Source organism: Ursus arctos, unplaced genomic scaffold (genome assembly GCF_023065955.2).
Source record: "Ursus arctos isolate Adak ecotype North America unplaced genomic scaffold, UrsArc2.0 scaffold_48, whole genome shotgun sequence".
Lineage (NCBI taxonomy): Eukaryota > Metazoa > Chordata > Mammalia > Carnivora > Ursidae > Ursus > Ursus arctos.
This window is the reverse complement of record NW_026623065.1, coordinates 522,643-664,453: the sequence shown is the minus strand read 5'-3', so window position 1 is coordinate 664,453 and position 141,811 is coordinate 522,643. Positions and strand designations below refer to the sequence as shown.

Below are 141,811 nucleotides of genomic sequence, written 5' to 3'. Positions count from 1 at the left end.
TACATCGGGCTTGCTCAGCAGGGAGTCTGCTTCTCCCTCTGACCCTGCCCCCGTTCATGCTCTCTCTCTCTCATTCTCTCTCTCAAATAATAAAATCTTTAAAAAAAATGAAAGAAAGAAAGAAGAAAGAAAGAAAGAAAGAAAGAAAGAAAGAAAGAAAGAAAGCCCCTGCACACACTGGACCCTGAGCCAAAGCGAACATGGAGGAGGCCAGAAGGCAGTGCAGAGGGGACATGGGGAAGAGGAGGGGCTGCATGTCACCACCTTCGGCAGCCCAGATGCCCTGAGAGGGAGCCCCCAGGAGCAGCGAGCTAGAGCCCTACTCCCAGGCCACGGAGTGGGCCATGAAGAGAGAAGAGTACCCCATGTCCTTTCTGGGTGCTCGGGCTGGGAAGGCGCTCCGTGGCATCGTGTGGCCAAGGCCAGCTCCCTGTGGTCAGCTGGCTCCAGCCTGTGACGCTTTGGAGGTTCTGAGCCCAGAACGGCTCTCATCCCATGTCCTCCGTGACCTCTGCCCTGGCTGCTCGCCCCTGGCTGCTCGCCCCTCGCTCCCCTGCATCAGCCACCCTGGCTTTGCCACAATTTATCCCAGGCCACCCGCCGCACTTCCGGTAGGGCCTTTCTTCTTCATGGTGAAAAATAGATACGTGTAGAATTAACCAGCTGGATGCGGTTTCGATGACACCAATGTTGGGAACACTGGGAGTTCTGGGCCAGAGCGCTGCCTTAGGCTTCCCAGAGCAGCTCTGGCTGCTGTCCCGAGAGGGGAGGCAGGGCAAGGACAGGGTCCGATTAAGGGCTGCTTCTGTCAGGGGAGGGGCGGGGGCGAGGCAGGAGTGACCTGGGCTCAGTCCTTGATTTGCAAAGCAGCTTTAAAGAGAAGGGGAGGCCCCATACTCACTCGTTCATGTAAGACCACCACCCAGGCCCAAACCTGCTGTCTCACGTGACTCACACCGAAGCCCACCCAGTGGGGCTCTCACTGTCCGATGGGGCCCACGTGTACAGGGTCTGGGAGGGTGTGTAGAATTGGGTGGGGAGCACCCAGCTCTGAGCTCACTGGGAGTTTTCAGTGACCTGGTCAATAACAAGGGCCCATGGCAAGGTCCCCAGCCTGTTCGCCTGATGGTCCTGTCTCTGAGCCACGAAGGGGCCTCCACGAGGACCTTTTAGATGGAGGGGATCCTGGGGAGTGGGGCTGTCAGTGCAGGAACAGTCCTGGGTAAGCCAGGCGGCAGGCAGCCCAGCTTCTGCTCACATGCCCCCCCCACCCCGCCCACTCCAGGGGGCCCCTCCCTGCCTGGCAACACGCTGGCGACCTCACTTAGCATCTTGTTTTGGGTGAACTGCTTCTGCGTCCGTTTGCTGGGCCAGCAGTTAAGCTGTCTCCCCTTGGTGCCTCCGTGATCTGGCTCCGTCCGTGTCTGAGTGCCTGCCATCCCTAGACCCCGACTTAGCACCCTGTTCTCAGAGTCACTCCTTCTAATTACAAAGTGGGATAGGACATGGGCCGGGGTGCACCTGCTGGGTAAGCCAGGGCACTTCCAAGGAGGAGGCTTGCTGCCTGGGGACGTGGGGAAGGCAAAATGGCATGGACGGGTCTGGAAGGGCCTGGAGAATTAGACGCTGCCGAGCCTCTTCTAGTTGGGAGGCAGTTGGGTGTGTGGGGAGCAGGAGTTGAGACCGCACAGGCCAGCCTTGCATGGGCCACGCCGAGGGCTGCAGGTCATCTTGACGGCACCAGGGAGCCATGGAGCACCCTAGGCGGGGAGGTATAGGACAATCCGATCGTGGGCAGAGCAGCTGGACAGCCTTGCCAGACTCTGGGTGCCACCCCCCAGCCTTCTGCTCAGCTCGGCCTGCACCAAGGGCCACGTCCCATGGCAGGCAGCAGTGAGGACTGGACCCCTCTGCCAGCAAGCAGCTGTCCAGCAGGGCAACTGCTATTAGGGGGCCTGGCAGGCTCCCTATGGCCATAGCGTCCGCTGAGGAGGGCAGTCAAGGTCAAGCCAAGGCCCCAGCTGGGAGCAAAGGGGGCTCCACCAGGCCAGGCTGGGGACCTGAGTGCCAGGCTGGACAAGGAGGGCAGCCCTGTGGCCACCAGTAGCCCTGGCTAGGACGCAGGTGGGGGACGTGCCGGAAGTCCAGGATAACAAAGATGCCCTGAGTTAAGGTGCTGGTGCGTGATGGGGATCAGATTTGGTGGCAAAGGATCGATGCTCCACTCCGCTGTGCCCCGAGGGCTCACCGGGCCTCTGGGGATGGACAGACACGTGGGCCTGGCTCCCATCTCCAGAGCTGCCTCGGGACGCCTCCACGCCTGACTTTTCTGAAGTAGGTCTAACGGGAGTCCTGGCCCAGAGTGTGCTGTGGGGTGGGGGTCAGTGGGAGAGGCTTGACCAGAGACCCTCGAAGAGAGCAGGCATCCAGGAACCCTCGGCTCCAATAATCACCAGCTGTAAGACGCTGGGCAGCTCTAGCCCCCAACGTTCTGTGGTGTGAAATGGGATACTCATTCTTATCTCAAGAAATGTGGTGAAGATCCGATAATAAAGTCCGTAGATAACGCTACGATTTGACAGATGGCACTATCGTCACCCTGCGGGTCTCTCTGCAAATGCGGAGATTTTAGGAAGAGCTCTGCTAAGGTTTGCAAGCGTAAAGGATCTGAGAGCGTCGCGGCACGTGTCTTTCATGTGTTTCTCTGGGTGGATTTTTTCCCACAGAATCATCAGCTGAGCATTCGTCCAACACGTCAAACACAGATAAACCAGGAAGTTAAGCCAGGGCGCCGATGCGGTGAGGGCAGGTGCTTAGCCTTCGTGCTACGCTGGCAAAACTCAGGGTGAGAACAAACTGCTTTCGGGAAGACTGGACCCCGGAGCCGGCTGCCGCCAGCACGGGGAAGTGGTGAGGCGGCCTCCTGACCCGTCTGGGGGTTGGGAAGACGGATGCAGAGATCAGGGCAGCACTTGGTCTGTTGGAGGAGAGGTTATTTTACATTGATGCACTTTTGACTAAAGAAAGGTTTCACAGTAAGGGAAAGAGCAGAATTACGGGTCGACTCGGCACTTCCATTTATGATTCTTTAAAAAGCATTTCATTAGAACCAGTTCCAAATGGCTGTAGGAAAACCCCCACAGTACCCACGAATCCAGAGTCCTCTTTCTGTTTGGGGCAGGGTGCCATGGCGTTGGGGAGGGTCGCCCCTTTGACTTAGATCCCTGCAGTGGCACGAGACGGTCACTCGGTCACTCAGCTGGGGAGCAGTGCAGGGGGGGCCACGCCCTGCTGCTTCCAAGCTCTGTGCTTCTCTGTGCCTGGCACGGGCTGAATGGCTGTCTCTGAGAAGGAAGGACTGACACCAGGCTTAGCAAGCCTCCTAGCACCCCTGGGGGCAAGCATGCAGAGCAGGGGCCCTAGACCCGGGCCTGAGGCCTGCCTCCCCACCGCCTTGGAGCGTGGCCTGGAGCAGGGCCCTGGCACTGTGGGGAGGTCTGGGGGTGCGGGCACCTGCTGACTTGTCTCTGCATCCCTGACACACACAGTGGACGCTCAGTGAACACCATTGTAGGTGCATTGGGGAATCTGTCTCTAGATCCCCTTTCAGAGACTCATTAAATACGGGCCAACACTGTGCACGAAAAACAGAAGGGCAGCTGTCCTCAGGTCAGGTTTAGGGCCTGCCCTAATCCAGGATGACCTCGTCCGAACGTGCTTCACATCTGCAAAGATGCTATTTCCGAGTAAGGTCACGTTCCAAGACTCAGGGGATGTGGATTCCGAGGGACCCTTTTCCCTCCGGCCGAGGGTCTGATGGGCGCCCCTGCTTCTTCCCTGTATTATCGCACAGTTGTCCCCTGATACAGTCCCATGTGAGGTCTGCTTCTCAGGGGCACAGGGCTGGCGCACAGAGCTGTGGGGCGAGAGGCTGGGGCTTGTCCCGGGGTGGGGCGGGTGAGTGGCATCCAGAGTGGCTCCCACAGGCCCAAGACTGGCTGCCAGCTGGACAGGCGTCGGGGGGGGGGCTCTGTGGGGGCAGGTTTGGAGGAAGGAGAGACACCGGGTGGTACTGAGAATGCTCAAGGACAAGTCCTGGGGCCCAGAGGTCATTGCAGGAGGCTGGCCTGGCCCCTGACCTCCTCAGTCCCCAATCTGGTTGCTAGGGTGAGGGACACAGAGGGGCCCTGAGGGTGTGCCACGCCCCCACATGCAGGGGCTGCCTGGGAGGGCAGACCTGGTTCCGTTGTCCAGGGAACCCAGGTCATGGTGCTGACCTGAGGCTGGGCATTGAGGCCCAGGTCAGAACCAAGAATGGTCAGTCCAGGAGGGGATGCGGCTAGAGAGGAGCAGAGGAGGGGTGGGGGTCAGTGTGGGATGCTGCAGGTGAAGGCTGCGGGCAAGTTCTGGGTGGGGGGACGAGGTGCAAGATGCCCCTAGGTTCCTGTGCCCCCTCTCCTGGGTTTCCAGTCCCTGATTGAAAGGGGAGCAGGTGGACACCATCCTGCCTGCAGCCCCCTGTCCGGCGGGGGAGGAGCTGTCTCCTTCTCCAGGGTCTGATCCCCAGTAGGAGCGGGAACGAGCTCTTAAACCCACTCGCAGGTCAAGGGCTGTGTTTCAGGTAATGAAAATGCCTGGGACCCAAAGCCTGTGTTGCTTTTAACAAAATGCACCTTGGCTGACTCTCCCGGCCAGGCCCTTCCAGACCATTTGATGTCAGCGTCCCCAGTCCTCCCATGCAGGGTGGGGTGTCTCTCCCATGGAGCCCCTGTTCAGTGCCTGCGGCCTCCACCCTCTTAGCAGGAATGTTCCTAGATGCGTGGGGGGAAGTGGAAGGGGCACCTTCCTTCCGTAAAGCCCCGAGCTGAGCTGAGCGTAGGCCTTGGAAGGGCTCCAGTGCTTGATAAGGACTAAGGACGTCTCTGGGTCGGGGTGAACGGAGGAGGGGGTGACCCGGGTCCCAGGGATAGCTGTCCACCAGCTAGCTCTCGGTCTCCCTCCTCCCAGGTGTGCACGTGCAGAGGCAAACACACAGGTGTAAGTACACACCTGGAAAGGAGGGTTGGGGCTAGGCAGCAGGGGGGCCTCCAGGCCTCTGCCCCTCCCTGACCCTGGGGTCAGCCTGGCTTTGGCTTTGGAGGTGAAGAGGGACAGAGATGGGACAAGAGAGCCCCACTGCCACTCTGACCTGAGCTGGCCCAAGGGACCCAGCTCCTGGCCGGGGCCCAGGCAAGCCCAGCACTTCCGAGCCTTCTCTGTGGGTGGGAGCAGGACCACCCTCCTGGGCTGGTGAGAGAGAGTGTGACCTGCATGGATTGGCCTCCACAGGCTCCCTCAAGAGCCCTGAGAGAATGAATCCCCTCTCTTTTGGGAAGGTGGTATTTCCAGTCTGGCCTTGGAGGCCCTGCTCTGGGTTCCTGAGGCCCTGTTCTGTCCTCTCTGAGCTTCGTTCAGGACCCAGCTGAAAACACTGCCCTGGGTCGTGGGGAGACAGGGAAGCCACCAGGCCACCCCAGTGTCTATGCCAACATGCACTGTGTGTGCGGAGACAGGTCCCAGTGGATTTACAGAGCACTGTGAGGTGATGGCCTTGAACTCTCACGGTCCTGGAGCTATAGATTTGATCGACTTTGGCCAAATGGTCTGAAAATCCCTACTAATACAGTATTCCAGTGAGGGAGCTATTGTTAACTGCCAAGCGAATGCTAGAACCCCCTGAAAAGGAGCCGAAGGGCCCACAGGGTGAGCCTGTCCAGCCGGGAAAGGCTCCAACCATGCACAGAGAAGCAGGTCGGCCTCAGGCAGGGGCCTGGGCTTTGGGGGCAGACTGACCCAGGTGCGTATCCTCACACTGACCACCGTACGTTCCTGGGTCAACAGCTGACCAGATGAGCCTCGGTCCTGATCTACCAGATGGGGTGGCACATTGTCGTCGCGTTGCAGGGACAATCGATAAGAGAAGGCCTGTGTATGCATCAGGCACTGAGCAGCGATTGGGCGAGCAGTCCGCAGACTTTGCCGTCATTACCACGGCCTGCCCCTCACCTCCGTCGAACCCGGACAGGCTGGGTAGCACTGCAGACGGTCCCAAGGAGGGGTGAGTCCAGGGCAGGGTGGAGCAGGAGCGTCTGACTTTTCCTGAGGGCCCACCTATCACTCATGCCAGCCTCGTGGGGTCTGCCTGGCTCTCCCCCCTTGCAGCTGGTGAAGGGTTGAGGGTGGGCTTGTAGGGGTCATTCTGCCTCTAATGCCCATGCTCTTTGCACCGGACGGGATGTAGGGCAGCACCCTGTCTTCTGAAAAGTGCCGTGTGAGAGGGGCTGAACCGAGGCTCCGGAGCCAGGAGCCAGTGAGGGGGAGGCTGGCCAGTAGGTCGGAAGCCCAGGGGCAGGCACAGAGGACATGAGCCTCATGGTCAGAGGGACGTGACGAGGGACTGAGGGGTGTGTTGGGGTGCAGAGGGTCGCCCTAACTTGGGAATCAGGGAGGCAGGTTCAGGGGGCTTCCTGGAGGAGGTGGTATCTGAACGAATGAAAGGTAGGTCAGAGTTATCAGGGAGGGAAGGGGAAAGAGCGTTCTAGGGCAACAGGAACAGCAGGTGCAGAGAAATTTACCTTGAGTCACCTTGGGCCTCTCTCAAGTGCAGGTTAGCGCCTGACTTCCTCTTTTCTCCCCATTTACTGTTAGCTGTCTATTTTTACTTGTCTTAATTCCTGGTCTGGATGGGTTAAGATAGTTCTCGCATCTGTCCCCTCCTCCCGCCTGAGCACCCGGCAGCAGCCGACCACAGTGGCAGCCAACGACCCGTTGGGCAGGGCTGGCTTCCCTGTTTCCTGTGGAAGTCACCTTTTGTCCCCATTCTCTCAGCCTGCCCGCTGTCTCGGGGCGTCTGGGACAGGTGCACGGTGTCTGAAGTGGGGAAGTACCCTCCATGCAACTGCATCGTTTCAAACACAATGGTGCTCCAGAAATAGACGAGACCGTTGGCTTTCTCTTCATATATACAAAGTATTTTTTATTTACAAAGAATATGTCTAATTGTCACTTTTCCAATGAAAACATACAAATGGCTAACAGACACATGAAAAAATGTTCAAAATCATTAGCCATCAAAGAAATTCAAATCAAAACCACACTGAGATACCACCTTGTGACAGTTAGAATGGCAAAAATTGACAAGGCAAGAGACAACAATTGTTGGAGAGGATGTGGAGAAAGGGGATCCCTCCTACATTGTTGGTGGGAATGCAAGTTGGTACAGCCACTCTGGAAAACAGTGTGGAGGTCCCTTAAAAAGTTAAAAATTGAGCTACCCTATGATCCAGCCATTGCACTACTGGGTGTTTACCCCAAAGATACAGACGTAGTGAAGAGAAGGGCCATATGCACCCCAATGTTCATAGCAGCATTGTCCACAATAGCTAAATCGTGGAAGGAACCGAGATGCCCTTCAACAGAGGATTGGATTAAGAAGTTGTGGTCCATATATACAATGGAATATTACTCAGCTATCAGAAAGAACGAATTCTCAACATTTGCTGCAACATGGACGGCACTGGAGGAGATAATGCTAAGTGAAATAAGTCAAGCAGCGAAAGACAACTATCATATGATTTCTCTCATCTATGGAACATAAGAACTAGGATGAATCAGTAGGGGAAGAAAGGGATAAAGAAAGGGGGGTAATCAGAAGGGGGAATGAAATATGAGAGACTATGGACTATGAGAAACAAACTGAGGGCCTCAGAGGGGAGGGGGGTGGGGGAATGGGATGGGCTGGTGATGGGTAGTAAGGAGGGCACGTATTGCATGGTGCACTGGGTGTTATACGCAACTAATGAATCATCGAGCCTTACATCGGAAACCGGGGATGTACTGTATGGTGACTAACATAATAAAATAAAAAATCATTAAAAAAAAAAAGAATATGTCTAATTGTAACACGGGCACCGCTGGCCCACCCGCTGAACCCTCAGACGGCCACTGCGCCCGGCCCGCACTCAGCGTCAGCACCCCGCTCTGCCTCATACTCTTACCAAGGTGTGTCCTGTCCACGCTTGGACTTTGTTAAATGGTGCCATAGCGGGTGTTCTCCTGTGACTTTATCCTTTTACTCAGTATTAGGCCGGGGAAAATCCCTGCTGAAGGGCAGGCACCCTGCAGCCCAGCTGGACCCTAACCAGTGGACAGGGGGACTTTGATCTTCTTTTCATCAAATACTCCTTGAACCCCTATTACTCTGTGCCCGACGCAGAGCCGGGACCCGGGAAGTAACGTGCCCGGAGCACAGAGAGCCTGCCTGGGGGCCCCTAGCCTGCTGGAGCCGGGCTGGGTCCATGTCGGGACAGGTCCGATTTCAACCCCACTACGCCCCAGAACAGCCAGGCACAACGGCGGCCCGCACACACTAGACACTCAATAAATGTTTGTTGTGCAGACCGAATGTTGCTCTTTAGGGGAGGGAAGTACTCTCACTTCATTTCACCACTGACGACATAGAGCATTGACCCTGTGCTCGTGAGGCCTGGCTGGACCCAGGCATGGCCTCGATCCCTGCAGGACGACAGGGCCCGGCCCGACACATGGCCCTCCACCGCTCGCGGGGGTGCCTGGCGGAGGGCTTGTTGGACCTGACGCCAGGGTGAAGGGCCGCCCTTTGGACCCGTGCAAACCCTGTGAGATGCTGAGCTCAGAGATTACGCAGTCTCCGAGTGAACAGGCGGTAAGCATTTACCAACACATGGCTTCCTCTCATTTACGAATATTTGAAAGAGAAAACTACTTTCGACAGCGGGGCTCTAGCTGCTTAGGGTGGGCTGTCTGGGCAGGTCGGAGGCATTTGGCAAGGCGGCCCCCCTGAGGCGTGGCGGCCCCGTGGCTTTGCTGCGACCCCATCTCTCCGGAGGGCGCTCGGGCTTCATCGGCTGTGCAGCCGTTCCGCGTCCCCTCTGCTGGAGCTGCGCCCTGGCTCTCTCGCAATCCCTGTCCTTCTGCACCGTGGGAGCGGACGAAAGAGGCCCAGCCCGAGGCACAGGAGTACACGAGTTGCTCACCACGCGTGCACACACATGCACACACACACCCAGCCCCCAGGATGCCCCATTTAGATGCTCACAAGTCCGTCAAGGTCATCAGTCCCTCTGAGGCTCCTCTGCCCCGCTCACCCGCCTGGTCCCGACAAGAGAGATCTTCCTGTGCGATCACTGTGCTGGGCTCCAAGGGAGCGGGCATCTCAGCCACAGTCCCTGCCCTGGGAGCGGACGGACCAGCACGAGGGCAGAACATCAGGCCTCTAGAGGACGGTGTTGTCCACGCTGGGGAGGTGGCACGGGGGCCCGTCATCTGTGGGGCCACAGAGGAGAAGCCTGGACTCACACCTCCCCCCCAGCCCCGTCCCTGTCCTGCCATCCTGCCTCCCAAGGGTTCCTCACTCTGGGCCCTCCCCACTCTGCACCCACTGCTCACTCGGACCCCTCGCTCACCAGCCTGATGACTGTAGAGCTCAGATCCCACTTCCGGCCTCTGCCCTGCAGCCTGGGTCAGTCTCCTCAAATACCTCACTGGCTCCATGTCTTCCTGGGCCAAGTCCTCAGCCTCTTGCCACCATCCCCAGGACAGATGCCAGCCTCCCAAGCATGGCGCCTGAGCCTTCCCAACCTGGCCCCCGCCCCCTCTCCCGCTGTCTTCATCCCTCCCCAATGTGCGCTGGAGCCCATGCACTGGACCCTGTTCCGGGGCCAGGGCAGAGCCAACGGCAGGACAGACCTCCCCACCAGCTCCTCAGCTGCGGGACCCAAGGACTTGCTTGTGGGGCTCTGCACACGCCACACCGTCCCCACTGCCTTGCCTGCCGTGCTCTCCAGGCCTTTTCTCCCTGGAAAATGCCTCTTCACCTTCCTGGCTGGTCTCAGGGCTTTCTCCTCTTGCCCGAGCCCCCCGCCGCAGCCCTGCTCTGATTCCTTAGCGCCTCTGCCCCCCTCTCTTCCCTGGTATGCACTTGCTGCCCAGGGAGCTCCGGGGGGAGGGCCGGGGAGGGCTTGTATTTTATTCTTTGCGGGCCCAGCTATTATCACAGGACCAGACGTATAGTAGGTGCTCAGTAAACATCCCAATAGAACTGAGCACGCGAAGGCTCAGGAGGGGAAGCGGCTTCCCAGCGAGCGCCTTCGGACAGCTTGGGTCTGGGAGCGGTCACGTCTGACTTCTTCATAGCGAACATTTTCTCCTGATGTGCTGGTCCTCTCGTTCCCCGGAGAAAACTCTTTATTCAGACTCGTTTTTCTTTGTTTATGGATATGTAAACTTTACCAAGAAAAGTCAAAGCCTGGCTTATATTTTCACGTGGAAAACCAGCTAGCCCTCAGCTCAGGACTTTTGTGAGGAATAAATAATTTAACTGTTTTAGCTGTAGTGCAGTTCCGTGTTGCTGGAGAAGGAAAGAAGTGCCCCGATCCTTCCAGAACACTTGTTCTCCTGGGCCCTGGGGGAGGAAAATGCTCTGGATCCCTGCAGGATTAATTTATTCCAAAGAAATAGAAGAATGCTCGATAGGCGAACATCGGATGAAGTGCCAAAGGCCAAGACAGCCTGTCCTCCGGAAGCTATGCCCTGGGAGCAGAAGGAGGTCACACAGAAAACCTCCGGGGAGGGCGGACCCAGCCTGGCCACGGGTGGAAAGAGGACACGCCCCTGGGGCATTTGGACCCTGGAGAAAGGACCAGAGGAGTAGCTGAGCCCGAAAGGCTTAGGGAAGAGAGAAGAAGAGTCAGAAACAAGTTTGTGTTGGTGCCTCGTAGGCCAAGACACTCCCTCAGCTGTCCTCACCGTGTGTGCTCTAGGCCTTGAGTTCCTGCTTTGCCTCATGTGAAAATCTGGCCCCTGATTTCTTTCTGTTAGCGTTTCTGGGGTACCCCTGACCTTTGTTTTACTTTTAATCATCTGGTGGAATTTCGTGTTAGGTCCTTTCCTTGTTACCAGCATCGCACTGGATTTTGTATTTTGACCTGTTCTCCAGGTCTGTTTTTCAACTGGAAGATTTCACACATCTGCGCGAAAGTATATTCATTCTAGACTGTAAAGCAAAACACAACAGATTACACAGCAGTCTGTTTAGTATCAGCTCACAAATGTAGGACTAAGTCCCAAACTGTGTGGGCGGAGCATGTGTGTGTATGGACGTACATCAAAAACTTAACTGCTTATCCTGGGTGGTGTGAGCTTTTTCTTTTTGCTTAAATGTATTTTCTCATGAACACGTATCACACATACACAAAGGATTAAAGTTTCATAGGTTAAGAGTCAAATAATTTGCAACCAGGTTTAAGGGCAATGGGGCACCTCAACTCTTGATGGAAGAAACTCACATTACCTCTGGAGCTCTCGGCCAGAGGTGTAAAAAGGGCAATGATTTGAGGACAATAAACACCGGCTGGAACATGGTGACGAGCACCCGAACGCTGCAGTGGGCATTTCGGCTCTGTCGTGTGTGGACGCTTACGGTTATACATGTCAACATGACCCAGTGTCCACTTACCATTAAGTCAGAGGACTGGCCCTGTAGATGATTCCTATAAACCATGAGAGCAGAAGGTCATGCCGATCGCACCTGACCATCGACTGTGGTGTATGTGACGCTGGACCCTCAGAACAACCCTGCAAAGTAGGTAGTACTATTCCATCTTACAGACAAGAAATCGAGGCCCAGAGAGAGAAAGTCACTTGCCCAAGGTCAAAGACAGCACATATTGGAATCAGGATTTGCAGCAGGGGTATGAGAATGAGGAGGCCGGAACCCTGAGTTCAGGGTTGTAGCTTGGAGGGAAATAGCCCCTCCCACTGGGGGAGGAGGTAGGAGAACACAGGTGCAGCCCTCAGCCGAGGTGTGTTCTGGGCAGCCCTGCAGGGAGGCGGAAAGCACCATGCATTTGGTGGGGGGGCCCTGACCAAGTCTGGGTAGTGCAGGACAGGCTCAGGGAGGGGTGGGGCTGGCAACATGGGGGCCCAGACTTCGAAAGGCCCATATGCCTCCTGGGTCGGACTTGTAAATATTCAAATGTCCCCGCTCTCTACACGAGGCTCTTCCACAGTCACCGGTAGGTTCAATTTTTCCAACAGCCGGTGAGGTGGGGGTCATCCCTGTTTTACAGATAAGGGAACAGGCAAATATTTGTCCCCTTCGGTGGATTGCCTTTTCATGCTCTTAATAGAATCCTTTGATGCACAAAAAGGTTTTAATTTTGATGAAGTCAGTTTCTCTCTCTTTCATTGGCTGTGTTTTTTCTGTCATATGCAAGAAATCATTGCCAAATCCAACGTCATGAAGCTTCCCTCTATTCCCTATATTTAAAAGAATTTTAACACCTAAACCACTGCTAAAACGCACAAGGCGTGCTGCTATATAGCACAGTTTGAGACCGGGTCCTCCTAAACTCCGTTAGAGGGATGCCTGGGTGGTGCAGTCGGTCGGCGTCAGACTCTTGGTTTTGGCTCAGGTGGGGGTCTTGGGGTTGTGGGATCCAGCCCTACCGGAAATCTGCTGGAGATTCTCTCCTTCTTTTTGCCCCTCCCCCACACTGCACGCGCTAAGTAATAAACCTTTAAAAAAAATAAACTCCATTAAAAAAAATTTATTGAGATGAAACTCCATAGCGTAAAAGTAACCTTTTCGAAGTCGACAGTTTGGTGTTGTTCAGCATTACTCACAACGGTGTGCCCATCCCCCTATTTTTGCCTCTGTCCTTTACGGTTTACAAACAATTTTCATATCTATTTTCTCCTTTGCTCTTCACAGTAATCCTGAGAGTGAGACAGAGCAGCAAGGCTGCTCCTCGGGATGGGGGTGCCCGCAGCAAGAGCCCCTGTAACAGCGAGCTCTGCAGCCAGTCCGACCTGTCCCTTCCCTGGCTCCAGCGTGGGGCGGTGTTACGCCCTTGCAGGTGGCCCCGTTAGCCAGGCTCTGCGTGCTCCCGCTTCTCCCTTGCCTGCATCGTCTGCCTCTAGATGGCCGTTATGTGGCTTTTCCACCTGTGCCTTTGGTGGCTGGTTATCTGCACTTCTGTGTCCAATCCCATCAGCACTCAAGGACAGGGCAGGCGTCTGCAGCACGAGCACTGGGGACTCACCGAAAAGCACAGGGTAAAGAAGGAGCCCTGTGGAGGACCTGTGGCCTTCTCGGGTGTTAAGGGTGAAGCCCAGAGAAGCAGAACCTCGCAGGCCCCGTGCACGGCGGGAGCCAGGCCCGGACCCGTTCCTACCCGGAGCTCCCTTCCTCAAACCCACCCTTGCACCTCTTGGAGGAAAAGGGACACTGCTCTCGCCCGAGCCTCACTTAGGTCTTCTTGACAGCCGCCAAGTGTTTACCTCCCCGAGTCCTGACCACACCCAGCAGCATTTGAACAAACAGGAAGGCGCCGAGGCTTAGGGCCAGTGAAGAGCTTGGCTGTCCCACAGCTCGCACAAGAGCCAGGCTCCAGCCCAGGTCCCTAGAGCCCAGGGCTTTGCTGCCTTCCTGGAGTGGCTCATGCCTCCAAGCCGCATCACTGAGCCTTTCCTGGGCACTGGGGGTTCATGGGTATCTCCACTCTGCCCTGTGCTGAGGCCACCAACAACGAAAACACCACGGAGAGAGCCAGACAAGTATGAGCAAAATCTGTCCTGCTTTGGAAGTCAGTGACTGTAACTACTTGGCTCATTGGTAACTACCAATGAGATCGCGGATGCCAGACCTAAGTGAGAACCAGCAGTGACCCACAGCCAATAAATAGGTGACTTAGTGAGTGAAACTCGGAACCCATGAGTCAGGCTGCGGGCAGTGAGGGCCTCACCAGGCTGGGAAGGTTGGAGGAATACTGCACTCCCAGGTCCAGGCCCACCCATCCCCCTTGTGATTCTGACATTGCTTTGTTCCTTTTCATCTTAGGCTGATGACAGATGTTTGACATTATCATTAAACATTTGTGGTTTTTAAAAAATGAATCATGGATTATTAGAACTAGAAAAGTTCCTTTCATATCATTTCCCGCTTTTTTTTTTAAATATTTTATTTATTTATGTATTTGAGAGAGCTAGAGTGAGAGAGCACAAGCAGGGGGAGCAGTAGAGGGAGAAGCAGGCTCACCTATGAGCAGAGCTCTCAATGTGGGGCTCAATCCCAGGACCCCAGGATCATGACCTGAGCCCAAGGCACACACTTAACCCACTGAGCCACCGAAGTGCCCTACCCGCTCGGTTTTATAGATGCTTATGCTGGCCTGCAGAGAGGGATAGGGATGTGCCAAGGTTGGCGGGCAGGCAGAGCTGGGACTGGGACCAGCCACGAAAGCCAGCCTCCTGGGCCCAGTCTGTGGCTGGGGGAGGCCCACGGTCCCCCGGGATCAGGCCAGTCTGGAGCTGGCCAGGTACGGGCCCTGTCTCCTCTCAGACCCTCCTCATCTCTGTGCTCGCAGGCTCCATCCATTCCAGCGGTGCCCACCCCGCGGGGTTTCCTGCCCAATGTTGCTCAGCCTCTCACTAGACAGAGCCAGCAAGGTTAAACGGGTTAACCAGGAATGGATCTTTCTACCCCTTCCCCGCCAGCCTTTTCTGCCGTCCACGCCCGACCAACTCCGCAGTCCAGGGCACAGGAGGGCTTCCAGGAGGCAGCGAGAGCCGGGGTCGTGCCAGGCCTAGGTCTCTCCTCGCCCTGTAGAGCCGGCCCGGGGCTCCCCAGAGCAGGTGACTTTCACGCCCTGGGCCCCGGGGGCTGGGCGCCCTCGCCTGCCACTTGGGGACGCCGCCCACTTCCCTCCGTTCCCCGGGAAGGGGGCTGTCGGTGGGGCGGGGCCAATGGGGGGAATGCGCGCGAACAGACACGGCGCACGCGCCAGGATCCGCGAGCCGGTAAGGAAATGACGACCTGGCGCGGGGCCCCGCCGCTTCCCCCACCGGACCCCGCGCGCCGCAGCCGGCCACGCCCCCATGGAGGCCCCGTCCCCACCGGACCCCGCGCGCCGCAGCCGGCCACGCCCCCATGGAGGCCCCGACCCCAGGAGGCCCCTCCCCCGGGGAGGTACCGCTCCACCGACCGCTCATTGCGCGAACCCGGCGGCTGGCTGTGGGCCGCCTGGGTGCTGTGCAGGCGGCGCTGCGCGGGGCGCGGGGCTGGGGTCGGGGTCGGCGGCCCCAGGCGCCCGAGTGGGGTGCGCCCAGGGGGGCGCAGCCGCCAAGCAGCCATGGCGGAGGCCGCACCGCAGCACCTGACGCTGCCCTCAGGGCTGCTGGAGTCGTGCGCGCTGCTGGGGCCCTCCCGGGACAGCCTCGGCGGCCCCGAGCAGGTAGGGGCCGGTGGGGAAACGAAGGCGGGGCGCGGCCGGGCGGCGGCTACGATCGGAGCGCTGGTCTGGCCCCGGCATCCCGGGCGTCTGCGGGGTGGGGGCGGTGCTCGGGGCTCCGGCCAGACCCCCCCTCCACCGCAGCCCGCCCGGTGCGGGGACCGTGGCTGTCCTGGACGCGGAGGAGTCGCGGGGGTCTGCGGACTGGGGAGCCCTCGCCGGAGAGGAGCGCGGGCTCGGAGGACGCGCCTCCAGGTGCTCCGCCTTCGGCCGCTCGGTCTTCGGGAAACACACCTGGGCAGGGTGAAGGCGGCTGATGGGGGGAGGCGGGGGTGCGCCGGGGCGCCTGGGGTTACGTGGGGGAAGAAAGGATTTCATTCATTATCCTGGACTTACTGTCTCCTCGGTGGTGGGTGCTGTGCCAGGCACAGCATCGTGAGGTTTGGGGTTTTAGATGTAAGGGGCACTTTCAAATGTTCTGCATTTAGTCATTTTGCGATGAAACCTGTTTTTCTCGCTTGCAGAAAAGGCTGCCTACTCCCCCCCCCCGCCCCGGGGCCCTTTTCTCTTTCTCTGTGTGCTAGCAGCCAGAGTGACAAACCCTTTTCCCGGAGAGCAGCAGTTTTGGACACTCTCATTCTCTGTGTTTCTTTACTGTGCCCCTGCTTTTTCTTGGTTGTGTAACCCAGGCTTTCTTTTGAATTGGTTTGTGGCCCTCTTTTTCTCTTGGTCCAGGATGTCCATATGACCCTATCTGTGGCATTTTTCTCTGGTTAGTGGTGATGCCCAGAGTACTCCGAGATTCCGGCTCTACTGCCCAGTTACCTGGGCAAGTCCTCATCTCATTCTGGACAACAGCAGTGAGAGGCACAGGAAGGCACCCGAGTATTTAGGGGTGCAGCGGAAAGGGTTGAGGTCATCAGGAGAAGCTAGATATTGCTCAAATTAACTGGATAAATGTCTCTTAATGTCTTGGTATTCTCCTTAGCTTTTTTTTTTTTTTTTTTTTAAGATTTTATTCATTTGAGTGAGGGAGAGAGAGATAGAGCAGGAGAGGGGCTAGGGGCAGAGGGAGAAGGAGAAGCAGACTCCCCACTGAACAGGGACCCACAACCCCGGGATCATGACCTGAGCAGAAGGCAGATGCTTAACTGACTGAGCCACCCAGGCGACCTGTCTCCCTTAATACAGAGCCAACTTCGATGGGTTCTGCATTTCCCTCCTCCTTTCTTACTCCCCAAATCCCGGTGATGTCTGCATCCCCTTTTGACCTCTGTCTCCTCTGACCCTCATCGACTGAGTTATCTCCCTGCCTCTAATTTGCCAATGGCATTGCCTCCTTTTTCTTCTGATAGGAAATGACCTGGTTTCAGTTGCTTCTTGGGTGATTTCGGCATGCATGTTGGTTGCCCCAGGGTGAGACGTGTCTCGAGAGCAGGGTGAATGGCACGGTGGTGCTTTCCTGCCCCAAACAGGCCACGGCTTTCCCAGGCAAGTGGCAGTTTGCTACTCTGCATTTTAGCTATTACCCTTTTTATCCTACACGCTGATTCTGTTAGGGGTTCAGCAAGAGGTGGAGCGCAAATATTTGGAGTAGGAAAAAGGCAGCCTTTCGGGACGGATCCAACTTCCTGGGCTGAGCCTCCTTTAAGGCCGATGTTGACGTTACAGTTACCTAAACATGTGACTTCACTTGGCCACTCTGCTGTTATAGCAGTTCTATTTCTAACGTCTGAGGCTTTTTTTATAACTTTGAAAATCACCATTTCTCTGTCGTTGAGACATTCCTGCTTGGTGACAGATGAAAACAAGCCTGGAGGTATGAGAAACATTCCACTTACTGGTAGGGTAGTAAGGAGTCCTAACTTTCCATTTCATTTCTTAGATGGGTGGTGTTTTGTGAGGGTAGTGACAAAGACTTGGAGAATACGTCCACCCCATGGGAGGTTCTGACTTGGTTACATCTCTCTCTACTCCGTGGTTGCCGTGGAGATGAGGCGTGGGGTGTGGAAGGATCCACCACTAACCCTCCGAGTGGGCCGAGAGCTCCGTGCCTCGAGTAGCTCACTGGCGTAATTCTTGGTGTGAAGGCAACATTGTAGCGGTTCTTGGTGGAGAGCGTCCCAGCTTTCGGTTTCTAGAGCAGCACTGTCCACCAGAACTTTCTGAGTGATGACGCCAGTGTTCCTCATCTGTGCCATCCGTGTGTCGGCCACTAGCCACACATGGCTACCAGGTGCTTGAGGCATGGCTAGTGCCACTGAGGAACTGGATTTTACACTTCATTGAATTTTAATTTCAATTTCAATAGCCACGTGGCTATTAACGGTGGTGGACAGCAAGTTCTAGAGTGCTAAACAAATCTGTTTTCTGCTTTATTTCACAGATTATGGCCCATCCTGTGTGAAGATCAGTGCCGCTCTATAATCTAACAGAAATAAATCTGTGGGGGCGCCTGGGTGGCTCAGTCATTAAGCGTGTGCCTTCGGCTCAGGGCGTGATCCCGGCGTTCTGGGATCGAGCCCCACATCAGGCTCCTCCGCTGGGAGCCTGCTTCTTCCTCTCCCAGTCCCCCTGCCTGTGTTCCCTCTCTCGCGGGCTGTCTCTCTCTCTTTCAAATGAATAAATAAAATCTTAAAAAAAAAAGAATAAGAAATCAATCTGTGATGCTATCAATTAGGGTGTGTGTGTCTCATTTTGTTTAATTAGCTCTGGTTTTTTGGACTGAAATGGTTGTTCCCGGGGAGGGGTTAGTAAATCAGTGTGGGCGAGAGAAGAGCAGGAGTGACTGTCCCCAGGCTGTGAGAACAGACCTTGTCTCGCCCGTAGGGGAGGGGCCGTTGCAATGCTCTGGGATCCAGGACTGTGCGTTCAGGAACTTACTCTGATGACCCAGTCGGACACGTGCACGTATGTATGGCAGACACTGCTCACCGCTGCCTTTGCTCAGGTTGTGCGTGTGACGAAGAAGAGAGCACGCCAGCTGTCCCTCGGTAGGGCTGTTACTGCGTCGTCCCCGTGTGGCACCATACAGCTGTGACAGGGAATCAGCCACCCCATATGCTGAAGTGGAGAAAAAAGCTAGTGGAACCAGTAAAAGGAGATGATTGTATGTAGGGGGACAAATCATATTGATATATACGCACATAAGAAACGTGAAGGCTGTAATCTCCGCTGTGCATAGTATTACCCACCGTTTCGTGGAATTAGGGGGAAGGCCTTTCCTTTCTGTTCTTTTGTATTTTATTCTTCCTGTATTGTCGTTAGCTTTTAACATGGGACTGCATTGCTTATCCAACCAGAAAAGACGCAAGGACATACGTTCGGTGGAAAAACAGATGTGTGATGTATGGCCAAATGCCAAGTTGGCTGAATTTAGGCCATCTTACTTTAAGGGACTAGATAAATGGCGGGGCGAGAGGTAGTCTCCTGCTGTTAGCATGATGACCGCATTCCCTTCAGCATCCGGACTGCTGCGCTCTAAGAGGTCGCGGAGCGCGAGGATGTGAATGGATGAGCAACCTCCGCTGAGAGCCGTCGGCTGGCTGAATGTGGGGACACAGAGAGACCACACAGTCCCCGGCCCAGCCCACCAACAGCTCTGAAGGTGATAGAGTACAACGTGGAGGGCATCAGTGCTCTAGGTGCTGAGCCAGGGCAGGGGGAGGCGGAAGGAGGTGCTCTAGGAGGTGAGGAGGGAGGAGGTGCAGGGGAGGTGGAAGGAGGTGCTGTAGGAGGTGAGGAGGGGAGGTGGAGGTGATGGAAGGAGGTGCTGTAGGAGGTGAGGAGGGAGGAGGTGAAGGGGAGGTGGAAGGAGGTGCTGAAGGAGGTGAGGAGGGGAGGTGGAGGTGGTGGAACGAGGTCCTGTAGGAGGTGAGGAGGGAGGAGGTGCAGGGGAGGTGGAAGGAGGTGCTGTAGGAGGTGAGGAGGGGAGGTGGAGGTGATGGAAGGAGGTGCTGTAGGAGGTGAGGACGGGAGGTGGAGGTGATGGAAGGAGGTCCTGTAGGAGGTGAGGAGGGGAGGTGGAGGTGATGGAAGGAGGTGCTGTAGGAGGTGAGGAGGGGAGGTGGAGGTGGTGGAAGAAGGTGAGGAGCCAGGGGCTTGATGGTCTAGAAGAGGCGCCTTGTCCTGGCTGCAGGTGAGGAAAGTCTCCCTCCAGTGGGGGTAAGGGGGGGGGTCCCTGGTGAAGAGGAGGAGCGGGGAGGGGGTGAGCACGAGTCCGGCGGAGTGGAGAGCAGGGAAAAAGCACAGCGTTGGACCATGGGCGCTTGTGTCTGGAGACCGAGAGGTTCAGCGGGGCACGGCTTTGGGGGCACCCTGGCTTTGGAAGCAGGCTGGCCTGCTGCTCAGGCGTACGATGCAGGTCGTCGTCCTGCCCTGTGACGTAGCACACGTGTGCCACATACATGGAATACGTGGTAATAACGGTAATGTATGGAAACAGATTCCGTTTTCATTCTCGTGGTGGGACGGAGATGGTGTGTGAGGCTGGTTTGGACCCATCGAAGGGTCTGCAGGGGTAAAAAGCTGGTGCCAGTGGCAGGAGCCACCGCCCGTTGGGGCAGGTGATGAGGTCACATATGTTCTGTTTTTTAAGATTTTTATTTATTTATTTATTTGAGAGAGAGTGAACACAGCGGGGAGGGGAGAGGCACAGAGGGAGAGGGAGAAGCAGGCTCCCTGCTGAGCAGGGAGCCGGACCTGGGGCTCCATCCCAGGACCCTGAGATCATGACCTGAGCCGAAAGCAGACGCTTCACCGACTGAGCCACCCAGGTGCCCCCCCTTTGTGAGAGTGGACAGTGCGGGTCGGGCGCCCTGGGCCGGGCGGGAGGAGGCGATGCCATTCTCATGGCAGAACCCTTGAAGGATTAGTTTGTGGAGTCTGTAGCTGCTCTAAGTCCCGGGGTGGGTGGCTGCTTGGTCTGCAGGTGCGCAGCTGGGCTGGCACTGGGGCTGCTTTCAGAGACCTTTCTGCGGTTGGTGGCTCCGAAGACCCGAGGGTCACTGTCTTTATCACAGGCAAGCATATGGGCGGAAGCTTGGGTTTTAGGGAAATCAGCAGGAGCTTAATTTTTGAAGCTGTGAGTTTAAGGGACCCGCCAGGTATGTCTGGAGGCAGCTGGGTGCGGTCTGGGACTGGCAAGAGGTCTGAGCTGGCAGTGGGACTCTGGGCGCCGTCCCTAGGTGAGGACACCATGTGAGTGTGGAGACTGCCAGCCAGGCGGGGCACTTGAGGAGGGGCAAGGAGTCAGCCCTGGGGGGGTCACAGCCTGGAAGGAGGGGTCTGCCGGGGCCCTACCCAGGAGCGTCAGGGCAGAGGGGAAGAGCAGAGGGGGGTTTGCAGGCAAGGGGCCGGCTCCACGCTGTGCTCACCGATGTGATGTGTGACGTGAGGAAGGAGCGGACGTGCATACTTTCATAGTTAAGTAGGTCCGAACTGCTGGATGGTGATAAGGAAAGTTTTAGAAAGGTTTTATAGAACTCAAGACGTGGTTTCCTTTCATGCCTGATACACAAAGATGTAAACATTATCCAGTACTATGGATTTCCCATGTTTGGTCTTTGTTCCCACTGGTACTAAACTTTTTTCCCAAATATAAAGAAATTATTGCCTGAATTTAAATTATACAGAATAAAAATACGCTTTTTGAGTTTAGAGAGTGTATTTACTGATGGGAGTTCCTTGTATGAATCCTCTCAAGGGTAAGAGTTCCCCTTTGGCTCCACGATTCTTACTGAAACGGTGATGCTGGCTGTCCCTTCCCTGCCGGTGACAATTCCATTTCTCCTGGTGACAACGATGTCCTTCCTGATGCCCTCTCTGAGTCCCTCAGAGATCTTTGATTCCGCGCAGCCCACCCCACCCCGGCGTCCTCCCACCTTCCCACATGCTTGCCACCCAGCGAATCCTGCCCTTGACTTCTGTTTCTCCACTAGCTTGGAGCTGACCTGCCCGTTTCTCTGTCACGGCCTGTTGACCTCTTCTGGGAGCTCGGGGAGCAGCCCGGCAACTGCCTCTGCGGAGTGGCCCGTCTCAGGCATCGTAGCTAGACAGAACGGAGGTCGGAGGCAGAGCCCGTGCTCTTCATATTATCTGGGGGAAGACTGAAAAGACAAAAGGTTTTGTAAAAATCAGGTACCAAGTTAAAGTTCGAAAGTGTTCAGGCTGAACGACCCTGTTGTGTAGACCTGGGGTGACCGTTTGGTTGCTGGAGGAAGGGTGTGTCTCTTCTCTCTGAGGCCGGCAGTCCTTCTTCTCACCCCTCGGTCCGTGTCCCCAGGTCAGTGGCAACAGGACCACTGGCATGGGGCATGACGCCGGCACCCCATCTGTACTGGGCTGGACAGTATGCGGCCCCCCCCAACCTGGGAGGGCACTGGGGCCTCTGGTGTGGGGGCTGGGGTTGAGCCTTTGACCTGCAACCTTGCCCCCTTGAGGGAAGCTCAGGGATGCGGCGTTCGCTGCTGCAGTCCAAGCAGAGCTGGATGTGAACTGAGGTCTGCCTGTCAGTCCTGGGCTGGCAACTGCCGGGCTGTGTGCCCAGGGGCAGCCGGAGAGCCAGACCCTGTGCTGTGGGTGACTTGCCTGAACGCATGGCCTGATGGGTCCCTAAAAGCAGCTTCTGTGCCGTCCTTCCTGTCCTGGGCCACTGGTGGGTGAGGCCACACACACACGTGGGTGCAGAACCGGCACTCTGGCGGGTCGAAGGGGAACAGAGCGACAGTGGGTGCTTGGACAGAAGGCGCACAGCGGAGCAAGGGTGAGCGCTGTTGGCTTACTCGTATTACTCCCTTTAGGTGTCCCTGAAGCAGGGGGTCAGCAGCCCCTCTTCTCTCGATCCGGAGGTCCTGTCGGTTTTTGTGCCTCCTTTCGTCAGTAAGGATGACAGTCAGACGGCTGGCGCCCCCTCTGCGACTCTGAGCAAGACCAGAAGGCGCTCCTTCAGAAAGAAGAGGGACAAGCCCAAAACGGAGCCCTGGAAGGGCCTCCCTCCTGAAGACATTAGTGTCCCCAACGGTGTGGACCTGCTTGGCCTGCCTCAGCTCTGCTTCCCAGGTATCCCCCGCCCTGCTTTCCCAACTCCCCCATGGTGCTTTCTAGAAACCAAGTCAAGAAAGGGTGACAGACGGGGGGCTGGTTACCCCTGGCAGCCCCGAGGCCAAACTGCAGGTCTCAGTTCTCTTAATCTTGGGGGTTTGGGAGCTGAAGGACGTGCAGCCCAATAGTGCAGCCCCCGTGTTTTGGAGAGCGAATCCCAGACGAATGGCTGTCGGGATCGCCAGCACGGTTGGTAGAGGTGCTTTCCAAGGATTTTCACTTCTGATTGACAGGCCCGTCTTCCAGAGGTCCGGCCGGTGGGTCAGGATGAGTCCAGTTAGCCTGCAGCATCTCCCCCCAGAGTGCACTTCCGCCGGGCTCCCTGGCCCCTGTTTTCCGGGGACCCCGGGGCCTGCAGCCTGGGCTCACATGCTTTCCCCACCTGGCCTGTTCCCGGCAGTGGGTGGCCCTCATGTTTTCCACTGGTCTTTGAGAAACGCTGAGTGGCTGGTGTAGAAGACTCAGACTAGGGACTTCCCGTCTGTCATTCCCGGTCTGGGAGGTTCCATCGGGAATGGCTGCTGTCTCCCGGTCTCAGGGATTACAACCCGGGGATAGCTGGGACAACTCCTGCACCTGCCATGCTCAGAAACGGTCGCCTCCCCCAGGCACACCCCAGAGGGTTTGTCTGCGGTTGTTCTTATGTTCCTTCGCTAAATTCTGCAGAGCACAGAGGGTGGCTGAGAAATGGGCACCCACGGAGGGACGGAGGGGGCCACGGCTGGCTGGCGGCCCGACCCCCCAAGTGCCACAGCTGGCAGGGCGAGGACAGGTTCTATAGGCCGCAAAGTGGGCTCACGGAGAGCCCAGCCTCGGAGGTGGATGCCACGGGGCCGTGCCGAGATTTCCTCTCCTTTCTCTACCCGCAGGGGGCGTGTACGTGGCCTCCGAACCGAAGGAGGACTGTGTCCACTTCCTGGTGCTGACCGATGTCTGTGGGAACAGAAGTATGCCGTGGTTGCCCAGTACTCCCGACCCCCGCACGTACGTGACTGCCGTGAACTCCCTCTGAAATCTGCTGGTGTTTATTTTTGCTGAAACACGCTTCCCGCAATCACCACGATTGTAATCATTTTAGCGTGTGTGGGTCAGCGGCACTAAGTACACTCCCGCTGGCGGGCAGCCCCTGCCGCGTCTGGTTGCAAAAGTCGTTCATCACCCCGGAAGTCCCGCCCCCGGCCCCCGGCCCCCGTTCTGCCCACATGGGTTTGCCTGCTTCGGACACCTGGTGTCAGTGGACTCAGGCTGCATGTGGCTTCTGTGTCTGGCTTCGTGCACTCAGTGGATGGGGTCAGAGTTCATCCACGTTGGGGCAGCAGCACCTCTGTCCTTATGGCCGAGTCCTACCGCCCAGTGTATGTGAGCCACAGCTTGTTTCCCACATGTCCGTGGAGGGACATTTGTGTTCTTGTATGCGGGGGTGACGGCTTTGGGCCTCCAGAGCATGACTCGGCCCTCCCCCGCCCGGCAGGGCCACGAGTGCGAGCCAGCCGGCCCCTGGAGGTCGCAGGGGCCGCCGTGCACCTGAAGAGGCAGGGTGACCCACGGCCTGTGTCCAGAGGGTTTCCAGAAGCAGCAGTGCTTTACCCCGGGGAAGTCCAGGAATCCCACACCGAGGGGGCGGTGGCTGCCCGGTTGTTCCTCCCCACTCTGCCGTCAGAGGCTGGGCCAGGTGTGCTGGGAGAATTATCCCTAAGTGTCACGGCATAAGGCTCAACTCGATGGGCTCTGTCCCTTCACGCCTGTGGATGTGCCTCGGAAACCTGTGGGAGTCCAGCATTCTGCTGATGTCTGAGTGCGTGACCTCCGTGTCTGGACTAGGTGTCCCCTGTACCCCTGGACTAGGGTGGGCAGTGGGCAGCGCGGGGAGGCCACCCCTCATGGCCGTGTGTGCGGGCTGCTGGGCCTGCGGCGTTGGCGGCCTGCCTGCTTGCCTGGGTTAGGTAGGGGTGGGAGACGAGCCGGGGGCCGAGTTCCTGCCCCTCCCTGGCCAGCGCTTCCGGCAGAGACAGGATGGGAGGCTGGATTATTCAGGAAGGTGCTTGGGAGCCTGTCTGTGAAGTGATCGCTATGAGAAGTACATGTTATTTCTCTTATCCTTAAATACATTTTAAAAAGGTCACAGCCTCTGCTTTGCCTGTGACTCCCCCACTACACCTGGCTGCTGGGGTGTGCGTGACCCCTCGCCCATCCTCTCAGTGCCTGCGTGGTTTCGGGGTGACTCTGGGCCCTACATGCTGGCCTCCCCACCTCCCCTCGTGCCCAGTGACCAGCCACGCCCTGTCCTGCGCTCCTGTCTTTCCGTGGACTGCACGCGCAGCCCCGCCCGGAGTGCAGACGGCACTGTGGTCCTCATATGCCAGCTGCCCGTGTGCTCAGCCCGGTGCCGACGACCCTCCTGCACAGTCGTTCATTTAATCCACAGCGAACGGGGCTGGGAACTCTCAGCATCATCCCCGTTTTACCGCTGAGGGAGCAGGCAGTCGCACAGGGAGGTGAGGGGACTTGCCTGGGGGCCCAGCACACTGACTTGAGGGCCTTGGTTCAATGTTGGTGGGTAGACGAATGGCGTGCCCACTGCTTGCCGGGCTCTCCCCCTGTCTTGCAAGACCCTCGCGTTCACACCATCCCCAGGTGGAGCTGTTATCACGGTCCGCCATCCCTACTGAAAAACCCCAAACAACCCTCCACGGGGGCCAGACTGTGGCCCTCAGTGAGGCGCCACTCGTAAGCTCTGCAGTGGTCTGTGCCTTCTGGAATCTCGGTGCCGGTACTTTTCTCCAGCTGAGAACACCCCCTCCCCCACCGACACACACACATATGGCCCAGTGCTGGAGCTTTTTTCCTGTGTAAGCAGAGCCCATGGCCCCTTCTGTGTCTTACTGTGTTCTCACTGTGTTCCCATCTGGGGTCGGGACGTGTCATTGTCTCTGCCACCTCAGCACATCACACACTGGGGGAGGGGGGCATCTGCGAGGACTGGGACTCCCAGTGACACAGGGGGGGCATCCACGCTGACTGGGACTTGCGGTGACACCGGAGGGGGCGCCAGCCGGGTGGCGGGGGAGCAGGATGCTGTCTGGGCCCCTGCCCTCTCGCTTCTGTCTGCAGAGGCCCACACTGCTGAGGATAGAAGCTGGGACCAGCTGGATCGGAGGGTGACACGGGCCTGTTGCTTTCTCTCCAGGACGAGTCGTGTTTCTACAACGGCAAGGCGCACTGGGAGCCATCCTGGCCGACCGCGGGCGTGGCTGGCTGCTTCGGACCGTTCGCGGTGTGCGTGGTCTCCAAGCTCCCCTACTACAACGCCCTCAAGGACTGCCTGTCCTGGTGAGCCCGTGCGGTGCCCGCGTGTCTGCGAGGCCACGCCTGGCACTGGCGGTGGTGGGAGTGCTCTGGTTTGGTGACGGGAGCTCCCGTGAAGGCCCAGAGGCTTCCCGAGGCGGTAGCCTGTGGGGAAGGTCTGCCAGACAAGGGAAGATGAAACCAAACTGTGGGAAGTAAAATTAGTATGGAGGATTTTATGTTGTTTGGTTTTTTAAAAAAGACGTCCATCAGAAATAGCTCTCCTCCTGTTATCTGAGAAAATCAGGCTGCCGCTGCTGTCAGTCCTGTTAAGTTCATGACAGTTAACGAGTTATCTTTTCTTGGGGTGGAATCTTGAAGTGCCTTAATGCTGATGATATTGAGTAGAAAGCCTGAGGACGTAGAGAAGTTTTGAAAACTCTAGAGAGAATCGCGTCGGGCGCACTTGCCGCCTGTCGTCGGGGGATGATTGTGGCGTGTGGACACGGTCCATCCCCCGGCCACACGCGCCCTGGCCGCCTGGTTTTCGTTCTCACCAAGTTCTAGTCTTGGAATTCTCAGTGGTTTGGTTAACGACAGAGGCGGCCAACGGAGGTTTGCCTTAATGTCGTAATACCCACCCTCCACCCCTGGCAAGTCGCAGACTTCTGGAAAGACCATCATTTTGGTTCTCACACTGTGGTCAGAGGGATGAGCAGGAATCCTTCCTGACCAAACTCACCACCTTCGGAGCTCAAGTTCCAGCGCCTTAATGTTTTAGTTTTCAAAATGTGGCTGGTGTTTGCCCATAGTTTGGATCTAGCCCGCGTTTTATTGCCCCCGACACAGAACAGAGCGCTCGCCGGGTCTCCCTCCGGGACTGCGTGCTCAGTAGGGCATGTCTGCCCGGGCGTGGGCAGTGATAGGATGATAAATTAGGACAGGGTCCCTTTTCGTTAATTAACTGGTAATCTTCAGCACCTGAGGGTAGGTGGCTTGTGCACCCATCTCGTTTCCTCTTCTGTGAATTGGGGGTGGTGTTGCCACCCTTTCTCGAACGGAACGGGTTCGGGCCTGCGGGGAGGACAGCACCTGCTTCACTTTCTCGGCCTTTGTACGCGTGATCATTCACGTGTGACTGGCAACAAATACCATCCTGCTAGACGTTAATGCAAAGGAACATTTAACTCGAAAAACGTGTTCAGTTTCCCTGCTCCTCGAGTTTTCTGTCTCCTGATGGTCGTTGCTAAATGACCCGAACTAGAAAACAGAAAAACAGATGACAGAAATGCAAAAGGCAGTTTATAAATACAGATTTATAGATTTTTAAAATCTGTTTTTCTGCTATAATGGTGGCGTGTAAACTAGGCCTCTGTGTGGACAGAAATTGGGAGAGAATGCTTAGTTGTATTTGGGGAATTAGATTATGGAGAGTCTGGTTTTTTTTTTTTTTTTAACTCGATACTATTCTTTGACAATAATTAAAATATGGAAGAATATTGAATTATCTCCATTTCCTGACACTAACTTCAGGAAGAGCTATTATTATTTTTAAAGATTTATTCATTTATTATTTTTAGAGAGAGAGCAGGGAGGAGGGACAGAGGGAGAGAGAGAGAGAATCCCAAGCAGGATCCATGCTGAGTGCAGAGCCTGACACGGGCTTGATCTCATGACCCTAAGATCGCGACCTGAGCTCCAATCAAGAGTCAGATGCTTAACCGACTGCGCCACCTAGGCGCCCTGACTGACCCCAGGCGGACTTATGATTTGTTACTTAAAGTAACAGCGTAAGCGCTTGGCTTGCGGGACACGCGTGGGCCCTGCTGTGGCCCTGCTGTGGCGAGTGAGGCCGGGGACCGCCCCAGGGCACAGAGGTGGGGTTTCCAGGGCAGTTGGCTGAATTTTGCCTAATGTAGACACCATGTCACCACCACTGCCATTAAGACAGAGAACATTTTCACCACGCCCCAAAGTTCCCTTACACCCTGTGGTCGCTTCCCAGCCGCCTGCCCCCAGGCACCTGCTGGTCCGTCATGCGTTTCAGTCACTTGCTGCTGTGACTTGAACAACGCGGTTTGAACTGTGCGTGTCCACGTACACCTGGATTTTTTTCAACAAATACAGTACAGTCCTGTATATGTATTTTCTCTTCCTCAGGATTTTCTTAAAAACATTTCCTCTTTTCTAGCTTACTTTATTCTAAGAATACAGGATATAATGCATATTACATGCAGAATACCTGTTAATCGATCATTCGTGTCGTCGGTAAGGCTTTAGGTCAGCAGCGGGCTATCAGCAATTAAGTTTTTTGGGGGGTTGAGAAGTTCTATGCAGGTTTTCAACTGCGTGGGGGAGAGCACCTTTAACCCCTCACATTGTTCAAGGGCCAACCGTACTTCAAAAGTCAGAATGCATTTGGGAAACAAACGTGGCCAAGCACTTTCCTTTGAGATGTTTACTCGCTGCTGAAGTATGACCCAGACAGAAAATTGTATGAATTCCAGCTGTGTAACCAGCACTCACAGCAAGAAACAGAACATGACCAGCCCCCATCCCCCCACGCCCCACCTCTCCTGTGCCCCCCTGCAGGCAGGTCCTGACCCTGGGCAGCCTCACCTTGCCGTCTGAGGCCTAGGGTTGTCGTCAGTGTCCTCCCGCCACCTCCCCCACCCCCAGCCTGGAAGGCCCTGGGGCTGCCGGCACTGGCAGACAGGTCAGCGCTGATTAGAAATGCTAAGATGTCCTCCAGTCCCCTTCATGTCACTGCAATGTTGTGTAATCGTTCTTTCTGATGGCTGAGTAATATTCCATTGTGACGGGTAGTAAGGAGGGCACGTATTGCATGGAGCACTGGGTGTTACACGCAAGTAATGAATCATGGAACTTTACATCAAAAACTAAGGATATACTGTATGGTGACTAACATAATAAAAAATTATTATAAAAAAAGAAATGCTAAGATGACAATTGGATACTCATACTTATTTTGTGATTTGATTTTTTTTTATTTTAGTTTATTGACTCATCTGAAGCTCTGTAAAGATTTTGAAGTTGACAATCACATAAAAGATTTTGCTGCAAAACTGTCTTTGACACCTAGCCCGCCGCCTGGACCGCTTCATTTGGTCATTAAATCTGGAATTTTGTCTTTTCTTTATGAATAGTAAAAGTCCTATGTCGACGATGGTTTTAATGTTTTAAACTGTTTCTTACGTTCCAGGGTGTTTAAATTACGCTTCTCAGGTTCCTTACAGAATCATCTAATTACGCTGTTTCTAGAGATGCGTTTGCCGGGCGGCCCGTGATACGTGGTGTGGAGCTGGTGATGGGCCCCCTTAGTGCTTAACACACCGGCTCATTTGGTTTATTTGTCTGGAATATTGGGTATTGTATTAAACTGATTCATGTTTTCTCCTGTCCAGGGTGATTAATGAAAAGTACCTGGCTTCCTATTTTTTGGTTTTTCCCAGTGCCACCGTGTTGTTGAATAAGTGGCCAAGCGTTTCCGTGGGTCTGGGTTCCCTGGCACGCTCGTCCTGAGATGTTGTTGGCTCTTTCACCACTTGAGGGTTTCGGGCTAAGGACAGTTGCAGAAAGGCAGCCCACGTTCCCCCTTTGCCGAGTAATGGGCCAAGACGGCTGAGCTGTGATGACACCTGTCTGGCCTGGCATCTTCCAGACTGACGCAACCACCGGGCATTTCCTCGTTCTCAAACAAGCACCTGCCAGATTAGTGTCTGGAAGAAAGTCATAGATGTCGACTCTGCTTCACTCAGTCCTTTCTGGAAGCTTAGACATAGAGATCTCGGTTCTCTACGTATTGATTATTATTCACAGTTGAAAAATTAATTTTATTTCGCAGGAGACATGTGATCATGAACTTAAAATGTATATTTTTAATATCACACTACAGTGTGTGGGATGGGGGAGGGAACCCTGCCAGATGCATTCCAGGCCCAGAGACAGAGCAAGTTGCCCCAGGACCTTGGTTCCGCTCCCAGAAACCTTTGTAGGGACGTTTATTGGGTTCTTGTTTTGTGCAAGGCTCTCATCTTTATTATGTGGATAATTGGTATTTTTTTATGGTTCAGTGAAGTCATCAAAGTTTCTGTTCTTGCTCTAATCACTCAACAAGTGTTCCCTGAGGACCGGCTAAGCAGTGAACAAAGCCGAGTTCAGGGCAGTTTGAGGGTTAATAACCGTATGTACTATGTTCCGCCTTTGAGCATGAGTAATGCACGAACCGCACCCATACCCATCTTCTGTACCTCGGAGTCTTGGATGAGCTCACATTTGGTTCTCCGACTTTTACCACCCCCGTGAGAAAGTTTCCTGGGGGTCGTTCTTGATGCCTCTTCTCTTCACCCCTGCATTCCATCCATGGCTCATCCCTGACCGGCCAGCTCCCGGCGTTTGCCTCTAGTTGGCTACGGCCACCACCCCACGCAGGGCCACTGGGTCCCACCTGCGTGACTTGGGGAGCCATTGGTCTGGCCACGTCCATTCTTGACCCTTCATTCAGTTCATCCTTTGCATAGTGGCTGCAGGGACTGTTAACATCTATCCATTGGACTCTCCTCTTGTGCGTAAAACCCCACAATGGCTTCTCGCTGCGTAGCTGCCGCAGTCCTGCATCCCTAGCCCCTGTATCAGTGTCCTGCTCTGTCTCATGTCCTCACTCCCTTGCTGACTGTTGTCCAGCCACACTGGATTTCCCTCAGTCCCTCGCAGGTGCTGCCCCCAGGCCCTTGCATATGCTGTTCCTGGAAGTCAGGTTCTTCGGGATGGCCTCTGTGTGACCTCCCACCCGTCTCTCTGTGCCCTGTTCCCTTCCTGCAGAGCCCAGCATGGTCTGCAGTTAGGGCCCGCACACGTGTGTGTTTTGTTCAATGTCCATCTTCTCCATCGGCCTCCAAGCTGCATGAGGAAAAGGCCCCGTTCAGAGCTGTGTTTGCGACGCTGTTACCATGCCTGCTGCTCCCACAGCTGTCGAGTGAATGAATGAACGGATGGGTCGTGTTTCGGCGTTAGCCTGTCCTGTTCACAGAGCAGGGCCTGCGTCTTGGTTCTTGCGCATTTGTCCGAATGAGCCGAGTCTGGCTCAGACTAGCCGCTGTGATCCCCCTCGTGCGGCCTCACCAGCTCTGGGGTCCCCATTGATACATGGCCCTGACCCATCTTTGGGAGTGTTGAACCACTGTGGCTGTTCCTTGTTTTGGAAAAACGCAAGGCCAAGGTTCTTCTCTAACCCCAGAGCCGATTCAGCATGGAATTCCAGAACCCACTACAAGCAAACATTGATGGAGAGGCTGTGTAGCTAGTGGTCAGGAGCTGTGGTTCCTGTGAATCAAGCGTGTGGGCGCCGGGTGGGGCATCTCCTGTCTGCGTCAGGGGCGGTGGCGCCCAGCCTCCACCAGGCCTGGCTCAGTGCCCTTTCGCGGACGGCGCCTGGACCACCGGCCCGAGAGCAGCAGACACCCGCGTCCCTGGGCCCGCTCTGCCGCTTCTCTGCCCACCAGCGGGTCTGATTTTACGTGCTTTCAGAGCACGGCCAAGTCGCTGGGTGTGCACGCGAAATGCGCCTTTTCCGTCTCACTCTACCGGACTCACTTCCTGTCTTGCTTTGTGCGTGGATCCTATTGTCTGCGTGGGGCTACAGTCAAAGCTGAACTTTGGAAAGTGTTTCCCCGAAATCTCTCTCCCTCCTCAGTCTCTTCACCTGAGAGGTGGGGTGGACAGCAGAGCCCAGCTCAGAGGGTATGGGTCTCACGCACGTGAGGTCGCTGGCATCCCGGGGGCCCAACAGCGTCCCTGGTAGAATGACTGGTGTTTGTATTAGTTTCTACCTGTAGTTGGGAAGCTGGTCGATACGTTTATTTTTTGAAATATTGAGGGGAATTTTTCATATAAACTTTACAATGATTCATAGTTCATCACCGCTGGGAGCATGTAACTCTGCTCTACCGTGTTTTGTTTTAAATAAAAAGGATGTTACTGTCCACACAGCGCGTCCGCCTTGATTCTGATGTGTCTTGCTTCTGTGGGCCAGTGGGTGACAAGACGGTGCCGTCGGGGGGCCCTTGCAGAAAGAAGGCTTCTCCTGCCCTCAGGTTCTTTGCACGAGCGTTCTCGCAGAGCCGTGGTGATGCAGGTGTGAGCACGTGTGGAACGCGAACATTTGTTCTCCAGCCAGTGCTCCGCATCTCTCCGTGTGTCCTCCTTCCACACTTTTCCTGGCGGGAGCTTCTCTGTGCTCAGATTCGAATCTTCTCTGTGCTTGTGGCCCGGTGCTCCTCACACTTGGGTCACTCCGTTCTGCTGGTCCCCAGGGCTCCAGGGACGCTCCTGGGTGCCCCCCAAAAGGCTGACACCCACGGTCAGGAACGAACTTGCCAATGAGCTGGAAGGCTTCTCAGTGGAGGGGCCCCTACCGTCCCCCTCCGTCTACCGCGTCCTTTTACACAGAAGGGGCATTCTGCAGATACTGAATTTGAATCAAAGTGTAATTTTGAGATACCATCATTGAGAAAAATAAAGTCTTTCTCAGAGATTTCTTAAAGTGCATGTCTTTAAAGAGCTTTGACAATTACGTTGAAAATACTAAGAGAATTTGTAATATGCAGTAAGTGTTCTGAGATTAACCCGATCGTGTTTGACTTAGAACCTGTGCTGATCGGGACAGATGTCCAGGTGTCAGTTTATCTTTGCCGATGGGCAGTCTGCTAATGAAGTAAAGAGTTTAGGGAAGTTTGGCCGAAAAAGACATTCAGTACTTGATTCACGTCTGAGCCTTGCTCAGCAATTCTGTGTGTCTCTGGACTGTTTGGTTCTGTGACATATACGGGGATAGCGTGAGTCTTCAAACACGTATCCTAGGTCAGACACCCTCGGTGCCAGAATGGAGAGTCTCAGTGCATTTCGGCCTCTGCTGGGAGTGGCTCTCTGAACTAATTACGGAACTTGGTCGTCACAGATATTTAACATGAAGCCACTACAGATCGTGTTTCCCTCCCGCGTGGACCCTGAGAGCCCGGTCATCGACTTGGACCTTCACCTGCCCTTGCTGTGCTTCAGGCTTGAGAAAGTGCGGCAGGTAAGCGTCCCTCCGGACCTGGGGAGTCCGTGCTGGTTGGCTTGGTGGGGCATCTAAGCTGTCATCGTCTGGAGGGTGATTCCAGGGCACGTGTGTTCCAGAACATTCCAGAATGTTCTGAATGTTCCACAACACACTGGGAATAGTTGCTTTTTGGCTTCAAGCAGACATTCAGGACTGTGCACACCATTTACAAGCAGTGCTTTTGGGGGTTAAAGGGGCTTTCGTTTTGGCAAACAGCAGGGAAACCGGGTGAGACCTAGGCTCCACGTGGTTTTGGTGGCGCATTCACACGCATGTTCAGTGCATGGCGCGTGGTCAGAGGTGTGTACACGGTGTCGTTGATCTCCCCCAGATCCTAACGTGCCTCCTCATGGAGCAGCGGATGGTGTTCTTCTCCTCCAGCTGGGCGCTGCTACCGCTGGTCGCCGAGTGCTTCCTGGCCTACCTGCACCCCCTGCAGTGGCAGCACACGTTTGTGCCCGTCTTGTCGTGCCAGATGCTAGACTTCATCATGGCACCGACGTCCTTCCTCATGGGCTGCCACCTCGACTACTTTGAAGAAGTCAGCAAGGTTAGGCCTTGGCCATTTGCTGTAGAATGTCAGATCCTTGTGACCCCTGCGGGGACTGGCGGAGAGGGGCTTCCAAAGGGCCCTGCAGGGAGGGCCACGTGCCCTGGCCACAGGGAGAGGGTGGGCACTCCTGTCCCTGGGGCTCGTGCTCTGGGCTCCACGCACGCGGGGTGCTGTCGCGGGTCTGCACCATCCTCCTGCAGTCCTCCGGGTGTTTTCGAGGCTGGGGGGTTCTGGGCGCCGGGACCCCGTGTCACGTGCCAGTCCCCTTAAATTCCCGGGGCTCCAGCGAGGAGAGTGTGGGTGTCGGCACTGATGGAGCCTGCTAACCGGCCTGGCCGTGGCTGCTTTCTAGTTTTGTGGCCTTGAGTGAGGTGCCAGCCCTTACTGAGCCTCAGCCTCCTTGGCTCTAAAGTGGGCATGTCCTCCTGGGCCGGGCTCTGTGTGGGGACCACCCCGCACCCGCCAGCACAGGGGAACGCCAGCACAGGAGAAGGGCTTGGCAGACCCCAGCAGCCAGTGTCCCGGTCCAGATCTTGTGTTTCTCTGGTTAAGCTTCTGTTGTTCAGTAATGCTGTGGACCATCCTACTGGAAGACGCCCCGTCTATGGAATTCCCTCCTCCTCCTCCTTCCTCTCTCCCCCCTTTTGTTTTTGAGGCAATCCGCTGGCTCCCAAGAAGGCCAGCTGGCCTCCCCAAGCCCCCAACCTCCCTGTACGCTCCGGCCTCGAGCCCCTCCGTCTCACCGAGACCCCCCGAATCCACCAACCTCCCCATCTTTCACGAACCCCCCCAGGCCTTCTCATGTCCCCCAAACCTCCCCGTTTACCCGAGCCCTCAGCCTCCCCTCGTCCCCTGGCCTGCCGGAGCCCGCCGACCTCCCCACAAGTCCGTCCTCCACCCATCCCCGTTCTCCCAGAACCCGCCCCCTCGTCCCCCTTCCCTGGCCTCTCGTGTCCCCCCGCCGGCCTCCCCACATCCCCGTCCTCCCGGAGACCCCCAGTCCGCCCCACATCTCCCGACCGGCCCGCGCCCCGGTCCTCCCCACAGCGCCGTCCTCCCGGGGCCCCTCCCTCGTCCTCCCCACTTCTCCGGCCTCCCCACATCCTCGGCCTCCCGAGCCCCGCGCGGGAGGGGCCCGTCTCCGCCACAACCGCCCTGCGGACCGGCTCGTTGGCCTCGCTAGGCCCCGCCAACCCCCAGCTCCAGGAGCCGGCCCGCCCGCCCGCGTCCCGGCCCCCTCCCCAGGCCCGCACTCACTCGGACCGCGCGGGGCGCCGGGAGGCGAGGGCAGACCACTGCGAGGCGGCGCCGCGAACCGACGGGCGGCCCTCCCTCCCACGCCTCACGCCGCGGGCGCACAGCCGTTCCGGCCCGGCGGCGGCAGCGGTGGCAGCGGGCTTGCACCCTCGGGGCCGTGCTGCGTCCGTCGGCGCGGGCCGCGCGTGCGCGGCGACCGGCTGAGCCGGGCTTCACCGCCAAGGCGCGCGCCGGGCCGAGTCCCTGCACCGATCTTTGCCCCCCCGCTGGGAGGACCGGGCATGCGCCCCGCGGCCCGCGCATGCCCTGCACGCCACGGGGCTCCGCTTCCGAGACCGCGCCAGACAGTCGCGCCGGGAATTCAGGACGGCAAGGGACTGAGCGCGCATGTGGTGGCCGGGTCCAGGGAAGCCTCGGCGGGGGCCGGGAGGGGCGGCCCGCCGAGCTGAGGTCCCGGGGGGTCCCACCGGCGGCACTCTGGGCCGGCGGGGTTGGACCGACCTCGGGGAAGCCCTCCCACCCGCTGCCCTGCCCCGCACAGCCCGGACGCGGCCCCTTTGCAGGGCCTCCCTAGCCCGCCGCCCTGCAGCCCAGCCCCAGGGCCGGAACCCGCGCAGTCGAGCCCCGCAGTGGGCCGGGGCCTGGCCCGAGTCCTCGCGCGTGTCTTCGCCAGGCTTCCTGCCCACCCCGAGGAGTTAGGTGTCCCGGGACCCTCTGCACACAGGAGAGTGAGGCTCAGGGGTGTGTTCCGTGGCATCACAGCTAATGCTGGGCTGTACTTAGATTGAACCCTGGAAGACGGCCTGAAAGAGGCTGTGGGAGGCGTCTGGAGGTAGACAGATGTGGGGCCTGCACGCTGGTCTCAGGGCTGGAGACAGAAGAGGAGGACCCCGGGGATCTGGGAGTCACCAGGCCTAGGGCAGCTGAGCAGACCCAGGACGCCGAGTGGAAGGGGCAAAAATGCACTCGTCCAGGGGCTTCTTCAGGCATCCTTAGGAGCCTGGCGTTTGTTCTTTAGGCCGCAGGGAGCCTGGGGAGGGTTTCAAGCAGGAAGTAATATCTGATTTGTGTTCTTTAAAAAAAAAAAAAATGACAACCTTGCAGTAGGAAATGAAACCAGAGGCAGGGCAACTTTCATCTTTATGGTGTCACTTTGATCCTCACCACAAGCCAGGAGGCAGGTTAGGGCCACACTCCTTTTCAAAGGTGAACTCCTGAAGCCCAAAAAGGTAACCCACCTTTCTGTCCTCAGAAGCTCTCATTTGACTGTAGTTGTAACAGAAGCAGGTAAAATAAAACAATTTTGCGTAGCAAGAGTTTTACTATATATGTTTTTGTTGTTCTTTAATGAAATGTGTTACGGTTATTTGTAGAATTTTTTTAACTCCATCCAAGTTTGCAAGGAAGTGTGTCTCTGAATGTGAGCCCCAGGGCCTTGGTCCCCAGAGTTTGCTCCACCTGGAACTCTCCTCCCTCTGGAGCGTGTCACTCCCTCATGTCTTTGAGGCTTATGTGTCACCTCATCAGATGCCAACTGACCACTCTGTGTATAATAGGAACCCCCACCCCCCACCCCCTGACTCTGCTCTGTTGTTCTGCAAAGCAGCTGTTGTCCTCCACAGCCCTACACTGTGTGCTTGTTTATTTCTTGGTTGTGTGTCCCTCTCCCAGAACGTTAGATTCATTCAAGCAGGGACTTTGTTCACTTCTGGGTCCCTGGCACATAATGAGATATTGTGGAGTAACTGAGTACAGCTTTGGGTGATGGGAAGTAAGAAACTGTTATTTAAAGTGTAAGAAGGGAGTGGGAGTCAGGGAAGGGAGTGGAGGGACAAAGGGGATTATAGTGAGGAGATCTTTGCGGGGCGGTGGGGGCGCTTTGGTAGACTAAAAATGGCCACCAACTTGTTGACACTGCTCCCCACAGGAGATTGAATCCAGTCATTCACCCCTTGAATGTGGATGGCTCTTGTAACTTGCTTTGACCAGGAAAATGTGTCACGGGGGATGTGGTGTGACTTTTGAGCCGAAGCTGCAGGAGATGGTCTGGCTTTCTTGTCACCTGATTCTAAACAAGTCCAAGCAGGTCTGGTGAGGAGGCCGCGTAGAAGAGCGCAGATCCTCCTTGGCTGACAAGCTGCCACCTGCCAGACACGTGGGTGAGGCTGTGCTTGACCACCCAGCCCTAGCCAAGTAGTCAGCCAGCTGCGGCCACCAGAGACCCAGGCAGACCAGCACAACTGTGGAGATGCACTCAGCCCCAACCAGCCAACCAGAGAATCACGAGCAAATCAAATACTTGTGGTTTTAAGCCCTAGATGTTAGCGTGGTGACACAGCCATGGATAACTGACACATTTGATGACCTCAACCTTATCATGATGCATTCAAAACTGATGTTCTAGAGCGCGGCTTTGATTATTCCTCTGCCTAATAAAAGCAGAAAATCAGGAAAGCGCAAGACAAAAAGTGATGCAAACAGATACAAAGAGGACGAAAGGTAGACGGAGGAGATGAGCAGCAGGTTGTGCAGCAGAGACCCTCCTCATCCCCTGAGCATACTTTGTGGTGCCCAAGAGCTCAGGTTCAGGAGTCCATGAACAGTGAAGCAGACCCAGGCTCCAGTTCAACTGTTCCCCAGGGTCAGACACTGAGCAGGTGGCAAAACGTCCTTGCTCATCTGTTAGTAGAGGTTACAGAGAAGCTCCATAACCTTAGGTTGTTGTGGGGAGAAAATGAACTGTTCCTGTCAAACACTCGGCAGAGTGCTTGGCACAATATATCCTCCATAAGTATCATGGGGTAGCAATAGCATTCCTGTAAAGGTTACTGTTCATCTTGATCATGGAGGGGCGATCATTCAAAGGACCGCCCAGAGTGCAGTGTTAATAAAAGCTGATTTTCCTCAGCTCTGTGGGTCAGATGCTGTGTCCACAGTCTCCAAACCTCATAGCAGCCCTGCAGCACGGGCATGTTAACATCATCTTCATTCTATTGTTGTGAAAACCGTGACAAAGGAAAAATGCAAATAATGGAACAGGTGGCAGGGCTGGAGCTCAAAGCTGCAGTCTGTCCCACTGCAAAGCATGCACTCCTCCCTCTCCCTGTGCAGCCTCTGCTACGCTCAGACCCCACATAAAAAAACAAAACACACAAGACCATGCGGCTTCTCCCCTTCCTGCACTGCGCCACACAGGCTGAGCGCTGACCTTTTGTGGGAAGCATTCAGGAAGGGCTTCCTGTGTATTGGCAAAGCAGCTGCATCCTGGGAGCACTTCCTCCTTGAAAAGCACCCTCCCACCTCCCTAGTCTGATGAGGGCTTGTCCCTAGGAGGGACTTGCTCATAGTGGAAACAGAAGCACACTTTAAGACTGGGGGTGGGTGCACAGTAAAGAGGGTGGGCGGTAAGAAGCTGGTGTCACCAAGGACACACCGAAGCCCACATTATTGCCCACATCAAGGTGCTGACCAGCCTGCAGATCCACACAGAGACACTGGAATGAGAAAAAGTGGGATCCAGGAAACTGGTGCCCGGGGCACTCGAAGATCCAGTAAGATGGGCCACTGGGAGGTATGGGTGTGCCACCTGCCCTCCGGGGATGCTGGCCCTCAGGTGGTCAGAACCAGGAGACTGGTCAGGGAAGAGGGACACCCTGCAGAAGAACAGAGAGAGGAGTCCGACCAATCTGGTTCAACCCCCAGCTCCCCCATGTGACAGCCCAGTGGCCCTAAGGGGACTGCTCTACCTCTCTGAGTCTAAACTTCCTCATCAGTGAAATGGGGAGGGGGGAGGCTGCAAGAGCAGAAGGGAAGGGGCCAGGGGGCACCCCTAGGGAAGATGCTCAAAGGGGAAGCATAACAAAGGAGGGACAATTTGAGGGACCAGAAGCCAGATTCCCTCCTTCAACTCTGGCCAGCGTAAAAGCAAGATGGGCCACAACCACCATGTGCTCCTTGCCCAGGAGGGAACATTCTGGACTTTCAGAACTAGGCTGCTGATGGACGTTTTACAATATGTTTGAAATTTCACTTCCCACAGGAATTTAATGTAGGGATGTTGGAATGTGGGACTATTAACTCCTCTGGGTGGGGGGAAGGGTCATGCCCCCAGTAGTGCCTGCAGTGGATGCAGCTCTTTTGAGGGGACATGTGAACGATTTGCCCCAGGTGTGGTTTCATCCTCAGCTGGAGCTAGGGGTGCCCCAGCCACTCCTGCTCACCTGCTCACACAGATCTCCCCACTCCTTGCCCCGCCATGGTGTTCCAGGTGTCTGGGATACAGGGCACACTAGCTGGACCTCTTCCAGGCCCTGTCCAGAGGCTCAGCCCTAGGGGCTAAGCCGCCTATAGCAGTGACCCCAGGACCTCACCCGTGGGGCTCTCCAGGGATACTGCTCTCAGGTCTGGGCCACACACCCACTTCCCATTACTCACAACCCGTCCCCCCCCCCCAACACACAGAGGGGAAACCCTTTCCCTGTACAGCACTCAGCAGGTCCCGGACGGGGACAAACTCCCATCTTCCTAACCGGAAATGCCCGTTTGGCCTGGAAAACTTGCAGCTAGGGCTCAAGTTAGCCTCCATCCAGAGCACCCACATACCTGCACCAGCCTCTAGAGAAGAAAAGATGTACATTTTCTGGGAAATTCTGCCCCAAACCATTGGTTCTCTCATTTCATTGTCACAACTCATCAGATAAGTGCTATTAAATGCATTTTCCAGATGGGTAAACTGAGGCCAGAAGGTGATGACTACCCAGCTCAAGTCTACCCAGCAAGTAAATGGCAGAGAAAGGATTCATACCCAGCTCGTGTGGCTCCAAAGTTGTGCTCTCAGTTACTGAGCTCCTCAGCCTCCCAAGGCAGGGCGGGGGAGGGGAGGACCAGTTCTGAGTCCAGAGGAGGCTCCCTCACCTTCTCTCCAGGGTGAACAGGCAGTGCATCCTGGTTTAGCAAAGACAATGCAGTTGCAGGGGCTCCCCTGGACCTGTTTCTATCGTGGGCTGGACAAAAGTCATTATCAGTATTAAATCCCCACGAAAGCAGTGTTCTCTCTGCAGATTTTGTGTCGTGCTCAGCACAGAAGGCTGCCCGCTTTCCAGTGTCTGCAAGGTGAGCAGACTGCCCTTGGAGATTTCCCACTTCTCCCATCTTCTCAGCTTTGTTTTTTCTCTCCCAGCTTCCACTTTCCTCTCCCCATTCTATCTCTTTCTCTCTCAAATAAACAAATAAAAGCTTAAAAAAAAAAAAAGGACTAGACTCACTCACTCATCGAACTTCGGGTCAGGCTGGCTAAGGCCCATCTCTCGAGGCTGCTTCCCCACCTGAAGCTCTAGGGTCCAGTCTCACAGTTTCCCGCTTGTGATGGCAAAGTGGCCCCATCCCGTGCCCTGTCTGCTGATAGAAGTGTAAAACCACTTGGGAAAATAATTTGGCAGTTTTTTAAAAAGTTATGTGTTTCCCATTCGATCTAGGTATTCCATTCCCAGAGAAATGAAAGCATATGTCCATACAAAGATGTGAACATGAATGCTCATAGCAGCTTAATGTAGAAAAGCAAACTGGACAAAACTGAAATTTTCATCAACCGGTGAATGGATAAACAAATTTTAGTATATCCATATAATGGAATATTCCTCAACAATGGAAAGTAACAAACTATTGGTGCACACAACAAAGGTGAATCTGAAAAGTATTAGGGTGAGTAAAACAAACCATACTGGACATACTGTCCAATCTGTTTCCGTGTATATAAAATTCCAGGGGATGCAACATTAACCTAAAGTGACAGAAAGCAAGGGAAACAAGGGCAAAAATGAACTATTGGGACTTCATCAAGATGAAAAGCTTTTGCACAGCAAAGGAAACAGTCGACAAAACCAAGAGACAACCGACGGAGTGGGAGAAGAGATTTGCAAATGTCTTAATCAGATAAAGGGCTCATATCCAAAATCTATAAAGAACTTATCAAATTCAACACCCAAAGAATAAATAATCCAAGCAAGAAATGGGCAGAAGACGCGGATAGACATTCTCCAAAGAAAACATACAAATGGACTACAGACACATGAAAAAATGTTCCATATCACTTGGGAAATACAAATCAAAATCATAATGAGATACCACCTCATTAACAAGTCAGGAAATGACAGATGTTGGCAAGGATGAGGAGAAAGGGGAACCATCTTGCCCTGTTGGCGGGAATGGAAACTGGTACCTAATTCTGGAGAAGAATTTGGAGGTTCCTCAAAAAGTTAAAAACAGAACTTCCCTATGACCCAGCAATTGCACTACTAGGTATTTATCCCAAAGATACAAATATAGTGACCCGAAGGGGCACCTGCATCCCAATGTTTATAGCAGCAATGTCCACACCAGCAAACTATGGAAAGAGCCCAGATGTCCATTGACAGATGAATGGATAAAGATGTGGTATATATGGAATGGAATATATATACGTGGTATGAATAATTGCATACTACTCAGCCATCAAAACAATGAAATCTTGCCATTTGCAATGATGTAGATGGAACTGGAGGGATTACGCTAAGCAAAATAAATTAATCAGAGAAAGACAATTATATGATCTCATGCATACGTGGAATTAAAGAAACAAAACAGAGGATCATGGGGGAAGAGAGGAAAAATACAACAAGATGAGAGAGAGGGAGACAGGCCATAAGAGGCTCTTAATCATAGGAAACAAACTGAGGGTTGCTGGAGGGGAGGTGGTGGGGGATGGGGTAACCGGGTGCTGGGCATTAAGGAGGGCACGTGATGTAATGAGCACTGTGTATTATATGAGACTGATGAATCACTGGCCTCTACCTCTGAAACAAATAATACATTATATGTTAATTAATTGGATTTAAATAAAAAAATAAACAGCACCCTTGCATAAAAATAAACCAACAAACACAGACAGACAGAAAGTAGACCAGTGATTACCTGGTGACGGGATGGTTGGGGGAGGGAAGGATTGTAAGGGCATCAGGGAATTTTTTGAGAATGATGACTATGTTCATTATCATGGGTATATACACGTGTCAAAACTCATCAAATTGGGTTTGTTTAAAAAAGTCTTCCCCTATGGACTCTGGGAAACAAACTGAGGGTTTCAGAGGGGAGGGGGTGGGGGATTGGGCTAGGCCGGTGCTGGGTATTAAGGAGGGCACGTATTGCATGGAGCACTGGGTGTTATAGGCAAACAATGAATCATGGAACACTACATCAAAAACTAATGATGTACTGTCTGGGGAATAACAAAACATAATAAAAAAATTTAAAAAAAAATTCCCATTATCCTGGCAAGAGAGAACCCATCCCTGATCCAGCAGATGCCAGCCAGGGAACAGTGGCTACCATGGATCGGACGCAGAGCCTGGGGCCTGGAGGGAACTGCTGCTTCAGAAGAACTGCATAAGGAGATGCACGAAGACTGGAAATCCTGGCTCCTAGGTCAGCATAGATGCTCATGGAACCAGGCTCAGGTGTGCCCTTTAAGGTACCCCTCCCATCTTCTCCCAACACACAAAACAAGCAGGAAAGGGAATCCAGAGATCATTGACAAGAATCCCAGAAAGATTCCAAACTTGGTAAACGGCCAACGGGGAGACTGAGGCTGGAAAGTCCTGCCTGCCCTGAGTCCATCTGCAAATTATCTTCCTCTGCCTTTGTCCCCTTCACATGCAGGATTTGATCTCCTTCCGTGTTTTTCCCCACTAGGTGCTGATGCAGTTCCAGAGATTGAACTACAATACGACAAGTTCCAAAACCAAACACAAAACTAAAAAAGCATCTCAATGGAAGAAGCAGGACACAGTCTTCCTGGCCTTAGAGTGGAGAAAGGCAACCCCAGTCCTGGGGCAGGAAGGAGTTCTGGGGCGTACAAGTCTTAAAGACTCCCACTTTCAGTGGTTGTTGCTATTCCTGGGAAAGTCCCTGCAACCTCTAAATCTCAGGAGTTCTGAGGGGCTGTCTCTGCTGTTTGCCCAAATTCATTGACTGAAATGGACCCGTGCTCTGAGTAAGGGGGATTTTGGGGTGCCCTCCAGTGGCTAGGGAGAAGGGTTGCCACTTCTCCTTCCTCCCACATACAGTAGCTGATGACTCTGGAAGATTTCCTAGGTCAGGAACGAATACGAGAGTCTGTGCAAGTTTTCCATTACTGCAGGAAGTAAAAGACCCAAACCACACACATGGGCTCTAAAACAAAACAAGGGCTTTAATCTCCTAACATGCAAATCTATCACGGTACTATTTAAAACAACTAAATGGTGCCCCCTACATAAGGAAATAGATGGGGGGAAGGGGTGTGGAGAAAATGGGCGCAAGGATGCAGCTGCTGAGGAATCCCTGCAGGGCCACTGGACACTTGCTCAGCCCTGAGGTTGACTGCGGCCAGTTCTTCTCCTTCTTGAGTGCTGCTGACCAGCTAGGACCGGGGCTCCAGCTGGCAGGACAGGGTGTAGCTAAGGACAGAGGGACACCTGTGAGTTGCCCAGGAGCTTCCATTCAAGAGTCCCTGCCAGTGTTTGCCCACAGCTGGAGTCTGGCGCCCCGGCAACAAGGCCTGAGGCTGCCCAGGGAAGGAGGATCCCAGGAGTGGCCAGCAGAAAGAGTCCACCCCGAACCTCACCGACCCAGCTCCTGATGGGCCTCACCTCTCAGCCTCGCTGAGCGGCTCCATAGCCTGGAACCAGGCCCAAAAAGGATCCTCGGGCTCTAGGGTGTAATTCTCGGCAGCCACCTGGAGCAGCATGATGTCCGTCATGACTTGGTATTCCTGAGCAGACAGAGAAGCACAGGATGCATAGGGAGCCTGGGGTGGGGGGGGAGCTGCAGGACCTGGTGACGGTTGAGGAGCGGGACCGGGGACCTATCCCAGGTCCTGGCACACATGGCCACCCTCCTGCCTAGAGATTCATCTGGTCTCCACCTGTTCTCAGAGGTGAATATCAGTAGCCCCTCCTCCGGGAAGTTCTCCTGGATGCCATGCTCTGTCCCCATCTCCTAACGGGATGGGACTTGCACTGCTTTCTTCTCAAGGGATCCCAGGAAATGTGAGGTGGAGGGGATGGAGCCAAGCAATGTTCTTCCCAGGGACATCTCTGAGGCCCACTCCCTACCCTTCCCTGCGGGAAGCGCCACATATGCTCACCTTATTTCTTTTCTGGTGGTTGATCTCATTCCCCTGGAAAGCAGACAAAGTCCATCAGAATGAGGCCCCTGGTTCTTAGGAGCACTTGATTCCCATCCCTTCTCATGCTGCACCATGGCCAGGACCCATGAGGGGGCCGTGCATACACAGATAGTGGGCCTGGGATCTAGGCCAGGCTCTGGGGTCCAGAGAAAGGAGGACATGGGGCAGATGGACTGGCTACAGGTCGGGACCCTGCAGCACCACCCTCTCGGAAGACAGTAGGGGAGGCCGAAGCCTCAGGCAGGAAGGGGCTGTTGCGGCTACTGAGGTGCTTGCTGACGTGGAGGGTCCTGACTTCATTCTCCCCCCACGGGCAAACTCACCGGGGGAGGCTGAGGTCCACTCAGACAGACCTCATGCAGCTTTGCCTTCAGGAAGCTCTGCTGCTTCACCAGTCTTCGGCACCGGGAGCCGTGGCCTAACTGCAGCCTCACCTCGCTCATCCCTGAGATGGGCAACAGCCCCCAGGCTCACAGGGTAGCCGTGAGGCTGTCATGAGGGGAGGTTTGCCGAGTCCTGAGAGCTCAGGGCTCAGTACAGGGGCGTTCTGCTCCCAAACCTCCGGATTCTGGTCCCTCCCCCACAATCCTCAGGCTCACCCACCTCCAGATAGTCCTCCATGGCGGTATCTAACATCACCAGCTCGGTGAGGAAAGTGCCAAGGAAAGGCACGACACCCTGTGTCATGAGGGGGAGGGTTGGGATGAGTCCCTGCTCTCTGGTGTCCACAGGGACCCTCCACTGAAAACGCTCCAGCCTCCTAGCCCACCCCATGGGCTCACGTGGAGCAGCCTAGGACCCTTAGCAGCCTCCCCCCACGGGTTCCCTTTCCCTTCCCCCCCAGAACATCAGACTCCTCATCACCTTCAGGGCCTGCTTTTCAAAAATGCCAGGGAATGGAGCACTAGGCCAGTCCCTCTCCACCCGCAAAACCCATTCTCTATGGACCTTTCTGGACCCTCCTCCTGGTTCTTTTGAAATAAGAATTGTAAAAGCTGTGGCCCCAGGAGCCGCAGCTGGAGTGGGAAGGATGCCCCCCCCTTCCTGATCTTTCCTTTTTGGGAGGCTTCCAGCCCTCAGGGAGGAGCCCTCCTCCTCCTCTGACTTTGGAGGCCCTGGGCCTCAGGCACATTCACCTTCTTCTGCATCCTCTTCTGGGCTCCCCGGAGGGCCATCACCAGGGTGGCAAATCTATTGGACGGTCGTTCCTGCAGGACCAAGGACAAGTTCCTTGAGACCATCATACCCTCAGGCCACTTGCCCCCACCATCTTGGACGTCAGAACCTAGACATCTGACCTAACTCATACTGATCCTGAGGCCCCATTATCCAGAAGCAGGCCGTGAGTGATTCCAGAACAATCTCATTCCAACATTCACTCCATGTGTGAACTTGACCTTGCAGCCTGGCCTCCCCGAGCCTGTTTTCTCATCGGGAAACGTGACAACTCCACCTATCTCCCATGGTCTCCTGAGGACTCAGGGTCCTATTACTCTAATCATTGTTGTGGCCCTCAACCCAGCCCAACCCCATCACTGAGCACAGGTCTGTCCTCTGGGCTCTCCAGGTTTGTAGAGGCCCCCACCTGGACCAGCTGTCGACAGAGAGTGAGAGGGTGTGTAGGCTAGGGAGTCTGCTTGGACACCACCTGCTTGCCCCCTCGCCACCAACGGCATCCTCACCTAGGCTGTCGCCACATTCATGACAAAGGCTTCCCCTCCCCAAGGAATGCTTCAGACCATTCCCGACTACATCCACTCAGGACCCTGTTCCCTCCCACCCCTCCTCTCTTTCCAGACCTACACCTTCCAGGCTACCTTGATGAGCAGGTTCCTGCCCTGTGCGGTGTCCTTGCTGCACAGCTTTTGAAAGATCCTCAATGGCTTCCTGAAGAGAGGCAAGGGAGGCAGGATCAATGGACGAATAATGTGGCAGGGTTGAGTGCGAGTGCCTTTTCTTTGAGAACCCCAGAGTGTCAACCTGCCTGGTTGAGGGTTTCTTCTGGGATCCTCTGAGCACTAAGGTCTTTGTGGGACATGGGAGGGAGCTCTCATGTGGCTCGTCCTGGGCCTCCCTTCCCATATTCATTGAGAAACGCTGTTTGGGTCAATTTGGGGTTCAAATGGGCAGAGAGCTTAGTGGCTGTCAAGGAAACACGTGAAGAGATTTAATGCAGCTCAGCCCCGTGTGGGACATTTGGCAAAACTGATTTCTAAAGTGGGAGGCATGGTGGCCTCCTCACCAGGGAGGCTGAGAGACCCACCCACCAGCCCAGGTCCTGTGGTCGGGGTTTGCCGCCTCCCAGAAGGTCCAAGCTGCCTGACGGTGAAGAGGACAAGCCTCTGGGAGCTCCCTCGTCCATCCTGGTCCCTCCATGGAGAGAGGCCTACTCACCTGGAAACCTTCCCCCACGTGTTCTCGAGGCGGTGAATGGAGACACTCTGCAGAGCCGAGAGGATGGCATGTAAGGACGAGTAGTTCCTCAGGGTTTGACAGGCCTGGGGAGAGAAGAGAATGGGCTGTCACTTGGGGAGCCAGCACCTTATTGGCTCTCAAGCTTCAGTCCCCCTCAGGGGAAAGTGCTCCTGCTGGAGGAAGTCGCTGTCCAGGGACCTGCCGAAGGGCACACGTGAGGCCCAGAGGAGGAGGAAGATTTTACCTCACTCCAAGGAAGGAGCCAGGCAGAAACGGAGCATCCCAGCATGGGGCCATGCAAGGCGAGGTCAGCATGCCCCTGGACCAAAGAGCCTAGGGACTGCACAGTCCCTAGGGCAAAGACCAGGGCCTTCCACCCTGAGACCTGATCAAGGGAAGAGCAGTGCCCGAGACTCAGGAGAGCACCTCGGCTGGGCTTCCCGTTGCATACCTTGGCCACCTTGATCCAGTGCTCCACCACCATGGCCCTGTCCCGGGCTGTCATGCTTGGGTTGCCAAGGCAGGTGGTGATGACACACTTGGCCACACCGTTGAACTGGGCGACAGTGGCCCGGACTGTGGGTGCCAGGTGCTCATTGCCAGGCTTGTTGCGCTTGGACCAGACGGAGCCCAGGCACTGATGGGGCAGCAGCTTCTTGAACAGCTCCTAGAGAACAGGCGGACCTTGGTTCACCCAGCCATTTCCCATGCAAGACTCATGTCCTACGTGGGGGTCACAGGTCAGAGCTGGACCTCAGGGAGCTGAGAATCTGGCCTGAGCCTGGTTCGAGACCGTGGATTTCATTCCATTGTTTTCCCTGAGGGAACCCAGTACACAATGACCCAGGAGCAAACAGAGCAAGGGAAGGAAGGAGGGCATTGGCACCCTGATCATGCTCAGGAACTCCCAGCTCCAGGTGGCACTGCAAGGTGGTCCAACCCAAGGGGGCTTCTTCCCCTCCCCTCCAACTGGTCATCCCCCTGGTCCTTCCCCCCCTTTCAGATGCACATTCTCACACGGGAGCTGCAACCACACGTTCTTCCGTCTGCCCTGTCCTCATGGACACATCAGATGCCTAATCAATGCTGAGGGTACTCATCCTCCAAGGCACATGAGTGGGTGACCCATGGACTTGACTGAACACAGGGAGCTGCCCTCCTCCACCCACGGGACCAGGGCCTGCCCATTGGTCTCTCCATTCTGGCTCATTTCTTCTCCCTAGTACCTCCGTATCAGTGCTTATCATGGTCTCTCGCTACAGTCCGCAGCTGGATAGGGAAAGCTTGGGGCTAAGAGCCTTGATGGGTTGACAGGGTTGGGAAGTGGTGGAGCTGAGATTTGGTCCCAGACCATAGGAGTCCACATCAGGGAAAGGCAGGTGTGGGGCAGGTGAGAGCAGAAGGAAGGCCTGCCCCTGGCCCACCCTGAGAGCCCAGCTGCTCACCGCATCCATATACGTGAGCTGCTCTGCCACCAGCCTGGGAGGGAAGTCCAGGAGGTCGGGCTTCTCCTCACCCAGCTGGTTCTTTGGGGTGACACAGCGGTGGCAGGAAGCCTCTGGGGCCGCGGTGGGCTCTGTGGCTGTTGCCTGAGTGAAACTTTCCAGCAAAAAGGGTGGTCCAGCTGACTGCCGCTCAGCACCCGGCACACATGCAGAAGATGGGAGCACGGGTTGCAGTTCTGGAACAGCTGACGGAGGGGAGGCTGGCTCTGACACCGCAGGTGACAGTTGACACAGAGCTGGGGTCGCCTCTAGCTCTATAGGAGGCCCTGTTCCTGGCTCTGCCGCTGGAAGGAGCCCTGGAGCTGGCACTGGGGCAGGAGACAGAGAAAGGTTCATCCACATCACTGACTTTCCGGATGCCTTTGCAAAACCAGGACAGACCCCATGGCCTTGAAAGGAATACCCAGCCCATGAACCCCATCCCAGTTAGCCTTCCCAGCTTGCCATCCCCCTTACCCTCCACCTCTGCCTCAGTGAGCGCCAGAAGTTCCCGCTGCATCAGGAGAAGGGGGACATGGTTTGTCAGGTCCCAGGCATGCCACTTCAGAACCATGGCCCCATGCACATAGGCCACCTTGATCTCGACACGGTCACGGCCCAGGGACTGATAGATAGCCTGCAAATTCTGGTCAGGCCAGGTACCCAAGAAGGGAGACAGGGTGCTGGGGAGAGTCATATGTGGAGCAGAGTCAGAGGCCTGGCCTTGCATTGCACATGCTACTCCCACAGCACCGTTCTTTCTGTATGGGTCCCAGAGGATGGCCCCAGCCCCCTTCCAACCCCTCTCTAGCTGCCCTCGTAGTGGGAGGCCTGGTCCTCCAGAAAACCTGAATGAGTCTGGTTTTTCCACTTCTCCTCTCCTCTACCTGGCCGTGGGCCTGATCTACTCTATCCTCCATGCACACCAGTATCAAGGCTCAGGTTGGAGGCAGATTTGTGAGTGGTCGGCTCAGCACAGCCTCGGTTCTTGGCCCCGGTTGGGGTGGTCAGCAGGGAGGGGCAGGCAGAGCAAGTTGGGACCGTCAAAGGGATGGGTGTTTCAGGCACCCACTGAGCCCAGACTGTGCTCTGCCGCCCAGAGGGCCCGGGACCCCCTCCACAGCCTTCTTTGACTCATTTGCTTCTTCACATGAAGCCCCCCAGATGAAGCCCACCCACTGGAAATCAAGAGATCGGTGAGATCCCTGGTTTGGCAAATCCCTCCCCAGCCAGCACCCCTGTAGTCCCCCACCCTGCTCTGTGGAGGCAGCCAGCCCTGCTTCTGGACCCAAACCCCTGTCCCAGTTTTACTTGATCATTTCATCTGTCCTATGATCCAGCTCTAGGTGGATCCTTTCAAAGCTAGAGGAGGCTACGAAGATGTCACATCTAACAACCATTGGACATGCATGCTTAGGGTGTGCAGAGTGCCTATCTGACCCTCTGACTAGAACTGAGACCCAGACACTGTATCTCCTCTCTCCATTCACATTCCTAGTGCTTAATATACATTCTTGAACGACTACTTCCCAGCCCGCACTTTCCAAATCCTGAGTGGCCCGTGGGCTGGTCTGCCTGCTCCCAGTGTGCCCCTGAGCTGCTCACACAAAGGACAACTACCAGAACCATCTAGATGGAATCTCAGAAGTCCTTTGCACATGGGGAAACTGCCTGCTTTGCATTTCCTTTCGTCAACCCAGAAGGGCCACCGGCCTGTGAGGGTTGCACTTGAGAGCTTCTTGACCGGAGAGAGAGAACTATTAAGCAAGAAGATGCCCAGCACGTCCAGGAGCCCTTTCTACAGAGCCAAGCACCAGAGTAGCCCGTGCCATGTTTCCTCCCATGATTTCCTACAGTACCTGTATGAGGTTCATCCTCTTAACCACCCCAGTTTTCAGAAGAGGAAAGGGAAGGTCAGAGAGGGGTAGTGCCATTCCCGAGATGTACACCCAGTAGATGGGAGGCTCACCCTGTGCTGTGCATGGGGTGGGCACTCACCTATTGAACTGCTGGCCCAGGACCTGTGTGGCTGAAGTGAACATCTCGTACATGCAGAAGATCGTTGAGGTGGTTGAGATGCTCCCATCTGGGAAGGATGGCACCAGGGACTGTACGAAATGCTCCATTGTGCCTTCTCGGAGCCTCAGCATCGTCTGGGCCTCATCCAGGGACAGGGATGATTCCTTTTCCCACCAGGTAGAGAAGGGGGGTGTGGGGGGCAATGGAGTCAGCTTCAACACCACGAACCACCAGGATGATCAGGGTCTGGTGCTCAGACCAGAGAGTCCCATCCCTTCAGGAAGTTGTGCAAGAAAAGGGACTTGAGGGCCCACCCAGAAAAAGGCTCTAGGCTTGAAAGTACAATTGCCTTTAGGGGTGAAATGAGAAAGCATTGGTCACTTCAACACATCTTGTTAGCTGAGCCACCACAGCCTTTCTCTCTCTGAATAGGCTTTATTAAGAACTGTATGCCTTTGAGTCATCAGTCAACATCCCTACTGCAGACAGGAGAAAGCACAGGCTTAGCATCTCCAACGCTGCTCGAGATCATAGACGTTGGGCCTGAGAACTGTCCAGAGCATGGAATGCATGGCATTTCCCTAGGCTGCTGCGGCCTGCTCTGTTCCTCAGGTGGGGAGAAAGGTTCAGGGGAAATCCACCTTCCTCGGCAGGCCCCAGGGGAGCTGGTTGTTTCTAGTGTGGGTTCTGGCCTTGCCGTGATCATCTGTGGGTCCTGAGATTGGACATCAATTTGGACCTGTTCTCACCCCAGACCAGCATTGGATGTTGTTGTGGGCCGAGGCACCTGCTGCTTGTCAAGGGAGATGGAGTAGCTGAGCCTTTGGAGCAAGCAGCTCCTCAAAGAAGGCCTGGATTGAACTCTGAAAAGACAGAGTCCACTACCTGGGCCAGGAGGCATCAGAGGCCTTGCACCCAATCCGTGCTTGAAAGGCTGATTCACGGCGGCAGACAACCTCCCATACGGAGGTCCAAAAAGACATATGAGGACACAGCTTGTGACCCGGGGGACATACAATGAGTCGATGTGTTCTGAGAGGTGATACGTTACAGAGGAACATATAGAATGGCTTCATCCCACCGTTCCTTTTATGTTCAATCACCCTGTGTGGGGTGAGGATTCATAAGGCCTTGGACACGTTCTCCAAGGACAGTGGAGCTGGGTTCTACACAGGATGGCTGGGGTGAGTCAAGAAAATACTCAAAACAGTAGCAAAATGCAAAGACACTCATGGCTGCGGGAAAAGTCACACAAAACAGAATGAAACAGAATAACCCACGCCCCAAACTGCAAAAAACACGAACACTATTCTCTACCATTCCCACCTATGGGAAGAGTGTCTTCCTACCTTCTCCCACAGCTGGTGGTGGAGGTGTGGATACTGGGATGACTTTGTGGTTGGGCCTGCGGGGCACTCATGTGGAAACACCATGGGAGGGCCCCAGGTTTGTCCCCATATTTGTGTGGGGGCCCTGGGCGTGTGGAACCCTCTTCCCATTCTCACCTCAGAGCGGCACTGATCCTGGGTGGCCTGGTGCACCTGCCACTTGTCTAGGGCGTTGTAGTTGAAGTCCCAGACCAGCTCTTCGATGACCTCCTGGGTGCAGCTCTGAAAATGCAGTGCCCCATAGACATGAGGTCAAGAGACATTAGTGTCCTCCCGGGACATTGCCACAAGGGGCCACCCGCATTAGAAATCCTGTTCTCCAGTTGAGGCAAAAAGGGGCAGCTGAAAAGACATCGAGCAAGGAGGTAGCCGGATGAAACTCTAGAGCTCGTGATTAACATCGAGGTAGTTGAGCTTGGTCCCCAGTGCTCAGCTTCTCATCCTGCCTGCTATGACCTGGGGCGTGAACATGAAAGATGGGCCAGGCTTCCAACACCTGGCAGCTTCCTTCTGCCCAGGAAGGGTGTGTCCCACATCCTCTGTCCCCTTCTCTACACATAGACAACCAGCCCCCCACCCCAACACACACACAGGGACACACATAATGAGGGGCAAGAGGTGTGGGCCTGCTGAGGTGACATCACAGTTGTTGCCTGCTCTCCAGTGGGCTGCCCTGAGCTGCCTCGTGTTACCTGTTGGTGTCTCCTGCCACATGTCCAGAGGGCTCGGAAAAGCGGGCTGAGCCGACGTCTACAATTATTTGAAAGTCTCTCTCTCTGGGCTTGCCTGGGCCCAGAGACCCTGAAGGGAGGAAGGCAGCAAGAGAACATCTTGCTCTCTCGAATGTCTCCACCCAAGTGAGCTGGAGAGCAGGTTGTCTTTTGAATCTGGGTGCCCGGTTACCAGAGTTCTAAGTTCAGTTGGGACCTATCACAGAGGAAGTGAGGTCACTCTTTCAAGATTCTAATCCCTGGGACCATGTGTTCAGTCAGACCTATCCAGAGCCCCTTCTTGGCAGTTGACTCCTTAGCTTTCTCCCCCATGTCATCTCCTTAACTGGACACAATGAGCCAAAAAGGCCATAGCCACCACTCTCTGGAAATGGAACTAGGGTCCGAAGCTTCAGGAGGCAGAGCTGAATTCAGACCTTACGTTCTATGTTTCTTTGCGCACTTGTGTGTCCTATGTCATTGCGTCTCTCACGTAGTCCCCACTTTCCCAGCCTGCAGTGTGGGGATCAGGCTAGAATCTACTTCCTTGGGACATCCTCTGGTGTCTGTGGATAAGAGTATTTATTACATGTGTGGGGTGGTCCCCTGTGTATCTGAGGCACAATTTTCAAGATGGAAGAATTACAAGAAGGGGTGGGACTTGGCATGGAGGGCTGCTCAGAAGAGGCCTGGGTTCCAGCCCTGTAATACTGCAACTGTCACTTTCCCTCTTGGCCTCATTTTAAGGTGGGCACCATGATGGCCTGGAAAAGCAAGAAGATGCAGGCATTGTCATCCTCTATAGTAAAACCATGCAATTGTTTCCCGTTATATGAAGAACGAGACCCCTTTACCTCGTTTGGGTCTATGAGGGGAGCGGCTTTCACCATGGCTCCCAGGGATCCTGACCTGTGGTATAGGCATCAGACTGTAACCGCTAAGTGGTCAGTGACTGGCTTTTGACCCACAGGACATATTCAACGTGATGAAGTACCATGCCTAGAGCTTCTCTACATGTCATGCAAAGAGTTTCTCACTCCCTAGTTACTTTCCATCATGTTCCACTACTCACTCCTTCCCTTTCCCTTCTTCTTCTCTCTCTGAAGCAGAACCAAGCACCGATGTTTTGAGCTGCCATCTACAGAGGCTCACAGGACAGAGAACGGAGGCAGTGCCAAGGCCAAAAGACACACAGGAACTCAGGTTCTGAGTCCAGATGGCATCCTGAGTCACGTGAGCCAACTTATGACAAAATCCTCTTCCAGTATGGCCCTGGTCACAGCCGCAGCCACTGACACACCTTGAGCCTGGGGAACCATGCTAATTTGGGCCCGCATTCTTCACCCACAAATACTGTTAGAAATTAAAGCGATGCACCTGCACGTGCAGGGTATCAGGGCAATGCAGTCCCGGGGCAACTCTAGATAAGTAACAGTCTCCCAGGCCTCAGCATCTGTCCCTGCCTTCCTCCCTCCCCTCTGCTCTCCTCCTAGTGTCCCTGCAGCCACCCTGGCTGCCTTTTTCACTCCTCTGGCCAAACTGGCTTCTGTTATTGAGTGTCTGCAGCACAAGTCACTTCTTCCTGAAACGCTGCTCCCTGACGTGTGCAGGTCTAGCTCCCTTTGGTCAATCTGTTCTCAGCAACCTCAGCCTCAGTGAGGCCTTTCATATCTTTCCATGCAGTGACTCCCCAGCCTTCCTCCGTAGCACACTTCATTCCTAGTACAGAGCGCTTGCTCTTTTCTTTCACGTGCGTTCTCTTTGGAGCTTTGGTCCATGTGTAGACTGGGAGCTCCTAAAGCAAAGGAGCCCTAGGTAATTTCAGCTCTGCGCACGGGCCCAGCAAGATACCTGGCATAGGGCAGTGCTCAGTGTGTAGTTACTCAATGAATAATTGAGAAGATCTTGGAGCCCACCTCCCCTCTTAAGCACCTAGACTGCAGAATGCTACTAAAACTTTCAAGCTGTTTCTGGGCAGGGGCGACAACCACAATGGCCTCTGCCTGACTCTTCCTGCTCCAGTTCCTCCAGCAGAACTCACCAGGTACCATGGACAAGGAAGCGCCCTGCATCCAGCTCTCCAGCTCTGGTGGCACAGCCCCACGCAGGCACACCAGCAAAAAAAGCCATGCCTTTTCTCGGGGGTCCTCAACGCAGTGCCTTTGCAGAGTCACAGAGCAAAGGAGCAGGATCTCTTGGCTCCCTGGGCAGAGTAAAGGACCTCAGAACCCTCCCTTTCCTCCTTTTCTGTCCACTCCCATGGTGTCCTCTTTACGATTCCAGCACCCGCACCTCAGCCAGAAGAGTGCTTCTGCACCCACCCCTGTGTGTCTAAACGAGGAACTAAAGGTCTAATGCAGACGTGTCCCTGGGCCCCAGACACAGTGAACGCTCCTCAACATGACTAACCCACAGAAAAATGCAACCAAGAGCATCATGAGACATCACATCACATTGGCGGGAAGAGCGACCCTCCAAAAGTCGAGAGATAACAAATGCTGGTGAGGATGTGGAGCAAAGGGAATCCTTGGGCACCACTGGTGGTAATGCACATTGGTACTGTCACTATGCAGAACACTGTGGACGTCCCTCCAAAAATTAAAAAGAGAACTACCTGCACCTCCATGTTCAAGAAGCATTATTTTCAATAGCCAGGACACGGAAAACATCAGTGCCCTTTAGTGCTGAGTAGGGAAAGAAGTGGTACCTAGAGAATAGCATAGGAATCAGCCAGAAGAAAAGGATATCCCGCTAAGTGTGCTAACAGTACCGGACTTTGAAAGCATGATGCCAAGTGAAATAAGGGAGACAGGGCAAAGACTTTCTGTAGAGAAGCATAGAGAGAGAGAGAGATTGATCCTGTCTAGAGAGAGAGACAGAGAGCTATTTTTCCCTTCTCTGTGGAATCTGAGACAAAGAAGAGAAAAGGGGGAAGACTAACTCAGAAAAAGAGATCAGATTGAAGTAACCAGAAGCAGAGGGCGGAGGGGGTGCGGGAATTTAGTGAATGGTGAAAAGGTACAAATTCCAGTTTCAGATCAATAAGGAATAGGGATTTACAGTACACCCCAGGACTACAGTTCATTACTGCTCTATGGTGTATTTGAGAGGTGTGAGAAGAGCAAGTTCTGAGAGTTCTCATCACAAAGAAAAACCTCTCTTTCTTTTCTTTTCTCTTTTCTTTTCTCTTCTCTTCTTTTCTCTTCTCTTCTCTTTTCTTTTCTTTTCTTTCTCTTCACTTTAACCACAGTCAGAGGGTCAAAGGTAACACGCTGTACATATTCACGGGGAGAAAGGAGTACATAGGGACCTTCATTCAGTCGTTCAACAAACACTGGATTTAGCATGAGGTAATCCCCGTTCTTGGCTGGGTTCTGCCCAGAACTCCTGTGTCCCACACACCTCTGGTGCTGATTTGCTGATGCCCTGGGTGAGGCACTTCCTTGCCTCGGTTTCCCCCTTACGGTGACCATGCTGGCTGCCGACACTGTTAACAAGGATGCTGCGGGAAGGAGGAGGTGCCAGCCTCGGAGTGTGGGTTCCCGGGGGAGGGGGTGCAGGCCTTTCCCCTGTAATTTATTTCCAGCTCAGGTGCTTGTGAACTCCTCCCAATCGTCCTGCTGAAGTGTGTGCAATGTCTGTGGGTTGTCACACGCATTAATTATCTGCTGAAGGTTATAAAGTACCCCTCGCTTTGGCAAGATCACCCTAAAGAAAAGGGCTTTATCAACGTTGCCATTAAATGCAATCGCAGAGAGTGGAGAAGATGGAAAGGAAAATCGCTCAAGCCAAAGAATAAATGACATTTCAGAAAACGCAGAACAAGTGGATATGAAGATCAATTGGAACTTAAAGTAACGACATGTCCAATGACATAGTCGCAGATTCTGGATTGCTTCGGGCAAGAAAGGGGGACGGTACACACGGAGCCAGACAAGAGGCCCTGAGGCAGGGTGCAAAAGGTTTGATCCTGGGCAGTGTCTTAACCCTTCTGTGCCTCCGTTTTCTCATTCATGAAATGGGACAATATTCACACTGAACCGGAAAGTGATAATAAGAGAATACAACTTCATACGCCTGGCATCTACCAGGTGCTCACAAATCACAGCTGTCATCACGGAGAGTCAACGGCGGAGGAAGCGAGAGGTGGGCCCGGAATTCGCAGGTGCTCAGAACGCATTTCATTTCGTTGGACTAAAATGAAGCTTTGTTTTAAATGTCCCTGTCTCATTGTTTCCAGACTGTATGTCATCTCACCATGCAGCACATAGACCGTGCAATGCTGGTAAATATAACAGGCTCCCGCGGGGGGGGGGGGTGCTGATTTGTGGCGTGTGCCAGTCTCCATGGGGTGCATATTCCCACCGTGGCTGATTTCAAGCTCCCAGCCTGCCCTTACTGAACAGTCAGGAAGAGATGTCAGCGGCTCGTCACGTCATTTCCGTGGATTTCTGCTGTAAAGATACAACAGACGAGAGCGTAGATGATGGCAGTATGTAGTAAAGCCATCAGGAAATGATGAGTTTGGGATATTTATTACCTTTGTTCTTTTAAAGATTTTATTTATTCATTTGAGAGAGAGAGCAGGGGGAGGGGCAGAGGGAGAAGGAGAAGCAGACTCCCCTCTGAGTAGGGAGACCAATGCATGGATCCATCCCAGGACCCTCCTGGCTTGTGGTGAGGATCAAAGTGACGCCATAAAGATGAAAGTAGCCCTGCCCCTTCCTATCCATTTTTTTTTTTTTTAAGAACACAAATCAGATATTACTTCCTGCTTGAAACCCTCCTCAGGCTGCCTGCGGCCTAAAGAACAAACGCCAGGTTCCTAAGGATGCCTGAAGAAGCCCCTGGACGAGTGCATTTTTGCCCCTTCCACTTGGTGTCCTGGGTCTGCTCAGCTGCCCTAGGCCTGGTGACTCCCAGATCCCGGGGGTCCTCCTCTTCTTTCTGCAGCCCAGGGACCAGCACGCAGGCCCCACATCTGTCTACCTCCAGCCACCTCCCACAGCCTCTTTCAGGCCGTCTTTCAGGATTCAATCTAAGTACAGCCCAGCATTAGCTGTGATGCCACGGAACACATCCCTGATGTGAGCCTCACTCTCCTGTGTGCAGAGGGTCCCGGGACACCTAACTCCTCGGGGTGGGCAGGAAGCCTGGCGAAGACACGCGCGAGGACTCGGGCCAGGCCCCGGCCCACTGGGGGGCGCGACCCTGCGGGTTCCGGCCCTGGGGCTGGGCTGCAGGGCGGCGGGCTAGGGAGGCCCTGCAAAGGGGCCGCGTCCGGGCTGTGGGGGGCAGGGCAGCGGGTGGGAGGGCTTCCCCGAGGTCGGTCCAGCCCCGCCGGCCCAGAGTGCCGCCAGTGGGACCTCCGGGACCTCAGCTCGGCGGGCCGCGCCTCCCGGCCTCCGCCGAGGCTTCCCCAGACCCGGCCACCACAGGCTCGCTCAGTCCATTGCCGTCCTGAATGCCCCGCGCGACTGTCCGGCGCGGTCTCGGGACCGGAGCCCCGTGTTGTGCAGGGCATGCGCGGGCCACCGGGCGCATGCCCGGTCCTCCGGAGGGGGGGTGGGGGGGGCGGAAGCTCGGCGCGGGGACGCGGCCGGGCGCGCGCCGGGGCGGTGAAGCGCTCCTCAGCCGGTCGCCGCGCATGCGCGGCCCTCGCCTACGCAGCACGGCCAGAGGGCGCAAGCCCGCCGCTGCTGCTGCTGCTACTGCCGCCGCCGCAGCCGGCGCCGCCGCCGCCGGGACCGCCGCCGCCGCCGCCGGGAGCGCTGTGCGCCCGCGGCGTGAGGCGTTGGAGGGAGCGCCGCCCGTCGGTTCGCGGCGCCGCCTCGCAGTGGTCTGCCCTCGCCTCCCGGCGCCCCGCGCGGTACATGTGAGTGCGGGGAGGGGGCGGGGGCCGGGAAGCGGGCGGGTGGGCCGGCTCCTGGTGCTGGGGTTGGCAGGGCCGCGGCCCGCGGGCGGAGGGCCGAGCGGGGCTAACCAGCCGGTCCGCGCCGCGGATGAGGCGGAGACGGACCCCTCCCGCGCGCCGCTTGGGAGGCCGAGGATGTGGGGAGACCGGAGAAGTGGGGAGGACGAGGGAGGGGCCCGGGGAGGGCGGCACTCTGGGGAGGATCGGGGCGCGGGCGGGTCGGGAGATGTGGGACGGACTGGGGTTTCCGGGAGGACGGGGATGTGGGGAGGCCGCCGGGGGGACAGGAGAGGCCAGGGAAGGGGGACGAGGGGGCGTGTTCTGGGAGAACGGCTATGGGTGGAGGACGGACTTGTGGGGAGGTCGGCGTGCTCCGGCAGGGCAGGGGACGAGGGGAGGCCGGGGGCTCGGGTAAACGGGGAGGTTTGGGGGACATGAGAAGGCCTGGGGGGGTTCGTGAAAGATGGGGAAGTTGGTGGATTCGGGGGTCTCGGAGAGACGGAGGGGCTGGAGGCCGGAGCGCACAGGGAGGCCGGGGGCTTGGGGAGGCCAGCCGGCCTCCTTGGGAGCTGGCCAATTGCCTCAAAGACAAAAGGGGGGAGAGAGAAAGGAGGAGGAAGAGGGAAATCCTTGGGGACCTGGAGGGGGGAGAAGAGCCCTGACCCGATATGGGGACTCACTGGCCCTGCGGCAGGGAAGGGCGAGCCTCGAACCCGGATCCGGGCCAGCTCTTTCCCCGCAGCTGGCGCTCAACTTGCTGTGGCCCTGTGGTTTTTGGGGCGAAAGGCCTGGAGACCTCGTTGATTCATTGTGCCTCCAAGTTTACCTCTTCCCAACCCAGCCCCCAGCTCTGCTTCTGGCTTAGGTGGAAGAAGGACTTGTTGTTTCTTTCTCTCTCCTTTCCTTTCTTTTCTCAGGAGGAGGAGGAGGGGTGTGTGTGTTACTTGGTTTTATTTAATTGCAGGATTTAGCTTAATGCAGTAAGGGTAAAAAAATTTTTTTAGTCATTTCAACAGTGTCTCATTCTTGCATGGTTAGCCTGCAGCTGGGTTTTTGGCAGTGAGACTAAGATAATAGTAATGTAGTAATTATGGGAACTGGTTGAAATACATTCAAGCTGAAGGCGGTGTAAGGATTTGGGGATCTGTACATAAGACGACCAACGCTGGGATTCTTAGGTAGAATGTCAACATTTTCGTGGTTGGAAAAATAGGCCATTACTATTTGAAATGAAATACCAGAGCCTCACTCTTAATATTTTATTTGTAAAACTCATAATGGAAGCAGTCTTCTCTTGGAAATGTGTGAACTCTGGTCAGTTGTCTCATCTCTTGAAAACCTGAAAGGTGGATGAAGTGATGGAAAGATACATTGCAAATTAGCATTCACCTTATTTTTGTTGAGATCCAATGTAGGTGATTTTTTCATGCCATTGTGCTTTGGAGATAATTTTTAACATCCTGCAATATTTAAACACATGAAACTTCTGAAGAAAGTTTGCGTTCCGGTGTCTTTATGAGTACATTGTTTTCTCTTTGTGGCTGTCCTTGGAGGTGAAACACTGAATGAGCCTACCACTCGTGTCTTGAATACATTTGTGTGCTAAATGTTGTCGAAGCAGCAAGATCCCATGTTACACATTCTTTAAGTAATATCTTTCCGGTGATTATCATATACTCTGATTTAATAATGAAAACTGGGGAAAGATTGTTTAAAACCCATTGCTGTCTTTTAAAGGATCCCACAATCAACCTAAGACTTGAGTATATACACTGAATAAAAGGACCTACGCATTGTTCAGAGGTTATGATGCATCAAGAAGCAAGTCCTTGGATAAATAAAGACATTGAATCCAGAACTTAGTGTTTAAGGTTTGGGGCCAAGAGTCCTGGGGCAGAGCCCTACAGGAGAGAGGACTTCAGCCTCTTTTCAGGCCGGCGGTCCGCTGAAGGTGAGTCGTGATTAGGAGTGAAGCTCCATGAGTGCGATGGGGTGGAAGTGTCCGGTGAAACCAGAAGTTAGGAGCCACAGTGCAGATCATTAGAACATTTCTCACTAACATCGTTTCTCTAGCACTCCATGCCCATTGTTGGAAATTAGAGAACTTGACATCCCAATTCTTAAAATTGGGTTCTTCAGCAAGTCACATAACTTTTCTCGCTGGGAAGTTTGAGAAATTGTCTAAATAACAATTGTATTGTTAAAGCTATCCCCTTAAAAAAATGCTGATTAGTTCCCGCAGGAAAAATTATAGTGTCTTCTGTGTACTGTATATGTTCTATCGTGTAGTAAAGAGTCATTTTGAACATGACTCTTCTTTTTTGGATGTTAGTTTTGAGTTGCTACTTCTCTATCTCTAAAGATTTTATGGAAACCTTTTTTCCTGTATTTTTAAGTGTCTTAATTTTGAGAAAATACTTGTCTCAAGGGTAACACAGGAAAGATGAGAGTCAAAGTCTTAATATGTAAGTCTTTAACTTTTGAAAGTAAACATTTTCAGTTTAGACAGTTTTCGGCTAAAATCTTGTTTTAAATTTCAATATAATTAAAAATTCTATCGTTTGTGAAATGAGGGGTTTTTTTTGGCTTGTAAACCAGTAAAGTTTAGTTTCTGTAGTAGTTTATTTTGTCTTAAAGCTCGAGCTTAAGAACTTATTTCGTTACTGTATGTCCTTACTAAAATCCCTTAAATAATTAGCAAAATATTGCTGTGGGGGTCTTTGGGAATTTTTACTGATGCCTATAGAAATTATTTAAAATGCAAATTCTAAAAACTTGGGCAAAGTAAATGACCTTATTTGAGTGAATAGTAGTAAATTCCAGGAAGTTTGTGAGTGCAGTAAGCATTCAAATCTGAAGTCGCATCTCTGTCCTTAGACGGATCCTCGGTGGAAGAGGATGAGCGCGGTTCCAGCTCCTGTTTGGGTGTACCTGTGTTTCAGTGCCTCAGCCAGCTGCCTTAAGTAGTTGTTTTTTTATGTCTCTTCTGAAAACCATGTTTCGTAGTGGATTATTTAAACCGTTGATGGCTTTTTCTCTCTGCTAATATTTGTGCAAGGTTTTTTTTTTTTCTCTCTTCCATTTCATGACTACCAAAAGGCAACCTAGTGTAGGAGAAATGAAATTGCTGTCTACCACTTTGTGGCATTAATTTCTAGGAATGGTGCCAAATCTTACCATTCAGAACTACATAAATGTGTTTCTGATTATAAAGTACCAGAAGAACCCCCTCTCTTCCTGTCTGTAACAGTTGTATTGTTTTTTTTTGCTAGGCTCTATCATGGAAATAAAATTCAGATAGGCATATGTAATTCAACTTTCAGGATAGGTGAGATTTTTAGCAAATGCCGTTAATTATGGTCTGATTTGCATAAACACTAATGAAGTGGTTTTTAGAGGAAAGTATGAAATAGATGTTTTTGGCTGGGTGGCACTATTGCCACTTTTTAGCAGTTGAAAGCCTCCGAGAAGGGAACAAGTAGCATCGTCACAGAGTTTACTTATTTGTCAGGACATGAAGGTCTTTCCTTGCAAGCTTTGTATTGAACGAAACAAATTCTGCCTAGATCTTATTGATATACATTGGCATTTACTGTAAACTCATTTTTCAGAACAAGAAAAATGACCAAAGTCATACATGTGAATGTTATCCACTGATAGGGGAGGAGATGTAATGTTACTGCTACGTGTGGGGTATTGTGTGTTGTTGGTAGGTGTCACTACCTTTTTACCGATGAATTAAATCTGGGAGATGACACGTGCCAGACCTGAGGTGATTGCTTTCATGCTTTTTCTCCTTTATTCCTCCTGAGAACCATTGAATGTGCTATTGCTATCCTCATTTTTGCAGAGGAGACACTGGAAGTTTGGAGTTCGAGGAGCTTGCCGTGGGCCTCTTGGCCCACAAGGGGTAGGTCCTTGTTGGCTGGGCCTGCTGAACTCTCTGTGCAGCTTCTAGGACCAGACAGGACTAGAGCAGCAGTAGTCTCACAGATCTGAACCCAGCCTTCCGAAGGGGGAGTGAGTAGCATGCAGGTGTAAGTACCGTGTCTGGGAGAGTTGAAATAATTATATTTTCTGTTTGAATCTGACGCTTTCATATCATGAAGCTGTGATCTGGCCAACATGGTGTAGGTAAACATTTTAATGAACATACCAAAATTGTTTGTTTTAAGTTAATTTAAAATCAGTTAAATACAAATATATAATGCATAGTGCAGTGATTGACGCTTATTTGTTCAAGGTTGTGCTTTAGTAACCTCTACATTGTTACAGAGTTTTTTCATTGGTGACTTTTTTTGGGGGGGTGTCAGTGTTTATGAATATAGTTTTGTGGGAAGCAAGGTGTAATGTGAGGGAAAAGTAAATTGTAAATTTCTCATGCAGGTTTCATCCCCTTGTAGTAAATCCTAGAATTTATAATCTCTAACACATTGCTGCTCTATAAATGTTTCTGAAGTGAATGTGCTCGTTCTCGCCGATTTAGAATTTTCCATCGTGCTTTTAAGACTTGACGTACTCTGTCCTCCTTTATTTAGGGCCAGTGGACCAAAACCAAGGCTCAGAAGAACCTAAAAAGTTGTATCTATGGGCTGTCTGTGCCTAGGATCTCCTTTCTGCCTCCATTTTCTATCTTAAAAGTCCTGCCATCTGGTGCTTTGGATTGTGCTGTGAACGGTAGGTGCTTGTTGGGTCTACTTGTGACCAAAGCACCATGTGTTTGTCTTTGATGGACTGAAGAAAGAGCTGACGTGGTTTTATACATTCCATATTTGTAGTGCATTGTGTGTCTTTTTATAGAATTTAAGCAACACGAGGGCAGAAACTTTGTTTTACACACTATGGCATCCCCAGTGTCTGACACAATATTTATTGAATGAAAGAACCCAGGCTCATTCGTTGTTGGAGAACTGTTCCTGCATCAGTCAGCAGTCCACTGTTTTTTGTTTGCCTTGGTAAAGAACCTTACTTACAAACCAGGTAGGACTTGATACCAGGGAGAACTTGGATTATCTGTTTCTATCTTTGTCTGCTTTATTTTAGATTATAAATATCATGAAACTTGAGCTGCGGGAAAAAGGCATTTCTCTGTCCCTTTATGGTTTTCAAATGTTTTTTTCTAGAAATTAATTTTGTAGGAATTGGTCATGTGTTCGTTAGGACTCATTCTATATTCTGAAGACCTAGGAAGTTGGGATTTATAAAAGATCCTTGATGACTGGTCTAGAAGCTCTAATGTATCTTTTACTAATCAGTTGGATTCATCATGTACTTTACAAGGGTTTTACATTATGCCCTGAAACCATTTTTAAAAATGCATCTTCCCAGGGGCGCCTGGGTGGCTCAGTTGTGAAGCATCTGCCTTCGGCTCAGGGCATGATCCCAAGGTCCTGGGATCGAGCCCCACATCGGGCTCCCTGCTCCGCTGGCAGCCTGCTTCTTCCTCTCCCACTTCCCCTGCTTGTGTTACCTCTCTCGCTGGCTGTCTCTCTCTGTCAAATAAATAAATAAAATCTTAAAAAAAAATCCATCTTCCTAACACTGTAATGCCAGTTCCATGACACACCGGCCTTCCGATGATCTGCTTAGAGAGTCTTTTACGTTGTTGTTCAGAGTAAACGTTTTGAGCAACAGGTCACTTACCTTCACTCAGGCAAGAAAAGTCAGTATTTGGGTAAAAAAAAGAGTTTGTTCTTCCTCAGCAAGTTCCCCTTGGTCTTGCTTATTGCGAAGGGAAACACGTGCGTGCGCACACCACAGTAAACCAGTAAACTGGTTGTTTGCAGTGGTTCTCAAAGTACAACTGCATCACCATCACTTGGCCGGGTTAGAAATGCCTGTGCTCGTGCCCCACCTCTGACCTCCTGAATCAGACTCGGGGGGTGGGGCCCGCAGTCTGTTTGAACATGCTGTCCAGGAGCTTCTGTTGCATGCTAATGTCTGTCAACCACTACTTGAGAGTGTTTTAAGAGAAATGCAAGTCGTAGCAGGCAAAAAATCAGTCGTAAATGGCAGAGGCATGTGTTTGGCTTCTGACCACTTAGATTTGCTAGTGAGATTGCCTTCACTTCAGGACTCTTTTTCAGTATGTTTTTCAGGTTTTCTAGAGTCTTGGGAAGACCTCACAACTAATTTTGTTTAGGGATTTTGAATGTTTTATGCTGAGGTCATTAAATTCTTTTGAATCTTGGTTTGGATTTTAAAAAAATGATTTTGCATTGAAATAGCAATTTGTATGGCCCCTGGACTTGTGGTTTTTGGCAGATAGCAGGAAAGTGTGTATATGTGGGTGCTCAAGGCACGTGTTCCCTGGTGGTTTTGTTTTGGTGTTGAAAGATTGGCTTGCTTATATTACAGTCAGGATGATTTCCAAGTCTTGGGGTGACTACTAAAACAGTATTGTGTGAATTGATTCTATGCCTAGCATTAAAGTCATATCTAAATTTAATATGTATTGTTTTGCCTTTGTCCTTTATTTTTTCCCTAAGATCAGAGCTAGATAAAAGTTAGTGTTCAAAGATGGAATTGGTGATATGCTTACTTTCTACTATGTCTTATGCAGAGTTGGACGCACCTGAAGGCAAATAGAATATTGTGAGCTCAGGGACAGGGACTCTGTATTATCCTGTACGGATCTGTGGGTCCTTCACAGCTTCCTCCTCCTCCTATAGTGGGTTGGCCCTCAGTCATTGGTTTAATGATTGAAGAAGACTCTGTGCTCCTGCTGAGGGGGCCTTGTGATCTTGAAGTACATGAAGTTGTTACTAAGGTAGAGAAGAGAATTAGGGACAGACGGGTGGACTTAGGTTACCATAATGTGGACGCGAAGTACAAAGGATGTTTCCACGTACCTCTTCTGGCCCCCATCAGACTGAGTCAGTGGTGTAGCCCTGTGATGGAGAAAATAAAAGGAATGAGCTGGTGGGAAAAAGTGATCTGAAACAGTTTCTTTCTCCTTACATTGGTCAAGTGAAGTTAAAGTTCTAGTTTATAGTCAGTTATAGACTGTGACCCCACTAAATGTACATCAGAGCGCTTGGCCTGGAGCACCTCTCAGTGAGGGAGTCTCCTGTTGCTCCCCGCTGTGCTGGGAGGCTCCAGCCGCCCCCCAGTCTTCTCTCTAATGACTGCTTCAGCCCTGCTCTGGTCTTGTGTCAGTCGCCCCGCCCCGCCCCTTCTGGTGGTTTCTGCTGTGTTGCTGCCTTGTGGTTTTAAATAGCCTTTTCCTGGTTACAGTGAGGTTGCACATCTTTTTATACATTTACTGGCCATTCGGATGCACTGTTTTTCGAAGTGCCCATATTTTTCTATTAGGTTATTTTTAAATTGATTTGTAGACTATATATATTCAGAACACACATTCTTTGTTGGTTATGTATTTTGCTGCTGTCTCTTCCCACTTTGTCATATGCAGTTTCACTGACTCAGTGGTTTTTGTGTGTTGTTTTTTTTTTTTATGAATAGAAGTTCTTAAGTTTAATTAGTGCCATTTGTCAGTCTTTTCCTTTGTAAGCTTTTTGTGTCTTTCCCTGCCCTGAGGTCATGAACTAGTTCCTCATTTATTCTCTAAATGCTTTTATACTTGTGCTTTTAACCTTTAACTTTGTAATTCTCTCAGAATTGGTTTTGGTGCATAATCTGAAGAAGGAATCCAGCTTCATTAACCTGTGGACAGGCTAGTTGTCCGAACACCGTTCATTGAAAAGAGCATCTTTCCCCCAGCGCTCTGCAGTGCCCCTTTTCTTGGAAATGAAAGGTCCGTGTGTATGTGCATCTGTTTTGGACTTTCTTGAATTCCACTGGTACTGCCCAGTTTAAGTTGCTTCAATTATTTTAGTTTTATAACAGGTCTTATTGTGGAACTCTTCCCACTTGGTTCCTTTTTAAGCATACCTTGGCCCTCCTTGACCCTTTGCAGATCTGTATCTGTTTTAGAATCCCTTGCTGACTTGCAAGGAATTTCTTCCTGCTGTTGCTTGGAATGACGTCGAACGTGATCAGTGTGTGGAGAGTCGTTTCTTGGTTTGAGTTATTACAAATAAAGCCTTTGAATAATTTTGCTCAAGTCTTCATGTGACCATCGGCTTTTGTTTTTCCTGGAAATGGTTGGGTCTAGCACTGTAATGGCTGGATCCTGTGGTAGGCCTATGTTGGCTTTTTGAGAAAGTGTCAAACTCTGTCCTGGAATGGCTGAACCATTTCACATTCCTCCCAGCTTTGTGTGAGAGTTCCAGTCACGCTGGATCGTTGGGGCAACATTTGGTATGGTTAGTCTTTTAGCTTTTCAGCCATTCCGATAGGTGTGTAATGGTTTTTCTTTGTGGTTTTGCCACCTGTGTATCTTTTGGTGTTCAAATCTTTTGCCTATTAAATTTTTTTTCTTATTGGTGGGTTCTTTATATATTCTGGATACAAGTCTTTGTCAGATGTGTGCTGTGCTTTTCTCTCACGCTATGGTTTGTTTTTGCATTCTCTCTCTCTCTTTTAAAGATTTTATTTATTTATTCGAGGTAGGGAGAGAGAGCGGGATGGGGGAGGGGCCGAGGGAGAGGGAGCAGCGGACTCCCCGCTGAGCAGGGAGCCTGCTGCCTTTGGGACTCAATCCCAGCACCCTGAGATCATGACCTGAGCCCAAGGCAGACACTTAACTGACTGAGTCTCCCAGGTACCCCTGGACTGTGGTTTTTCAGTGTCGTAGTTAAGAAGTTGTTGCCTAATCCTAGGTCACAAAGGTTTTCTCCTTTATTTCCCTCCATCCCCCTCTAGAAAAGTTTCAGGTTTACATTTAGGTCTGTGATTCATTTTTATTTATGGTGTAGGATATTATTTGTAGGATTCTTAACTTAGTTCTGATTATTTGTAGGAGTCTATTGAGGCATAGAATGAAGATATAGCTCCTTCTGAGAGCTTTTTTTTTTTTTTTTTTTCTTTTTTGCTTCAACCAGTTTAAAGCAGGTTTAAGGCTTGAGGTATTTTGGACCGCCCAGTGCTGTGATTTTACTGGAGAGGTGACTCACCTCTGGTTTCTTTTATCTTGAGCTCTGTAGCCTTTAGGGCCCTGCTTCTGGAGGTAGTGTTTTTGGTTAAACACCCTAAGGGACCCAGCTTTTGATTCTTACTCCTCTTTCCCTGAATGGTTGTAAAAATGAAAGTTGAAAATTTTCAGAATTGGCAAATGACTGCAGGGCAGAGGTGGTTTCTGTGCTTGTTCATCTCTTTGGGTTCCTGATTTCACTTTAATTTTGGCCTGTTCTTTCCTTATTGTCTTGTCAGTTTCTGGTTGATTTTAAGATTTTAAAGTATTCTGTCCATCTTTTTTAGTCTTTTTCAGGGGAATGATTGGGCCAGATAACATAGCCTGTAGTTAAGGATACAGGGAAAAGTGTGTTTTATTTCACTGCAGTGTTTGGAGTCTAGACTTGGATCTGTGTCTCCTGTAGTCGTTGCTAGCTGTGTGTGGCTCTTTAAATTAAAATTAAATAAAATGAAAAGTTCTGTTTGACAGTCACACTAGCCCCAGTTTGGGTGCTCAGTATGCAGGTGTGGCTAGTGGCTACCACCTCGGACAGTGCAGAGATGGGACATTTTCATCGTCATGGAGCGTTCTCTTACACAGTGCTGGCCGGACTCTTGACTTTTTCCAAAGTCCGCCTAGAGCAGGAACAGCTAGACAGAGGATTGAGCCTCTTTGACAGGCGTATCATGGAGCCTGTCTCTAAGGTGGTGTGGGTTCTCAGACCGGTATAGGTGGGATCATGGGAGGCTGTGGTGCACTGAGTAGAAAACCACTAAGTACTGATATTTAATTTACAAATACCTGCCTAGTGCTTCCTTAGGGTGTCTGTTTCTTTCTTTCTTCTTTAATTTACAAAAAGTAGCAGTAATTTAAAAATTATCAAAATTAAATAGCGAGTCAAAAATTAAATTTTACCCTTAGCTAAAGTCTCAGGTATTAGTAATCAAAGATGTCTAGGTATCATAGTTTGTGTAGAGACGCAGGTCTTTTTAGTAGAAAGAGCATCTTAACTAGGAAACAGGAGGTTGAGGTACAAATACTGGTGCGTTGCCTTTAGTCACGTGACTTCTGATACTGTCTATATAAACTCTAGTATCTGTGATCTTTGAAGCTCTACGTGCAGTTACTATGTGGGATGGTGTACACATGTAAAGTGCCAGGACAGTTGACCCCTGAACAGTGCGGGCCGCCGGACCCTTCCCCATAGTTGAGAATCGGCAGTTAGCACATATTTTGTATGTGTATCATATACTGTATTATAAAAAGGTAAGTTAGAGAAAAGAGGATGTTGAGAAAATTATGAGAAACTACATTTACTATGCGGCATGTATCAAAAAAAATCTGTGTATACGTGGACCCAGTTGTTGAGGCGTCAACAGTATTAAATACCTGTCTTGTGCCTGGTGTAGTGTCAGCCCCCGGGGGCACAGACAGGAGGGGAGTGAGGCAGTCAGCGTGCAGTGTGATGCCTACAGTGATAGTGCCAGAGCAGAGTGCTCTGAGGACCTGGAGGGCATGTCCCCGTCACGGTCACGCTCAGAGGTCAGCAAACTTTCTCTGTTAAAGGTCAGATAGTAAACATTTCAGGCTTTGTAGGCCACATAGGGCCTGTCACATAGCTGCCTTTTTTTTTTTTTAAACAACCTTTAAAAGGGTAAAAACCTTGATTAGCCCAGAACCATACAGAAACTGGCTGTGGACCAGATGCCGTGACCTCTGCAGGTCTGGCTGTCTGCAGGGATCTGTAGAAAGAGAGTGGAAGGTGGGAAGCAGGCAGGGCCTCGTGGAGGACATGCCCGCTCTAACGGTGCAGAGGTGGGAGAGGCTGGGGTCTGTGAGACTGGATGTTTTTACTCGTGTTTAGGAGTACAGAAAGGGTTGGGTCGAGAAGGAGGTAGGGTTGATACTATTGACAAGATCAGAGCAGCGTGTGGTTGATTCTGACGGGAGCAGATTCCTATGGCAAGCGGGTGGTTAACTAGTACAAGGGTCGGTCAAGGAGCTGTTGCAGTCATGCGCTTCAGAAGGGAGAGGAGCCAAGCCTTTGTCATTAAGGGAATGGCTGCCCGGTGTCTGTCGCCCAGCTAGTAAAGTGATGGGCAAAGTTCAGATGGTCCAATCTAACAGCCTGTGTCCTTTTAATTCTACAATTACGTTGTACACACAAGTGAAGAAGGCCTTAATTAAGGGCGTGACTGAGGAACTGGAGAGAGGGTGATTTGAAGCCTGTTTCTCAGCCAGTCTCCAGGCTCTGACCTGGGAAATGAAGAGCCAGGGCTGAGAGAGGGGGCGTCCAGAGCAATTCCAGGATGGCTCCCAGATTTCTCCCTTGGTGAAAAGTCCATGAAGATCTTTTTGTTTTTAAGTGCTTACTGATCAGACTGTTTGTTGCTTAAGGAGGAAATGCTGTCTCCTAGGTCCATGAACCCCAGAAGCGGTACGCAGAATTGTGTGTATGCACATGAGCTGTTTTCCTGGGGTAGGATGCTTGGGCTTTCGTCCCATTATCAAAAGTGAGCCCAGCCCAAGGCGGGGGCACTCCTTGTTATTGGACTGTGGATGTCTGACACTCTGCCCGGGTGTGAGGCTGTAAGGGAAAGCTAAGCATCCAAATCACAGGACTGTTACTGTAAGTGTCATACATCCCAGACCGCTACATAAAACACAGGCCCATGAAGCTGTCACCTGAGCCCAACTGTACCAACCGAGGTCTACCAGCCAGCAGTGCAGATGTCTCCCCTGGCCTCCGAGAGACAAAACAAGGCCCGGTTTTTGTACATAGAAGGCCAGCCAGGAGAGTTTGGGACTCTCGTTGGCATGGATGTTTCAACATGCTGTTGTACATGAGATGAAGCTAAAGTTTATAAACTATTAGGAATATCTTAACAGTCCCATGGCTCTGAGAGATGGACCAGTGTCACTTTTAGTTGGCTGTGTTAGTTCCAAAAAGGAGTGTAGTTTTTCTGTCCGCTCAGAAGTGCGTTGATAGTTAATAGTTGTAAGACAGTACCTAACTCGTCCTGTTACAGTTAGCTCTTCCGTGAACAGATGCAGGAGGAACTGGGCAGCTGGTGGTTTATGTTCGCACCAGGCAGATGAATGTGGTGTCCTGGAGTCTAAACTGGATTGGTTCGTGTTTGACATTAGCGTTATATGTAATTTAGGAATTACAGACTCTAGATTATAGCAGTCCGTGCAGAGATTTGCTGTTTTTGGTGATATATGGCTGCCCTATAGAAGTTGAGGCTTAGAGGGGAGCGTTTGGAAATGGGTTTATGTCTGAGAAAGTTTCCCTTTTCCTGTTGACAGGACTGTGACCTCCATTAAGGGCCAAGTGTCATGAATGGCAAAGATCTAAGAAATGATGGAATTCAGTGGTGGTGTAGACGTTAGAAGTGAAAACCCCTAGGCTGTTTAAAATATCACCCTTAAGATTTCAGGCTGGGGATAATTGTGATTCCAGTGTAGGTAAAAAGTTTGGCGTCTCCTTGGCTGTGTCATGGCAAAAAAAAGCTTTGCTTTCTGCTTTGGGAAAAATACATTAGTTGTGTCCTAAGGAATTGACTTGATAAAAGAGGTAGCAGGAGTAACTTAGTTTAAATGCAAGTTGTCTACATATGAATTAATTTTTGTCGGGTGACGGTTGATGATTTGGTTGGTGAAGAGTTGATGTTTGATTTTCGTCTTTGAGTCTGCCCTTTCAACTATTTCATTGGAAATTCTAAACTTTTCCACTGGGTGTTTGCCTCCTTTATTTTTATTGTTTTAGGTAGTCTAGGGTTTTAGAGGTTGATCTAAATTTAGGGATCAGCTGGTCCGGGGCTCCCACTGTAGAGAGGAAGAAATAACAGGGTAAGGCTCCTTGGGTAAATGGCTCCTTGATACTGACAGAGGAGAACTCTCAAGATTCTCTCAGCTGTCTTGACCTTTAGCTCACGGGTGATCTTTTTAGTAGATGAGAAGGGTATGAAGACAGCTTCTAAAACTCAGGTTTCCTATTAACTGTCAGGAGATTGAAAAAAATGGATGTAATTGAAAAATGGGTGAGAAATGGACACCGTTGAATCCGTTGTTCACACTGTATCCAAGTAACTTGTGGTTTGCATTCAGTCATTTATTTCTACATTGTCTTGGATATTTGAGGAATGACAAAACAAATCTCACACGTGTATATAGTCTAAGTTTTAGAAGACTAATAATGCCAGTTGTTCTCACTTCTCTACCAGATTTAGAGCATTGTCCTGAGTCACTCTTGACTCTTGAGCATCTTGTCCTGATGGGGATTCATTAAAAAGAAGACAGTCCTGGGGTGCCTAGCTGGCCCAGTGGGTGGAGCATGTGGTTCTTAATCTTGGGGTTGTGAGTTTGAGCCCCACGTTGTGTGTAGAGATTATATAAGTGAGTAAGTAAGTAAGTAAATTAAAAAAAAAAAAAAGACGGTCACTGCCTCAGGAAGCTTTTGGGTACGTCAGTGGTCCTGAAAGTAGTGTATGTAAGAATCACCAAGGAGAGTATATGAGAGATGCAGGCAGGGGGGCCTGGTGCCTTAGTCAGTTAAGCGTCCTACTCTTGTTTTGGGCTTAGGTCATGATCTCAGGGTCATAAGATCCAGCCCTGTGTCAGGCTCTGTGCTCAGTGTGGAGTCTCCTTTCCTGCCCCACCGCCTCGTGATCTGGCTTTTTCTTTCTCAAAAAAAAAATTTTTTTTAATGCAAATGCCTGGTGTTATCCCACAGAGATGTTGGATGATCATTGCTGATGTGGACGCCTGTCACCTGCATTTTATTTATTTTTTATTTTATTTTAGTTTATTTGTTTTTTAAAGATTTTATTTATTTATTCGACAGAGACAGAGACAGCCAGCGAGAGAGGGAACACAAGCAGGGGGAGTGGGAGAGGAAGTAGCAGACTCCCAGCAGAGGAGCCTGATGTGGGGCTTGATCCCATAATGCTGGGATCACGCCCTGAGCAGAAGGCAGACGCTTAACCGCTGTGCCACCCAGGCGCCCCTGTCACCTGCATTTTAAACTAGCATCTCCTCGTGCTGAAAGAACACTGCTGTAGTGTTGCTGTAAGGACGTTGTAAATCATCAGGACCTAGAGTTTGGGAGGCCCCCAAGACTACCTGCAGGTTCCGTGGTTCACTAGAAGGACTTAGAGAACTGCGAGAAGCCATTATCCTCATGGTTATGGTTTATTACAGGGCAAGGATGCGGACAGAAGTCAGTGAAGGAAAGGCACACCGGGCGAAGTCCAGGGAAGACCAAGCATGAGCTTCTAGTTGTCCTCTCGCAGTGCAGGTGTGCTGACTTCTCCCAGCACCGATGCTGCCAACCAGGGAAGCTCACCTGAGCCTTGGTGTCCAGGATATGTATTGGGGGTTGTCCCATAGGCACTGCCTACATGGCTGAGTTTAGTCTCCAGTCCCTCTGGAGATCAAACTGGTGTCGTGTGTGGCGCAAGGCTCCACCAGAAATCAAATTGTTAGCATGGACTGTCTGGTGTGGCCGAAGGCCCCCAGCTAAACAAAGACCGCCTTATCAGGCAGGGGATTCCAAAGGCTCAGAGGTGACTTCCCAGGAGCTGGGCAATGGCCAAATCTTCCCTGGGGCAAGCTTAATCCTTTCCTGCATACAGCCTAGAAAGTAAATTGTTATTCCTGTCATTACTAGGGAGTTCAAGAAATTACTGCTTTTGGGGCGCCTGGGTAGCGCAGTCCTTAAGCATCTGCCTCCGGCTCAGGGTGTGATCCCGGCGTTCCGGGATCGAGTCCCACATCGGGCTCCTCCGCTGGGAGCCTGCTTCTTCCTCTCCCACTCGCCTGCTGTGTTCTCTCTGTCACATAAATAAATAAAATCTTCCAAAAAAAAAGAAAAGAAATTACTGCTTGTAGGTAGAAGATACATTGCAACCACATGTAGTGTAATTTGCCACAAAACTAAAATACCAGAATTTCTGCACCCAAGTGAAGATGTCTCCAGAAGTGTGTCATACTTGACACCTGTCGTAATGTTTTCATCAAGAATTTGAGTAAAGAACAGGAGTTAATGCTGGGAGACCGTTCATTTTTAGAATCAGGATTTGAAAATACTTTGACAGGTTGTAATGAAGTGCTAAAATCAACAAGGTAAAATTTATAAGGAATAAAGGTAAAATGACAGACTTAAGTTAAAAAGAAAAAAACAGCTGAGAAGTTAAAGATATGTGGTATGTGCCTTAGCTGTACCTGTGGTCAGAAGATCTGGGGAAGATGACTGAAACGGATCGGCAGGCTTCTTTGTGAAGGGGCAGATGGTAGATATTTTAGGTTTTGCAGACTAAGAGGCAAAATGAAGGATATTATGTAAGTACTTACATAACAGGAGAGAACACTAATATCTATAAAATTTTTATTGACAGAATTTCAAATAATAGTTGAGTATGTATATATATTTTAATACAGGTCTAATAAGAATGGAATTTTTTTTCGGGGGAGGGTTGGATAACATGTTTTGTAATTGGAGCTCACAGGTAGTGTTCCGTATCATCACAACCAATGACAAACGTTCAGTCTCGGGGCTGATCGTCACGGAAGGTTACAGATGTCATCTCTGACAGTGTCTGCATACTCGTAGGTGCTCTTGCACACTGATACCAGTTCGGGAGCATATCATTTCAGTTTAGTGTATTCATCGTTTGGCAGACATCGATAGAATTCCACTAGATTCTTTTTGATGTTTGCCTTTCCGCACGTCATTACAGCGCAGATTCCTCTCTCCGATGGATGGTCTGATGGAAGTGCCTCAGTTGCTCGGTGAAGTGGGTTTGAGATACGTGAATTTTCATTGTACTTGCATTGAGGTTTGAGAAATGCCGCTGGAACTGTAGTTTGAGCTCAAAACACATCTGCTACACGTTTGTGTGGGGACATAAATCCACTTCTCTCTTTAACTTTTAATTTTTTTCATTTTTAATTAGCCGCTATGCCCAGCGTGGGGCGTGAACTCCACCCTGAGGTCAGGAGTTGCACGCTCCTCCGAGTGAGTCAGCAGGCGCTGCTCTAACTTGTGGCGGCGGGGGAGCCGTGTGGCCGCGTCGGACGTTGCTTGTGAGTAAGATGCTTGCAGCCACTGAAATGCCTTCACTGCCCGAAGTCCCTCATATGAGCGCTGCTGTGCCTTGTCAATTTAGGCTGAGCTCATGAAGAAATGTTAACATGTAGGAGCAAAAGCTAATTTCCGAAGCAATTCAGTGTTTGGTAATAGTGATGAGTAAAGGGGGGGGTCTTTTTCAAGTAGATTTCAGTCTTGGCTCTGCGGTTGAAAAGTCACAACAGAGCCTTGCACAAACCATTGAACTGCAGTGTGGTAGGACAAGTCAGGCTATTTCATGAGGTTGCCGTTGGTACTACTGGCTCAGTAACACATGATGGGTTCGAATACTTTCCAGAAAGCTCCTGCTCATGAATGATAGACTGAATAACCATAGTTTAAATGCTTTAAGCAACTTATATTTTCATCATTGTAAATTTTCCAGCTAACCCTTTTTCTGCTCTGCAGATATTTTTACTGTCATCAGTTATAATGTGTCTTAGCAGATTCTACTCCAGGTTGTATTAAATCAGGGTTTTCTTAATATCTTTAAAAGTGTTCTCACCAGCAGTTCCACACTGACTGCCCTCAGAGGCCCCTTCTTCAGTCCCATTGACCCCTTGAACAAACAGCCTAGCAGTGTGGGGAACACCTGTTGGCTCAGTCCTTCGCCTCGTTCCTTCACTGACTCTCTGTTGTCATCCATGTAAGATGAGGGACCATTTAGGGTTTGGAGCAGAGAAGCGATGCCGTCTGATCTAGGCTTGGAATCGGTCTGCCGTGGTGAGCGTGTATGCTAGGGTGGCAGGGCTGGGAGCGGGGAGGCCTGTTCCGGAGTGCTGTAGTCATTTCGGTGAGGGATGGTGGCTCCGGTCACGATGGTGTTGGTGAGCATGATGGCGAGGGGACAGCGTCTGGGCCTCTTTTGTGGGAAGAACCAACATTACTTGCTGACAAGACCGGATGGGGAATGTGGGAGGAAGACAGGCGGCAGGGATGACGTCCGTTGTTTCTCGCCTCAGCAGCTGGAAGGCGGACGTTGTCGTGAACGGAGAAGGCTGTGTGTAGGAAGGTTTGTGGAGGGGGCGGGCCAGTCAGCACCTGGGCTTGGAGGTGTCGGACGTTTCACTGAGTTCTCTTCGGTGATGCTCCACTTCCCCAAGGGGCCTACAAGCAGGCCCGGCAGAGAGTACACCTGCCAGGGTTTGGTCAGGAAAACCCGGGCCATTCTCGACAATTAGTCGTACGGGGAATTAGAATCCATCCCTACCTCTGGGAGGGCTGGCAGAGTTGAAGAGAATGATGTTTCTCTTCATTTTGCCCCCGTTGCCTCTTATTAGCGTTCACTGCCCGCCGCCCTGAGCTGTAGCAGGAAGGGGTTTTGGGAGAAGTAGCTCTGCCGTCTCGGTGATGCGCAGGAGCAGGCCGCGGTGGGGCTGCGGTGCAGAGTGAACAGCGGTCAGTCCAGCGCAAGGCCAGGCAGTCGGGCTGAGCCGGAGGGACAAGTTTTAGCTTTGTTAGCATAGAAGCAGCATTTGAATGAGCTTGCCTGGGAGGTAAGCATAGCTGAGAGGAGAAAGGACAGAGCCCTGGGCGACTCTGGAAGGAGGGAGCCATCGGTGGGGTAAGAAGAAAATCACGAGAACATGAGTGGGAGATCAGCTCTTGTCAGTTGTCGAAAGGACGAGCCCTGGGCTCTAATGATTGGATTGAGCAGTGCAGAGGTCGTTGGTAGTCTTAGAGGGAGAAGTTCGTGGAGTGGTGGGGGCCAGAGCCAGTGGGTTTAAGAGAGAAAAGGAAAAGAAGAATTTGCGATATCGAGTATGTTGTGTGTATGCTTGTTTGTGGAATTATTTGTACAGTAGTTGTTTTAAAGTCCCTCTGGGCTGATTGTCATATTTGTTCCCTTCTTGATATTGGCTTGTGTTGATTTTCTCCTCCCACGGGAATTGACGCTTTTCTGGTTCTTCCTATGCTGAATAAGTTTGGGGTGTGCCCTCCCCATTTAGGATATCATGCAAGGAGACTTTCCATTGTATTGAAATCTGCTGATTTTGGTCGTGGTTTAAATCCAGTCTTGCTTCCTAATCCCCCTGCTCCAGTTTACTTTTCAGAGTGGTCAGAGAGCTTCTGCAGTTACTCTTTCCAGCCTTCCTAGTTGCTCTTTCTAGGAGAGGCAGGAGGGAATGTGCTTCGTCTTCCTTACCTAGATCTGGGACCCTTCGCTTTGCAAACTGCTTCCATTTGTCCAGGTAGTGATCTCCAGTTCCACCGAGGCCAGTGATGCCCGCACGACTGTGTCTCTTGATCACTTACCACTCCCAGGCCTTGCAGGAGATTTCCTGCTAAGTACTGCATGCATTTGGTTCATGGGTCCTTCCTTTGGTGCCTCTCTCAGGTAGACAGAATGACCCTTAGGTATACCTTAGTAGCCCATTCGTTCATTTGTGTACAATTGAAGCGTTGTCTTGTCTTGAATATGTTAACTGTGCCTATTAATTAATTTGAGTAGAATAGTGTTTCTTTCGTATTTTTAATGAGCCTTTGCGCAGTGGAATTTTCTATGGATATTATTTACAGTGTAGAACAGAATGGTGGTTAAGAGGATGGGTGTTGGATAGGTCTTGCTTTGAACCTCAGATTCGATTCTTATTCCTTGCATGTTGACCAGGTTCCTTAAGCTCTAAATCTGTTTTCTTATCTGTTAAGTGGAGATTATCATAACTCTTTGACAAATGTGACAGAACATAGTTCTTAGTACATGGCTAGTTAGAGAAGAATCAGCCTGAGGTTCAGCAAATACAGTTCCCAGTGATGTAGTTATTTCTGTTGTGGGGATTTAAAAGCTAATCTTATTCCCTGATGAGTTTGACCAGCGTATCTAAGAAGTGCAAGCAGTTGGTATTCACCGTGTACTCTGCATGTAGAACGGGCGATTTATTGTTGTTGTTGTTGTTCCTAATACCGGTTTTTCAGCAATTAGTAATATTGCCTCTTCATTTCCCTAATGTATTCACATCATCAGTAGCTTACTACCGGTTGGACCGCAGACCCTGTTCCATGCGCTGGCACACAGATGAATGGGATGCAGTGACCTATGACCTATGAGCTGCTCCACTGTCTAGTATTAGAATGTGTTTGACTAGAAAATTATTTTGAAGCGTAAAGAAGCTTTTGTTTGCCCAGATAACTTTCATAATCATGTTTGCGTTCTTTATACATTTTTGGTTTTTCAGAAAGTTTCTTCTGACCTGTGTTCTTCAGAGTACAGGTTACTACGGCTTGCCTGAGTGCAGAAACCTTTGGTACACTGAGCTTAGAGGAAGGGACACCTGTGTGAAGTGGTTATATATTTTGGACATTAGAGACCTTCACAGATAATTTAAATGGTTAGAATGTTGTGCATTGAGAAACAGTGGTTTTGGGCTTTATTTGGCAGTTAGCATCAAGCGGACCATTTCCTGCCAGGGGCTCAGCCTGCATGGTTAATTCAAGCCAGAGATCTTCTAATATGGCAGTGTGTCATGTTGACTGTTAGTCAGCTTCAGAAAGAATCTTTCTGTCATGTTTGCTTTGGAAAGCCCAAATCATGTCCATTGTTTTAACAGTAATAAGATCTGGGTAACTTGGGAAGCCAGAATAGCATCGTGATTCTAAGGTAAGCTGGTGTTTGAATGCCTGATCTCTCTCTCCCTTGTCTGCTGTGTGACCTTGGAAAATGTCTTAAGTTTTTTTGGACTTTGTTTTCTCACATGCAAAATGGAACAAGAGTAGTAATCAGTTAGGGCTGTGAGGATTCCAGAGCTGGTGCTTGTAAAGCACTTGGGAGAGACTGCTATGACACCACACCCTCCGCAGATGGCAGGTTGTCACTGTTGTCCGGGTGAGTGAGAGGTGGGTGTCAGGGACTGTCCAGGTTGGACTGTGCACTGAAACGAGACCATTAGAAGCAAAGTGATCGTGTGGAGTATGTTACCTGTTCAGGAAGCATAGATTCAGAGTGTGTTGTGACTGGTGGGAAATTCTCATTTGCATGTTAGGGGGAAGAGAGTTCAGAGTAGCCTGAGGACCCCGTGTACGTATAAATGTCCCCACTTACGCCAGAAACGTAGAGATTGTCCATCTTACAAATACCTTCAAGGAGCTGGCAATTTATTTCATTGTATAATGAGCCAAGTTTAATTTTTCTTTGGAGCAAAAGAATTTAAGCATTTTAATTATAGGATTGGGGAAATACCTAGTTTTCTGCCCTAGTTGAACTAGTTCAAATTGTTATGCTTGTATTTTAGTAGTTCCATGCTGGACGTGGCCCTAAGCTGCCCGCAGTTCCAATGGCAGACATCCAGCAGGTCCAGTGTTGATAAATGCGGTGTTGCTATCTGCTTGAATTCTCCTTAAAATAGAAACTAAAGTGAGGAGCAATTATAAGGCCCTCAAAGCCAGTGTATACGCTCATTTATTCATCATTAGTTCATTCACGCATCAAGTGCATGTGTTCTGATCGTGTGTTTTAGGTGTTCGGTCCAGTGCGCGCTGTTGGTTATAGAGTGGCGAACAGAAACCAGACGTGGGGAGTAACTGGGCTGTCTTGTGTTTGCGGTTAGTAAGGAGAATAAAGCCAGTTCCAGCGGACTCGCAAGATTTCCCTGAATGACATTTTCAGGTTTATACTCCTAACAGACAAGAGGCAATAAACAAACAAACAAACAACGACAGTAGAAAAAGAGGGCTTTTAAAGAGCAAATGGTACTCACCTGCTGCAGGCACTGGGGCTTTTTGACCTTCACTTTGGTTTTATTTAATAGTGCTTTAAATATTTGTCTGGGATGGCGGTGCTGAGGCTGCGGAACTTAGGCTGTCGTTGTCCCCAGAATCTTGCTGCTTGGGTGGAGGAAGACACTGACAGGCCAGATTTAACATCCGCTCTAGTTTGTTGCACGGGAAGCTCCACCACCGGAGAGTCCTGCGTCTCTCTCGTCTATTGCCTTGTGTCCTGGGGCCGTGCATGGCATTTGTCAGCGACTCCACAGATACTGGTGTCATGTGAAGGCGTGCTGAGGGGGACAGGAGAGAGGTGTCTCACCTGGGGGAAGGGCACGGCTCCCACCGCACATGTGTCCAGGTCATCCCGGGGAAGAAGGTCCAGGTGGAGGAGGTGTCGAGGAGGGCACAGGTTGTTCTGTACACCGAAAATGGCTTAATGTTGCTGCTTTGTAGGATTCACGGGAGATAGCATGACAGTCAGACTGGGCTTGATCATTCAGGGACCGACAGGTCATATCAAGGAGTTGGGATTTCCTCTTCTTCAAAAGGAGTAATTCTAAAGTACTAGAAACCAGGTGTCCTGATACCCAAGCCGGCACTCTTTTCATATTACACAATGCGTACAATGTCAACCAAGTGTCATCAGGTCTTGGGTTCCATATCCATTAGTGATAGCCGGACTATTAAAGTTCTGTAAGCCCCTGGTGAACTTTTCATCTTTTGGGGAGAGTGAGGATATAGGAGAAATATTTGTTTTCTCAGGTGTGAAAAAAAGTTGAAACTCTTTAAATTTAAAGGCAAGCAAGGTCCATATGTCTTTGAATTCTAGTTCTCCGGAGGATAGCAGGTATATGTAGTAGATAGTACCCTAATAAATGCAAAAAAATACAAAAACCCTTTACTTTTGTGTATACTCTTGTAGCAGGCGTTGTACTGGACTCTGCAGGGTGATAACTGGATGAGAAATGATCCTCTCCAAAAGGTCTTTGCAGCCGAGGGAGGGAGACAGAGAAGTCAGTCAGTGATGATGGTACAGTGGGTAAGTCCTGTGATAGAGGTGCGCCCAGGGCATTATGATGGGTACTTATCTTTCTTCAGTCCCCCACTTTTTTTTCTTTTTTAAAGATTTTATTTATTTATTCGACAGAGATAGAGACAGCCAGCGAGAGAGGGAACACAAGCAGGGGGAGTGGGAGAGGAAGAAGCAGGCTCCCAGCGGAGGAGCCTGATGTGGGGCTCGATCCCATAACGCCGGGATCACGCCCTGAGCTGAAGGCAGACACTTAACCACTGTGCCACCCAGGTGCCCCATCAGTCCCCCACATTCTTAACCCTTTTTATACCTATTGTAATTTACCCCCTACCCCAGACCTATTTTCCCCATACCATCCAGTAGCCTCTTAGTAATTTTTCTTCATGGTCATACAGACTCATCTCTTCTTCACATTTGATTTCTGGGAGACAGTTTCCTGGAGATCTCTGTTCTGTTCTTTTCCGAGCTGCTTGCTCCTTCGGTCTTTTATTGTGTTGTCCCTGGATGTTCCTTTGTTCTCATCGTTTGGCTTTTGTCCAGAGTTGGATTTTATGTTTGTGGCAACTCTTGTCTTTGTCTTTCTTCACTGACTTCTTCCTTTTGGTGGCGTTAATTACTTTAAAAAGATAGTACAGTGTTTTTGGACAAGTTGAAGACAGCCTTCAGCATTCCCTCCTCTTGAGCAACACTGCTCCGGCTTGGACTTGTTTCCCTCTGTCCTGGTGCACAGCCACCATTCTGGAATCTCCCTTCATCGTCGTCCTGGGGATTCCCTTATCCCTTCTAATGGAAGCTCACGCCTTGCTCATTTTTTGTTGATGCTCGTGTTTTGGTGGAAGACTTTCTCCAGGGGCTTTCTGACATAGGATGCTTAGGAGGCAAACCTTTTGGGACCATGCATGATTGAAACTTGATTGATGGTTTCGCTGGGTATAGAGTTCTGTATTGGAATTCATTTTTGTTCATAAATTCAAAGATTGCTCCATTGCCTTCTTGTTTTCATGTTACTGTTTTAGAATTCAGAAGCTATTCTCATTTTCCTTCGTATGTAACTTTTCCCCCCTCCCATCTTTAGAAGCTTGTAGGAGTTTTACAATTTGTCCAAGTCTTTTGAAATATCGTGATGGTGTACCTTGTGTGGTCGGTTTTCATCCACTGTGCTGCATATTCAGCGGGTCCCTTCATTCTGGTACCTGGGAGTTTTCAGTTCTGGGAATACTCTTTGGCATTACTGTGCTGAGGTTTTCTCCCTTGCTTTTCCTTATTTTGTTTTCCTGGAAGTCTTATTATCCAGAACTTGGCTGTCCTGGGCAAAGGTTGTAATTATCTTAATACCTTTTTCTTCTTCTTCTTCTTCCTTCCTTTGCTCCTCCTTTTCTGCCTTTTTTTTGGGGGGGGTCTTTTTATTCTCTATTCAGGGAGATGACTTCAGTTTGACTTAACCTTTTCTTTAGTTTATTATTTCTGATTTCAGAAAGGTTCTTTAGATTTCCAAGGGCTCTTTTTCTATTTTTCTAGAAGAACATCCTGTTTTTCTTTCTTGATTGCAGTGTTGTCTTACCTCTATATTATTGATAGTTTGTATAGTCTCTGTTTCTTTTAGGTTGTTTCCTTCCTTCTCCTGTCTGACGTGGTGGGGCCCTTTGACTTTTACATCAGGGTATTCTGGGTGGGCCATGTGTTGGGGGTCCCCAGGGTTAGTATCTTTAGATCTGTCTTTTGGAGCTGATCAGATTCCCCAGAAATATTCTCCAGTCTCTTTCCGGCACAATTCTGACTTCAGAATCTGGAAGCCAGCGGTGTGCGTGTGTGGTCTGTTGTAGGAGAGCTGGAGAATTCACTGTTCACTGTATATACGGTCATTAAGTCCAGCTCTGTTCAGTGCAGCTGGGCAGGGTGACTTCAGTCCATAGACGCCTCTACTTTTCCGGGGAATGCCCCCTCCCATCTTCTTTCAGAGTGAGGGGGCATCACGTTGTGCCTGGCTTGAGGTTGAGGTTCTGGTTTCAGCTTCCATGGCCTTCCCCGGCTCCTCTGTATTTGGGGCTATGCCTTTTTTACCCCCGTTCTGTCTACACTGCTGCTGCCACTTCTGGTCTTCTAGGACACTGCTGTGCAAGTGGAAGTGGTTCCCGTGTGTTCCACTGCTGAATTAGGACCTGGCTTTCTTGGGCCTGCTGCCTCCTTTACTCTACTTCAGTCTGTTATAGTTTCTGTCTCCTCCAGGTTTCTTCTTTTTACTTTTTTGTTTGGGTCTCAATCTTCCATGTTAGAAGATTTCCTCAGTACTTCAAAAATCTTGGCTTTTTTCTCCTTTCAGTTCTCCCTGTGCTGTTTCAAACATTTTTTAAAAAGATTTTATTTATTTACTTATTTGAGGGAGTGAGTGTTTGCACAGGAGAGAGAGCAGAGAGCACAAACGGGGAGGGGCAGAGGGAGAGGGAGTAGCAGACTCCCTGTTGAGCAGGGAGCCTGACCTGGGGCTCCATCCCTGGACCCTGGGATCATGACCTGAGCTGAAGGCAGATGCTTAACAGACTGAGCCACCCAGGCGCCCCTGTTTAGAACATTTTTAAAAAATATCTCTGTAGTATAGTTTTGATGGAAGGCAGTGGAACAGATGTCTATACTCTGTCATTGTATCATGCACTTATTAGCCAACCACACCCTGTTAATTTATGATTTTTGATATGTTTGAATAGTTTCCAGTTGCTTGACATGTATTTCTTTTCTTTTTTTTTTTTTTTTTTAAGATTTTATTTATTTATTTGACAGAGAGAGATACCAGTGAGAGAGGAGACACAGGCAGGGGGAGTGGGAGAGGAAGAAGCAGGCTCCCAGCGTAGGAGCCTGATGTGGGGCTCGATCCCAGGACTCTGGGATCACGCCCTGAGCCGAAGGCACACGCTTAACGACTGAGCCACCCAGGCACTCCTTCCTGTGTGTTTCTTAAGTAGAAATAGGTTTGAAGACAGGGACGTGGTGCCCTCTTCTCACCCCTCATCCCAGGCGTTGCCCAGTAGGCTTGCGTGGGAGGTGATGGAACTGGCTGAGGGGTGAGTTCAGTAGAGCTTCAAGAAGTGAAAGGAAGGGGGTTTTAATGCGCATGTTGTCTCTCCTTGTCAGGTTCTCTGAGGACTATGGAAAGAGGAAAGAGAAACCCGGAGCATTACGTTTAAACCCACGTTTGATTTCTTCACAGAGTTATCGTGGCCTTCAGAACTGTGAGTATAATTCTCTTGCTACATTTGTGTTTTGGTTTTTCCTTTTGTTTTGATTTTTCTTTCATCTGTCTTAAGGTTTCTTTGACATATAATAGAAACAAATAAAAGCTAGTTGATTTTGCAGAGTAGGTGAGGGAAGAAGTATCAGTTGTTTAGTGCCTTTTATGTGTGGAGAGAGGCAGGCAGGATGACAGTCCTGTCCCTGATAGTTGTGACAGTAGCAGCATGTGCCCTAGAAGAGTGGCCCAACAGGGTCAGCACTGGGCCATCCAGCTCCTAGGTGAGTCTCTGGCAGTAATCCCCTGAATGAGGCTACACTTTGCCCGTTTCACATTTGCATAACTGAAACAGAGGTTAAAGGTTACTAAGTTAGTAAAAAGCAAAGCTGGGATTCAGACTCAGTCTGGCTTTGGAGCCTGTGCTTTTTACTCGTGTTTTATTCTTATGGGCTCTGGATTCAGATGTTGGCTTGGCTGCTTACTTACTAACTCTTCTCTAACTACCGAAACCTAGCTTTCTCTCCATGCGAACTCTTCATTGACTACTTTTTTTTTTTTTTTTAAGATCTTATTTATTTATTTGACAGAGATAGAGACAGCCAGGGAGAGAGGGAACACAAGCAGGGGGACTGGGAGAGGAAGAAGCAGGCTCATAGCGGAGGAGCCTGACGTGGGGCTCGATCCCATAACGCCGGGATCACGCCCTGAGCCGAAGGCAGACGCTTAACCGCTGTGCCACCCAGGCGCCCCTCTTCACTGACTACTTAAACCTAGCTCTTTCCTCTGACAAAGGGTGCTGGTGATGGGACCGCTCTCCCAGGGTTGTGGTGAAGATGCCATAAGAAATGTGAAATGTGCTCAGCATTCACAAATGTTAGCAATTGCTATTCGGTGGCAGTTCCCCCACTTTAATGAGAGGAAAACTAAGCCCCAGAGATTGGGTTATTTGTGATTTGTTAATTTGTAACCTTGGCACTTGTGCTGCACTCCACAGTTGGGAGGTTATAGAATTGAGATTCTATTCCAGTTTGTCTTATTTCCAAAGACTGCTCTTTCTGGTAGGCCTAGTGGTAAATCGAGGACAGATCGTTGATAGAAGATTCATCAATCTGTCTTGTGGTATTAGCATTGGTAAGATTTTAGCAATACATTGCTTTGGTGTAAAAGCCCCATAAACTTAGACTTCATGGATTCAGAATTCAGAATCATTATAATTACGTTGAATTTGACTTTGGCAAGTGTGTTTGTCTTAGATGTCCAAGGGGCAGGACCCTGGATTGTTTTTCCATTTCCTTCTGGGGGTCAGTTCACTTTCCTCCTTTGTTCTCCTTTCTCCCCCAAACCCACTTTTGTTTCTGCCAGGATTAGGTATTAGGGAAGGGAAGGAAAATTGTGTCACGAAGTTTCAGTTTCCAAGTAAGGCCTGGAAGTCTTGCTCCTTTTTTCTGATTCCTTCTACCCTTTCTTGGCTATGAGAGGCACCTGTTCTGTGTGCTGTGCCAGGTGTGACTCTGCTGTCTTTTGGAGAAGGCCATGCCCAGCTGTTTACATCCCTTGTCTCCTCCCCACCCTCCCTGCACATTTCAATGTTTCTTCCTGTAACAGTGGGCTATATTTATTGGGTACAAGTCTGTTTCTGCATCTTTAAGAGCAAAGATTTTGTTATTTCGTTTCTGCATGTTTTCTGCTTGACCCATGGGTAGTTTTCACTAAATGCTGGATGAAGTAGTGTTTAATGCTTGCCACAAAATAAGTTCTCTTTTCTTAGTGGATCCAAACAAGAGGGAGAATATCAAGTATAACTTTTCATCAGCATTAGCTATTAAAAATCGTTCGTCATGGTAGAGCCCAAGACAGTTTCATATTTAGCAGAAGTTACACAAAATTTTTCTTCTTAATGGGATGTGCAGTGGAACGAAGGCCTGACAGGGAACTGAGAGCCCGTTCTTGGCTCACTGGAACTTTGAACACCGAGATATAATCTGCTGCTTCTAGTTTGGCCCTCCCCTCCCCTCCCCCCCGTTTGAAAATATGTAAACCCAGGAAAAATACCTTATAACCAGTGTTTCTATAATTGTTTCCCCCAATTCTGGACAACTGGTGAGGCCACACGAGTAAGCCTGGCTTTGTACAGCATCGACTTAATGGTGTTCCTCTGAGATCCGGGGCCCTTGATGTACCTGAGTGCCCTGGTCCACTTGAGCCCCTGCAGGATGGATCAGGTTCTTGGTTCTTGATTTGTTTTGGGGTGTTGCATTCTTAAGGCAGAACTTGGGATGGAGGTGTTTTACAATCAGAATTCTAGGAAAGAAAGCAAAGTTTTGGAGGAGTTGAATTGCTGAAATATGTATGGAGATTATTTTCAGGGTTAATGGGGTGTGGGGAGGCAGTAGACAGAAAAGAAGGTTGCCCGGAGACCCATCTGAAACCCCCCATTTGGTGAATAAAGATAGGTTATTTAGCGTCAGGGCAGCTGAGAACAATCGACATAGATTGAACTGTGAGGTTCTGGGGCTGTTTGTCCAAACAAAGAGTCGCTAGGGTAAGGCGGTGCTGGCTGTCGGCTCCGGAGGCCAGCTGTCCCTCCCTCAGTGTTGAGCCCTGAGATTCGGCTGAGGTTTGAAAGGCTAGTGTGTTGGGAATAGACACTGGTGGTGGGGGTTGGAGGGTGGGGGAGAGTAGAGGACAACCAGGAGATTGTCGGCACGCTGTTCAGGGAACCAGGTGAGCGGCAGCGGCGGCTGGGATTGGAGCAGGAAAACTGGAGGTGGTGAGAAGCAGTTGGGCCTTGGATGTATTTCAAAGGTAGAACCAGTAGGATTTGCTGACAGATTGGATAAGGCATGTGAGGACAAAGGGGAGGAGTTGAGTTGACTAGAAGGCTCTTGGCCTGGGCAACTAGATGGGGGGAAGGCTGTGGGTGGAACTTGGTTTAGAGGGGCAGATGGGGAGCTCACTGTAGGCGTTTTAAGTTTGTGATTCTGTTAGGGATCCAAGTAGAGATGTCATGTAGGCAGTTGTAAATAGGCATTTGGTGGTTGGAAGAGAAGTCTGAGTTGGAAGTGGCCATGAAAACGCAGTGACGGTCTGTGGTCACCGAGGGAGTGAGCACAGAGAAGACAAGCAAGCCTGAGCCTCGGATCACTCTGCCATCGAGTGCTCAAGGACGAACATGAGCAGTGTTTGGCACAGAGCAGGTGTGAAGAAGACCACAAGCACTGGCACCATGGGAAGAAGGGAAGAAGTGTCCAGGAGGAGGATGTGATCAACTCTCTGAAGTGTCAGGAAAGGTCATGATGAGGACTGAGGTTTGGCCTTCGGGTTTGGCGACTTGGAGGACACTCTGGCAAGTGCTCGGCGCAGTGTGGGGGCGTGGTCAGAATGAAAGCCCGCCTGGACGGTGGTGTGAAGGGGGAGAGGGTAGTGAGACAGATTGCATCTGGGTGACTTAGGTCCAGGGTGTACGGTCATCCTCACACTTACTCACCATCTGGGTGCTGAGCAACGCAGCCGGGTCCCTGAGGTCCGTGGTGGTGTTTTCATGTCACGGGCGGGGAAAGGTCAGGTTCAGAGCTTACAGTAGCTTTCTCAAGAGTACGGAGCCGGCAGGCTGACGCCAGGTCTCAGGCCATGCACGCTGTCCTCAGCTGCCCTGCGTCCTGAGGGCGGAGAGACACTGTTGAAGGGGAAAGGGGGTAGCGTGGTTGTAAAATTGTAGGAAAACATTTATGTCCTGCTGGAAGTGCTTCTGTTAGAGATTCTGTTTCTTTTTCTTACTTAGAAATTTCACTTCTATCAGAGGGTGGTAGGTGCATGTGTTCAAAAGTAAAACAGTGTTGAATGGTTCATGCAGAACCCAGCGGGCTCCTGTCCTGCCTCCACCATCCGCCTCCCAGAGCTGCCTGGAATCCTGCTTATCTGTTTCTTGTAGCATTTCTGTCCACGGTTCCCAGCAATATCTATGTAGAGGCAGGGCCATCGATGCGTCACTTTTAGAAAAAGTTACATTTTGAACTCCCATCTTTCCCCACATAGTTGTAGCACAATTTTTGTTTAGAACCATAATTTGGCGAATTGTTTTGACTTTGTTAATGTTGCTCACTATTGAGCTGGTGAATGTAGCATGATTATATTCCCTTTTAGTTCCACTTTTTGTTTTCCTGTTTTCTTGAGCTTAACAGTTGCCACTTTTTTTTTTTTCTGTTTGCTTGATATTCTTAAGAGTTCTCACTCTCCCTGACAGTAAGGCCTCTTAATAAAATTTGCCATCTGCTCATGTGTATTCCTTCTGTCTTCACCCCCAGGGACATCTGTTTTCTTGCATGCTGGACAGGTTACTCTCCCATGGTAGCAGGGTTGAGGTGCGTAGGGCAGATCCTGCAGGAGCAGGCGAGACCAGGTAGAGAATCCTGATGGGGAAGACAGTGATGGGGAGCTCAGAGGGAGGGGGACGGTGTCCTCCTGAGAGAGCAGGTCCGGGCATGGTGAGTGGGGCTCGCGGTAGTTGGGGAAAGGCATTCCAGGTGGAGAAGGTGAGAAAAAGCAGAGCGGGACGAGATCGGTTACTTTTTGTTAACCTACAAAGCCTGTATTGTGGCGCCTCGCTAGGTGGTACATGTTAACTTAGTTACTGACTCTTCCTTTAAGACCTTTAAATAGATTTCCATGGAAAATGTGAAATTCAGATCGTTAAACATCTGTCATAAATTTTTTATTTTTTGAAAGATTTTATTTTTTAAGTAATCTGTACACCCAATGTGGGGCTCAAACTTACAACCCCGAGGTCAAGAGTCGTACACTCTACTGACTGAGCCAGCCAGGGTCCCCCGTCATAAATTTTAATATTTTCTTAAAACCTGAGCATAGAATATATCATGACACTTAAATCCAAGAGATCATCTTAAACTGTTGATTCCATGTATTTGTTCATGGAAAAATCTTTATGGATATCCCGTCACTGAGGCGGCCTAGCCAGTCATCGTGCAGTGTGCGAGTTGTAGATTGGTGGTTGAGTCTCTTCCTATAGCAGCACACACCGCATTCTAGCTCTCTCAACAGATGGGCCTCGGTTGGGCTCCCAGGGCCTGATCGCTTCCCTGGGAATTAATCTCCGTGGGCCTCTGCCACTCCTCTGGGATCGTGGCCATCCGGTCTGACAGCTTAAGTTGCTAATTGACTTGTGGGGAAGACAGATTAAAAATACATTTATATGTGAGCGTGTGAATTTATTTTATAATTGTATTTATGTAAATAATCTGGACATCTATACGTTTACAGTAAAAGGTGTTAAATGCTTTCCAGAAGAGTGATGAAGTTTTATGAGTGCCCAGCATGAGGCAACAGCTCGTGGTGCCTGGCACTCAGTAGCCCCTCAGTGAGAATGAATGCTGAGCTCCAGTCTGTCCCCCGCTTGCCCTGATGCCAGCGATGTTGTGAGACACTGCCTCCTCTGCACGGGCCTCGCCCTCAGCTCGGCTCTGAAGGGCTCCAGCCTCAGCACTGCCGGCTGGTGCCTCTTCATGCCACCCCCCCCCCGTTATGCTTTTGTTTCTCCTTTTCTGCTTGGAACATTCATTCTTTTTAAAGGGGAAACTTTGAGGGTTCTGCCCTAGGGCATGGCTGTGTGTGTGTGTGTGTGTGTGTCTGCCTGTCTCCCTCTCTCTCATTTGGACCACAGGGCTGGGCTTTGGCATCTTTGTGCATCAGCTCTGCACACACAGGCTTAGCTGGTAACTCATTCAACTTTCTTTATTTGCTTGTCTCACTTCCTTGGTTGTCAGTTCTCGTGGGCCAGGTTCTAACGTTACTGCTTTTTGAATCCATGTGATCTGACATGTTATCAGCACTCAGTGATTGTTGAGTGAAAATAATCCCGAATTGTTGAAATCTGGGGCATTTTTCTAAAGGAGGTGCTGTTTCATGCCGGTGGAGACGGTGGGGAGAGTCTTCCATACTGTAGGAATTCTGGGGGCAAAGGCACTGGGAAATGAACTTGTGTGTGGAGTGTTTAGGCAAACATGGGCTTTCCTGCTGATTATAGTTGGAGGCTGCGTTAAGGTTCGTGGAGAGAGGTGAGTAGGGAAGGCTTGCTCCTCCGCCCACTGTCTCTAAGGGGTGAGGGCGGGGCTCTTGTAAGCCTTTACCCTGCCCCTAAAGATCTGTGCTCCCCAGGTGTGGTTCCAGCCTTTTTGTCTTATCCCTGTCCACCCACTTGACACTGTTCTCTCTTTTCCTGGGAGGCTCACCCACCATTTGGCTTTGCACACCTTGTCTACCTCTGTCCCCCGCTGCCTGGTCACCAGTGCCTTTCCCCTGTACCTGGGGACACCCTGGAAACCACCAAGCCATTCTAGCTTAGATTCCTAGTGTGTGCTCCTTTCCTTGTCAATCCGAATTGTTGGTAAGCGTCAGTGGAATGTGCTTGCGCCCCCAGCATGTGGTAGGTGTGCAGAAGAGGGGAGTTCGTGTTAAGTAGGCCTTTCTGGTGCTGCAAAGAGGCGGGCTGGGCTAGGGGACTGAACACATGGTGCAGGGTGGAGCACCGCAGTAGGGCAGTGCTTGGACAGAGACGGGAGCACAGCCTGGCCAGCGTGTTCTCCGTGAAGGGCTCACCTTTGCTTCTGAGGTCTTAACCGAGAGAGTACAGTGAGCCCCCTTTCAGCCCTAGTTTGGATATTATTAACATCAACTTCCTCATGCACAGAAATAATATGGTGGGTATTATAATTTGTCTCTCAGATTGTTTCACTTTCCTCATTGTGTTTGGAGAAGAAGCCGCTGGTTTCCCCGTGTTCTTTTCATGTGCAGTTTTAGAGCTTTTCGTTTCACGTAGGACCTTTCGTTTCACGTAGCGCGCGCCAGGAAATGTGTGCACCAGCTGATGCTTTATCGCAGGCTTCCGTCCGTCTGTCATGGCCCCCGCCCCCAGTCTCCTGGTTGAGCAGTAATTATATGAACCCGTAGAGTGTGTCGTCCCCCCGATCACCCTCCTCCCGGCACCACTGTCCCCATCTGTCCCGGCGCCCGCTCCTGCTCGCCCTTCTCACCAGCCGGCACACTCTGGGGTCTACTTGTTTGCACTGTTTGCTGTCCTGCAGTGAAATGCACCGCCCCCCACCAGGCAAGGAACTGCTCATTCCAGATTAATGCTGCACCCCCAGGGCCTCACACTGCTAGACTCCTGTAGTGAGCCGATGAGTAGATTGATGGATTTAGTCACCTTGTCTGCTTGCAGAGACAGAGGTTCACATCACTAGAGGCAGATGAGAAGGGTCATGGAGGTTTTTGTGAAAATTAAAAAAACTTCTTTGTAGTGCCTGAATGGTTAGTGACACTGAGTTTTTAAAGCAGATTTCACAAATCTTTCCTTTCAAATTCATCTGTAATTGTTCAAACTATTAGGAATTTATTGTAAATTTAACAGTTTTCTGTATTTCATAACTTTATCTGTTTTCAGTTAAAGAGAAAAATCCATTTTGAAACAATTATCACTGAGTGGTTTTGTTTTGCCTTTGAGTAATATTTGTATTAATGGTAGTGTGATTGACTGTAGCTCCCAGAGCGGAGGTTTATATGCCCGTCTACATTATCTTCTTTACCTTCTTCAGATGATACATGTCGGCATTTCTATACCTTTCTCCTGAAAAGTTGTAGAAAATGAGTCCTATTCTAAATGTTGTATAGGAGTTTGATGTTGAAAACCAAGCAGTGGTGGTAAGTTTTTCCTTTGAGCGTGAAGACCAGCGTGCCGTTGGCTTCTTTCCTGTGCTCTGACGCTCCGGAGTGTGTGTCCGTGTCGCCCTCTGCGCACAGTCTGCGGCGGAGTCTTTGGTCAGGGGGCGGTGCTTTGCCAGTGACAGCAGCTTCCGCAGCTGACAGGCTTCGGGTTCCCTTCTGTTTCACCTGGGGCCCTGTCACATCTGTGCATCGATTTGGGCGAACTGGCCTGTGAACAATAGTGTGACTTCTGGTCAACCTGTCCAGGTAGCGAGGTCTGTGAGCTCCCTCAGTTGTGTGCGGTACGTCTCAGTTTGGAGGGCTTCGTGCTGTTCCAACGCCGTTGTAAGGGGCAGCGCTTGGCTTATGTGTGGCAGTGGTTCACCTTGTTCGTTTATCTCGTGGCCTTAATATAAATTCACTTATTGGTTCTGGTGGTTTACTGGAGCAAGTAGAAAATCCAAAGAAATCTATGCTCGTGTAATCTGAAAATAACCTTTTCTGTCCAATCTTTATGTCTTTTATTTCTCTGTCTTGCCCTCTCGCCTTGACCGGCACCTTCATTACAGTGTTCTTGTCATGTGCTGGCCTCAGGGAGCAAGTTCTCAGTGTCGAGTAGGGTTTAGTCCTCGTTTTGTCTTTGTTTTGGTAGAGGTCCTCCGCTGAATGTAAAAATTTTCCTTTTAACTCCTGGTTTTCTGAGAGGTGTTGTGTTTTTGTTTTTGTTTTTAAATCGTGAGAGGGTGTTGCATTTTGTCAAGTGCTTTTTCGGTGTGTATTGAATTGCTTGTAGAAATTTTCTGTTTTATAAAATAATGGGTGAATTACGTTTCGATTGTTGAATCAGCCTTGCATTTCTGAGGTAAATCCCACTTGATCATGTTGTATTATCCTTTTATATATTGTTAGATCGATAGGCAATATTTTGTTTAGGAAATCTGTATCTATTTGCGTGGGGGTATCAATCTGTCATTTTTTTTCTTGTGACCTTTTTGTGGTGCTCTCATTTCAAGTACCGCCATTCTCATAGAACAAGCTGGGAGGTGTCCCCTTACGTTTCCGTTTGCATGACCAGTGTATGTAAAGTTAGGGACACTAATCTCTCGTGGCAGTACTGGGAGTCTTAGTCCCATTTGGTGGCGAGGTACTAGTCACAAAGGGCTGTAAAGCAGCAACAGGAATGTGTTGTCTTGTGGAGTTGTATTCCAGGGATGGGGATGCACACACGCATGTATGCGTGTGCTCATGTAGAAAGCCGTGGAGCTCTGCGCTCGGGATTTGTGCATCTCACACGTTAGGCTCCAGTCCAGACTAGCAGAATTGGACCGTGTGTGCAGCCCCCACGCAGCGATGCAGCTCTGGAGGTCTGGCATTGTGCTCAGTTTGGAAAGGGAAGATCAGACGCATCAACACGGTATCTTAAGCCAGGTTCCTAAAGCCCAGGGAAAAGAGTATATATAAAATCTGAGATACGAGATTTTAAATGCTTAAAAATACCCTAATATTACACGTGTAATAAAGTGGTACAGCGTTAAAGGAATTTGTTAGAAAAAAATGCAGACCAAAACTTATAACAGAAAAGGAAACCATTTCCTAGAACCAGGGAGCAAGGAGAAGAATTGAGGCTTGAATGTTGAGGAAGGGGGCCGAGAGCCGCTGGGCAGGGATTCAGGGGATGAAGGGCGGCTCCTGCAGAGTCGGACTGGAGCGGGTGCCAGAGAGGCCCAGTGCTTCCTTCTGTGTGGCTCTGCTGCTGGGAACATCTGATGAGCTTCCGTCAGTGGCCGATGCTGCAGGTGGAAACATTTCAGACCGGAGCTGTGTTTACACCCCCATCGCTTATACTGTAATGTCTCTGTGCGGTGCTGTGAGAGGTGTCAGGATGTTGACGGAAGAAAGAGCTCTGCAGCAGTCACTTCCACAGGGAGGGTTCCCCTGATTTTCGGACACCTTGCTTTTCAGACTGTAGGTGGTTTCAGTGACCTGCAGATTTTATTTGGATTGCAGCTTGAGACTTTTTCACACAGTCTTGTTTAATGTTATGTAATGAGTTTAGGGGACGTGAATATAAACTTTCCTTATATTTATGTTGGCCAGAAAAATGTTGTATTGAAAGATATACGTAGTCTGTCTTATATTAAAAGCAAACAAACAAAAACCAAGGAAAAAACTTAGGACCTTGTTAAGCAGGATGAGGCCGTATGTTGTATTTCCCCCAAGGTCTGTTTTGTTAACCATTTCAAATTTTTTTAAGAGAAACAAAATACTTCCAGAATATCATATACTAACTTTACTTTTCTACTGTGAAAATCTTACCTATTGTAAAGTTGACAGAATCATTGAGAAGATAATATCAGACTGTCGGGTATTCTGTTTGTTTTAACTTTTATGTAAGATCATGATGGAATGGTGTACTGCTGGTATATTTTCAGTTTAGAAAAATGCATATTGTCTTTTTATAGGGCAAGGTTTAGCGGAAAATTCTTGGAACACTTGTGCTTCATTTGGTCATTGGGTTTAATTACAGATTTCAAACATACCAGATAGTATTATAGTGGGAATGATAGTCTGTTGTTTTCTTTTTTTGACAAGGATTCATAAAGCTTTGAAGTGTGGCAGGAAAGATGCTTTTTAGGGCTATGATGGGACTTTTGAAGTATTAATTAAATGGGGGGGGCCTTTTAGGCTTTCCATTTTGAAAACAATCTTAGCATTTCCCTTTCATCGGCCTAGAGAATTCAGGTTATCCCTCCTAAGCACTGCTGCCGCGGATTGGATGCTGACATCGTCTCTAATATATCTTGGTAATAAGCACTCTACCTTCATTATCTCCTCTAGGATGGTGGGTGTTACTGCTTGTGCTCTGCAGACAAGGAGCCTCTAATAATTTAAGAGTCACTTGTTGGGAGCGGGGGAGGCAGGTATAGTCTTTAACATTAGTAACACACACTGCTTCTCAGTCGGGATCTTGCTCAGAAGTCACGGCCTCTGGAACCGTCACTGAGACTTGTCTCTTCGGTAGAATTCACAGCCTTCTTCAGTTATAGGCTCAGGGACTAGATTGGGCTCATTCTTTTAAAGGTTTATTTGTGTGATTTAGGTGAAGTTTTAGGTGTCCTATAATCTCTAGGGTGTCTTGCCCATAGAAAGTAAATGGATGGCTCAAGGCAGAGATGCTTTAATAGTCTTGATAATCCAAGGGATGTGCCTGCCTAACCACTGAAAGTCGTCAAAGCCATAATAGTTGAAATGCTATTGTAGTACATTATTTTCCCCATCGTAGGTTGTTAACAGCGTTACTATGGAAATTGCATTCTTTTTTTTTTTTAAGATTTTATTTATTTATTTGACAGAGATAGAGACAGCCAGCGAGAGAGGGAACACAAGCAGGGGGAGCGGGAGAGGAAGAAGCAGGCTCATAGCAGAGGAGCCTGATGTGGGGCTCGATCCCATAATGCCGGGATCACGCCCTGAGCCGAAGGCAGACGCTTAACGCTGTGCCACGCAGGCGCCCCTGGAAATTGCATTCTTGCACTCAAAATTGGGGATTAAGTGAAGTTAGCCACACTTTCTTTCTCTTTGGCTCCCAGAATCCTGTGAGGAGTCTTTTACCTGATCTTAGCAGGAGATGGAAACGTTCTTTTATAAGGGGACTGGTCCAAGAGAAAAGGCAGACTAACGTTCTGGGGTCTCTAGCCAAGCAGCTGATTCTCTGCTCAGCGCAGAGATCATCAGGTCGCCCGCATGTACAGGGCTCCTCGACAACCAGGTGTTTAAAGACAGCGTCTGCAGCACAGCAAGAAGAAACAAGTGGGACAACACCAAACTAAAAATTTCCGTGCAGCAAAGGAAACCATCAACCAAAGGGCAAGAAAAGGGCAGCCTGAAGAATGGGAGAAAATATTTGTAAATCATATATCTAATAAAGGACTAATATTTAAAATATATAAGCAACTCATACAACTCGATACCAAAAAAAAAAGTGTTGAAAAAAATGGGCAGAGGATCTGAGTAGACATTTCTCCAAAGAGGACATCCGGATGGCCAACAGATACGTGAAAATATGCCCAGCATCATTCATCGTCAGGGAAATGCGAATCAAAATGACCGTGAGGTATCACCTCACACCTGTCAGAATGGCTGTGATCACGAAGACGAGAATAACAAGTGTTGCTGAGGATGTGGAGAGAAAGGAGCCCTCATGCACTGCTGGTGGGAATACAAACTGGTGCAGCCACTGTGGAGACAGTATGGAAGTTCCTCAAGAAATTAAAAGTAGAATTAACCATATGATCCAGCTGTTTCACTATGAGGTATTTATCCAAAGAAAGTGAAAATACTAATTTGAACAGATATATGTGTACTACAGGATTATTTCCAATAGCCAAGACATGGAAGCAACCCAAGTGTCCATTAATGAGTGAATAGGTGGAGAAGATTGTGTGTGCGTTCGTACACACACATATAAATACATACCGTGTAGTATTATTCCGCCATTAAAATGAAATCTTGCCATTTGCAAGAACATGGGATGGATTGTGAGGACATTATGCTACATGAAATAAGACTAATCTTTCAGAGAAAGACAAATACCTTGTGATCTCAGTAACGAGTGGAACCAAAAAAACCAAAACAAACGAACAAATAAAACTAGATACAGAGAAAAGAACGGTGGTTGCTCAAGGGGGGCTTGGAGGGGTGGGCGAAATGGGTGAGGGGGTCAAGAGGTACAGAATTCCAGTTATCAATAAGTTGTGGGGCTATAACGTACAGCATGCTCCCTGTAGTTGATAATATTGTAGTGTATACCTGAAAGATGCCGAGAGAGTAAATCTTAAAAACTCTCATCACAAGAAAAAAGTTCTTTTTTTGGGTGACTTTTTATGGTGACAAGTGGTAACTAGACTTGTTATGGTGATCATTTCATATTGTATACAAATGTCAAATCATTACATGTACACCTAATACTAATTTGTTGTATGCCAATTATATTTCGATAAAAAAAATAAAGACAGCCTTTGCTTTCAAAATGTGAAGCCAAAACAGAGAGAGAAAACAGTTTTGAGTAACAAAGAGGAAACCACAAGCAGAAAGAAGCTAAAAGAAGATAAAAAATTTAAATGTCAGTAGAACTGCATCCATGAAAGACCAACAGAATCCTTTTTTTTTTTCTTTTTAGGATTTATTTATTTATTTTTGGGGGGTTGGCAAAGGGAGAGGTGGAGAGAGTCCCAAGCAGACTCTGCTGCTGGGCGCAGAGCCTGACGCAGGGCTCGCTCCGACAGCCCTGAGATCACGACCTGAGCCAAAACCAAGAGTCAGATGCTTTAACCAGCTGCGTCACCCAGGCACCCCTAGAATTCTTTCAAAAAGTGCATTCAAAGAAGAGGAAAATTGAAAGCACCAAAGTAGACATAAACTCAGTAAGAGCAGTGGGAAATAATGTGGAAGATATCTCTCAGAACATGTGTAGGAAAGAAAAATGAGGGAGAAAAGAAAGCAAGTAGGATGATGAGTTGAGAAGGTCCAACATCCAAATAATAAGAGTTGTAGAAAGAGACAAAAGGATTAAATCATCAAAGATCTGATACAAGGACATTTTCTGGAAGCAAAGGGTAAGGGTTTCCAGATTGCAGGTTCCTGGATACTGAAGCCCCGTGGCTACCCCTTGGGCCTCTCCTCCTCCGCCCTTCCCGTGGCAAGACAGCCTCCTTGCGGCCTTGCGGCACCTGTGCAGCTGTGACGTTCTAACTGTGGAAGGGGTGAGGTCTCTTCCTTTACAACTCTTCCTACTCTTGCCATTTTTTAGTAATATTTATTACAGTTGTAATTAGTCACATGTGTGTATCTCCCTTGACTAGGCTGAGAGCTCTGCAGGGTAGGGTCATATATATATATCCACACATCTGTTCCAGTGCCTAGCCTAGTACTTGGTAAAGTAAGTATTTTCAACTTAACTAATCTAAGGGTGGTGTGGCACATTCATTTGCCCCTGGGGGACAGGCATGGCTGGATGACTACATGAAGCATTGTGGCCATGGAAAAGCGGGCAGTAGCAATAGCATATCCAGCTGACCCTTGGCCCAGGACAGGGGTGTGTGGTAACAACATGATGGGCGAATACCTGTTGCCACTCCACTGTGTGTTGCCACGCAGGAGTGAGACCCGCCAGTGACAGTGTTTTCAAGAGAGGATGGGAATCCAGCAGCAGCAGGGCTTGGCAAGCAAGAGCCCAGTCTTGAGGTAGACTGCCTGGCTGTGAGGCTCATGTAGGAGGCATGTGGCCTTGGGCGGGTCACTTCTCTCTGTTCCCACATGTGGAAGGTGGGGAAAAAGAAGGTCTTTTGCTTTGTTTTGTTTTTAAGATTTTATTTATTTTGTCAGAGAGAGAGAGAACCCAAGCAGGGGGAGGGACAGGCAGAGGGAGAAGCAGGCTCCTTGCCGATGTGGGACTTGATCCCAGAACCCTGGATCATGACCTGAGCCGAAGGCAGACACTTAACTTACTGAGCCACCCAGGCGCCCCCCAAAATAAGGTTATTATGAGGATTAAATTATTTCATTTTTAAGTTTTTAGAACAGTCCTGGCATGGTAATGTTGCATCAACAATTACCTACAGAAACCTCTGGAAGCCCTGAGTCTAGATGCAAACCTTCCTGTCTCAGGAGCAGCTTTTACCATGATGAGGTCCAGGTCAGTGTTTGTATAGTAGGGAAATTGCTCTTTTATTAGGCACAGCAGTTTAACTCCACATTGGGAGTCTTTGTCATTATGCTGTTTTGCTTTTGCAAAATGCTCGCCAAAGAAAGAACCTATGGAAATATTTTCCCAAAGGTAAATTTACGTCTCTTTCTTAGGAGTACAAAGACTCTGTTATAGCTGTGAAATTATAGGGTTTTTTTGAAAGACTTCAAAGTGCCCCAGTCAGAATATCAGATGCCTCCCCCTTCACCCCCCAGCCTGAGAGCAGATGGGGTCCACCAAGCCTTATTCCGTTTCCCAGAGTTAGCTTCCAGAAGTCCAGCTCCCTGCTCCCCACTCCTTGACTCCAAGCAGGAAGCATCTCTATTCGCATGAGTTCAGGCATGTGGGGCTGTATTGTTCCCAGTAACAAATACCAAACCGAAGTAACTCTTCTGTTTCTTGCTCATCCTCATTCCTCTGACAGTTTCTGCCCCTCTTGTGTTCTATATCTCCATGGAATGGTATCACTTTTCCACTCAGTTACCTGAGCAAGAAAAATGGTTGCTGACTTTCCTTTAATTGTATGTGGGCAATCTAGTCACTCCCTGTCCTCTTGATTTTTTTATAGCTCTCAAATCTTTCCACTTCTTGGGCCATAGTTAGTGCTGTCAGGATTATAACAGAAGCTTTCAGATTGGTCTGTATGGGCTTAATTGCTGCCCAGGTGCATATCCTAAGACCGTTCAGGCTCCCCACCTGCCTCTGGAGCTGGGCCTTGTCTAGCTTCTCTGCTGTTTGAATTAAAGCCGTGTTGACCTTTGCATTGACTCCCTGGATCACTAACGTACACCTGTAGCCATGTCTTTTGTTGGGTGTAACTTTAGACGTACCCATTCTCAAGATCCCGGCTTGGAACTCATATTCTAGGAACTCGACCATGCCCCATGTCTGGGCGGTACCTGTTTTCCCGGCATCACCCCTAACACCATGTTCTTCATGTACTTGTCTCTGCTGGTCTTTCTTATAAGGGCCATAGGGGCAGGGGCTATTTCCTGTGTCCTGCTCTGTCCTGATGACCAGTCTGTCTCTTTCCTAGTATCAGTCTGTCCTGATACCCTGATGCCCAGGAAAGCACCTTATAGTCTACTATAATACGTTTTGGTTGGGGCGAGGGGATGAATGAGTAGGTGGGAAGTAAATAAATACAGTAAAGAAAATTAGAACGTTTCTTTGTTTTGATACAGGCACCTAATGTTGTGGCTCCCAGACAAAACTTGCATAGGGATCTCATGGTAGTTTTGTTGAAGTACAGATTCTTTTTTTTTTTTTTTTTTTTTAAGATTTTATTTATTGGAGAGAGTAAGCGCACAAGCGAGAGCACGAGTAGAGGGGAGAGGCAGAAGCAGCCCGCCGAGCAGGGCACCTGACTCCAGGCTCGATCCCAGGACCCCGGGACCATGACCTGAGCCAAAGGCAGATGTTTCACCAACTGAGCCCCCCCCGAGGCGTCTCTAAAGCACAGACTCTTCTTAAGTAGGTTTGTGGTAGGGCTCTTACAGCCTCTTGATGATAGGATGCCTGTGCTGCTAGTCCGTGGACCGTCCTCGGATTGGCGGGTGTCTAGTGCGGAAGGGAAAGACAGACTGTGAGCCAGCACAGGGAGTCGCAGGGTCTGGGGCAAGTCGTGCAGCCGCTCACTGTCTGCGCCCCCAGATGAGGCTACTCCTGGGAGCTGCCGTGTGGGGTGGGGTTGCAGATCAGACCCTCAGACCGAGCACATCAGTTCCTGCTGCCTGGTGGACAAGTGTTCATGACCAAATGAATCATTGGCATTGGCTTCCTCGTTGTGTATGTAGCACATTCTAGATCACATTGTCTTTGTATATGTTTTTATATTCAATCCGTGTGATAGTCCTGTGAAGTCACTGCTGTCCTGCTGTCAGCACACTGGTGTTCACAACTAGGTTAAATGTCCTGTTGGCATGTTAACCGCATGTTCGTGGAGCTGGATTTGAAGCCAGCCCAGACCTCTGTCTCAGCACTGTGATACCGTAGCCCCTCCTAACTTAATTTTTCACACTAAGTTCTGGAGTTAGTTTTAAGAGACTGAAATGTTAAGATGATGATCCAAGCCCATTAAAAACATTAATTTTTTCTTTGTGAACCACTGGACAGGACTATTTTAATGAACGAATGAATTCAAATACCCAAATGTTCAAGGGGAGTTCCATGGAGAATTTGGAACTTTTTCTCTGCACGACTTCTGGCAAATTCTAGTTGTCCTGCCTCTCTGTTCTTCTTGAGCTCATCAGGCTCTGTTTGGGTTACCGTCCCTGTGCTGCTGTCCAGAAACTGCCCCCTGGCAGAGAGCCAGGTCTCACTCCATCTGTCCCCTCCTTCAGAGGTCATGGTGAGGTGCTGCGTGTGTCGGGGTAAAAGCAGCTGCTTCCCATGTTCTGTGCAGTTTTCTAGCTGCTTATTGAGGAGGGTGGTCCATCCAGACCCTGCTCCTCCCTCATTTTTATGTCTTCGTTTTTCTCTCCTGTGTTGGGAGGGTTAATGTGTACTTGTTAGGATTTGTATCGGGATTACATTAAGTGAGTAATGTATATAAAAAACTGCTTAGGTGGCTAGCACATTGGCAATATTAAGTAAAAGGCTTTTTGTTTTTTATCTTGTAATACTAGACTCAATTTTGCCTTTTTTTTTTTTTTAAGTAAACACTACCCCCGATGTGGGCCTTGAACTCACAACCCTGAGTTCGAGTCTCATGCTCTACAGATTGAGCCAGCCAGGCGCCCCAGGTTTTTTCTTATTTAGTAGAGGCTGAGTATATACTGTGTTCGAGTACAGTGAGATTTTAGTCATGTATTCAGTGAACATCTGCAAAACCTGACCTGACCTGTTTCCAGTTGGTATATCTGTTGTGTGGCTTTCATGTGCCATGCACAGGGCCAGCAGAAGTCCCTGCCTTCTCTGCAGGTGGGTCCCCATGTCTGCATTCTCCCTTTTCAGCAAAATGCCATGAGTTCCTTGCGTGTCCTGCCTGCACCTCCTTTCTTTATAAGCTCTGTGGAACTCCCTCTCAGCAGGCATTTCCTCCCCCCATCACTGCACTGGGGTGCAGAGAGAGGTTCTTCCTTTGACCAGGTCGTGCGTTTGGCGCCTCCTTCCTTGACTTGGTCTCTCAGCCTCTCGGTTTACCTCCTAGCCCACTGGGTGCAGCTTCTTCGTTTCCTCTGGTAACAAGGAGCTTTCCCTGTCTGTCTCTAGACATCACAGAGGGCTAGGCGCTGTTGTCACACCTCTTTCAAGTTGGAAAGTGCTTTCAGGGGAACAGACATGACGCTTCAGCATCTGTAACCCTCCCAGGGCTCAGGGATCCAGTACAGGGCGCATTGCCTAGCAGGGCTCATCACAGGGGATCCAGGAGCCAAGCTTGAACCATTACTAAGAACAGGAGGTAGCAAGGAAGTGGGGGAAGCATGAGAGCCCTGTTAGGGAAGACTGCTCTGGAGTACGGCTGTGGAACATGGCGAGGAGAACGTGGGTGCTTGAAGCCGGTGTAGGCCAAGTGCTCACGCCTGTAGAGAAGAGGTTCCGGAGGAGCACCCTGCCCCCGGCTACAAGCGTGATTTTTCTGCTCTTCGAAGGCCTCGTATTGAGATAGTTTCTTTGTAAGGAAAGTGTTTGGATGCAGTATGCACAATGATAGATACAAGCTCAGAAATGTTGCAGTGCTGGAGGAATTAGTTAATGTACGTTTTCTGCATGGATTTTGAACGCCTGCATTAACTCTGTTTTATTTTACATTTTTAAACATATAATTCAATTATAAAGTAATATTATAGAAAAATACTTTAGCTGTGTTTCTTTTCTCTGGGAGATTTGCAATTAGTAACAAAGATGTGCTCGAGAATGTGTATCATTGATTGATGTGCTCAGTAGAAGTAATTAGGAACCAGGCATGGACCTCCTCAGCCTGGCTTTAAGGGGACAGCCCTTACTGCTGTGATTTCCAGGAAACCTGGGGGTCCTGTCGTGTGACACAGACACACCAATCCAGGCTCCCACCGGCCGTCCACCCATTCCATCTGGCCATACTTCCTCTATTTCTTTTCATCACGTTAGCTACCATTGATTGAGTGATAAGGAAAAAGATGTCTTCCTGCCTTCTTCTTCCCATTGCCAGTCAGTCGCGGGGAAGCTGCAGTAGGAAGCCCCGTTCCAGGATGTGCCAGATTTCTCTGGCCTTTCCTGCCATAGGTGTGACAAGATGTGCCGCACCCATCAGGGTACACTCTTTTACTCCTAGTGTGGGGACTACAGTAGTTGTGTGTGTGCACACGCATGTGTGCATACTGATGAAAGTGGGCTGCTTCCCCCAGGTCGAGGGTTTCAGGGGCAGAGAACATTGTTAGGTGGGGGTGAAAGGGCTCCCTAGTGTTTAGATGTATGGTGTACCTTAACTGAAAGGACTTCAGAGCCCCAGTGTCACACTGTCACCACCTGGCCATGGAGGAGACTTATGTCCTTGGAACATGCAGCGTCTTTCATCTTAGACTTTTATGTCGCTGTAACCAGGCAAGCACCACCCACCTCTAGCAGTTGAGGTGGAAATGAAATTAAACGAGATGACCTATGTCTTCCTTGCATGTAGAGTCACCCAGGAAGTAGTAATTTTGTTTGTAATGAGTGTTGGCAGTGGCAGACATTTGCCTCCGTTGATTGGACTGTTGGTCTTAGAGCTGGGGTCCAAGTTTGAGTTTTAGGGGATCCATGAACTTTTCAATCATATACAAAATTTTGTGTGTTTTAATGTATATGCATTTTCTCTTGAAAATGTTCATATTTTTCAACAGATTCTCAAAGATCTCTGTCATATGTATGTCAGTACGTGTGTAAAGAACTCCTTTCATAGAAGATGGTAAATGAATGGTAATTTGGTATTTGCAAGCATCATTCATTTTACCTGTTTTGCACAATAACATGTTCATGTACAATTAGAAGAGAGGCCTAGGCAGAAACGTAAAAATCAAGAACAGTTGCCGTTTATGAAATGTGCCCACGTGAATCGTTTCTTTGTTAGGTTGATAATTGTGGCTCAGGCAGTTGATTTTAGCCAGTGCATTTGGCATGGCATGTTGCTTTTGGTCATTTGTCTTCTGGGAAAAATTTTTGTTCTCATTTTGTAAATAAATGTGTGTGTGTGTGTGTGTGTGTGTGTGTGTACTGTAAAATGCATACATCTTGTGTATCCTGGTATAGGTTTAACTACTACCTTCCATATCAGTGTTTACAACGTCACCAGCCCCAGCAGCCTCCCTCATGGTTCCTTTCAATCAATATCCCTGGGAAGGTGACCAACATTTTGATTTCTGTCACCATGACTCTGTTTTGCCTATTTATCATAATGTCCGTGAAATTCATCCAAGTTGTTGCATGTAGCACTTCCTCATTTTTCATTGCTATATAGTATTCCATTTAAGAATATACCACAGTTTGTTTTATTATTGATGGATGGTTGGGTTGTTTCCAGTTTTGAGCTATGTGAATGGCGCAGCTATGAATACTGCATGCGTCGTCGTCGTCTTTTTTTTTTTTTTTTTAAAGATTTTATTTATTTTTGACAGAGACAGCGAGAGAGGGAACACAAGCAGGGGGAGTGGGAGAGGAAGAAGCAGGCTCTTAGCGAAGGAGCCCGATGTGGGGCTCGAACGCAGAACGCTGGGATCATGCCCTGAGCCGAAGGCAGATGCTTAACCGCTGCGCTACCCAGGCGCCCCCTGCATGCGTCTTCTGGTGGCCCTGCGCCTGGGTGTCTCTTCGGCATGTACCTAAGAGTGAAGTGGCTGCTTGTAGTGTGTGTCCCGGTGCTCTCCAGCTGTAGCAGAGATCGTTTCCGACATGCCTGTATCAGATTATAGCCCAGCTACCAGCATAGAAAAGCTCTATTTGCTCCACATCTTTGCCACGCTTATTAGCATTGTTGGTGTTTAAGATTTTGGAGCCATAGAAAAACTATACTTAAAAAAAATAAATTTTAAAAATGGAGATAAATTTCACATAACAGAATTTCACATGTGACGTGAAATTCTCCATGTGGTTTTAAGTATACACACAGGGTTGTGCGACCATCGCCGCTGTCCGGCTCCGTCACCCCAAAAAGAGACCCAATACCCATAGCCAGGCACTCCTCATCTCCCTCCCTCCAGCCTCTGGCAAGCACGTACCTGCTTTCTGTCCCCTTGGATTTGCCTCTTCTGGGATTGTCATATAAATGGATCCTACAACATACGGCCTTTTGTCTGGCTTCTTTGACTTATCCCAATGACGTCAAGGTTTATCCATGGTGTAGTGGTACCAGGACTTTGTCCTTGTTATGGCTGAATGCTCTTCTGCTCTGTTGTATGGATAGGCCAGTTTGTTTCAGCATTCATATCACTAAATGTTATTGTTCTGTTAGAATAGAGAAGATGGAAATTATTAAGCAGCACCTTTACATTTGTGTCTTGATCTGACCTCTGGCTGATTGGCTGCAGTTTATCGAAGTTTGCTTGGAGCACATGGATGGCGTCTGGGAGGCAGCCTCAGTTCCCTGCGGGTGCTCCTAGAAACAGTGCAGTGTGCGTGACATGTTCCTCTATTGGGTGACTTCGGCTAGTGGCCTCTTGGAGGCCCTTCTTCTTTAGTTAGGCCACTTCTGGGCCATTTTCCTCATCATGGTTTCTCCAGACCACCTTTTTATCCATTTCGGTTCCTTTTGTTACTGTAGCGTTAATTGGATCTTAGCTCAGCACAGTGGCTTTGTTACAATATTTAAATATCTAGCTACCTAACACAGAAGAAGATGCTAACACAACAGTCACGAGAAACTGGGGGAACCTTCATTATGGCTGGTTTTCTAGTTCGCTTAAGGCCTGAGAGAAAAAGTCTCTTGGATCAGGTTGGTCCGTCTTGGATAACAAAGTGGACTTTTTTTCCCCCTCGTATCCGTCAGTTATTTCCCCTTTTCTAAATTATTGACCCAGTATACCTGTTGTACAGTTCCGCCTTGGCTATCCAGTGAATGGTCGAGAATGACTATAACATCTAAGCCTGTGAGCCGATGAACTTTTGCTGGTGAGGTGAGCCCTTAGAGCTTGGGCTGGTGTCGTGTTCCGTGGGCCGTAGCTACCGGTAACATGGTCCCGTGCTCTCGGCTGGGAGCTCCTAGCCAGCATAGAGACCCTCCTACAGACCGGGGAACTACAGGTTTTCAGACCCTCCGACCGTTACTAAATACAAGGAACTGCAGAGTTCATTTGATCAGGTATGCTGGGGGCGATCACCTGATTCCACAAAGAATAGTTGGGTGGTTATGTTTTGAGAGGATATACATCTATTGCATGTGATACCTGGCTTTTAACAGTCAGTCTGTAATTAAATTGGTCTCGGTGGGGCATACAGATACCCTGAGAGAATTTAAATAGAGCCATACTAGTGTCGGTGTAGTTCTCTGAGGAAGGCTGCTGGCCCAGACTGTTGATCCTCGGGGTCACGTGTTCTCCCGATTCCTCAGAGTCCCTGAGCTCCGTTGGGGCTCAGGGAAATACCAGTATTGTTGGTTAGTTAGTGGCGCCTGGAGCCTAGTTTAGGTGTCTTGGGGTTAATAATATTCTGGTATCGGAGGTGAAAGGAAATGTGATTCTTAGATTTGGGGTGAAGTACAGTACCATTTGTGTTCCTAGCTTCAGTTCTAAGGTCCTTGTTAGAAAGTTGTAGGGGTAGAGAATCAAATAGACAGTTGGACAGATTGTCCGCTAATGTGCTTGTTTTGGAAAGACAGGGAAAGGGAAAGATAGTAGGAGGGCAGAGAGGACTGGAACGGTCACTGAACTGGTTAGTAGACTGAGCCAACATAAGATAAAGATGTCTAGTATCTGTGAGTTTTGGTAGGGTCAGTTGGGTTATCTGATTGAAGTCCTTCTGGCTTCATTAAATCGAACTGGACAACTGTTTCATGATACCGGAAATAGTAGAAACATAAGACCTGCTTGTTGTGTGTAGGGCCTCCGGGATTCTCCTTTTACCTTCACAGGTGTTAGTACAGGCTTCAGGCTTTAAATGGGAGGACATATGCCTGTTAGAGCCATCAGTGCAGCCACCCGAGCTCACAGAGGTGGCTTCCGTAACATAGCAATCAGAAGTTTAGAAATCCAGGGGCACCTGGGTGGCTCAGATGGTTGAATGTCCAGCCCTTGGTTTCCGCTAAGTTCATGGTCTTATGGGTCATGGGATTGAGCCCGGCAATGAGTCCTGCATCCCTCCTCTTGTTGGGCTCTGCACTCAGCAGGGAGTCTGTGTGAGATCCTCTCTCTCCCTCTGCCCTCTCCCCACCCTGCTCACATGTTTCCCTCCCTCCCCTTCCCTCCCTCTCTCAAATAAATAAATACATCTTTAAAAAAATTTAGGAAATCCAGCACAGGGTATGCCTTAATTATTTTTAATATTCTAAATTGACAAAGCAGTTGTATAGTTTTGGTTTTTGTCAAGTACAAAAAATGAGAAGGGTTTAGCAATGTTAGAAATGTCCAATGTAGAAAGTTACTATAATATTCAGAAAGGAAAAGATCAGTTTTCCATCTGGATCCCAAGATAGAATCTCTTTCATATTTGTTTTAGGTGTGCTAATTGGATCCATGGAAAAGATTATTTCTGATTGTTTCTAGGTTTTCCTCCTTTTATAGATGACAGTGTTGGCCAGTGGCCACCTCTCTGTTTCTGAGTTTAAATATATACAAGTGGGGGCACCTGGGTGGCTCAGTTGGTCTGCCTTCGGCTCAGGTCATGGTCTCCGGGTTTTGGGATAGAGCCTCACATCAGGGTCTGCTTCTGTCTCTCCCCTGTGCCCCTACCCCCTCCTCCTCCCCCTGCTGTGCTCTCTCTCTCTTTCTGTCAAATAAATAAAATTTTTATTTTTTTTAATGATTTGTTTATTTTATTATGTTAGTCACCATACAGTACATCCCCGGTTTCCGATGTAAGGCTCGATGATTCATTAGTTGCGTATAACACCCAGTGCACCATGTAATACGTGCCCTCCTTACTACCCATCACCGGTCTATTCCATTCCCCCACCCCCCTCCCCTCTGAGGCCCTCAGTTTGTTTCTCATATCCATAGTCTCTCATGTTTCATTCCCCCTTCTGATTACCCCCCCTTCCTTTATCCCTTTCTTCCCCTACTGATCATCCTAGTTCTTATGTTCCATAGATGAGAGAAATCATATGATAGTTGTCTTTCTCTGCTTGACTTATTTCACTTAGCATTATCTCCTCCAGTGCCGTCCATGTTGCAGCAAATGTTGAGAATTCGTTCTTTCTGATAGCTGAGTAATATTCCATTGTATATATGGACCACAACTTCTTAATCCAGTCATCGGTTGAAGGGCATCTCGGCTCCTTCCACGATTTAGCTATTGTGGACATTGCTGCTATGAACATTGGGGTGCATATGGCCCTTCTCTTCACTACGTCTGTATCTTTGGTGTAAACACCCAGTAGTGCAATGGCTGGATCATAGGGTAGCTCAATTTTTAACTTTTTAAGGGACCTCCACACTGTTTTCCAGAGTGGCTGTACCAACTTGCATTCCCACCAACAATGTAGGAGGGATCCCCTTTCTCCACATCCTCTCCAACAATTGTTGTCTCTTGCCTTGTCAATTTTTGCCATTCTAACTGGCGTAAGGTGGTATCTCAGTGTGGTTTTGATTTGAATTTCCCTGATGGCTAATGATTTTGAACATTTTTTCATGTGTCTGTTAGCCATTTGTATGTCTTCATTGGAAAAGTGTCTGTTCATATCTTCTGCCCATTTTTTGATTTGTTTATTTGTTTCTCGTGTATTGAGTTTGAGAAGTTCTTTGTAGATCTTGGATACCAGTCCTTTATCTGTAGTGTCACTTGTAAATATATTCTCCCATTCTGTGGGCTGCCTCTTAGTTTTTTTGACTGTTTCCTTGGCTGTGCAGAAGCTTTTTATCTTGATGAAGTCCCATAAGTTCATTTTATCTTTTGTTTCTCTTGCCTTTGGGGATGTGTCATGAAAAAGGTTGCTTTGGCCGATGTCGTAGAGGTTGCTGCCTGTGCTCCCCTCTAGAATTTTGATGGATTCCTGTCTCACATCGAGGTCTTTCATCCATTTGGAGTTTATTTTTGTGTATGGTGTGAGAGAGTGGTCAAGTTTCATTCTTTTGCATGTAGCTGTCCAATTTTCCCAGCACCATTTATTGAAGAGACTGTCTTTTTCCCACCGGATGTTTTTTCTTGCTTTATCAAAGATTAGTTGCCCAAAGAGCCGAGGGTCCATTTCTGGGTTCTCTGTTCTGTTCCATTGGTCTATGTGTCTGTTTTTGTGCCAGTACCATGCTGTCTTTGTGATCACAGCTTTGTAGTACAGCTCGAAATCCGGCATTGTGATGCCCCCAGCTTTGTTTTTCCTTTTCAACAGTTCCTTGGAGATTTGGGGCCTTTTCTGTTTCTATACAAATTTAAGGACTATTTGTTCCAGTTCTTTGAAAAATGTCCTCGGTATTTTGATCGGGATAGCAGTGAAAGTGTAGATTGTTCTGGGTAGCATGGACATTTTAACTATGTTAATTCTTCCGATCCATGAGCATGGAATATTTTTCCATCTTTTTCTGTCTTCCTCAATGTCTTTCAAGAGTAATTTATAGTTTCTAGAATATAGGCCCTTTACGTCTCTGGTTAAGTTAATTTGAAGGTAACGTATGGTTTTTGGTGCTATTGTAAATGGGATGGATTCCCTCATTTCTCTTTCTTCGGTCTCGTTATTCGTGTATAGAAATGCAACTGATTTCTGAGCATTGATTTTGTATCCCGCCACATTACTGAATTGCTCTATAACTTCTAATAGTTTGGGAGTGGCTTCTTTTGGGTTTTCCATATAGAGTATCATGTCATCTGCGAAGAGAGACATTTTGACTTCTTCTTTGCCGATTTGGATACCTTTGATCCCTTTTTGTCGTCTGATTGCTGTTGCAAGGACTTCTAGTACTATGTTGAATAATAGTGGCGAGAGTGGGCATCTTTGTCGTGTTCCTGATCTTAAGGGAAAGGCTTCCAGCTTTTCCCCATTGAGAATGATATTTGCTGTAGGCTTTTCATAGATGGCTTTTATGAGATTGAGAAGTGTACCCTCTATTCCTACACTCTGAAGGGTTTTAATCAGGAAAGGATGCTGTATTTTGTCAAATGCTTTTTCGGCATCAATTGAGAGGATCATATGGTTCCTGAGTCTTTTCTTGTTGATATGATGTATCACGCTGATTGATTTGCGAATATTGAACCACGCTTGCATCCCAGGTATGAATCCCACTTGATCATGATGGAGAATCCTTTTAATGTACTGTTGGATTCTATTAGTAAGTATCTTGTTGAGGATTTTGGCGTCCATATTCATTAGGGAAATCGGTCTGTCATTCTCCGTTTTGAGGGGGTCTTTGCCTGGTTTGGGGATCAAGGTAATATTGGCCTCATAGAATGAGTTTGGTAGCTTTCCTTCTGTTTCTATTTTTTGAAATAGCTTTAGGAGAATAGGTATTATTTCTTCTTTGAATGGTTGGTAGAATTCCCCAGGAAAACCATCCGGGCCTGGAGTTTTGTTATTTGGAAGGTTGTTTATCACTGACTCAATTTCTTCATAATTAATTGGCCTGTTTAAGAAATCAATTTCTTCCTGTTTCAATCTTGGTAGTTAATAGGTTTCCAGGAAGGATTCCATCTCTTCCAGATTACTTAGTTTATTGGCATATAGCTGTTGATAAAAATTTCTAATAATCCTTCCAATTTCAATGGTGTTGGTCGTGACCTCTCCTTTTTTCATTCATAATTTTAATAATTTGGGTTCTTTCTCTTTTCTTTTGGATAAGTCTTGCCAGTGGTCTGTCAATTTTATTGATTCTCTCAAAGAACCAGCTTCTAGTCCTGTTGATCTGCTCTCCTGTACTTCTGGTTTCTGATTGATTGATTTCTGCTCTAATTTTGGTCAACTGCTTCCTCGTGAGTGGATTAGGCCTGTCCCTCTGTTGCTGTTCCAGCTTCTTGAGGTGAGAATATAAAAGCTGCATTTTAGATTTTTCTATTCTTTTGAGTGAGGCTTGGATGGCTGTGTATTTGCCCCTTAGGACTGCCTTTGCAGTATCCCATAGGTTTTGGACCGTTGTGTTTTCATTCTCGTTCGTCTCCATAAATTGTTTAAGTTGATTTTTGATTTCCTAGTTTATCGAGTCATTCCTGAGCAGGACGGTTCTTAGTCTCCAAGTGTTTGAGTTTCTTCCAAATTTTTCCTCTGGTTGAGTTCCAATTTCAGAGCGTTGTGGTCTGAGAATATGCAGGGGATAATTTCAATCTTTTGGTATCGGTTGAGACCTGTTTTGTGTCCCAGAACATGGTGTATTCTTGAGAATGTTCCATGGGCATTAGAATAGAATGAGTATTCTTTGGTTCTGGGGTGTAGTGTTCTATATATATCTATGAGGTCCAACTCGTCGAGTATGGCATTGAAAGCCTTTGATTCTTTGCTTATTTTTTGCCAGGGTGTTCTGTCTATTTCTGATAGTGGAGTGTTGAGGTCCCCTACTATTAATGTATTTTTATCTGTATGTCTCTTTATTCTGGTTAAGAGTTGGCTTGTGTATCTTGCTGCTCCCCTGTTGGGGGCATATATATTTATAATTGTCATATCCATTTGTTGAATACTTCCTTTAAGAATAATATAGTGCCCTTCTTTTTTTTTTTTTTTTTTAAGGTTTATTTATTTATTTATTTGACAGAGATAGAGACAGCCAGTGAGAGAGGGAACACAAGCAGGGGGAGTGGGAGAGGAAGAAGCAGGCTCACAGCAGAGGAGCCTGATGTGGGCTCCGATCCCACAACGCCGGGATCACGCCCTGAACCGAAGGCAGACTCTTAACCACTGTGCCACCCAGGCGCCCCAATATAGTGCCCTTCTGCATCTCTAACTATAGTCTCTAGTTTAAAATCCAATCTATCTGATATGAGAATTGCTACCCCAGCTTTCTTTTGAGGTCCATTTGCGTGAACTCCATCCCCTTACTCTCAGTCTGAATGCATCTTTGGGTTCGAAATGAGTCTCTTGTAGACAGCAAATGGATGGGTCATTTCTTTTTATCCAGTCTGCAACCCTGTGGCGTCTTATGGGAGTATTTAAACCATTTACATTGGCACTAAGAACTGAGAGATAGAATTTTAATGATGCCATGTTGCCAGTAAAGTCTTTGTTTGTATTGGTTGTGACTTTCTTTTCTGTATCACTCTTGGGGCCTTTTTACCTTTATAGAACCCCCCTTCATATCTCCTGTAGGGCTGGTTTCGTGGTTACGAAATTGGTTAATGACTGGCGATTCTGAAATGTCTTTATTTCTCCATCAATTCTGAATGACAGCCTTGCTGGATAAAGGATTCTTGGCTGCATGTTTTTCTCTGAAAGAGCTTTTAAAATGCCCCCCCCCAACCCTTTCTCTCATTCCAGGTCTGTGTAGACAGGTCTGACGTAATTCTGATGCCTTTGCCTTGGTACGTGAGAAATTTCTTTGCTCTGGCCGCTTTCAATACTGTATCCTTGGATCTAATATTTGCGATTTGCACTATGACGTGACGTGGCGTAGGTTTGTCGTGGTTGAGCTTGAGAGGGGTCCTCTCTGTCTCTTGGACACGAATGTTTGTTTCCCTTGCTAGATTAGGGGAGTTTTCAGCTACAATTTGTTCAAATATCTCTTCTAGACCTCTGTTTTTCTCCACCCCCTCGGGGATGCCGATGATTCTGACATTGGATCATTTCATTGAGTCAGTAATCTCCCATAACCTACATTCGTAAATAAATAAAATCTTTAAAACATAAATACATAAACAAACACAAGTAGGTTATGATGACTTAACTGCTATGACTTAACTACACTTGTCACATTAACTTTAGATTTAAAACATGTTCATCTTAACAACACTTTGTTAATGTGGGTTTTACAAATAACATATGTTTAAATTGGCTGAATTAAGTAAGACTGTATGTAACTCAGCACAGTTGTATTCTTTATATTTTGCCATTCCTCATTTCCTTAGGAATTTTTTTAAGTCTCCAAAAATTATTCACCAATTACTTTCAAGGTCTCGGTGTTAGCAGTCTTAGAAATTAATTTATAGTTGATATTAAAGTCTAATGTTGAATATTTTCATCAGATATATAGCATTAAAATTTTTATAGTGATATCTCAAGTAAAGTAAATGATTTACATAGTTTGCCATATTATCCGAAATCCAAAAAACAGTCTGTGTAATGAAGATATTAGTTGAATTGTTATGCCGGCAGTCCATGCTTTGCATGGTTCCAGTATGTACGAATATCAGTTTCTGTGGCTTAAATAATACCCGTCCTCAACAGAATGGTTCCGTTTTAGTTAACACAGGTATCACCTGTGGGCAATTGCATCAAGTACAGACTTGGTCTGCAGATCACTATAGAAACAACAGATGTGAAGTGTGACCAGCGGCCGGTCACGGTAGCTCTTTCCCAGTCTGCTGCTGACTGGCCACCCTGTGTCTGTTACTCAGTTTATACACAGACAGCAAATGTGTAGTCGTGGTGCCTTCTTGTTTGCCAGGGATAAACCCTTGTGACATTTTACAAAAATGGATCATCATAGGAGGGAATTGGACAACAAAGATGAGTTGCAGCGTTGAAGCAGGAAATGGTAACACTGGAAGTGAAATCGAACGGGCCGAGGTCCTGTGAAGCTGGTGACCGTGGAGCGGGAGCAGCCGAGCCCTCGGCTTGCATGAAGCCGCCCCAGGAACCAGCGGACTTAGTTGCGTTACTCTGGCCAGTGGACCCAGCAGTTATTTCAGCTCTTAAAGCCGGTGTGTGGAGTTTGGGCAGGCTCTGCGTGCTACAGCTGGAGGTGATGCGGACGCAGAAATCCCAGCAGTGCGGCGGGAAGTAACGGAGAGTGTAAGTGTGTGGTGTGCGGTGCGGCAGAAGCTTCCTGCGCCGTGCGGGTCACCGTGCAGCGTTCTGACTGAGACGGTCACAGAAGCACATAGCTGACTGTAGGAATGTTGACTTTGCTGTGGAGCCAGACTTTCTAGTTGTGTGGTCAGAGGAGCTTTGCAAATAAAGGTGAACTTATTGACAAGTGAGGAAGAGAGTTGTGACAAAAAAGAGGATGTTCCGGAGGAGGAGACGTGGCAAGAAAGTTCGTAGCAGAGGCGGTTTCGGAGGTGGCTTTTGACACTGAATGTACGAGGCTACGATGATGGAGGCTGACCCAAAACTTAGAAAGGAGCATGACAGTTTGCCAAGGCATTGGAAAGATACTTACTCTGTGTCTTTAGTCATAGAGCGAGGGGAAGAAGAAGGCAAGTGCTGTTCAAACCACTTTTGTCAAGTCATCGTAGGCCCCACGCTCCTGTGCAAAGCGAGAACCACCTGTGCTTCCTTTAGTTGGGATCCATGCGATATTAGTTATCTTTGCTGATAACAAGTCATCCCAACACTTAGTGGCTTAAAATGACAAGAATTATTTTGTTCCAATCTGTTGTCTGGACAGGGCTCCGCAGGGACAGCTGTTTCCATGTGGCGGGAGCTCAGGAGGCACAGCGGGCAGCCAGAGGGCCCACTCGGAGGCTGGCTCTGCCACGGGCCTCGGAACTCGATGCTGCCTGTCAGCGGGCAGCTCAGCTCAGGCTTTGGTTCTTGGAGCTCAGTTCTCGGGCTTCTTGCGCTTCTGGGTAGCATGTGGTTGGGTTTCATGAGCGAGCAGCCCAAGAGAACCAAGGGAACCTAGTTTGCCTCTTAATACCTGGCGCGGGATGTTTCTTAGGTGAGTCAGGAGCCCCCCCAGATGTGAGGGGAAGGAACGTGGCCTCCACCTGTGGAAGAGAGAGGCAGAGTCACACTGGAGCAGGAGGCACTTTCACAGCGACTTTTGGAAAATACAGGCCGTCACGTATTGATATAACATTAAATATTTAAGTAACGTTAGCTCTTTGTTAAGTAAAATCAATATAGGAAATTTAGTGTATTCAGATTAGACTCTTGATGAGAAGAGAAACCCAAATCTTGTATGAAAGAACAACATTTGGGAGAGGAAAGTTTTTACAGCAGTCTAGTTTGTTTAAGGATTTACTGTAACTAGGGTCATCACCAACTTCTTAAAAACTCTCCAAACTTGTTTATGTCTGAAGTTTTTAAAATTGAGCTGTATCAGTTTGCATTCTTTGCTCCTTCTCTCATGTTCTGGCAGACATCTCAAGTTTTATTAAAGGGCTGGCATATTTCAAGGAGAATCAGTTTGCTGTCTTGGTGGGATCTTGGTGTGTTATAGTGAGTATCATCTAGGGAACTCTGGGAGTATTTTGCTTCCTCTCTTGCATCTGTGCTATTTTATGGAGTATTTATATCAGACTGTGGGGTGAGGCCCAGCTTGAACTCCAAGGTTTGTCAGCACCTTGTTTCCTCACACCCTGACTTGGGACTGCCCTACTTCTTTCAAGAGCAGAAAAGGTGTCTATCTCCTGTGTTCAAGGGAGAGCCGAGGCTCCGATAGTCAGCAGCGAGATTAGCATTCCGTTTTAGGAAGCCCTGCCCTGCACCCCCCTCCCCCACCCTCCCCGCAGTGCTGCCTGGGGCAGTGTGCTGAGTGTCAGAGCTCTGATGCCTGAGCAGGTCTCAACTATGGAATGAGAAGTCCCAAGCGAGGCTTTTTGCTACACTTCCCCATTATCAGCATCCCCCAGCAGAGTGGTACATCTGTTATAACTGTTGAACCTACATGGACACATCAGTTATCGCCGAAGTCCACGGTTTACTGTAGGGTCACTCTTGTGGTGTACGTTCTGCGGGTTTGCACAGATATATAATGACATGTATCCTCATTATACTGTCCTACATAATCTTTTTGCTGCCCGAAAAGTCCTTTTTGCTCCACTTTTTCATCCTTGCCCCCCCCAAACTCTGCATCCACTGAAATTTTTACTGTCTCTGTGGGTTTGCCATTCCTAGAATGTCATGTATTTGGAATCATATAGTGTGATCGGCTTCTCTCACTTAGTAATACGCATTGAAGGTTCCTCCAAGTCTTTTCATGGTTTGGTAGCTCATTGCTTTTTAGCACTAAATATTCCACTGCCTGGATAGACCACAGTGTTTTTTATCCTTTCACCTGCTGTAGGGTGTCTTGGTGGCTCCCGTGCTCTGACAGTGTGACGAAGACTGCCGCAAACAGAGACCTCTGTCTGAGTGTTTATCCACCCTTGCCTTCCTCTGACGGATCCCTCTTGGTCATGATACATTATGAAATATTGCGTGATGACATTTGCTGATTTTTTTTTTTTTTTAAGATTTTTGCACCTGTGTTTATAAGAAAGATTGATTCGTACCCTTTCTCATATTGTCCTTGACTGGTTTTGTATCAGTGTTTTGCTGGTTTCATAAGATAAGTTGGGAAATGTTCCCTATTTGTTCAGTGGAAGAATTTCTGTAAGATTAATATTATTCTTCCTGAAATTATTGGAAGAATTCAGATATTCCTTTGTGGGAAGAATTTTAATTGCAGATTGACCATTTTTAACGGAATAGGTCTATTTAAATAGGCTTTATATTTATGGTTTTGGTTTCGTACAGCAGCAGTTTCTAATGGCTTGGGCTTAAGTTGTACTTTGCAAAGAATTGTGTATGCCCCATCTCAGGGTACCTGGGTGGCTCCGTCGGTTAGGTGTCCGCCTTCGGCTTTGGTCCTGATCCCAGGGTCCTGAGATCAAGCCCCAAGCTAGGCTTCCTGCTCACTGGGGAGCCTCCTCCTCCTTCTCCCTCTCCCTCTGCCCCTCTGCCAGCTTTTGTGCTCTCTCTTTCTCTGTTAAATAAATAAATAAAATCTTTTAAAAAAGAATTGTGTATGCATCTCAACTTTTATGTTCATTGACATAGTCATGATATTCTCTTAATAATATCTGATATTCTATCATTACTTCCTATTATTAACATTCTGTTATCTGTTCTGCTTCATTCTTGCTGTCATTAGTTTTCGCCTTATCTTTTTTTTCCTTGATTAGTCTTGCTAGAGGTCTATCAGTTGCATTATTCTTGTTAAAAAAAAAAACCAAACCTTGATTTTGTTCAACTTCCAAATTGTACTGCGAAATATGGATATTTAGATGATTAATTTCCAATCTTCATTTCTAATACATGCATTTAAGAGTATTGATCTTAGGGACGCCAGGCTGACTCAGTAGGTGGAACGTGCAACACTTGATCTCAGGGTTGTAAGTTCAAGCCCCAGGCTGGGTGTAGAGATGACTTAAAAATGAAGTCTTTAAAAAAAATAATAAAAGCGTAGATTTTATTCTAATCACAGCTCTGTCTGCATGTAGTATTGATCTTTCTTTTTAATTGTATTGTTGAATTGAGAATACTTTGAGTTTCTTTTTGGCTAATGGGTTACTTGAAATATGTTGCTTAATTTCCAAACGGTGATTTTTTTCCAGACAGTTGGTGATTTTTTAATTATTTTGTTGTTGTCCAGCTTTAATGCTAGAGACAGAATATACTTTTAATAATTTTAGTCCTTTGATATTTATTGAATCTTGCTCTTTCACCCGCCACGTGGTCAATTTTAGTGACTGCCTCCTGTGCGTAGTTAGTGGGTACTTCTCTTGCGGAGGTGAATTGCGCTTGGGTGTAGTGCTTTCTGTTGGTTAGATTGAGTTTGTCTGTCATGCTGTTCCCGTTTTGTCTGCTGGGCCCAGGTGGACTCCTAGTCTCTTCTGCCTGTCTTCAGCTTCACTGAGTTTCTAATGGCTCCCTTTGGGCTTGGTTTCAGGATTGGTAACTATCTTAAAGGGACAACTAACGGAGTGTGTGGCTCAGTTCTCCACCCTGTCCTGCTCACCAGAGTCCTAGGGTCCCCATGCTCATAACTTGGTCTCTCACTGCCAAAAGCTCAGCCGGTTTCTCTCTCATTGGTGGCTTTTTCTTGGATCTTCAGGCTCTTGAAGGCCCAGAATTGGCAAATGCCCTTTGGGAAGAGGCAGCTGTTGTTCAGTGTCTCTTCATGTCTCCACCTATGTCCCCTGCTGTCCTGGTTGCCTCACAACATCTTGGACTCCAAACGTTGGTCTGGTTTTTTTGGTTTTTTTTTTTAAAGATTTTTATTTATTCGACAGAGATAGAGACAGCCAGCGAGAGAGGGAACACAAGCAGGGGGAGTGGGAGAGGAAGAAGCAGGCTCATAGCAGAAGGGCCTGATGTCAGGCTCGATCCCACAACGCCGGGATCACGCCCTGAGCCGAAGGCAGACGCTTAGCTGCTGTGCCACCCAGGCGCCCCGTTGGTCTGGTTTTTAACCTGACTTTTCTCAGTGGGAGTGTTCATGTTCGCCAAGCTATTGCCCCACATTCAAATGGAAGTCTTCCTATCACACCGACAGACCAGACAGTGGTTGGTTTGTGCTTTCTGGTTTCGTTTTATTTTCAGTTGTGACTTATCTGACTCTCCTCCTGCTGAGGGACTGGATAAGTGGGAGGACTTGGTTTTAACTCTGGGGTTTTTGTCACCAGTGCCTAGTATGTGTCATGACCACTCATTGCATTTTTATTGTATGAAGAAAGAACTTGCATCTCATGTATAGGTTTTCAGAAGTAGTCAGCAAAATTAACATATTTGGCTTTCCTGTGAGGTTTTCCCACAGATTTAAAGGCTATGATTTTAAAAGGGTGGACGGTGAGGTGACATTGTTCATAGATAACATGGTGAATTTTTGACAGAGCTAAAATAGGACTCCTGGTCTTTTAATTTGTTAAGAAAATTTAACAAATATTTGTTATGCTATCGTGAATTCGGTAGTGCTCCGGGTGCAGGAGAGTACAGCGATTATCTTGGTCAGTCAGGTCTCTGCTCTCCCGATGCTCACCTTCTGCATATGACATGACCACAGGGGAAGAACATAGAGCAGTGTTGTTAATATAAGGATCAGTATATCATGTTTTAATAGATTTTAACCACATTTTAATAGATTTCAAATATGGTACACTGACAGCTTTTTTCCCCCCTTCTAGAGTATGACAGATACATAGCATCTAGCAAAATAATGGCAGCTGCTTACCTTGACCCAAACTTGAATCACACACCAAATTCGAGTACCAAAACTCACCTGGGTACCGGAGTGGAACGTTCCCCTGGGGCAATGGAGCGAGTGTTGAAGGTCTTTCATTATTTTGAAAACAGCAGTGAGCCAGCCACTTGGGCCAGTATGATCAGGCATGGAGATGCTACCGATGTCAGGGTAAGTGCATTTTCCTGGGAGAGACCCTTCATGGACATTAAAGTTACATGGGCCTAGGTTAATGGCACACACCAAAAAAGATAAAAATTTTTATTGCCATATTACAGTGATGTTAACTTTTTCTTTATATTATTTATTCACTTAATATGTGACTGACAGAATTTTAATTGTAAAATATCTTAGGAAAATAATAACTGAATCATGTTATTCATATAATGCTATTGATGTTTTTCTCTCCTTTTTTTTTTTTTTAAACTTCTTAGGACATAAGAGAACAAAGCAATTAAAACAACCTCTAATACTTAGGAAATAAATTATTTTCTATAAAGTGAATTTTGAAGGTATCTGCATGACTCCAGATAGGATAGGTTCTTCAAAAACTGATTGGTTCCACACACCAGACATTTGTCAAGGTTCTGGGGATATAAAGGGTCCCTGCTCATACAGCTTACTGTCTACTGTGGTGGGGAGGAGACACCCATGGCCTTAGTTGCAGTGCAGAGTGTGCTTCCCAAGGCAATCCTGGTGGCGAGGTTGCCTGTGTGAGTAATGTTGAGTGTGGGTGGTAGCCTGTGGGCGGTCAGTGAGCATCGTGGCCAAGAGAGGTGAGAGGCGCTTCGTGGGCCAAGATTGCTGAGAGTGGGGGATGAGAGGGTAGCGGTGTGGTTCCAGAAAACTGAGTTCAGGACGCCAGTTTTCAGCAGGTGTTTACTTTGGCCAGGTGTTACAGAGAAACTGCTCCTTCCTTCCCTCTGCCTACTCCGTGTTCATCTCTAAGGAGGACAGTGTCCAATGCCAGGATGAACAGATACATCTTTTTTCCCCCCTTTCTTTTTATACTAATGAAGCTATTTAATCTGCTGCTCTTAAACTTATATGCCTTAAGTACTTTTAAGCAAATTAAAGGGATTGACAGAATTTAGATTGAAGGGCACAGTATTACATTGAAGTTCTATGTAATTTCCATTACCTCTATAATATTGCAGTACTCACTGTTCAGATGGATTTTCAAAGGTGAATAATTCATTCAGGGTTTAAATATGTACTAACATCTACTTGCGGTATAATTGAAATATAGTAGTCTCTTGTTTTAAAAAGCTTCAACTTTTTATGAAGCTTGATGGCTTTTTCTAGCTTTCCTATAGTTTTATTTTATATTTAATTTTATAAACAGAGTCACTTGGTAGAAAGGCCAGCAGCCAGTGTTCTACCTTAATGTTAACTGGAAGATTCATATTGGAGAGAAACCTTGCAAATGTAGAGCTTACGGGAAGGCTCTTAGTATATGTTCTAGTCTTTGTGAATTTCAGTTACAGTGAATGAGGAAGTCTCTTAAAGCACTGCATTAGCCTTAATAAACTTCCGAGTATTTGTACAGGAGGGGAGCCCTTTCAGAGATGTGAATTTGACAAGACATTTAGCAAACATTCAAGATTGATTATAACTGAAAATGCACCGTGGAAAGGCTCCGTGACAAAGGTGTTTTGGTATCAAATTTACTATACACAAGAGGATCCATATCAAGGAGAAAACCAATGATCCCTGGGCACATGTCAAGCCTTTAGCCAATGTTACAAACTTACCAGATGAAAACATTTATATTGTGAAGAAGAACTTAAACCAGATTCACATTCCTAAGTTATGAGAACATATTTGTCGGACTTTTATGAAGATCAGTATGAGCAAATCCATGTGCCTGAGAACCAGGTGGTTTTACTTCATAGTAATTGATAAATGTTTGAAATTAAATAAGTCCCATCAGTTGATGATTTTCACCTTGAGGCAAAGAACTCTGAGTTGGCATTGGTTCACCACAGCTTTTCCTGTGATGGAAGGTGGGCGTTATTCATCACTCACATTCATTTAATGCTATAACATTTGAAAATGCAGTAGTTTAATTCTAAAGTAATGGATTTGCACAACTGAACAGAAGAGTACTGAAGCACATGTCCATGCAGTCTTTCTCCCCAAGAAGCACCACACAAGGAACACTACAGATAAAGGAACCGGCATATATCGTTAGGGGTACAGTGGAAGGAACGTGGCAGCATTTGAGGCCCAGTGACCTCCGGCAGAAATGGGGTGGGGGGCTGAGTTCAGAGTGGAAGCATAGGCACTTGGTAGAAAGCAACAGACCATTTAATAATGGTAGCAAAGAGGAAGCCAGGCCGCCCAGTTTCTGAAAAGAGATCGCTTACTGTTATCCAAAGTAACCGAATATTAGAAAACAACCCAAAGGAGCTGAATAATTCGATTCAGACCCCACCCTGCTGCACTGCCTGCTCCGGTCGCCGTGTGCAGCAGGTGGACACTCGGGCGTAGCCAGTCTCAGCCGATGTCTTGTAAGTGTAAAAATACAAGGTTTTGAAGACTTAGTGTGAAAAAAGAAGGTAAAATATCTCATTAATAACCTGTTTTGATTGCCTGTTGAAAAGATCATGTTCTTGACATATAGTAGGTGAAATAAAATGTTATTAAAATGGAATTCACCCATTTCTATTTATTTATTTATTTTTAGAAATTTTAAAGGAACATGTACAGCTTGCATTTTCATTTCTGCTAGACAGTTGTGCTCAGTAGAAAGTAATTTGCTTGACTCAAGAACCAGCACCTTTGGAGATGTTGAGAAAATATCTGGATTCTTGTTGTAATTCATTATAGAGGTTTTATTTCTCATGCTGCAGTTAGTAATTTTACTCCTTTTACAGATATGTGCTACTTTAATTAATTTAAATGTTTGGTTGTTGAAAGGATTCCTAGGACTCCACCATTTATAGGCAAAGCGTACAAAGCAGTGTCTCAGGTGCAGGCCTCATGGCCTCGGACACTCGGAGGCCATCCCTGGCCCACGTGGCCACCTGTGTAGGAGGAGGCCCAGCACCTTCTTCGGGCGGGGGGGGGGGGGTCTGTGAGATGGGCACGTAAGCACGTTCTGTCTACGTCATCTGCCTCAACCTGACTGGTGTGGCTGCCCAGATGCGACCAAAATCAGGTGCGAGTCATAACGCCGGTCATGATTCCTGCCAAGTGCTGGCAGACTGGTGCATCCTGCCCCTAAATAAGCAGCAGCCCACGGAGGCAGACATCACCTACCTCGGCCATAGCGTTGGCCCCGGGTCAGTAGCAGGCCCCAGGCAGCTCCGGAGCTCAGATTGGGGTTAACTCATGCTGGACTATATTGAATTAGAATGGTCATCTAGAAACATTGTAGTGGTACTTCAGAATAATAAGGGTGTATAGAAAATTCCAGATTCTACCAGAGGAATCCCCTACTTGGGAAACAGAATGACATTTACTTTTCATCAGCAATGCTGGATGCAGGACAACACTGGAACAGCATCTTCTCAGGGCTCAGGAAAGTAAGTTGTACCGCAGAAGTCTTCCAGACAGACTACCAATCATGAAGACTGGGAATGAAGATGTCTTTAGAGAAATAAGGGTGTAGACCGTTAATCCCACAGGCTGTCTTTAAGAAAACAGGAGACATAATAGAACAGATCCGTGAACCCGGAAAGAAGTGCTGTAGGGATGCAGGCGGCCACAGGTCACCACCGTGCTGTGGTCTCCGTGCAGCCCCCGTGCACCTCTCCTCCATCTTCTTGGTCTCTTCAAGCTGTGACCACCGTTTAATCCAGCTCTGCCTTTTCCACACCTGCCCTCATTCTGACTGGTCTCCCTCTGAACTTGGGACCTGTGTGCCGCCCAGCTGCATCTGCCCCTCTCCTCCGTCTCTACGCTTCTGACTCTGAAAGGACTGTGTGTCAGTCTGAGGGCTTCCCTTCTTTCAGACACTTAGAATCATCTGTTCCTCCTCCTTTGCTTACGTCCTACACCCAGTACGTTAGACGGTCCTGCCACACGGTCACCAGATGCACCTAGAATCCTCCCACTTCATCTGACCCCTACTGCGACACCTTCTTCGAGCCACATGGTCTCCTGACATCCCGCTGTCCCCCTGGAACCCCTGAGTCTGTTCACAGCCCAGCAGCCAGGTGACCCTATGAAAACGAAAGCCAGAGCGTGTCACTCCTCAACTCAGAACCTTCCTGTGGCTTCCTGTCTCATGTAGGGTGAACGTTCAGGTCCTTCAGAAGCCCCTGACTCTCCTCTCCCTGTCACGCCCCATGACCTTCTCTCCTCCAGCTCGCTCCCTTTGACTTTCAGCTTCCTGCGCTGTTTCTCTAACATGCCAGTCTTGTAATCAGTCATTTGCTCAAAACCTCCAGCAACTCCCCATTTCTCTCAGAGGAAAGCCAGATTCCTTCAGCAGCCTACGAGGACCTACAGGATCTGGCTCTTTGTGGCCTGTTCTTATTTCCAGTGACTGCCCTCGTTCCCTCGGCCTCCCAGCCCCGGAGAGCTCCCTCTCTGCCACCTTTTCTATTGCCCGTCACCCCATTTGGATGATGATTGGTCCTTGCTGAGATTGTCTTGTTTCTTGATTGGTTTGCTCTTTTATTCTCTGCTTTCTTCCCTAGACCGTAAGCTCTGTGACAGCAGGGGCCTTTCTGCCTCCTGGTATTGTCCCCGGCATCTTCAGCAGGGCCTAGCAGGCACACAGACTGGTGCTTGACAGAACCCCATTGGAGTAACTACACGAATCCTAGATGAAATGGAGTACTTCTGACAGAAATGTAAATTAGGAACATTGGTTGCAGAAGTAGAAAGTAGTAGACTGATGACCGTAAAAGAAATTGAATTGATAATCAGAGATTACACCTATTGAAAACCATACCTGTCCTTACTGATAACTTCTGTTAGACCTTCATTCCTACCTTGTTACTATTTTCCTTAAATCACAGGGTCTAGAATAATCCATTTTCTACCCAGACACCAAATCTGGGCAAATACCATATAATGCTGCTAAAGATTAAGTTGCAGTTGAGTTGTTGGACAATATTCTTGTCACCTTCAAAGTTATCTTCAAGTTTATTAACAGGCCCAGTGCCCTTTCCTGACTACGTAGTACACTGCGAGGTTTCAGTGCTCGTCGTGAGCCTCTAGAGGAAGGTGATGTAATTACCTGAACCTGCAAGAGGAAGTGAACACAAGAAATTCAGTCCTGTAGTTTGCTAAAAGGTGAATGGAGTTGGTTGGATTAGGACTAACTATTGTAACCAAGCTGGTAGTAGGAAGAATAACAGTAGAGAGAAGCATTCTGACCAATTTAAAATCGGCTTGCTGACCAGAGTGGGCAGACACGTGAACAGTGTGGGATTCTCTGAGTTTGTGGGAGTTAGGAGCTCTGTGAACAGTGCTGTGCTAAGAATGGCTAGTGGCCGTAGGGGAAGGCAGCCAGCAGGCAGTTTTCCCTGAGTTCAGCCCAGAGGGCTGCCTGGGGAACTCAGTGTGTGGTAGTCCCGTGGTCTCCAGTGTTCACTGCTAGGTGGTGTCACAGATGCCTTATGTGTGTCTCAGACGTAAACTTCTTCTGTCTGATAGAGGATCGGGTGAATGCGCATTTAAAAGCTCGAACACTGATTATGGTTTTTCAGATAACTTTGGTGCAGGAAAGGACTACAGAGATTTTAGTTAAATTATTCCTTTAATGGAGGGAGAGTATCGTCCAGGAAGAAACTAGAAAGAAAATCCTTAAGGAAAAAAACAGACTCAAAAGCAGTGTTAAGAAGAATATGGGACAGTAAGAGCATGAGAAAGAATTCTCTTATCACTAGATGCTTAGAGATGGCGATTGTGGTAGGGAGAAGAATGGCCCTTAAAGACGTCCACATCCTAATCTAGAACCTGTGTATATGTGACCTTCCATGGCAGAAGGGACTTTGAAGATGTTACCGAGATGAAGAGGACCTTGAGATGGGGGAGATGAGGAGCCGCAGACCTTTTCTGGCTGTGGTCCGAGGGAGGGGACTGCGGATGAAGGGTTGGCTGCAGTGCAGACGCACAGAGGGGCCTCTAGCAGCTGGAGAAGGCCAGCCGAGATCTTCCAGAAAGCAGCACATCCCTTCCAACACCTGGATTTTAGCCCAGTGAGACCCATTTCAGATTTGGGATCTTCCAGAACGGAGAAGTATACGTTTGTGTTCTTTTAAGCCCCTCCGTGTGTGGTTATTGGTTACAGCAGCAGTAGGGAGCAGATAGACACAGGCGTGCTTTGTCTTGGCCGAGTTGGGGCCGACTTCTGCGTGAGTGCTGAGCCGACAGAAGGGCTGCGCTCATGTTGGAGAGCAGGGTGTGGATCTCCACGCCTTCTTTGTGGTACAGAAAGACCTGCACAGGAGGAGCCGAGGACAGTAACAGCTGTCGGTTTCCTTACTGTGAGGAGCATCTGAAAGAGAGACGCAGAAAAATAACGGCCGGACGTTGTAACAAACAGATCAGTAGTGATGAGTGCACTTGTAACTCCTGGGGGGAAGTAGAGACACGAGCACTGTTCACAACACAGTGTGTGGTTTTAGATCTCTCTCAGAATAAAGACATCTTGCAAATCACTGTGAGAAGACAGCTAGACACAGCAAGTATCTCTTGTTATCTTGTTGCCACCTTCCCCACAGACTGTTCATGTTCACCTCTCTCCTTCTAGATTAAGGCTTTGGAGGCTAAGGGTGCTGTCTTACCACCAGATGTAGGCTAGATGCAAATGACCAAAAGAGTGAGTGAACATTCAAGAGTGGATGAACATGAAGGAATGGTTTGCAGGATTTCTTTCTACCAGTGGAAAGGTCATTATTTCTTTCTAGAGCATAGTCTGAAAGATAAGTGACCAAGTGGAACCAAGCAGAATCATAAAAAGAACTTTTAGAAATGAAAGTACAGTGTCATCTCACTAGTATATAATGAGGGAAATGTAAATTATAATAATGAAATGCCCCCCCTTCTATGGTCCATCACATCGATAAACACTTTAAGATTAATTTTACCCAGCATTGGCATGAGGTGAAGGACAGTCTCTAACATTGTGTGCCAAGTATAATTGGTATAGTTTCCCTGGTGGCCATACTTCCAAAACGTCACATTTTAAAGTAGCTTTTGACCCAGTGCGTCTGTTTCTAAGCAGTGCTGCTGCATGTGTACGATGCCAGCTAGAAGCTCGTTCATAGCAGGATTGCGTGCACCTCCACTTCCCTTTCTCCCCCAGAGCAAGGAAGCTGACAAGACAATAACTGTCCCCCCGTAGTAGAATGGCTCTGAGGCCACGTGCTCTGTTCCTGATAAGATGGAAGCCTCGTGTACACACTGGCTAGTGTCTTTTCATCCTCAAGAAGAATTCTTTTCCTGCGAATATCTCATGTGAAAATCAGGAAAATTATATATTTCCAAATTCTGGGATATGATACAGATGAGTAAAGGGATAGTTCAGAGTAGCAAAGTGTAGGTTTATATACTGTAGGGTAGGATTGTCCTGGGACATCAAACCAGGATGAGAAATTTAAATGTAATTCAGCTGCCATTAGTGGCAAATTATAAAGCCTTGTCCTGTTATCTCCCTAGAGATCTTTTTCTGAATGTACGTCTTCCAGAAATAATACATGCATACTTTTCCATATGGTAGTAATGTTGGGTTTGGGTTTTTTTTGTTTTTTTTTTTGAGTATGCATTCCTTACTAAATACCTAGTCCTCAAAGTTATTTTTCAGTTATGCAGAACCAACTATTTGGTTCTCAAAATTATTTAAGTTACTGAGTGTATGTACTGAGCTTCAAATATAGAAGTCCTTGTGTATTCATAATCTTGGCCACCATTCAAACTGAGTCAGCAGTGAGATATTCAGGAGTTCTAGAGAAATAGGACAGAACACAGTATGGAAGCATAAAGAAAAAGCAAAACGTGAAATAAAGGGAAATGTCTGTGTGTTTATTGCTTTTAATTTTTTAGTGGAAAGTGAAAGTTGCTACCTTGTTTAATGAGGAGGTTCTGTAGGATGGGAACTCTTTGTTCAACAGAACCCAACCTGAGGTCACACTGGGTGTCTTCAGGTCGCGTGATCAAGTGAATGGACTAAAACTGTATCTATCCCATAAAACTCCAGGTTGGGAGCCTGTCTTTCCCCTGGGCTCCACAGCTCTGGACTAAGCGTCCGTACACTTGCCTCTCTGCAGGTAGGCATCTGTGTGCCCATTCCTTGAGAGGTCATGAAGATAACCTTTGCTAGGGGTCATCAGGGAGGGCATCCAGAAAGGGTAGGATTTCTCTCAGACTGTGGATGGTACATCAACAGTAAGAAACCGTTTGTCCCCGAAGGATAGACCTGGTGAGACAGAGGGTTGGGGACGGATGTGAACATAAACTTCGGCCCTAACAGTAGAGAGGCAGCTCTGGAATCTGTGCTAGCAGGGAGCTGCTGTGGAGTAAAGAGATGTGCTAAAACCCGAGCTTTAGTGAGGGCCACCGGTGTCGGTGTGCTCTCGGTAGTGAATTGGCAGAGCTGGGACAGGAAGACAAAGCGCTTTCGTGGGAATTCGAAAGCGGCGCCAGTGCCTGTCCTGTGCAGCTCAGGGATTTGTGTTGTTGGCAAGGAGAAGCTGCAGAAGTTGCCGCTGAAAGAATTACTCGAAATGGCTGTCTCTTCCCCCTAGGCAGATCCCCTGCCCCAGAGCACAAGAGGTGAAGACTAGGGGGCGGGCTGGGTTTCGGCTCCCGCTGCCCCGTGGCTGGGTGCCCTTGGGTAGACACAACCTGCAGCGTCTTTCGTGGTGGCCTGACAGAGATTCTGGGCCTTGAATCAAAAGCCAGGAAGGACATTTATGCTTACTTCAGTTTCACCCAGACATCTGTAGGCTGCACACATCCTTCCTGTCCCACAGAGAGCTCATCTGCCTTTGACGCCTCCAGCCTGTCCTTTGTCCGTGCTTTCTCCCCGATGATGTCACTCTCCCGTGCTTGATACACAACCTTCTCCTGGGATCCAGTAGTCTGAAGGGGAGGCTGAGCATGGGCAGGTGATGATGCCTTTAGTGTGGACACACTGGGTCCTTGACAGGTTTTGCATATATAGGACACGTTACTTCTCTTTTCTCATGAGTAGGGATAGGAACATTCTTATTATCAACAGCATCATGCCCTAATATAGACATATTTAGTATACGTAGGAACTTTTTAAGATGTGCCTTATATTACAAGTAATATGATGCTTTCAGTTAATTGCTAATTTAAAAAAACAGTGATTTTCTTTAGCAGTCATTTGCATGTTAATAGCAGCCTCATTAAAAATTATGAATGGCCTGAAGTGTTGAGAAGAGTGCAGTGGTTATCATGAGCACACCTTCACGTAAGGGAGCGGATGGTCTCTGCTGTATTCCCATGTGAGTCTTCCATATGTGCTGCCCATTTACGTCCCTGTACGCACGAGACCTCCACAACCGTGAGAGCACAGGTCAAGACTCGGGGTTACGGCTTCCTTGCCCTCGTCCCAGGATAAGCTTCATCTTTGCGAGGCAGCCTTCCCTGCCGCCTTCAACTCTGAACTCATGGGCACGTGTGTCAGGAGCATTAGGTTTGGGGACTATTTTAGATTGCTGCATTGTAAGCGACAGAGAGCTCATAGTAGATTGGGTAGGCCCAGCTTCCAGTAACTTCTCCTACATCATCGATACTATCAGAAGCGTGGCCTTCATTGTATGTTTCTAACTGTGTTTCTTAAGAAATGACATGAAGTTGCAGCCTGGTCTAAACCAGTATGCTGTCCTGGGTTCAGAAAGTGGGACCCCCTCCTTAGGTCTAGTTCTCAGCACGTGACCTCCAGGGGCGGCCAGAACGCTTGGTCAGGTTTTGGGGGTGCCGCAGAGGTAGAGCTGCAGAAATGCATGTTACGTTTCCGTGCCTCGGTTATCACTAATGAAAAGGGAAGAGCCTCTTGTGTTTTTTTCAGAACTTTTCCTTGTTCATAAAAATACTATTTGAGAAAAAAGATTCCTGAGAAAAATGAAGTAATTTATTTAACTTGATACTCTTTTTACCAAAGATTTCTGCTAACTAAAAGAAATGCACATTGCATTAATTTTTAGCATACAGTTGTTTTTTTTCTGTTTGTTTATAACAGTCATTTTTGTGGGGGGTATGTTTTAGGGGATCATTCAGAAGATAGTGGACAGTCACAAAGTAAAGCACGTGGCCTGCTATGGATTTCGCCTCAGTCACCTGCGGTCAGAGGAGGTTCACTGGCTCCATTTGGATATGGGTGTCTCCAATGTGAGGGAGAAGTATGAACTTGCACACCCACCAGAGGAGTGGAAGTAAGATTACATACCTACTTTGGCGTGACTCACACTTGATTTGTTTGCATATTAAATCACACACAAGAGGATGAACGTCTTTCCTTAATTTTCTTACTGATTGTAATTACGACTCCTGTATAAATAAAATTGGCTGGTAATGATTAACCAGTGATCTCTTCTAGACTTCTGTTCCGTCTGTCTTTGTGGCACCACCGACTCTGGACTGCCTGAGTTTCTCAGGGGTTCTGTGGTGATGGCCTTTGGCTAGTCACACTTCTCTTGTCAGGACTCCTTTGTTTCAGCCTCGGCTCGAAGAGCTCAATTCCTCATTCTTTTCCTTTCTGTCCTGTTAGCATTCTTTTGTGCAGCAGGACTTCCTGAGCCCTGAGGAGACCACATCTAATTATCTCATGAACGGGCAGCACGGCTCGCGAGCCCGGTACGCTCCGGCTCGCCTGAGAGGACTGGGTGTGTACTTGACGTTCACGTGCTACAATTAAATGAGGTAGTGACTCGTCCTGACCTTAGTGAGACTGCTGTGACTGAAAGTGAATTAAAAGGATTCTCTACAATTGTCCTTTCTCTGGTTCTCTCCAAAAAATAATAATTTTTTCCACTGTTAAGCAGAGCAACACGTTAGTCGGAAACCATATGTGTAAAACACTAGAGTGTGAGAGGAGGTGAGCCCCGTGCGCAGGCACCCTCATTTTTGTAGACACAGTCACAGAGACAAAGGTGGTTGTGGATTGGGGATGGTACTCAGTGTTGGTCACTTTCAGTTCAGCACCCAAATCGATTAGAAGACACATTTGGAAAGAAAAACAAACATGTGAGGTTAATAAATCTCTAGTCAAATGCGATCTTGTCCTAGTTACAGTTTACCAGAGAAATATGCTTGTATTTTCAGCTTTATCAAACAGCTGGAACTGACAAGCTAACAGGATATTCCGTGATAATATAGTTTGGTTGGGTTACATCAATGGCTAGCAGAGATTTGACCTCCAGCTCTTTTGCCAGTCAATCAAATAAGTGTTTAAAAGCCAGGAATACCTAGAAGTTAGTTAAAAATACCTGTAGGTTTTTTTATTCCATACAATTCTATTTCCTTCTTAATTTATATGGACAAGTCAGAGGCACAGTGCATTATGACGGTAGCCCTAGTGCTCAGTAAGATGCGGAGTGTAGACCTCTGCATATACAAGCTCTGTTTCTGTTCTTTTAAGCCAATTTATTTTGCTTGATATCAAGTAAAGGTGAGTGGGCACTACTCTTTTTCATGGAGCCTGAACCCTCAAAAGAAAGGCAAGCATAGACTGGGCGAGGTAGAACTTTGCCACACGCAGTGCTGAACCTGACGCTGACAGAGGTGTGAAGATGCCGCCACTGCTGTATCGTCACCGAGTCGTGGCTGGAGCCAGGCGCCAGGCCAGCTGTGCACTCTTTGTACATTTGCAGCCTGTAAAATATGTATGTCACATAGCTCTCCCCAGTCTTATAAGGTGAAGACGGAGGAAACAAGCAACAAACTTGATTTAAGTTCCAATTACGGACAGAGCTCGGGACACAGCTTGACTTGAATGTAGCTGACTTCACGGTGCAGGCTTTTTCAATGAACGTGCCCATCTCAGGAGGACTGCTGCGGTTTTAGCTCCAAGAAGTGGTCTGACAGTGCGCTGTCTGCACCAGTGAAGGTGTGTGGACAAGAGGCTGGAGGCACAGGTAGGCCCTGTAGGTGCTTCTGGGAGGGTTAGGCTTTATACTGCCTGTCCATGCATGCCAAAGGAGGCGGAACTTAAAGTGTCAGTAAGAAACAGGAGACTATTCTAAAAAGAACCAAGTAGATTTGAAAAAAGACCAAACACAAGTTCTAGAAACCACTGGATGGATAAAACAGCAAATTAGATATAGCTGAAAAATTAGTAAACAGAAGTGTGGATCTGAGAAAATTTTCCCAAAAGATAGCCCACAGAGATAAACATGTGGTAGGTATGAAAGCACGTTATGTAGCATGAAGAATGAGAAGGTCAACCCATTTCTGGGCAGGGCTCTCAAAGAGAATAGAAAGAAAGAGGAAAAAGAAATACTCCAAAGAGATAATGGCAATAGCTGAGAATTTTCTAGAAGTGGCAAATACCAGAAGTCCTCAGGTATAGGACTAACGTAAGATCCCAAACAGGGTTAATGAAATAAATCTACACTTTGGTGGATTATAGTCAAATAGTGTACAAAAGAAAAAGAGATGATGCTAAAAGCAACCAGGGAAAAATTCACAATTCTCCACATTTCTCTCCAAGTGGTGAGAAAAAGTAACTGGCAACCTGTATTTGTTCGTCAGATTCAGTTGCCATTCAAGAGCAGGGTGACAGAGGTACTTTCCTCAGAGAGTTTGCCACCCTACAAACATATTTCAGGAGAAAGAAAAGTGATTTCCGAAGTGGTTTTCAGATACAGGAAGGAGTACTAGGGAAAAAATTGGGTGGTTCAAAGTAAGCATTGGCTCTAAAAACAAATAATGATAAGAACTGATTTTTTTATATTAAAAAAGTAGAACCCAAATAGTGGATGCATGTCAGAAGAGAGGTAGTCAGAATTGTAGCTCTCAACCACGTTTTAAAATTATGTATTAAAAAAATAAAAAATAAAAAGATTGTATATTAAGACAGCCATGAAACATTAGAAGTAGATTTTATAAGCTAAATAATATGTGGGTGAGTAGGTGTTAGGGACCCACAGCAAGGAGAGAAGGAAGGGACTGGAAAGCAGGACAAAGAGGAGTCACAGACTAGACTTTGGAAATAAGCTCAAGCAGACTAACAGTAACTGGTCAGAGATTGTTAGTGTGTGATTAAAAAATAGAGTCCAGCTATCTGCTCTTTATGACAGGTATCTAAAACAGTGATGTTGAAGACATTTTTATGTGACTTACAGGAAGAAATATTTTACCTTAAGATGCGGTACACATACACATGTGCGTGTCTCAGAACTATGTACATATAGGTCTACATATGTACTTCACAAAACCATACCCAGCCTCACTAGAACACTGAATTCTAAGGTTTTCATCCAGAGGCATTCTATTCTGTTTAATTTTATTTAGATAGATGGATGGTGGGCAGGTGGATGGATGGATGGGTGGGTGGGTGGATGCATGGATAGAAGGATGGATGGATGGATGGATGGATGGATGGATGGATGGAAAGATGGATGGATGGGTGGGTGGATGGTGGGTGGATGGGTAGATGGATAGAAAGATGGATGGGTAGTGGGTGGATGGGTAGTTAGAGAAGGGGATGGATGGATAGATAGATGGATAGAAGGATGGATGGATAGAAAGATAGATGGATGGGTGTTTGGAGAGATGGATGGATGGGTGTTGGGTAGATGGATGGATAGAAAGTTGGGTGGATGGATAGATACAGAGAAGGATGGATGGATGGATGGATGGATGGATGGAGAGATGGGTGGATGGATAGATAGGAGAAGGATGGATGGATGAATAGAAGAATTTTCCTACCTACTCACCAGGGGGATGAGGGGATTGGTATTGCTTTATTAATATCCTGTTTTAAAAGTTTCAAGACAGAAAAACATTCTTAGGGATATGGAGAACAACCACATAGTAATAAAAGGCTCATTTCACAAGAATTTATGAAGAGTAGAAATAGATGGAACTATTAAACTTGTAAGTTTCTAAAGACATTTCTCAAAATACATAAAGCAAAAATAGTAATAAAAGATTAAAACTTAGCTCTCCTAATAATTAAAAAGAAAACAAACAATAGTAAACAATTTTTAAATTATGATTTTCACTATCCTTTTTAACATGGAAATACAGAGGCCTGCACATGGCAATGTGTTAATCAGTTTGAAAACACATTCCTAAATAGTTCATGGTTCCAAGTAAAACTCCCAGTTTGCTGAGGGTCTGGCTTGCTGCCTTGTTCTATTCCTCCCATGGGCTCCTCCCCTTCGCCCTCCAGTCCACCTTCCTGTAGGAGCTGATGCTGTCAGTCATTTCTTACCTAACAGTGTTCTGTGCTTCACCTCTTGTGTGCCCAACCCTCCTACTTTACTGACCATTCACTGTCTTCTGCTTAGCATTTAAATTTGGGGGCTGCTCCAGTGACCTTTTTTCCTCGTTCTTTTCTCTGTAGACCTGCGTTTGGCATCGAAATCACACTTTCATTCAATAGACCTACAGGAAACCAATAAACCAGTTTTTGCCTAACCAGACAAAAATCCTAAAAGCTGGTAGCTTGCGGAAGCAGTAATAGAAGGAGTGAAAAGCAGTTATACAAGGATTTTTTAAGGTAGAGCTCATAGGACTTGCTGAAAAGTCTTTAAAAGTATACACATCCAGGGAAATATGTAAATCATTTCTGCAGAGGCTTCCAGTAGTTCCTCATCATCCGTGGAGCCAACTCGAGAGTCTTGATCATCTCTCAACCCCATCTCCTTTTGCTCTCACTCCCCTTCCTGCACTCCGGCGGCTTGCACTCTGACATTTCAGTGTTCCCTTTTCAAAAGTACTGGGTCAGGATCTTCTCTGCCGCCAGCTTTCTTGCCTGGTGAATGGGACAGACTTTTATCTTGGAGAACTTTCCACCTGCTCCACCCTAGCCACATGGCTCTCTTACTGGTTCTTGAACAAGCCAAGTGTGTATTGCTCCTTGGAGTCTTTGTACCTGCTGGGACTCTGGTGAATGTGCTCCCCTGCTGTTTCCAGCATGGCTTGGACCTCCCATCATTTAGGGCGAGTGCTCTGCTCTCCCCTCTTCCTGTGGTCTTCTCCAACCGTTCTGTCTGTAGGGCCCACTGCCGATCCACTGGATGACTTTTCTCCCACAGGGCCTTGGTCTTACTGTCTGATCTGTGCCTCATTTCTAGCTAGTTGTGCCTGGTAAGTAGTAGGCACCCAGTAAAAACTTTTTAAGTGAGAAGTGAATTAGTGGTGATGAGAGTGTCAAGTAAGAGGAAACACAGTATGGTGGAATAGTAACGTGTATTCTTTACTAGTGTGTGTCCGTTGCAGTGTTTTCACACTAATACATGTTGCTTACTATGTGGAGGGCGTTGTGCGAAGCACTTGGCTTACTTTACCAAAATTAATTCTTATTATGATAGTTTTATCAAGTGGGTGGGTACTCACCTTTTTCCACTTTACTTGTGAGAAACCTGCTGTTCTGAGAGGTTTATTAACAGCTTCTTTGACATCCTACAGCTTCCACTGGTGGAGGGTAGAGAGTGGAGTCCATGTACTCAGCTGTTTCTTGTCTACTCCTGTGTAAAACAGGTACGGACAAGAAATGAACGATTGATAGTGTTTTCTCCTCGCTAGCAGGCGTCTTCTCAGTTCATGGGTGGCTTTGTGAGGGCAGCCGCACGCCTGGCTTTAGTTTTGAGAAGTAAGGTCTTAGTCAAAGGACTCACCAGAATAATTGGATGTCAATCTCCATTCTCGGGAGGTTTTTGAACATAGATTTTTTTTTTTTTTTTTTTTTTGGACTCTCTGCTATAGGCTCTGTTGATATGGTCCAGTAATCCTGAGATAGAAGCGTGCTCTCCTGAGTCCTCAGCTCTTCAAACACCTCTGTGAGCTAGCTTGCAGAACACAGTGGGTTGTAACTGAGGCAGGCAGTGTGACCTCACAGAGGCATCATGACTCGCCACTGGGGAAACGAAAGGGCTGATTTGATGAACGGCTCTCCTTGTGGGAAGAACAACAAAGTTAGATCCTACCTCAAATAATACACAGACACCCATGTGAGATGGATCAAGTGAGAAAAAAGGTTAATGGAAAGTAGAGTTGACTGTGTCTCTGGTCCTGCAGTAGGAAGATTTAATACCCCCAAAGTGTTCACTATCAATGGAAAGAAAGCAGATTTGACTTTATTAAGATAAAGAACTTCTGTATATCAAAAGGTATATTTTTAAAAGTGCAAAAAGCAAGTTGCAAGTGAGAGGTGATATTTGTAACATATGTAATGAACAAAAGACGGTGTCAAGAGTTCTTCCAGTTGATATGAAAATTGCAGACAATTCACTAAATGGGCCAGAAACACGACGGTATCGTCATAAAGAGAACACAAGTCTGGCCAGTAATCATAGGCAGCCACTGTCGGCTTCATTCGCCCATTAGGGAGATGGGCATCTGGGCCGCACGATCCGTCTGCCACTCTCCGCGTGGCCAAAAGTAAGTTGTTGACAGTGGAGAGGCGGTGGCTCCAGCAGGCTCTTGCCTGCACTGCTGGTGAGAAGGTAAATGGGTACAGCCATCTGGTGAACAGCTTGAAAATCGGGCGTTGCCCACTCTATGCACTTCCACTGCAGATTTTGTCCTTGAGAGACTCTTAGGTGTCTGTTCCGGGCTAGAGTTGCAAGAACGTCATGCAAGTGAAAATGGACGAACAGTAGGGATGTGCAGCAGTATGGACGAATCTTAGCTACGTAACTTCGTGGCAGAATTGAGTCTTCCAGGAAAGTGTTGTGAGTACACTAAGTACCACTGAACTGTACACTTTATAAAAAGGCTAATTTTTTGTTATGTGAATTTTACCTTAATTTAAAAAAAAGTAAGTCCCAGAAGATGACATACAGCATGATAAGCTTTTATAAAGTGAAGAAAAAAAACCCTAAAAGAATATTGTTGGGAACACATCAGTTAAGTAAGACAATGTGGCTCATGTAAGTAAAGGACCAGAGGGAAGTCATCCAGAGCCTCTCTGGGAGGAGCAGCTTGCCCCCCAAGTCTCCATAAGGGAGACACCCCAGGACGTCACAATACCGTCCTAATCGATACTGCAGCAAACAGTGTCCTGCAGTTTTGAGAGATTTCCACCAGACAGATTTCAACTTCGAAGTTTAGCACTTAGATCTTTCTAATGAACCAAATTTTGGTAATTAAATTTGGGTATCTGGAGTCACCTGTGTAGAGTGGTCTGTTTGGCTTAGTCAGGTATAAATAGACTGTCTGAGCTTTGGGGGAAATGGTCCAGTCCTTTTGATGTCGAATCCAGGGCTTCGAGGGCCAGGTCTGAGACATGGCTCGTGTGGCCTTTGAGAAAGTGTTGTGGGGCTTTGCCGAGCAAGTGCAGAGTACCCTCCTCATTGTTACCAAGACACGGTCCTGCTTAGCGCTGCTCTGTCCCTGCCGTGTAGCAGCCCCTCGCTCTGCAAGGACACCACTGGTTTCAGACCTCGGCAGGAGAAAAAGTCTTTTATAGAGGAAAGGTGCCATTTTTCAAAGATGACAAGTGAAAATGAATAATGATAGTTTAGGAAGCTTTCACTTATGCTTCATGGTTTCCTGTGTTACCTTGAATTGACACTGCCTCTGCTCATGCCTTCATTTAAAAGTAAGTCTTTCATTGTAATCCTGCATTGCTGAGATTTAAAGCAGAAAGACAACAAAGAGAGGAGCGCTCTGACGGGTTTGGAAGTGATACCTTTAAAACGAGGATGGACTTTCAGTTTGCTGGTGTTAAACATGTACTGGATGCTTCTGCACCAGATACGAGCACCAGGGAGATAGGTCAGTGTCCGTCCGTGTCCGGTGGGTCTGCGGCCACAGATTGGCTCCAGAGAGGCTGGTTGGAGAGCGGTTCTGGTGGGTGTTATGGGTGTTGTTACCACGGTTATGGAACAATCAGTCTGCGAATTTCTTTTGATTCTCAATATGTATCAAAAGTTGGAAGAATAGTTGACAGAAGCCTTGCATACTCTTCACCTCGCTCCCCTAAAATGTTGAAACTTTCATAAACATAGTACGTAATTGAAACCAGGAACTTAACATGGATACAGTGCTATTAACTGATCTACAGATGTTACTCAGATTTCCACAGGTGTCCCACTTACCATCCCTTTCCTGGTCTAGGATACCGTGTGGCTGTTCACGGTCTCCTTAAGTCTTCTCTAATCTGGGACAGTTTCTCAGTCTGTCTATGTCCTTCATGAACTTGACACTTCTGAAGAATCGTGACTGGTTATTTGTACCGTGTCTGCCAATTGGGGTTGGTCTGGGGTTTTTTTCATGGTTATATTGACGTTGCGTGTTGTTGGCAAGAGTACGACAGCCAGGCTGTTGAAGCCGTCACAGCACAGCTTATCGGGAAGTCTGTGATGATGAGGCGACTCCTTTTTACAGGTGATTTGCACTTGGATCACTTGGTTTAAGGTGCTGGCCAGGTTTCTCCACCGTGAAGTTACTGTTTTCTCTTTTGTAATTAGAAGTACGTGCTGGGGGATATATTGAGACTATGCAGGTATTCTGTTTCTCATTGATTTTCACCCATTAATCTCAGTACTATTGATGATTCTTACAGCTATTACTGCTGTAATTTTTGCCTAATGATGAATTTCTATCTCTATCCTTCTTTGAGGATTTTTAAATGGAAGTCTGTTGTAAGAAAGAGTTGTCCAATACCACATTATTTGCAGGACCCATCAAGAAACAACAATATCTGTGTTGTTTCTGGAAATGGTGGTTTGTTTATTTCACTACACACAGACTGGCTAGCTGACCCTTCTCAGTATCAAGGTTAACAGATTCTTTGTCCAAACACTTCCTACTCCACCTCGCCATTAGTTGATTAGCTTATGGATATCTTGGTGCTCATTGTTGGTGGTAAGACTGAGGAGGTTAGTGTCAGTGGCCTTAATAGGAAGTTATTTCTTAGAAGAAGCAAAAGGACGATGTATTTGGGGCCTGTTATATTTAGCTGCTATGCAGAAATCCATGGAATGGCAGACAGCAGAATAGTGGAAATGTGTCTCAGGATGCAGCCAGGCTCTTAGAATAGTAACGGAAGGGTAAGGAGAATGGTAAGTTTCATGGACGAGAGGGGAGTGGGGATGTCAGCACTCGTGGACGAGTAGGCTGTGGGGGTTGGGTGCTGTGGTTTAAGGACTGAACCAGGGTGATGGAATGCGATTAGATCAGGCAACCTTGGGCAGTTCAGCAGGGCTGTGGGGGGACAGACAAGCCAGACTGTACCGATTGAAGCAGGGACCAGAATCCTTCCCACGATCTGAAGAGCTGGCCTGCCAGCACAAGCGTAAGGTCAGTTCTCTTCCTCTGTTTTTGAGCCACAGGGGCCTTCTCTTAGTTTCATTCTGCTCCGCGGCATTTGTGCATGTACTTGCTGCAGAGGAATCCCTGTCTGCCTCTTCCTACCTGTGGGACCTTGGGCCACTTACCTAAAGCCCTGAAGCGTCTTTCCCATCAGTGAAAACAGGGTGAGATACTAACCTGGTTCATTACTTCTCAGCCAGGGTACTGTGCTCGCCTCCGGGCCTCCTGCTTCTTCCTCTGGGCCCTGTTGTCTGTCCTACACACTGTCACCTGCCTGGTCTGAGAAACGTACATCCTGTGACGACCCTGCTGTGCTCCCAGTGCTCCGAGCTCCGTAGTCAGGACGTGCAGGGCCCTCTGTGATCTGCCACTTCCCGATCCTACCTCTCCCTGCAGCCCTCCTACTCAGTGCTTGCGCTCTGGGCTCGAGCTGCCTTTGCCTTCCCACACATCCTCTAGCCTCAGGGCTGTCACCCATTCTCTTCCAACAGGTCAGAACTCTTGTCCCTGCACATGACTGAACGACTCCTTTCCTCCCCTCAGATCTTCATTCAGATGTCACTGAATCAGAGTGTCCTCTGCCAGCTACCCTGTGTGGAATAATGCTTCATCACTTGTTATTCACCCTTAACTCGCTTATTTGTCTTTGTCACGCTTACTGCCACCCCACGGCTGTTTGTGTATTTGCTGTCTGACTTTCACCACAAATTGTATATAAACTTTTAGAGAGCCGGCACTTTGCCTGTTCTGTTCACTGGGTCTTCCCAACCCCGGGAGCTGTACCTAGGATGGGGTTGGTGCTGGAGTCAGTATTTGTGGAGTAATGACTAGGGTGATAAGTAATCCGTGGAGCCCGCGATTATTGTGTGCCGGTGCGTGTGCTCGGTGTTCTGCGCTCCCGACAACCTTGCCAAGACACCAAGGTGCAGAGAGGCGATGGCAGACCGTGGATGGGCCACGGAGCCAGAGTCCCAGCCCAGGCGGTCCCGGTGCAGAGCCCACATCCTTCCTGCTTCTGTCAGGCCCATGGCTGACTACAAGGAGGCTGTGGGTCACGTCCTCATAACCATCACTGTCAGGCCCTGAGTAGTCATGATGTGTCCGTTGAGGCCATCGTCAGCATCATCAGGGTGCTGGCTGGTCACAGCAGGGATGTGCAGCCAGGCTGCCCAGTGTTTGATCCAGAGTCTGTTTCCTTATCATTAAATGAGATGACATTCCTAGTGAAAGCCTCCTGTGTCCTGTCTGACCCTGAGCGTGCAGCCTCAGGACCGACCGCTACTGCTTGCAGAGCACCGTCTCCTGGCCTGCCAAGCGTGGCTCGGGACCGACCGCTGCTGCTTGCAGAGCACCGTCTCCTGGCCTGCCAGGCGTGGCTCGGGACCAACCGCTGCTGCTTGCAGAGCACCGTCTCCTGGCCTGCCAGGCGTGGCTCGGGACCGACCGCTGCTGCTTGCAGAGCACCGATTCCTGGCCTGCCAAGCGTGGCTCACTGCACTCTGTTCTCTGACAGCTGCGTGGCTTAGGAGAGAGTGCATGTGAAGTGCCTGGTAAGTCCTCGGTTCAAAATGAACTCTGGTGTGCTTCCACAAATGACCGCCCCATGCAGAATATCTGCAGTAAATTGTTGACCTCGCTCTGAGTAGATGTAGAAGGGAAACTCATTGTTCGGCAGTTGTGTATTTTAATGAAGATGGACACTTAAGACTCTTAGCAGAACTTGTGTGTACCTTGCATTTTTTCCACCCTTAACTGAACCAAAAGAATTGTATTTACTACTTTGTTTGCATGTTTTCCTTGTGAGACTATTACATTTTTTTTTTTTTAAGATTTTTTTATTTATTTATTCAACAGAGATAGAGACAGCCAGCGAGAGAGGGAACACAAGCAGGGGGAGTGGGAGAGGAAGAAGCAGGCTCATAGTGGAGGAGCCTGATGTGGGGCTCGATCCCATAACACTGGGATCACGCCCTGAGCCGAAGGCAGACGCTTAACCGCTGTGCCACCCAGGCGCCCCTATTACATTTTTTTAAACGTCAGTAATAAAACTTTAGAAAAAATAGATCTTCTTATAACGTTTGGGTAGGCAGATATTTTATAAACAAAACATTAAAAGAATTTCCTAAAAAGGAAACGAATAAATAGGGCTGCATAAAAATTATGAACTTTCTTCCTCAAAAGATAACATTAAAATAAAAAGATTTTTAAAATAAGTTTTGCAAGATACCACCAAGAGAGTGAAAGACAGGTCTTGGAGTGGCAGAAGATAGGAGTCTAACAATGGCCTCGTGCCCTGAATATGTAAGGCATGCCTACAGGTCAGATGGGGGTTGGGGAGGGGGAATGACAACTCTTTAGAAAAAACAGGTGTTTCACAAAAGGAGATTTCCAAAATGGCCAGTCATCAAATGAGGGTGTTCCCAGTCCTCTCTACACTTACTGCCGTAAATATCAGTGACCACGGTGAAAGAGAAATGCCAGGTGGAGGTGGGGGTGGAGAGGATCCAGAACACCCCAGGCTGATGGGACTTTGAATTGGTGTGGCTTCTTCAGCTCCCGGATAGTTGACGTCTGCTAACGCAGGTGTGTGTGTGTGTGTGTGTGTGTGTGTGTGTGTGTGTGTGAGATAAGTTCATGAAATTGAAGAGACTTGTTCTTGTTCTTTTGCGCATAGTCCTGCAAGAAATACTACTGATGAGTTGGGCTACATTACTGGACTGAATAATGATCCCTCTAATCCTGCTTTTAATTTCTCATGCGGAGTGTTGTGATTTTGTGTATGATTCTTTAAGATTTTGTTTTTGTAAAATTCCTACATGTGGAGGGGAAATTCTATATCTGAGCAAATCATTCCAAAAATATCCTCACGTGTCGGTAAGAAACTTGAAACCCAGAGGTAGGTGGGAAGAAAGCTCTTGCCGAATACTCATCAACCAATGAACATGGCAAAGAGGAGCCCCAGGCTGGTGTTGTCCCAAGGGCCAGAGGGAGCTCTGTGGAGGCTCTGCAGATGGTTGTACTTTCCCTGCAAACACACATGGCATGAACGTGTGATTGAGGTTTTTATGACGTAAGAGGAAAAAGTTGGCTGGGGAGGGGAATAAGGGGAAAGCAAGGGATGACGCTGGTACAGCACCCTGGTGGTGGCCACTGTGGTGAGTGAAAGGGGAGGGGAAGTACAAACAAGAAAGCAGGTGCAAGTGCGGAAGAAGATGGCAGAGAGAGACCAGAGGCCGGGCAACGATTAGCAGCCCTGAGCTACAACCGGGGCTGGCTCTGCCCCCCCAGGGGCATTGTCCGGAGACATTTTTGGTCGTCACAACTGGAGAGAGGGCAATGCTGCTGGCCTCTAGTGGGTAGTAGCCAGTGATTATCCTACAGGCATAGGACAGGGCCTGCACTCGCCCACGATAGGGAACATCAGGCCTCAAATGTTAGTTGTGCTGCTGTGGAGAAGCTCTGACAGAGGAAACAGAACCCGTGGTGCAGCGGAGAAGACAGCCGACCTGTGGTGTGGGCTGGAGCCACTGGCCACCTGCATCTTGGTACCGGTGCCCTGGGAGACAGAGCCTGGCTCTTTTGTGGGTGTGTGCATGTGATGGGGACTAGCTGTTGAGTCTGGGCACACGCACAGAAGGTGAGGCCCCTGAATGGCAGAGACCTGTGGTCCGTGGGGAGAAGGGGAGGAGCCCTGTGCACACACGTGACCGGTGCATGCGCAGTATGAAGAGCTTTCCGAGGAGGGGCAAGACTTCTAGATAGCGATGAACCCTTTCACTTCTGAGACTGTCATTAAGGAAAAATCAACCAACAATGAAAGTCCCAGTGTAATCCACAGCAATCTGGAGGTGTTCACGTATTTTGTATTTTAGTGAATAAAAAGGTTGGACTTAAGAAAATATTAGTGTAATATTCTCACTCCCTGACTGTGTCTTCTCTGTCTCATTTCCTGGCCTCTGTTTTCTTTGACCCCAGATTCCAAGAATTGACCAAGTTCTGGGCTTGAGCCTCTTCGTTGTAAGTCCACACTTGCTTCCTTCGGGCTCGGAGCCAGCAGCCATGTGGCGTGAGACTCTCACTCAAGCTTTTTGTCTGGACCTTGCTTCTTGTTTGCACACTTGCCTTTTAAAATGCCCCCTGGTGACCTTGTCTGACTTTCTAGTGGTGTCTTGATGATGACGAGGCCAGAGCTGAGCTTATTTTCTTCCCTAACATCAGCTTCTCCTCATGACTTGACCACTTGTTTAACGGGGCTCGTGTCCTTGTGTGCGTATTAATTTCAGCCCTCCCGTGCTTCTCGTCTCCAGCTCCTCCAGTGAGCCATCCCTGGACAAGCCATGCAGGGGGCTTTCGCACTCCTGCTCCCTCCTTTTCCTTTGGCCGTGGTTAGCAGCATGCTCCCTGGAGCCCCGCACCTGCTGTGTCATCCCTTTCTAGCCTATACTGTATATGTCATGCTGACAAAACATTGTTTTATCATAATAGTCCAGGACTTAAAAATCTACCCGAGTCTGTCCATTAACGTTGCCCTGTTGCGTTCCTGTTGTACCCACGGAAGGTACTTCTAACCATTTAATTTGAGTTCAAGTGATTACGGTCATATAATTGAGGATAGAGGTCATATTCTTTATAGAGTAAAGGACTAGATCATAGTATTTCAGGCTTTGTTGATCACACGGACTCTGTTACAGCTATTTAGCTCTGTCTTTGTAGTGAGAAAGGAGACATGGACAGCACATAACGAAGAAGCGTGGCTGCGTTCCCGGAGAACTTTATTTAGGAAAGTCACTTGGCAGGCTGGATTTGGATGACAGGCCATACTTTGCAGGCCCTGATCTGTAGCAATGTTTTAAGCTCTTGGACGCCAGTGCTTACTGTAAGACTAGATATGATTGACAAAGCTTGTAAATTTTGCACGTGAGATAATGCTAAACTGATGTGGTTTTACCT

General features: G+C 49.0%; 2 protein-coding genes and 1 long non-coding RNA gene across 3 annotated transcripts; 1 reads left to right on the top strand and 2 right to left on the bottom strand.

Annotated features, from left to right (window-relative positions):
- Positions 1–43,078: 43,078 nt before the first annotated feature.
- Positions 43,079–44,555, bottom strand: LOC130542715 (ral guanine nucleotide dissociation stimulator-like). The gene is made up of 3 exons (XM_057306938.1): positions 44,150–44,555; positions 43,785–43,817; positions 43,079–43,409 (listed from the first exon to the last, which is right to left on the bottom strand). The coding sequence occupies exons 1-3, from the start codon at positions 44,267–44,269 to the stop codon at positions 43,284–43,286; spliced, it is 279 nt and encodes a 92-aa protein (XP_057162921.1). The 5' UTR covers positions 44,270–44,555; the 3' UTR covers positions 43,079–43,283.
- A 5,098-nt stretch (positions 44,556–49,653) lies between these two features.
- On the bottom strand, positions 49,654–54,040 carry LOC130542714 (uncharacterized). Its single transcript, XR_008957450.1, has 3 exons — positions 53,884–54,040; positions 51,250–51,354; positions 49,654–49,908 (listed from the first exon to the last, which is right to left on the bottom strand). It is a non-coding gene; the product is annotated as an uncharacterized LOC130542714 (long non-coding RNA).
- Positions 54,041–58,372: 4,332 nt separating this feature from the next.
- On the top strand, positions 58,373–130,027 carry LOC125282196 (focal adhesion kinase 1-like). Its single transcript, XM_057306935.1, has 5 exons — positions 58,373–73,858; positions 79,528–79,644; positions 82,765–82,862; positions 117,393–117,619; positions 127,643–130,027. Exons 4-5 carry the CDS (start codon positions 117,425–117,427, stop codon positions 127,811–127,813), a joined length of 366 nt encoding a protein of 121 aa, XP_057162918.1. The 5' UTR covers positions 58,373–73,858; positions 79,528–79,644; positions 82,765–82,862; positions 117,393–117,424; the 3' UTR covers positions 127,814–130,027.
- The last annotated feature ends 11,784 nt before the right edge of the window (positions 130,028–141,811 follow it).

What these genes read in the sequence shown, in the direction of transcription:
- LOC130542715 (XM_057306938.1), bottom strand. Translation starts at nt 44,269, where the DNA reads ATGAGCGAGGTGAGGCTGCAGTTAGGCCACGGCTCCCGGTGCCGAAGA. An exon ending in GTGGACCTCAGCCTCCCCCG is followed by an intron (nt 43,818 to 44,149) that starts GTGAGTTTGCCC and finishes TCTGCTTTCCAG; the next exon opens with GGGAATGAGATCAACCACCA. An exon ending in ACCACCAGAAAAGAAATAAG is followed by an intron (nt 43,410 to 43,784) that starts GTGAGCATATGT and finishes CTGTCTGCTCAG; the next exon opens with GAATACCAAGTCATGACGGA.
- LOC125282196 (XM_057306935.1), top strand. Translation starts at nt 117,425, where the DNA reads ATGGCAGCTGCTTACCTTGACCCAAACTTGAATCACACACCAAATTCG. An exon ending in GAGATGCTACCGATGTCAGG is followed by an intron (nt 117,620 to 127,642) that starts GTAAGTGCATTT and finishes GGTATGTTTTAG; the next exon opens with GGGATCATTCAGAAGATAGT.